Here is a 143392-nt window from a genome sequence, read left to right on the forward strand (position 1 = left end):
CATAATATAATAAACGTACTCTGCTTAAGTCATGCATGTGAAATAAAAGTTGTATCTCCCGGGTAGAAATGATGGCACAACTTATTTCACATTGAGTGACACATGTATCATCAGAGACAACATAAAAATATTAAACAGCTTAACTGGCTAGTTTGTATCACTGAATGGCTTTTTTGGGTCTGCTGTATTTTTTTGTGGCATTTATGTTAAAATTGCTTTAACAAAAAAATATTACGCGAGCCACGTCACTGTAAATATTCTATGTTCTAGCAGCCACACTTTATTTTTAAAAAATGTTTTATTTAACGCAATAGACCCAAAATATTGTCATTTCGACCTGCAATCAATATACGAATGCAGAGGTTTGCACTCCTTTTTCCAGGCAGTCTCTGATATTGGGTGTGCATTTGACACTTATGGAACATGCATTTCGGACTGGCTGCATTCCTAGCGCCTAATACCCATCATCCTGTACGGTCTGGCCCCGGAATTCCCCCCCTTTCCCTCTTTTTGTCCCCCCACCTCGCAGGAAGAAGTGAAGATGATGGGGGGCGGTAACACTGCTACTTTGGGGCCGAGGCAAACTCGGGGAGGACGCAAGACCCTGTGATGTGACGTTGAGATGCTGAGAGACCTCTCAGCCAGACTTCCCTGTTCCCCCTCCCCCGCACCGCGAGACAGCGCCAAAGGCAGCTCTCGAGGTACAGCCAACCGCTGGAAAGTGCCGGGCTGCGGGCGGGGGGATGGGGGAATGGGGGACGCGGCGGGGAGGGGGGTGGAAGGCGCAGCGGGGACCCGCACGCATGCGTATTGCATGCGCTCGCAAACACTGCCTGGCGCCCTAGCAACGGGTTCCAAGCCACTGTCTCGCCGGAATAAGTGGCCTTCCCAGGAGTTCTCGTCCAACCAGCCGGTCTAGGCTCCTCCCGGTCCACGGTTCTTCCTTATCATTCCCGCTTCTCCCTTCCACTGGTTCAATCTCGCCTTATGGTGTGCGTTCCCGAGCCCTGAGGCGGTTCCTAAAATGAGTACTCGTTTCCGCCTGGGAACCAACCCCTGGCGCCTCAGGCTCGCCCGGCCGGGGCTGAGGTGGCTGCTGGGGCTGGGGCTGTTCCTGGGGCTTCAGGCTTCCCGCAGCGCAGCTTTCTACCTCCCCGGGTTGGCTCCAGTTAACTTCTGCGAGGCATCCCGAGAGACTGCAACCTGCAAGGTGAGGACCCCTGGGAGGCAGTGAGATGTGAGGGGAAGGCTTTGGGTTGGGGTATCGGGCACACCAGGGGAGGCCATGGTCGTGAGCTCTTGGACTCGGACCCGGAACGCCAAAGCCCTGTCCATAGGTCTGTCTCAACGACCCAGTCTCTGAGCCTCGCACTTGGGAGTATCTGGACCTTTCTTTTTCCCGGATTCTATTTCCCTCCCTTTTGGCTCCTGCCCCGTGCTGTGCCTTCGTCCAACTCCCGCTCAGCTCCTTCTCCCTCATAGCTCCTCCTTTCCCCCTTTTCCCTCAGCTCCCTCCCTTTTATCTCAGCTTTCCTCTTCTCTTCACTCTGGGCTCTGCTCCTCCCTTCCCACCTTCCCTGATAGCCTCCCTGTCCATCCAGGCCCTGCCCTTCCCCTTTCTCTCTCCTGTAGGCCCCGCCCCTCCACTTATCTCCCCACTCTAGGCCCCGCCCAGCCACCCAGGCCCCGTCCCGTCCCTTTCCTCTCCCTTCTAGGCCCTGCCCCTCCGCGTTCCTCTCCCCTCAAGGCCCTGCCTCTCGCCCTTATTCTACCCTCTAGACCCCGCCCTTCCGACAAGGCCCCGCCCCTACACCGAGACTCGGTCCCTCGACTTTTATCTCTTGTCTAGGCACCATCCCTCCCCTTTCCTCTCGCCTCTATGACCCTCCACTCTGCATGCCTCTCCCTTCTAGGCCCTCCCCACCCCATTCCTCTCACTTTAATGCCCCACCCCTCCCCTTTCCTCTCCCCTTTGTGCTCCGCCCCTCCTATTTCCTCTCCCATCTAGGCCCCGCCCTTCCACGCAGGCCCGGCCCCTCGGCTTTCCTCTTGCCTCTAGGCCCCGTCCCTTCAACCACGCCCCTCCCACCCACTTTTTTTTTCCCCTCTAGGGTCGCCCCTCCCCTTTCCCTTCTCCTCTAGGCCCCTCCATTTCATGCAGTCCCCGCCCCTCCGCATGCCTCACCCCTCTAGGCCCCGCCCCTGCAGCCAGGCTCCACCCACTACCTTTCTTCTCCACGCTTGGCCACGCCCTTCAACCAGGTCACGCCCCTATTCTATTGGCCACGCCCCTCAAACCCGCCCCACCCGTCCAGTTTTTTCTCCCCTCTAGGACTGGCCCCTCAACTTTCCTCTCCCTTCAGTGTTCCCGTCCTCTCCCTAGGCCCCTCCCCTCCCCTCCCTTCCCTTCCTCTCCCCTCTCGAGGCCCAGGCCCTCCACTTTCCTCTCCACTCTGGGCCCTGTCCTTCCACTAACGCCCCGTCCCTCCACCCAGGCCAGCCTGGCCACTTTCATCTACCCTCTAGGCCCTAGCCCTCTTTTCTCTCCCCTCTAGGCCCGCCTCTCCAACCAGGCCCCGCCCTTCCACTTTCTTCTCCACTCTAGGCCCCTCCACTCCCTGGTCTTGTCTTCTCTAGGCCCTGCCCCTCCACACTGGCCCCACATTTCCCCTCCGCTCTAGGCCCCGCCCTTCCACCCAGGCCCCACCCCTCCACGTTCCTCTACTCTCTAGTCCCCGTCCCTCCAACCACGCCCTGCCCGTCCAGTTTTTTTCTCCCCTCTAGGACTCGCCCCTCAACTTTCTTCTCCCCTCAGTGTTCCCATCCTCCAGCCCCCTCCCCTCCCCTTTCCTCTCCTCTCTAGGCCCAGGCCCTCCACTATCCTCTCCACTCTGGGCCACGCCCTTCCACTATGACCCCGCCCCTTCACCCAGGCCTACCTGGCCACTTTCATCTACCCTCTAGGTCCTGACCCTCTTTTCTCTCCCCTTAGGACCAGCCCCTCCTCTTCTACTCTCTAGGCTCTGGCCCTCCACTTTCCTCGCCCCTCTAGGCCCCGCCTCTCTATCCAGGCCCTCCCCTCCCCTTTCCTCTCCCCTCTATGCCCCACCCCTCTCATTTCCTCTCAAGATTCCCAGCCTCCACACAGGCCCCTCCTCTCCCCTTTCCTATCTTCTCTAGGGCATGCCCCTCCACTTTCTTCTCCACTGTGTAGGCCCCGCAACTCCCTTTTCCTCTCCCCTCTAGACCCTGCCCTTCCACGCAGGCCCTGCCCCTCCGTGTTCCTCTCCCCTCTGGTACTCACCCCTCCAACTACGACCTGCCCCTCGAAGCACGACCTGTCTGTCCAATTTTTTCTACCCTGTAGGACCCGCCCCTCAACTCTCCTCTCCCCTCTGTGAACCTATCCTCCACCCAGGCCCATCCGCTCCCCTTTCCTCTCCTGTCTAGGGCCTGGCCCTCCACTTGCCTCTCCACTCTAGGCTCCACCCCTCTCCCCTCTAGGCCCGCCCCTCCAACCCGGCCTAGTCCATCGACTTTCTTCTCCCTTCTAGGCCCCACCCTTCCACATCACTCTCCCCTCTAATACCTGCCCCTAGAACCGCGACCTGTCTGTCCACTTTTTTCTACCCTCTAGGACCGTCCCTCAACTTTCCTCTCTCCTCCCAGGAGCCTCCCCCGCCTCTCCTCTCTTGTCTAGGCCCTGGCCCTCCACTTTCCTCTCAACTCTAGGCCCTGCCCCTCCCCTTTCCTGTCCCCTGTAGGCCCCTCCACTCCCCTTTTCTCTCCCATCTAGGCCCCGCCCTTCCATGGTCCTCTCCCCTCTTGGCCACGCCCCTCCAACAGACCTCGCCCAACCATGCTGCTCCCCTCTAGGCCCCGCCCTTCCAACCATGCCCCACCCATCCAGTTTTTTCTCTCCTGTAGGACCAGCCTTTCAACTTTCCTGTCTTCTCTAAGTCCCCATTTTCCACCCAGGCCCCTTACCTCCTCTTTCCTCTTCCCTCTAGGCCCCACCCCTCCCCTTTCCTCTCTCCTCTAGGCCCAACCTCTCCCCTTTCCTTTCCTTTCGGCCCCTCCTCTTCCTTTTCCTCTCTTTTCTAGGCCCTGCCCTTCCACGGAGAACCTTTCCTTCCAAGTTCCTCTTCCCTCGACGTCCCTCTATGTCCCGCCTCTCCCCTTATCTTTCCCCTATGGCCCTGCCTCTCCACCCAGGCCCCTCTCCTCCCCTTTCCCCTTCCCTCTAAGCCCTACCCCTCCCCTTTTCTCTCTCCTCGTTGCCCAGGCCCTCTCCTTTTCTCTCCCCTCTAGGCCCTTCCACTCCCAGGTCTTGTCCCCTCTAGGCCCCGCCCCTCCACACTGGCCTCCCCCTTCCCCTTTCCCCTCCTATCTAGGCCCTGCCCTTCCACTCAGTCCCCATCCCTCCTAGTTCCTCACCCCTCTAAGCCTTGCCCCTCCAGCCAGGCCCTGCCCATCCACTTTCTTCTCCCCTCTAGGCTCCGCCCCCGCGTTCCTATTCCTTGTAAGCCCTGCCCCTCCAACCATGCCCCATCCTCCCCTCTAGGACCCGCCCCTCAACTCTCCTCTCCCCTATCTACATCCTCCACCCAGGCCCCTCCCCTCCTCTTTCCTCTCCTCTCTAGGACCCGGCCCTCCACTTTCCTACCACTCTAGGCACCCCCCCTCCCCTTTCCTCTCCCCTGTAGGCTCCTCCAGTCCCCTTTCCTCTCCCTTGTAGGCCCCGCCCCTCTGCTTTGGTCTCCTCTCTAGGCCCTTCCACTCCCCTTTCCTCTCCCCTCTAAGCCCAGACCTTCCATGCAGGCCCCACCCCTCCACGTTCCTCACTTCTCTAGGCCCCGCCCCTTCAACCAGGCCCCGCCTGACCACTTTCTTGTCCCCTCTAGACCCCGCCCCTCAGCTTTCCTCTCTCCCCCTTATGTCCCCATCCTCCACCCAGTCCCCTCCCCTTCCCTTTCCTGTCCTCTGTAGGCCCTGGCCCTCCACTTTCCTCTGCAATCTGGGCCCCACCGTTCCACCAAGGCCATGCCCCTCCACCCGGGCAACTTTCCTCTTCCCTCAAGGCCCTGCTTTTCCCCCCAGGCCCCGCCCCTCCCCTTTCCTCTCTTCCCTTGGATTCACCCCTCACTTTTATTCTACCCTCTAGCCCATGCTCCTCCCCTTTCCTCTCCCCTCTAAGAGTCGACCCTCTCCTTTATTCTACCCTGTAGGCCCCGCCTTTCCCCCTTTTTCTACCCTCCAGGCCCCTCCCTTCTACCCAGGCCCCGCCCCTCCATGTTCCTCTCCCCTCTAGGCTTGGCCCCTCCACTCAGGCACCTCCCCTCCCAATTCCTACCTCTCTGTGCTCCCCCCCCTCCCCTATAGACCCTGCCACTCCATCCAGGCCCCATCCCGTCCCTCCTCCCTCTAGGCCCCAAGGCTCCCTTCCCACCGCTCCTGTCTGGGTCCCACGTCTCCCACCTAACTCCACCTCGCCCTCTTTCTCTTCCCTCTTGGCTGGCTGTCTTCTCGTAGTTCCTCTGCTTCCTCTTTTCTAGGCTACTTCTCCACTGCCCTTCTGGGCTCCTCCTGGGCCTCCTCCCTCTTCCCCCCTCCCTATTGGCTGCTCCTCCTCCTCTGTCGGGCTCCTCTGCTTTCCCCCTCCTTGGCTCCTCCCTCTTCCTGCCCCTCTCCCTCTCCCTATTCCTTTTCCCTATCCCTGAGCTCAGTGGGTGGCTCAGATCTCTTGCAGGTTTTTGGGTTCAAGTCCTGCCTGGGGCTCTGTGGTGACGGCTCAGGGCCTGGAGCCTGCTTCAGATTCTGTCTCTCTCTCTCTCTCTCTCTTTCTCTCTCTCTACCCCTCTCCTACCCAGGATCTGCCTCTCTTTCTCTCTCTCTCTCAAAAATAAATAAACATTAGAAAAGGACTTATTTTTCTGACTCCTAGTTGCCTGATCTAGTGTATGAGGGAGTGTTCTGGCATACCACAAGGGCACTGGGAAGCTCAGAACAGTGCTGGGTGTGGTTTGACTACATTCTTAACCAACTTGAAAGTTCCGGGGTTTTCTAAAGGCCAGTTGTAGGTGCAGCAAGTTTGCTCTTAAAACTTGGAATTTGCCTTTTCCTGCGAGAAGTATTGATAGTAATTTCCTACAGAAATGGCCTTTAGGGGCACCTGGGTGGCTCAGTTGGTTAAGCGTCTGACTCTTGATTTCGGTTCAGGTCATGATCTCACAGTGCATAAGTTCAAGCCCCACATCGGCTCTGCGCTGACCGTGCAGAGCCTGCTTGGAATTCGCTCTCTCCCCCCTCTCTCTGCCCCTACCACGCTTGCTCCCTCTCTCTCTCTCTCAAAATAAATAAACTTAACAAAAAAAAAAGAAATGTCCTTTAAAAAATATTTTTATGTCTGCTTTCTCTCTGGTGATACCTCATCTTGGCTGTCTATTTCAGCAGGCTTCCTAGCAAAGAAACATCTTTAATCATAACAAATATCTGGAGTTTCTTTTCTGTGAGCTCTTTTCTTTTTAGGCTGTTACTTGTATCCCTAATGCGTTCTACTTTTTATTCTGAGATTTTGCCATTTCGAAAAATTGACTTCTAACTTATCAAAAGAAATTTTTAGGGTGGCTCAGTCAGTTAAGTGGCCGACTTCAGCTCAGGTCATGATTGCATGGTCCCTGGGTTCAAGCCCTACATCTGTACTGTCAGTGTAGAACCTGCCTGGGTTCTCTCTTTCCCTCTCTCTGCCCCTCCCCGACTCATGCTGTCTCTCAAAATAAATAAATAAATAAAACAATTTTTTTGGGTCTGAGTTTTGTGCCCTGTTTCAAAAGGTTTTAACTAAGCCAGCTGAGATTCGAAAGTAATTCTCCCCTGGTTTCTTTTATTACTTTCACGGTTTAAATTGTAACACATAAAATTGATATTTCCTGGTGTAATGTATGAGGTAAGCATCCAACTTACCTTTTTTTTCCCTCAATCACCGAACAGTTGTCTCACCACCATTATAGAATAATTTGTCTTTTTTCCACTTGCTCTGAGAAACTATTAAGTTTCTTTTAAATACATTAAGCTCCAAATGTGCATTTTAAAATATAGTTCAAATCTTATGTACGTTGTGTTTTGGGATTCTAGATAAGAAGTATTATCCTTAATTATCTGCTGTCCTTTTATTTATTTATTTAAAAAAATTTTTTTTAATGTTTGTTTATTTTTGAGACAGAGAGAGACAGAGCATGAACGGGGGAGGGTCAGAGAGAGAGGGAGACACAGAATCTGAAGCAGGCTCCAGGCTCCGAGCTGTCCGCCCAGAGCTCGACGCGGGGCTCGAACTCACGGACCGTGAGATCATGACCTGAGCCGAAGTCGGCCGCTCAACCGACTGAGCCACCCAGGCGCCCCTCTGCTGTCCTTTTAGAAACTTTTGCCTGTTCACCTTCGCAAAACTATGACTGATAAATGTTGCTATTGCTAACTGCCTGATTAGATTTCAATTAAGTGAAGATACGATGCTCTTACAGTTATAGAAAGGCTTGTATTTGTTCCCAAACTTGATTTTCTACATCCTTTTATTACAAAAAATCTAACCATATGGTAAAGCAGTTTACGGAATTTTGAATAAAATGATTACCCAAGTTCTGCTGTTCTAGTGGTTTTAAAAATCCTGTCTTGTAAATTATCAGGAACACAGCTGAGGTCCAGGAAAGGAAGAAGAAGTATCCTGTGAAAAGCCAGGATAGATGTCCTAATATTCATGTACTAACTCTCAAGCTCTTTAACAAATCTGCTGATTTATTCCACAAATTGAGGGCTTGCTTTCTAGCAGATGGGGGGGGGGTGGGGAGAAGGGAGAAGAGGCATCACAACAACTGACAGTTGAAAAGAAAGACATAAAATCTTTACCAAGAAGTTTAAGTTCTTTGGTAGGGGTGAGGAATGTGGGTATAGGAGTGTGGGTAACACCAATGGCAATTTGGCTTTGGAGCAAATCGTTCTCACTTCAGATACTAAGTCATGGAGTCAAAGCTGGCACAAGGACGAGAGTTCAAAGTGACCCTGAACCATCAGGGAAAGTTACATTGTGATCATCACGTTCTGTTTAAGATAGGAAAGAGTGAAGTGTATTTTAGAATGATTCTTATAAAAGTGGTTAAAATAATACAACAGGTAGCTTTCCGACACGGGGCTTGAACTCATGAAACTGAGATCATGACCTGAGCCGAAATCAAGAGTCAGATGTTTAACCGGCTGAGCCACCCAGGTGCCCCCCTCCTTTAAAGAAAATAATTATCTCATTTTCTTAACCTGAATTCCATGGACTCCAAGGGTCCTATGAAGCCTCTTAAAACAGAGCCGTGACTTTGGTGAATACGTGTGCTTTTCCGGGGAGAGGGGCCATGGCTTTCATCAAGTTCTCAAAGGGTTCTATAATTAAAAAGGGTTAAGATGGCTGAGGTATCTGAAAAATTTATGTAGTCAGAGAATCCAATGATTCCGGCCAAATGAAATGTTATGAATTTATAGCTACACTATGTTAAAAATTTATAACACTGTACTAAGTTATAAATTTATAATTTCACAGTTATAAATTGATGGGAGCAATAGACCCCATTACCTTTCAGTTACTTCATTATGTATTTTGCAAGTGCTACCTTATTTTATCTTGTATTATTAACGAGTGTTTTCTTTCCATTTTGTAGTCCACAGTAGCACTATTTGTAAATAGATTGGACTCCGTGGAATCTGTCCTACCTTATGAATACAATACGTAAGTTATAAGTATTATAATTATATCTGATATAATTGATATAATTGTGGTTATATCACAATTATGATATTATTGTGTTAAAATGTGTTAAAAAGATTTTTTAACGTTTATTTATTTTTGAGAGACAGGGAGAGACAGAGCATGAGAGGGAGAGGGGCAGAGAGGGAGGGAGACACAGAATCCGAAGCAGGTTCCAGGCTCTGAGCTGTCAGCACAGAGCCTGATGCGGGGCTCGAACTCACGAACTGTGAGATCATGACCTGAGCAGAAGTCAGACACTTAACCGACTGAGCCATCTAGGCGCCCTAGAATGTGTTAAAAAGTTTTTAATGATAGTGAATGAAAGCCCTGGATATATTAAAGATTTATGGTGCTAATTTTTGTAATAAAGGTAACAGGAATGAAATGATTAGAATATAGAGATTTCAATGTGAGACAAGTGTTTAAAAATTTAAGAAGTTGCCATATTTGATTTTTCTAAGAAAAGCAAATTATAAATTTACTACCTTTTGAAGTTACAAAAATCTTCACAGATTTGTAATGTATTTCTAAAACATAGGCTAGTTAGGTTTATCCTAAGGTTTTTAATGAATGCACCTGCTTAGTTTAATAGTGAGCATGTATCACATAATCCAGGTTAAGATCAGTCATTTGAGAATAACAACAAATGATGTACTTAAACATTTTTTTTAATGTTCATTTATTTTTGAGAGAGACGGACAGAGCACGAGCAGGGGAGGGGCAGAGAAAGAGGGAGACACAGGATCCGAAGCAGGCTCCAGGCTCTGAAATGTCAGCACACAGCCCGCCCGACCTGGGGCTCGAACTCACAAACTGTGGGATGGTGACCTGAGCCGAAGTCAGATGCTCAACCTACTGAACCACCCATGCGCCCCACAAATGATGTACTTTTTAGAAAAATAATTGTAACTCCCTTTGATATTGCTTTATTTCCATTCATTAAACAGAGGTAAAATCAGGTCTAATTTTCATTAAAATACCAAGTTAAATGTTAAATGTTAGTATAAGCATTTAAAATATTACACAAACCCACCAACTGATTTTATCTTCTACCATTTTATATTCGATTTTGTATATTCACATTTACTTAAAGGTAATTGTAATTCTTTTCATGTAGTAACCATTTGATCTGTGAGTGAATTTGTGGGCATATATTTGAGGAGGGGTTTTGTTGTTTGAGTTTTCCTTTGATCAGAACCGATAATTGCAGTTTCTAGATGTCTCAGGTTAGAAATACTACACATTTTAAGCTATTGTTTGCTTATTTTTGTGTAATTTGAAGTTTAGCCCTGAAAATACCATTCGTTTTTTTTTTTTTAAGATTGGGATTACCTACATTACAGAAGTCAAGAGCAGTAACATGAGCATTTTAAATAATGAATTCATAGCTATAAAAGATTAAATAATTTTAAAAGGAATCTACAATGAAGTCTATAAATCATAATTAGACACCTCTGGGTCATGTTTTTAGAAGCATCTACCATTAACAGTGGAGACGGTAGACAGATTACAAAGATGGATTTCTTTGCTGATTTTTTTTTTATCTTATCTGAGCTTCTCTTCTAGCTTTGACTTCTGTAAAGACTCTGAAAAGAGAAATCCTTCTGAAAATCTTGGACAAGTGCTATTTGGAGAACGAATATCATCATCTCCTTATAAGGTTATTCAACTGATCTTCTTATTAAATATTATTTCAAATTGAATCTTTTCAAAACTGGGTGGTGAAATTGTAGCAAAGAGTCTTTGTTTTATTTATTTATTTATTATTATTATTTTTTTTTAGTAATCTCTATACCCAAAGTGGGACTCAAACTTTACAACCCAAGATCAAGAGTTGTGGGCTCCTCTGACTGAGCCAGCCAGGCGCCCCGAAGAGTCTTTGTTTTATATATTTTTCATTTTTTAATGTTTATTTATTTTTGAGAGATAGAGACGGAGCGCAAGTGGGGGAGGGGCAGAGAGAGAGGGAGACACAGAATCTGAAGCAGGCTTCAGGCAGGCTCTGAGCTGTCAGCACAGAGCCGGATGTGGGACTCGAACTCATGCACCATGAGATCATGACCGGAGCTGGAGTCAGACGCTTAACTGACTGGGCCACCCAGGCCATCCCTAAAGAGTCTTTGTTTTAAAAGGAGGTCGGGAAAAAGGAAAGGAGATAGAATGTGGTGTTGCCAGAAGAATGCATTTAATATGTGCTCTTCAAACTGTCTGAGGTTCCACGTAAAGGTTTTGTCTTTCAGGTTTTACTTTTGCTTTGTAAAGGAAAGAAGCTTAATTTATGGTTCCTGCATATTTTGGGTAGGGTGATAGAAGCAGATGTAATTGGACTGTCGTTCTCTATTGATTTTGCCTTCAATATCTTAATAATATTGGGATAGAGTAAGGATCTTTTCATAAGCAGTTATGATTATGAAGGCATTAACTTTTTCCTTCCTTCTTTCCAAATTCATTGAAATATACTTGAAGTACAGTAAACCATGCGTATTGAAAGTGTGTAGTTTGGTCAATTTTATTTTTCTTTAATTAATAAAGTTTATTTATTTATTTTGAGAGAGAGAGAAAGAAAGTGCATGTGTGAGTGGGGGAGGGAGAGAGAGAGAGGGAGAGAGAGAATCCCAAGCAGGCTCAATGCTGTCAGTGCAGAGCCTGATGCAGGGCTCAATCTCAGGAACCGTGAGATCATGACCTGAGCCGAAATCAAGAGCTGGACATTTAATCAACTGAGCCACTGAGGTGCCCCAATTGTAATATATGTAGACACTTGTGAAACCATCAGGCATTAGTTTCTTTTAAAACTTTTTAGTTTGAAATGATTATAGATTCACAGGAAGCTACAAAAAAATCTTGAACAAGGAGGTCTTGGTACCTTTGCCCAGATTTGCCCAACGGTAACACCTTCCTGTTTTTAAAGTTTACTCATGTATTATTTCTGAGAGAGAGACAGAATGCAAGCAGGGGGAAGGACCAGGGGGGGGAGGAAGTCACAGAACCCGAAGCAGGCTCCAGGCTCTGAGCTGTCAGCACAGAGCCCGACGCGGGGCTCCAACCCACGAACTGTGAGATCATGACCTGAGCTGAAGCCAGACACTTAACCGACTGAGCCACCCGGGCACCCCTCTTTTCAAGTCCTTTAATTTATTGCTTTGATTCCAGTGTAATTAATGTACGGTGTTACATGAATTTCACGTGTACAATATATGATTCAGCAATTTTATACATTACCCAGTGCTCATCGCGATAAATGGTTCTCCATACCCATCATCTGTTTCACCCATCCCCCCACCCACCTCCAGTCCTCTCTGTTTCTACCATGTTATTGCAATTATGTTACACAAGTGGAATCATCCTGTCTGCAACCTTCTTGGGATCAGCTTTGTTTTCTGTCAGCATCATCCCCTTGAGATCCACGTGGGTTGTGGGCATTCACAGTAGTACTGCATGGTGTGGATATTCCGGTTTGACTATTTACCCCGTTGAAGGACACGCGGATTGTTTCTCTAGCGTCCGACTGTGATGAGTAAGACTGCTGTGAACATTCAGGTGGAGGTTTTTTTGTGTGAGGCTGGGTTTTCATTTTTCCGGGGTAAACATCCAAGAGTGTAACTTCCGGGTAATGTGAGAGTGGCGTGCTTAATTTTGCAAGACACCGCCTTTTTCCAAAGTGGCCATACCATTTATGTTCTGACCAGCAAATTAGGAGTGACGGCGTTTCTCTGCATCTTTGCCAGCGTTTGGTGTTGTCATGACAAAAATCGTTCTTGAAGTATAGTCGACATACAAGGTGTTGTCATTTTTTGTTTTAACCGCTCCGATAGGTGAGTTTCGCCGTAGCTTTCATTTGCATTTTCCTAGCCCCTAATGATGTTGAACACCTTTTCATGTGGGCGTTTACTATCTGTATATGCTCTTCAGTGAGATGTCTCCTCTTCGACCCATTTTCTATTTGAATTGGTTGTTCCTTTACTATGGAGTTGCAGAATTCCTTACATATTCCGGGTGTGATTCCTTTGGTGCAACAGTAGTTCACAAATTGTTTCTCCCAGTCTGCAGCCTATGTTTTTATCATCTACTTTTAAAAAAGATTTTATTTTTAAGTAATCTCTACACCCAATGTGGGGCTTGAACTCACAACCCCAAGATGGAAAGTCGGGTGCTGTACTGACTGAGCCAGCCAGGTGCCCCTTCTTTTCTTTTAAAGCCTATTTATTTATTTATTTATTTATTTATTTAATGTTTATTTATTTTTGAGAGAGAGAGAGAGAGAGCACGAGTGGAGGAGGGGCAGAGAGAGAGGGAGACACAGAATTCAAAGCAGGCTCCAGGCTCTCAGCTGTTAGCACAGAGCCCAACATGGGGTTCAAACCCATAAACTTCAAGGTCATGATGTGAGCTGAAGTCAGACGCTCAGCCAACTGAGCCACCTAGGCACCCCGATTTATTTATATTTTAGAGAGAGGGTGCGAGCAAGAATGGGAGGGACAGAGGGAAGAACAAAGGGAAAGAGAGAGAGAGAGAGAGACAGAAAGAGAGAGAATCCCAAGCAGACTCTACATGTGGAGCCTGACTCGGGTTTCAATCTCATGAGTGTGCTGTCATGACCTGAGCCAAAATCAAGAGTTGACTCTTGACCAACTGAGCCACCCAGGTTCCCCTATTTGTTTATTTTTAAGTAATCTCTATACCCAACATGAGGCTTGAACTCATGACTGAGATCAAGAGTTGCATACTCTTCCAACCGAGCCAGCCAGGCACCCTTATGTTTTTTTTTTTTTTTTTATTTATTTTATTTTATTTTTTTTAAATTTTTTTTTCAACGTTTTTTATTTTTATTTTTGGGACAGAGAGAGACAGAGCATGAACGGGGGAGGGGCAGAGAGAGAGGGAGACACAGAATCAGAAACAGGCTCCAGGCTCCGAGCCATCAGCCCAGAGCCTGACGCGGGGCTCGAACTCACAGACCGCGAGATCGTGATCTGGCTGAAGTCAGATGCTTAACCGACTGCGCCACCCAGGCGCCCCACCCTTATGTTTTCATCTAAAAAAATTTTTTTAACGTTTTTAATTATTTTTTAGAGAGACTGAGTGAGCAGGAGGGGGACAGAGAGAGGGGGAGACACAGAATCCGAAGCAGGTTCCAGGCTCCGAGCTGTCAGCACAGAGCCCGACGCGGGGCTCGAACTCACGAACCGTGAGATCATGACCTGCGCTGAACTCGGATGCTTAACCGACTGAGCCCTCAGGCACTCCTCACCTTCTTAACAGAGTCTTTCACAGAGCAAACTTTGTTAACTTTTTATGAGGTCCAATAGTCAAGTTTTCTTTTTATGGGTTGTGTTTTTGGTGTCAAGTTGAAGGAGATGTGATACAGCCTTTAGGTCTTGAAGATTTTCTTTTACGTTTTCTTCTAAAAGTTTCATAATTACTTTATATATTTAAGTCTGTGTTCTATTTGAGTTATTTTGTATGAGGTATGAGATTGGGTTGAAATTCTTCTTCTTCTTCTTCTTCTTCTTCTTCTTCTTCTCCTTCTCCTTCTCCTTCTCCTTCTCCTTCTCCTTCTCTTTCTCCTTCTCCTTCTTCTTCCTCCTGTGCCTGCAGATGTCCAATTGCTTCAGCACCTGCCGGTGAAAAGACTATCCTTCCTCCACTGAATTGCTTTTGGACCTTTGTCAAAAAAAATCACATGGACATAGTTATGTAGATCTATTTCTGGGCTCTTTGCTGATCTCTTCCTTTGGTCTCTGTGTCAGGCATTAGCTTTTTGACAATTAAAGTTGCCCAACATACCCTTGTGGCATACCACTGACCTCATGGAAAAGTGAACTTTTTCAAGAAATGGTGTCCCTTGGAATGAAGAAACAAACATGACAGTATTAAAAAGAAAGAAAGAAGCACGAGAGTGTTCTCCGCAGCTGCCAGTAGGGAACTTTGGGATTAATATTCGTGTGCTTCCAGGATATGAGGTGCTAAATATAACACTTTTCATAGTTTATTCCTGCTCATGATTTCCTGATTAATAACATTGGCACTTTACCCTGAGAATCCCTCATAGCTAGACTTTGTAAACAAGAGGCTTCATATGAAAAATATCAGATATTTTGTTATCACTTTTTTGGGAACAGCTCCACTGAGAGTTTCACATACCAAATAATTCACCCACTTAAAGTGTCCAGTTTTTTGTTAAGTAAGCTCTACACCCCAGGTGAGGCTTGAACTCATGGCTCTGAGATGAAGACTTGCATGTTCTGTTGACTGAGCCAGCCAGTCACCCCTTAAAGTGTCCACTTCAACGTTTTTAGTATATTGAGAGAGTTGTGTGACCATGACTACAATCACTTCTGTTACCACTTTTAAGTGAAGGGTTCTATATGAGAGTTATTGAAGAAGGCAAATTGGTCTTAGTCGTGAAAGCATATTGTGTGTGTGTGTGTGTGTGTGTGTGTGTGTGTGTGTGTGTGTGGTGTAATCATTTCAGGTATAAATGGAAAGTTAAAGGAGATAGTGTTGAGGATGATGGCACACTGAAGTCTCTGAAGGAAAGGTTTATCTGTAAGATAAATTGCCTATTTTGCGACCCTTGATTTATAAAAACTTAGTCAAAACTTTTAATCTTTGAATTCTTTCTCAACAGTTTCCTTTTAACAGGACAGGAACATGCATAAAAGTTTGTGTAAAATCCTATGATACAGCAAATGATGACCAGGAGAAAAAGCTGGCCTTTTTGAGGAAAGGAATACGACTGAATTATCAGCATCACTGGTAGGTTTGGCAAATGAGAGGACATGATTTAATTTTTCAAGTCCTTTCAGAAGTAGTTTTTTAAAAAAAAGGAAGTAGGTTTTTAAAAATTTTTTTAAGTTTATTTTGAGAGACACAGGGACAGCACGAGAAGGGGGGTGCAGAGAGAGAGAGAGGGAGAGAGAGAATCCCAAGCAGCTTCTACACCATGAGCATAGAGCCGACACAGGGCTTGAGCCCACGTGAGATCATGACTTGAGCTGAAACAAAGAGTTGGATGCCTGGGTGACTGAGCCACACCCAGGTGCCCCTAAAAAAAAGTAGTAGTTTTTTTAAATTTTTAAAAAATGTTTATTTATTTTTGAAGGAGAGAGAGACAGTGTGAGTGGGGGAGGGGCAGAGAGAGAGGGAGACACAGAATCTGAAGCAGGCTCCAGGCTCTGAGCTGTCAGCAGAGCCTGACGCGGGGCTCGAACGCACAAACCGCGAGATCATGACCTGAGCCGAAGTCGGACGCTTAGCTGACTGAGCCACCGAGGTGCCCCAAAAGTAGTTTTAATAGGTCCTTGAAATTGTATGCTATTTTTTGTAACTTTGATTAAAAATTTGAACTTAGATCCATGCAAGATGATGTTGGTATTGCTTGGTGTGAAACGCTTGTTAAAACTTTTATTGGTAAAATATTTGTATTTAGGATTATTGACAATATGCCTGTCATATGGTGCCATAATACAGGGGATGGAACCAAGTACTGCACACCAGGATTTCCAATAGGATGTTTTATTGCCAAAAGTGGCGAATCGAAACATGCCTGCCTTATCCATGTAAGTGTTGAGAACTTACTTAGAAATATAAGAATGTTGCCTCACTTAATAATTTGCCTTCTAGGGTAGTCACTTAGCAAACATTAATGGGACACCTACCATCTTCTAGGTTTTGTGCTAGGTGTTGGAAATACAAACTCAAGTAGACGTGGTCTTTGTCCTCTAGAAGTTCACAGTCCTGACTAAGGAGATAGACCTGTAGATAGATCAATACAATAGAATGTTCAATGATAGGAGACTGAGAGACAAGGAGGATATAATGAAGGGAGTGAAAATGTATTTGTGAAATAAATGGGTGGGTGAGCATTTCTAGGAGGGAAATCAGTGTGATCAAGAACTTGGAAGTCTGGGGGCACCTGGGTGGTTCAGTTGGTTGAGCATCTGACTTCAGTTCAGGCCATGATCTCTCGGTTTGTGGGTTCAAGCCCCGTGTCGGGCTCTGTGCTGACAGCTCAGAGCCTGGAGCCTGCTTCAGATTCTGTGTCTCCCTCTTTCTGCTCCTCTCCTGCTTGTACTCTGTCTCTCTCTCTTTCTCTCTCAAAAATAAATAAACATTAAAAAAAATTAAAAAAAAATAACTTGGAAGTCTGGGAACAGGATGCTATGATTGGGGGACTGAGTAGTTGAGCATGTCTGTGGCATAAGGTTTAGGGTTTGGGAGGTGCAGCTAGAGATGATGCTGAAAAGGTGGCTGGGCAGAAGCTGGGTCATGGAGGGAGGTCCTGTGTGCGATATTACTTCCTACAGTGCCTGATTTAATCCTTAGAAAAGCCCTGTTGCTAGGACCCTACTGCTGCCATTTTATAGGTGATGAAACCCAGTCTCTGAGAGGTTAAGTGACATGACTAGAGGCATACAGCTTGTTAAGTGCAGAAGTAGGAATCCAGCTCAGAGCTTTTTAGCTTGGAAGTCCCGATCTCACGGTGGGCCTTGTGGCTCTCCAGCAGTCTCCTATATAGGATGACTGCCCAGTTTCTTGCTTGGTTGTCTAACTGATGGTGCTTTTTTTGTTTTTGTTTTTTTTTAATTTGTTTTTTATTTTCTAAAATTTACACCCAAATTAGTTAGCATATAGTGCAACAATGATTTCAGGAGTAGATTCCTTAACGCCCCTTATCCATTTAGCCCATCCCCCTCCCACAATCCCTCCAGTAACCCTCAGTTCGTTCTCCATATTTAAGAGTCTCTTCTGTTTTGTCCCCTTCCCTTTTTTTATATTATTTTTGCTTCCCTTCCCTTATGTTCATCTTTTTTGTCTCTTAAAGTCTTCATCTGAGTGAAGTCATATGATATTTGTCTTTCTCTGACTGACTAATGTCACTTAGCATAATACCCTCCCGTTCCATCCACGTAGTTGCAAATAGCAAGATTTCATTCTTTTCGATTGCCGAGTAATACTCCATTGTGTATATATACCGTATCTTCTTTATCCATTCATCCATCGATGGACATTTGGGCTCTTTCCATACTTTGGCTATTGTTGACAGTGCTGCCATAAACATGGGGGTGCATGTGTCCCTTCGAAACAGCACACCGGTATCCCGTGGATAAATGCCTAATAGTGCAATTGCTGGGTCGTTGGGTAGTTCTATTTTTAATTTTTTGAGGAACCTCCATCCTGTTTTCCAGAGTGGCCGCACCAGCTTACATTCCCACCAACAATGCAAAAGAGATCCTCTTTCTCCGAATCCTCACCAACATCTGTTGTTGGCCTGAGTTGTGAATGTTAGCCATTCTGACAGATGTGAGATGATATCTCATTGTGGTTTTGATTTGTATTTCCCTGATGATGAGTGATGTTGAGCACTTTTTCATGTGTCGGTTGGCCATCGGGATGTTTTCCTTGGAGAAGTGTCTATTCATGTCTTTTGCCCATCTCTTCACTGGATTATTTGTTCTTTGGGTGTTGAGTTTGCTAAGTTCTTTATAGATTTTGGATATTAGCCCTTTATCTGATATGTCATTTACAAATATTTTCTCCCATTCTGTCTGTTGCCTTTTAGTTTTGCTGATTGTTTACTTCACTGTGCAGAAGATTTTTATTTTGATGAGGTCCCAGTAGTTCTTTTTTGCTTTTGTTTCCCTCACCTCTGGAGACGTGTTGAGTAAGAAGTTGCTGCGGCCAAGATCAAAGAGGTTTTTGCCTGCTTTCTCCTCGAGGATTTTGGTGGCTTCCTGTCTTACGTTTAGGTCTTTCATCCATCTTGAGTTTATTTTTGTGTCTGGTGTAAGAAAGTGGTCCAGGTTCATTCTTCTGCGTGTCACTGTCCAGTTTTCCCAGCACCACTTGCTAAAGAGACTGTCTTTATTCCATTGGATATTCTTTCCTGCCTTGTCAAAGATCAGATGGCCATACGTTTGTGGGTCCATTTCTGGGTTCTCTATTCTGTTCCATTGATCTGAGTGTCTGTTCTTGTGCCAGTACCATACTGTCTTGATGATTACTGCTTTGTAGTATAGCTTGAAGTCTGAGATTGTGATGCCTCCTGCTTTGGTTTTCTTTTTCAAGATCTCTTTGGCTATTCGGGGTCTTTTCTGGTTCCATACACATGTTAGGAATATTTGTCCTAGCTCTGTGAAGAATGCTGGTGTTACTTTGATAGGAATTGCATTGAATATGTAGATTGCTTTGGGTAGTATTGCCATTTTAACAATATTTGTTCTTCCTATCCCGGAGCATGGAATCTTTTTCCATTTTTTTGTGTTTTCTTCATTGTCTTTCATAAGCTTTCTATAGTTTTCAGTGTATAGATTTTTCACCTCTTTGGTTAGATTTATTCCTAGGTATTTTATGGTTTTTTGTGCAACTGTAAATGGGATCGATTCCTTGATTTCTCTGTCACTTCATTGTTGGTGTATAGGAATGCAACCGATTTCTGTGCATTGATTTTATATCCTGCCACTTTGCTGAATTCATGGATCAGTTCTAGCAGTTTTTTGGTGGAATCTTTTGGATTTTCCATATAGAGTATCATGTCGTCTGCGAAGAGTGAACGTTTGACCTCCTGGCCGATTTGGATGCCTTTTATTTCTTTGTGTTGTCTGATTGCAGAGGCTAAGACTTCCAATACTATGTTGAATCCCTGTCTTGTTCCTGACCTTAGGGGGAAAGCTCTCAGTTTTTCCTCGTTGAGGATGATATTAGCATTGGGTTGTTCATATATGGCTTTTATGATCTCGAGGTATGCTCCTTCTATGCCTACTTTCTTGAGGGTTTTTTTTTAAATTTTTTTTAACGTTTATTTATTTTTGAGACAGAGAGAGACAGAGCATGAACGGGGGAGGGTCAGAGAGAGGGAGACACAGAATCTGAAACAGGCTCCAGGCTCTGAGCTGTCAGCACAGCGGGGCTCGAACTCACGGACCGCGAGATCACGACCTGAGCCGAAGTCGGACGCTTAACCGACTGAGCCACCCAGGCGCCCCTTGAGGCTTTTTATCAAGAAAGGATGCTGTATTTTGTCAAATGCTTTCTCTGCATCTATTGAGAGGATCATGTGGTTCTTGTCCTTTCTTTTATTGATGTGATGAATCACGTTAATTGTTTTGCGGATATTGAACCAGCCCTGCATCCCAGGTATAAATCCTGCTTGGTTGTGGTGAATAATTTTTTTAATGTATTGTTGGATCCGGTTGGCTCATATCTCGTTGAGGATTTTTGCATCCATATTCATCAGGGAAATTGGTCTATAGTTCTCCTTTTTAGTGGGGTCTCTGTCTGGTTTTGGAATCAAGGTAATGCTGGCTTCATAGAAAGAGTTTGGGAGTTTTCTATTTTTTGGAACATTTCTATTTTTTGGAACAGTTTTAAGAGAATAGGTGTTAACTCTTCCTTAAATGTTTGATAGAATTCCCCCGGAAAGCCATCTGGCCCTGGACTCTTGTTTTTTGGCAGATTTTTGATTACTAATTCAGTTTCCTTACTGGTTATGGGTCTGTTCAAATTTTCTATTTCTTCCTGTTTCAGTGTTGGTAGTGTATATGTTTCTAGGAATTTGTCCATTTCTTCCAGATTACCCATTTTATTGGCATATAATTGCTCATAATATTCTCTTATTATTGTTTTTATTTCTGCTGTGTTGGTTATGGTCTCTCCTCTTTCATTCTTGATTTTATTTATTTGGGTCCCTTCCTTTTTCTTTTTGATCAAACTGGCTAGTGGTTTATCAATTTTGTTAATTCCGTCAAAGAACCAGCTTCTGGTTTCATTAATCTGTTCTACTGTGTTTTTGGTTTCGATAGCATTAATTTCTGCTCTAATCTTTATACTTCCTGTCTTCTGCTGGTTTGGGGTTTTATTTGCTGTTCTTTTTTCCAGCTTCTTAAGGCATAAGTTTAGGTTGTGTATCTGAGATCTTTCTTCCTTCTTTAGGAAGGCCTGGATTGCTATATACTTTCCTCTTATGACCGCCTTTGCTGCATCCCAGAGGTTTTGGGTTGTGGTGTTATCATTTTCATTGACTTCCATATACTTTTTAATTTCCTCTTTAACTGCTTGGTTAGCCCATTCATTCTTTAGTAGGATGTTCTTCAGTCTCCAAGTATTTGTTACCTTTCCAATTTTTTTCTTGTGGTTGATTTCGAGTTTCATGGCGTTGTGGTCTGAAAATAGGCACGGTATGATCTCGATCTTTTTGTACTTACTTAGGGCTGATTTGGGTCCCAGTATATGGTCTATTCTGGAGAACGTTCCATGTGCACTGCAGAAGAATGTATATTCTGCTGCTTTAGGATGAAATGTTCTGAATATATCTGTTAAGTCGATCTGGTCCAGTGTGTCATTCAAAAGCAATTGTTTCCTTGTTGATTTTCTGATTAGATGATCTGTCCATTGCTGTGAGTGGGGTGTTGAAGTCTCCTACTATCATGGTATTACTATCGATGAATTTCTTTATGTTTGTGATTAATTGATTTATATATTTGGGTGCTGCCACATTTGGCGCATAAATGTTTACAATTGTTAGGTCTTCTTGGTGGATAGACCCCTTGATTAGGATATAATGCCCTTCTGCATCTCTTGATACAGTCTTTATTTTAAAGTCTAGATTGTCTGATATAAGTATGGCTACTCCGGCTTTCTTTTGTTGACCATGAGCATGATAGATGGTTCTCCATCCCCTTATTTTCAATCTGAAGGTGTCTTTAGGTCTAAAGTGGGTCTCTTTTAAACAGCATATAGATGGATCTTGTTTTCTTATCCATTCTGTTACCCTATGTCTTTTGATTGGAGCATTTAGTCCATTGATGTTTAGAGTGAGTACTGAAACACATGAATTTATTGCCATTATGATGCTTGTAGAGTTGGAGTTTCTGGTGTTCTCTGGTCCTTTCTAATCTTTGTTGCTTTTGGTATTTATTTATTTATTTATATATATTTTCATCTTTTCTCCCTTCAGAAAGTCCCCCTTAAAATTTCTTGCAGGGCTGGTTTAGTGGTCACAAACTCCTTTGATTTTTGTTTGTCTGGGAAACTTTTTATCTCTCCTTCTATTTTGAATGACAGCCTTGCTGAATAAAGAATTCTTGGCTGCATATTTTCCTGATTCAGCACACTGAATATATCCCGCCACTCCTTTCTGGCCTGCCAAGTTTCTGTGGATAGGTCTGCTGCAAACCTGATCTGTCTTCCCTTGTAAGTTAAGGACTTTTTTCCTTTGCTGCTTTCATGATTCTCTCCTTGCCTGAGTATTTTGTGAATTTGACTATGATATGCCTTGTTGGTGGTCAGTTTTTGTTGAGTCTAATGGGGGTCCTCTGTGCTTCCTGGATTTTGATGTCTGTGTCTTTCCCCAGGTTAGGAAAGTTTTCCACTATGATTTGCTCACATAACCCTTCTACCCCTATTTCTCTCTCTTCCTCCTCTGGGACCCCTATGACTCTGATGTTCCTTTTTAATGAGTCACTGATTTCTCTAATTCTTAAATCGTGCTCTTTTGCCTTCATCTCCCTCTTTTTTTCTGCTTCATTATTCTCTATAAGTTTGTCCTCTATATCGGTGATTCTCTGTTCTGCCTCATCCATCCTTGCTGCCGCTGCATCCATCCGTGATTGCAGCTCAGTTATAGCATTTTTAATTTCATTCTATTTTTTACTTCTTTTATCTCTGCAGAAAGGGATTCTAATCTATTTTTGACTCCGGCTTGTATTCTTATCGTGATTCTAAATTCTGGCTCAGACATCTTGCTTGTATCTATGTTGGTTAAATCCCTGGCCGTCGTTTCTTCGTGCTCTTTCTTTTGGGGTGAATTCCTTCGTTTTGTCATTTTGAAGGGAGAAAAGGAATTAATGAGATAGAAAAATTGAAATTAAAAAAACTAAAATTAAAAAAAATTAAAATTAAAAATTACGCACGCACACACCCATACAAATTGAATAGATGATGCTAGATCCTAGTTGTATTTTGGTCTGGGTGTTGAAAGTGGTTTGACAGATTAGAGAAAATAAAAGGGGGGGGGGGAAGAAAAAAAAGGAAGTCTTTTGAGAATTTGAAAACATGAATACACTGAAGTAGACTAAAATGAGATGATGCAGGTAAAATTGAATTTGAAAAAATATACACAAAAGTGAAGAGTATAGTAAAGTTAAAGAAAAATATTTTTAATAAAAATTAAAAATAAATATGAATTTTTTCTTTTTCTGTATTTAAGAAAAAAGAAAAGAAACAAAGAAGAGAAAAAAGATAAAAAAAGAAAAAAGAAATCGTTTGTAAATTTGAAAAAGTGAATACACTGTATTAGACTAAAATAAAATGATGGAAGTAAATAGAATTTGAAAAAGTTTACATAAAAGTGAAAAATATAGCAACAAAAATTAAAAGTATTTTTAAAAGAAATTGAAAGTAAAACTGAAGTTTTCTCTTTCTGCATTCAAGCAAAAGAAAAGAAAAAAAAGGAAATTGTTTGAAAATTTGAAAAGGTGAATACACTGAAGTAGACTAAAATAAAATGATGGAAGTAAAATAGAATCTGAAAAAATTTACACAAAAGGAAAAAATATAGTAATAAAAATTAAAGAAAAATATTTTTAATAAAAATTGAAAATAAAAATGCATTTTTTCTCTTTCTGTATTCAAGAAAAAGAATTGTGAAAGAGAAAGAGAAAAAAGAAAAAAAAGAAAGAAAACTGAATAGATGAACCTAACAGATTAAAGTAGGACTGAAATTGCTTTGTTTTCCCTTAGATGTTAGCGTATGTAGCATGTTATAGTCCATAAACTAAGCCGGCAATGAGACTTGTGTTCTTGAGAGCCAGGTTGGCCCAGGTGGGCGGGGCTCGGTGTAACGGCTCCGCTCTCCACTAGATGGCGCCGCTAGCCTACTGGGGTGGATTGTTGCAGTGCTCGTAGGTGCCTATGCGCACGCGCGGGAGTGGTGAAAATGGCGCCACCCGGCCTCCCTGTTTGTTCTCCTGGCTCAGCAGTCACGCACCCGTCCTCTGTCTTCAGCTCTCGTCCACTCCCCGCTTTTTCACTTTCCATGACCAGGCCCCAGGCAGTACCTCTCTCCGAAGTTTTGTCTCAGATGCGGCTGTGGTCCCCGGCCCCTTACTTCCGAAGGACTTCGGCTTTGACCCGTTCCGCCCCTCCGCGGGAGGGTCTCACAGAGCAAAGGCCGAATGAGCGATGGCCGAATGTCGGCTGCACCCAGGAACGCGGGCGAGACCCCTGCCGCTGCCGGAGCCCCGAGACTGCGGCCAGGTGCCAGCCCGCCCCAGAAAAAGTCCGCGAGACGGCGTAGCAGCGGCGTCTCGGGGATGATGGAAAATCACAATGCACACCTGGCACCAGGCTTCCCCCTCAACGACCCTGTTCCAGCACCAGCGAATGTGGCCGTTTTGCGGGGTCTGCCGGGACCGGGTGGCTTCAACAGTCTACCAAATATCCTTCCAGGGGTGGAACCGCTTCTCCCCGTGTGGCCCGAGAACCTCCCGGACCCCACCCTGCTCCTGGGGATTTGCCCTTCCCACCAGAGCACCGGCAGGTATCGAACTGCAGAGTTGCAGCCTTTGCTTTCCCCTTGTTTATGGTCCTAATGGAATTTAAGCCCTCTCCTTTCTCTTTTCTCCCTTTTTAGCTCAGTCCCTGCGGCTGTTTCCAATTTTCCACTTTCTCTCCAGCTGCTTTTGGGGAGGGGTGCTGTTCCCGTATTCTCCCCCCCTCCCCAGTCTCCGTCCTCTCTCCGCCCACAAAAGCAGTTCCCTACCTTTTGCGGCTTCTCGCTCCCCAAATTCACCTCTCCGCGCCGTGTACCTGCTGAATTCTGTGGTTCAGTTTGTGCAGATGGTTGTGTTTATCCTCCAGTCAGTTTTCTAGGTGTGTAGGATGGTTTAGTGTGTTGGTCTGGCTGTATTTCATGGACACGAGACACACAAAAAACTTCCGTGCTCTAACTGATGATACTGTCAACTGTTTCTTTCCAGAGAAGAGGGCGGGTGCTTCCTAAATTTCAGTCATTTGTACACCATCTTGGTTATTTTTGCCAGATCTGAGGCACCTGTGTTATTTATCTATTTAAATTAAAAAATTTTTTTTAATGTTTATTTTTTTGAGAGAGAGAGACCGAGTGCCTGGCTAGCTCAGTTGGTAGAGCATTTAACTTTTAATCTCAAGGTTGTGAGTTCGATCCCCACATTGGTGTAGAGATTACTAAAGATAATTAAACTCAAAAAAATTTAAATAGGGGCACCTGGGTGGCCCAGTCGGCTAGGCATCCGACTTCGGCTTGGGTCATGATCTCATGGCTCACGGGTTCGAGTCCCACGTCGGGCTCTGTGCTGAAAGCTGAAAGCCTGGAGCCTGCTTCGGATTCTGGGTCTCCCTTTCTCTCTGCCCCTCCCCTGCTCATACTCTGTTTCTCTCTAGCCCCATTATTTATCTATCTTTAAAAAATGTTTATTTATTGGGACACCTGGGTGGCTTGGTCAGTTGAGTGTCTGACTTCAGCTCAGGTCATGATCGCCTGGTTTGTGAGTTTGAGCCCCACCTCGGGCTTGTGCTGTCAGAGGGGAGCCCACTTCTGATCCTCTGCCCCACTCTCTCTCTCTGCCTCTCCTTCACGCCCGCTTTCTCTTTCAAAAATAAACATGCTTAATTTATCGTGAGAGAGAGAGAGAATCCCAAACGGGCTCCATGCTGTCGCTGCAGAGCCGAAAGCAGGGGCTGGATCCCACAAACCATGAGATCATGACCTGAACCAAAGTTAAGAGTTGGACACTTAACCACCTGAGCCACCCATGCACCCCCTTCTCCCCCTCACATGCATAGAGCCTCCCCCGGGATCAATATCACTCACCAGAGTGTGGTACATTCGTTATAACTGATGAACCTACATTCGTGCACCATTACCACCCAGTTTACAGTAGGGTTCATTCTTGGTTGTACATTTTGTGGGTTTGGACCAATGTGAGACGACATGTGTCCACTGTTACGGTATCATACCCAGGAGTTTCACTGCCCCACAAATCGCCTGCCTTCTGCTTTCTGCCTATTCCCGGGTAATGGCTGTCCAGCGCCCTCTACTGACGAAACTTCTTTCGGCGCCAGCTTGCAAAGGGAAACTAAAGGGCCTAGATGATTTTCACAGAGACCAAAGGGAATGGATTTGGAGATGAGGGGCAAAAAGACAAGGACTGGCACACTTTATACGCGTGTACTCATCAATACTGTGATGAAAGAGAGCCTTCTGCGTACCTCCAGAAAGCTCTGGGTAGCTCTCTTCTCTCTGGTTTTCTGCCCCACACCATCTAGCCGCTTGGTGTCCCTGGACTGTGAACTTGTTGTCTTCAATTCGGGGAGCCTGCAGGGCGCTGCTTGGGGCCCCTTTCCTTGCACCACAGCCTGGGAACTCTCTCTGGGAAGTAAGCTTGATGCAGTAGTAGGGCTCAGCGTATTCGTTGCCTTTCTCTTGGTGATCACTCTCTTAATGTTCTTTGTTGTCTGAGGGTCAAAAACTGTTGTTTTCATATACTTTATTACCCATTTTGGTTTTAGTTGTTTAAAGTGAAGGCGTAAGCGGCGCCTGGGTGGCTCAGTTGGTTACAAGTCCGACCTGGACTCAGTTCATGATCTCATGGTTCGTGAGTTTGAGCCCCACGTCGGGCTCTGTTCTGACAGCTCGGAGCCTGGAGCCTGCTTCGGATTCTGTGTCTCCCTCTCTCTCCGCCCCTCCCCTGTTCACACTCTGTAACTTGGCCCTTCCTTTCTTTTTAATTTTTCAGAAACTCTTTATTTTCTTCAAAATTTTTAAGTAGTTTCCACATCCAACATGGGGCTTGAACTCACAACCCTGAGATTAAGAGTCCCGTGCTCTACTGACTGAGCCGGCCAGGCACCCCAGAGCCTTTTTGTTTTAGATGTTTCTCTTATATACAATGTATTGTTGAGTTTTGCTCTGTGGTAACTTCTGAAAGCCCCTTTCCTCTTAATAGGTGAGTTAAACATATTTACATTTATGGATATGACGTTTGGTCTCAGTTCTGTTGTATTATTTTATGCTTTGTAAATTATTTTTATATCCCACATTTTATTGATTCTAAAACTCTATTTTCCCATATTTTAACATTTATGAAATTAGGATGTGTCTCTTTCAGATGATGGGTTGTCAAAGTTTAATTGGCAATGTTTTTTCCTAGTAGCACATAAAATAATGATGTTTTATAATTGGTGGCATTTGGGTTCTGTGAAGTATGATTAAAAATTTTTTTAATGTTCATCTTTGAGAGACGGAGAGACAGAGCTTTAGCTGGGGGAGGGGCAGAGAGGGGGGAGGGGCAGAGAGAGAGAGGGAGACGGAATCCGAAGCAGGCTCCAGGTTCTGAGCTGTCAGCACAGAGTCCGATGCGAGGCTCGAACTCACCAACTGTGAGATCATGACCTGAGCCAAAGTCGGATGCCCAACTGACTGAGCCACCAAGATGCCCTGTAGTATGATTTTTTTTAAGTAAGCTCCATGCCAACATGGAGCCCAATGTGGGGCTTGAACTCACAACCCGGAACCAAGACCTGAGCTGAGATCAAGAGTTGGATGCTTAACTGACTGAGTCACCCAGGTGCCCCTGGATTGGTGCCTTTTATCAGTTCTGGAATTCTCAGCCATTGTCAGAACTTTTCTTCTTTCCTTTTCAGACTCCGATTAAACCTAGGTTAAAAGTTTTTATTTTCTCCTCCGTGTCTCTTAACCTCCCTTCTGTATTTTCCATTTTTTTCCTGTGCCGTGTTCTTCTGCCCTATCTTCTAGTCTATAAATTTTCTTCCTCACTTGTTTCTTCTCTTATGAACACAAACATTGAGTGCACTTGTGATGAGCACTGGGTGTTGTATGTAAGTGATGAATTACTAAGTTATTTCATCCATAAACAAGCCTCAAAAATACTGAAAAAAAATAAACATAGGCATTGATTTTTTTTTTTTTTTGAGAGACAGGGAGTGCAAGTGAGCGAGGGGCAGAGGGAGAGAGAGAGAGAAGCGGGGCTCACCCGAAGCAGGGTTCGTGTTTGCCCTAAGCGGGGCTTGTGCTCACCTGAACATAGGGATTGAATTTTTAATTTCAGTAATCATCTCTCTCATTTCTGCAAAAATTTTTAAAAGTTTTTATTTATGTATTTATTTTGAGAGAGAGAGAGAGAGTGTGCATGCAAGCAGGGGAGGGGCAGAGAGAGAGGGAGAGAGTATCTCAAGGAGGCTCCTCACGGTTGGCGTGGAGCCCTACACGGGGCCTCCCATGAACCCTGAGATCATGACCTGAGCCAAAGTCAGACATTTAACCAACGGAGCTACCCAGGCTGAGCTGTCAGCACAGAGCCTGACGAGGGGTTCGAGATCATGACCTGAGCTGAAGTCAGAAGGCTCAACAGACTCACCCACCCAGGTGCCCCAACATACACATTGTTCTCAACAATTGTTTGTGGAGTTTCTTTGAGCCCTGGGGTCAAAGTACTTTCCTCCAGAGAGGATTTTCATTGACTTCTTCCAGGGGTTTTTGGGAAATACCAGTCTGGGGACGCCTGAAAGCAAATTCATGACTTGACTTTCCTGGGGCCACTTCGGTGATGGGACTCCAAACTGCATATATATGTTAGGGCTGGCCTGTGGGCACAACTGTTCAAGGACAGTTCCCCCACTGCCTTTTCTGTTTAGCACCAAGGCCATCTTCCCTGTAGTCCTTTGGGGGAGGAGAAAAAGCTTGCTTCCTGTTCGTCTTTACCCTGAGGGTATTGGTTTTGAGCGGGGTGGGTGGTCTCAGAGCCTTCTTGCCTGGGAGGGCCCTCCTCGAGTTCTCTGCTCTTTATTCCAGGAGGCTACCTAAACTGTCTTTCCAAGTTTGCCCAGGTCAGATGTCCCCAGGGCAAGAGCACCATCAATGCTCCCTCACAGAGGTTACCTCTCTGGCTTCCTGCTTTAGAATTTGACATGGCAGTTCTCTACTTTCTTGTCAGCTCACGTTTTGTTTTTGTTTTTAATTTAAAAGACTTTACTTTGGGGGCTCCTGGGTGGCTCAGTCGGTTAAGCATCCGACTTTGGCTCAGGTCATGATCTCACCGTTCACCAGTTCATGCCCCGCATTAGGTGAGCTGGAGTCCCACTTCTCTCTCTCTTTCCCTCCCCCTTCCTCTCTGCCCCCATGGGATTCTCTCTCTCTCTCTCTCTCTCTCTCTCTCTCTCTCTCTGCCCTCCTTCACTTTGCCCTCTCTTTCTCTCAAAAAAAAAAAAAAAAAGAAAAATTCATTTCCTGTTATGTGAAAAGAAAGAAAAAGAAAACTAAGGCGAATAAAGACTGACCTACAGAGGATTATATGGGGCAAAATCTGAATTGCATCCCAATGGTTTTTGATCCAAATTCTCGTCTCTTTGCAATATACCTAACTACCTCTTGCATTTTTTGACCCCCTGTAGGATATTAGCTCTTAGGACACAGTTAAGAAGTGCCTGGCACATAGTAGATGTTCAAAAATATTTTGCTGAATGGACGAATGGATGAATGAAGCAAAGTTCCCAGCCTTGTGATCCGCTGGGGAACACAGTTGACTAGGGGATGTAAATGTGTGAGTACACTGACTACAATTTGATGTGGTCAGTGACTGGCATACGAGCCCAGTGCTATGAGAGCACAGCATAAAGAATTCTTTGTAGTCATTTACCTGGTTAGACGTAGAGGCTGTGGCGGCAGATGAGGCTGGAGAGAGAAGCAGGATCCAGATCCTTAAGGGCCTTGTTACCACTTTACCCATCACATTGGACCCTTTTGTGTCCCAGAGTGGGAGAGATGCTGTTCCTGGGGTGATTTAATCCTCACAGTACCCATTAAGATAAGTGCTGTTATTGGGTGCCTGGGTGGTTCAGTCAGCTAAGTGTTCCGCTCTTCATTTGGGCTCAGGTCACGATCTCATGGTTCATGAGATTGAGCCCTGCGCCGAGTGCAGAGCCTGCTTGGGATTCTCTCTCTCCCTCTCTCTCTGCCCCTCCCCCACTCACTCTCTATCTCTAAAATAACATAAAAAAGGTAAGTACTGTTACGATTTCTGCGTCATAGGTGTAGAAACCCAGACACTGAGGGGTTAAGCGACTTGGTCACACAGGCTAGCGGATGCCGTACCCGAGCTTTCCACCTTAGGCGGTTTGACTGTGGAGTCCACATCCTTAACCACTGTGCTGTGCTGCTTGTGCCGCTTCTGTTAGTACAGATCATGAACATCCAATACCGATACATGGTATCCCTCCATCCTAGTGCATGCAAATCTGCTAGCTGCATTTTATTGCTCTATATGGTTATTCCATATTTCATTTCACTGTACTGATGGTCTTGTTTTCCAGTTTCTAATTCTTTGCAATAATGGACAGCATTGCCGTGAGTAGTACTTACTCTCCACCCCAAGCTGATTGTGATACTCCCCCACAGGGGCACTCTTTTTTTTTTTTTTTAATATTTTTAAAAGTTTATTCATTTATGTTGAGAGAGAGAGAGAGAGAGAGAGAGAGCGAGCGCACAAGCAGGGGAGGGGCAGAGAGAAGGAGAGACAGAATCTCAAGCAGGCTTTGCACCATCAGCACAGAGCCCGATGTGGGGCTCGAACCCACGAACTGTGAGATCATGACCTAAGCCAAGATCAAGAGTCAGATGCTCAAAAAAAAAAAAAAAAAGAGTCAGATGCTCAACGGTCTGAGCCACCCAGTCGCCCAGCCGCAGTAGGATCACTCTTACCCTCTATCATCACTGTACTAAAGGATCTCTAAAGTTCCTTCAGGCCCGTCACTCTCAGTTCTGGGATTTGCAGAGCCATGATTCTTAATCTAGGAGTTCTGCATGTTGCAGATGACTCAATATGGTAATTGACAAGGTTCATTTGGACTCATTTTCTGAAGATTGAAGGGCCTGGGTGGTGTAACAGCTAGTATTTATTCAAGGCTTCCTATGCTAAGCACTTCACTAAGTACTTTACATACATGATTCTATGTAGTCCTCAACAGTTCTATGAGCAATCTTATTTTTTTAATTAAAAAAAATTTTTTAAGTCATCTCTATACCCATCATGGGGCTCAAACTCATGATCCTGAAATCAGGAGTCACATACTGTACCGACTGAGCCAGCCAGGTGTTCCTATTGTCCCCGTTTTTAAAAAGAGGAGGGGTGCCTGGGGAGTTCAGTCTGTTGAATATCCGACTCTTGATTTCGGCTCAGGTTATGATCCCACAGTTTTTGGGATCAAGTCCTGCATGGGGCTCTGTGCTGACAGCATGGAGCCTGCTTGGGTTTCTCTCCTCCTCTCTCTGCCAGTCCACTGCACAGGCACACTCTCTCTCTCAAAATAAATAAACATTAAAAAAATTCTTAAAAAAATAAAAAGAGGAAACTGAGGGTCCAAGAGGTTAAATGACTTGTTTATGGTCATGCAGCTAGTAACCAGCTGTTTGATTGCAAAGCTCATATTGCCAAGCCCCTCGTTTGCTAGGGCTGCTCTAAAAACACACTACAAAATTGGGAGCTCAAACCAACAGAAATTCATTGTCTCACAGTTCTGGAGACTAGAAGTTCAAGATCAAGGCGTCAGCAGCGTTGGTTCCTTCCGAAGGTTCTGAGGGAGAACTGGTGGTTGCCAGAGGGGAGGCGTTGGGGGATGGGCAAAAATAAATGAAGGGGATTATGAGGTACAAGCTTCCAGGTATAAAAAAAAAGTAAGTTATGGAGATGAAAAACAGAATATAGTCAATAATATTATAGTGTATCTCATTTTTATTCCATGGCCAGATTTTATGTTTTTTAGTTTTTAAGAAAAGTTCAAGCTTCTTTAAAGTTTCTTTATCTTTTTGCAGCCTGAATTCAACAAAAGTCATATTTACTTCCTCTTCAACCACGTTGATATTACTATTGCATACCACGAGGACAGTGGAAGAAATGGGGGTTTTGCGAGATTGGTTTCTGCTAGACTTGAGCCCCAAAGGTAATTAGAGAATATCTTTTTTAATTAGCTCCATTAATTTAAAAATTAATTCAGAATATGGAAGTTCTCAACTAGAATTCTCATTTTTAGGATACATGTGTGATGTCACCTCAGACATACAATTTGAAAAATCAAATAGGCAATTTATTCCCTTCTGCTTGTAGTTAGCATTTGAATACCATGTGATGTGAGAAAGAATTGACAGATCTGGAAGGGAATAGACCTACTGAGGGCATCCTTACTCTCTTCTTTACTTGCTGCCCTATGATAAAGAGCTTAGATTTCAATTTGTGCTTCTTCAGAGGACAGGTCTATTACTGGAGTCTATTAGGCAGGTATCACCTGAGTATAAGGAAGAATCTACTAACAATTAGAGTTCTCTAACTCTAATTAAATAAGCAATCCCAAGAATTAATGAGTACTGTATCCCTGGATGTTACAGAAAGAGCCTAGATGACCCAGGTGTTGGAGAGTTCATAAGTAGGCCTCCAGCATAGTGTCTGGTCCCTAGTAAGTAAGTGCTCAATGAATTGTAAAGGACATTGGGTAACAGATTCGACAGGTGACCTTTAATGCTCCGACTCTAAGATCCTATAGGATAGATTAGTACTCTTCCATTAAGACAGGTAGACAGGGGAATATGGCACACAATGTATAAAATCATGGTCCGTTATGGGAAAAATATACAAAACCTGAAATGTTAAGATGAGGACGTTGTCCCTTGAAACTTCCGTGAGGTGTATTAAAGGAGGCACGTGTGGTAGAATTTTCTGAACACGGAGCAAGGAATTAGGAAATTTGGCTTTTTAGTCTCATCTGTCCTGGTTCCATTTTGGAAGGAAACCCTAAGTTTGTAGAAATGAGCCAGACTTCGTTATTTTTAAGGCTACTACCCTATCTTCCTTTAGGCACGGCTGTTCCGTCTGTCACACATGATGCTCAAAGAGAAAGAATAGAGAATGTGTCGTGCCAAGCTTTTGACCATGGGTAGGTTCACTTGATCTGTCATAGGCTTAATTTCCTCATCTGTGAAAGGAGAGGGCTGAATTAGGAGTTTTTCACGTGGCCCCTGATGTGTCAAACCCTGGAAATTTTTATTGACGTGTATTTTTCTGGGGAAAAGGATCAGGGCGTGTTTTTTGAACAATAGGGCATAAACATAGCTACCAAGAGAGGCCAGGAAATACTCATCATTGTCAAGGGCAATCACCCGTGCTTTTTTTGTGTGTATGTCACTTCTGATATCTGGCAACAGAATTTTAGGACGATGGACCGTGAGGTCTATCTCAGGATGGCTGCTCATATTCAACGTCATTAGGTAGTAAACATACAAAGTATGATCATCCAGGAAGAAGCTAGTCTCAACAGCTATATGAAAATCAAACTTCAGGCTTTACGGTTATACCTCGTATTCTCAGACTCAGAGTAAAAAGCCAAGAAAATGGTTTTTTAGGGTAGCATGTATCTAGTCATTGTAAAGGTCATTTTTGTGGGCCTCTTGAGAACGAGGACTGTGTTATAATTAATTTTTTTTTTTTTAGAATTAGACAGTCTGTTCAAGGCCATAGCAGTGAGTTAGGCCTAATGGTGTTCTAAGCCTACCATCTTGTGTTGTCTTTTAGGTACTGTACCCAGCTAATTTGCCTGATGGTTACCATGGTTGATTGTTCCTTTTTCCTAGAATCACTTGCTTAATTTGGCTTCGAGAATACCATACTTCACTGATTTTCTCCTGTCTCACTAGTCGCTTATCAGTCGTCTCCTCATTTCTCCAACATCTCAATATTGGAGGGTCCCGGGACTGAGTCTTTGAACTTTTTTTCTTCTTTATATATACTTACACACTGGCAATCTTACCCTGTCTCCTGGCGTCAGAGCCCACATTGACTCTTTGATCTGTAGACTTGTATATGCAGCTGTCTACTTGACATCTTCATTTGGATGTCTAGTAGGCACTTCAAATTTAACACGGCCAGAAATGAACTTCTAATCTTTCCTCCAACCTGTTTTTCCTAGTGTCTTCTCCATCTCCGTAAATGGCAACTACATCCTTCCGGTTTCTCAGGCCCCCAAACTATGGCCATACCCTTGACTCCTCTTTATTATTCTTCATTCATACCCTATATCCATGCCAACCTTTGGCAGATAACGTGGCTCTCTTCTTAAAATATATTCAGGATCCACCACCAGTTCTCATCACCTCCACCACTATCATCTGGTCCAAGACATCATTATATCTCAAGTGAATTAGGGCAAAACCCTCGCTGGTCTCCCTGGTGCCACCCTTGACTTCCAGCAGTCTCTTCTCAATACAGCTTGCAGAGTATTCCTTTTGAAATGTCAGCTCATGTCAGCCTTCTGCTCAGAATCTTCCAGTGACTTCCCATCTCACTTAGAGTAAAAGCCAGTTTTGAAAATGGCCTACAAGGCCTTATACAGCCCACACGCAAGGCCAGTGGTTTAAAATAGGGCTTTTACATTGATTAGAGATCTTTTTTTTTAATATGAAATTTGTTGTCAAATTGGTTTCCATACAACACCCAGTGCTCATCCCCACAGGTGCCCTTCTCCATGCCCATCACCCACTTTTCCCTCCCCCCGCCCCCCATCAACCCTCAGTTTATTCTCAGTTTTTAAGAGTCTCTTATGGTTTGGCTCCCTCCCTCTCTAACTATTTTTCCCCCTTCCCCTCCTCCATGGTCTCCTGTCTTTCTCAGGATCCACATAAGAGTGAAAACATATGGTATCTGTCTTTCTCTGACTTATTTCACTCAGCATCACACTCTCCAGTTCCATCCACGTTGCTACAAAAGGCCAGATTTCATTCTTTCTCATTGCCGAGTAGTGTTCCATTATGTATATAAACCACATCTCCTTTATCCGTTCATCAGTGGATGGACATTTAGGCTCTTTCCATAATTTGGCTATTGTTGAAAGTGCTGCTGTAAACATCGGGGTCCATGTGCCCCTATGCATCAGCACTCCTGGATCCCTTGGGTCAATTCCTAGCAGTGCTGTTGCTGGGTCATAGGGTAGATCTACTTTTAATTTTTTGAGGAACCTCCACACTGTTTTCCAGAGCGCCTGCACCAGTTTGCATTCCCATGATTAGAGACCTTAATACAATTTTTGCCGCATAATCTCATTGATGTGAAATGCAGATATTTCATGTGCTGGGTTCAAGGCCCAGACTTAAACAGGGAACCTTGATATGCATTATCGTGCAGTCATTGAATTTTTTTTCTATAGATGTTATTTGTCGGTAGCCTTAACAATGATCATTTTTAAAATTCATCGCTGTTTCACAATACAATTTGGCTTTCAATGAATTCACCCTCCAAACCCTTAGTAAGGACATATCATATGTCAGACACTAGGGTGACAAAAAATGAATGGGAAGAGGTGCACACGAATGGCATCCGCAATGGTGAGTGAATGGCGTTATTGCACACGTACTTCTAGAAATAACAGTCCCACAAGGATTGCATATTATTCTTTAAACAGAAGCCAAGGGATAAATTGTATGTTGAGCAAATAATTCAAAAGGGAAGCATCACTGTTTCTCTTTTTGATTTTTCCATCTCCTCTTTATTCCTCTTTTATGTTTTGCGTGATATTGCGGTCTCTTTATTCTTTTTCTTAAAGATTTTATTTTTAAGCAATCTTTACACCCAATATGGGCCTCGAATTTACAACCCGGAGATCCAGAATCATGTACTCTACCGACTGAGCCAGCCAGGTGCCCCATGAGAAGGTTCTTAGCGACACATTTTCTCTTGCTATCTGAAAGTAGAGCGTTCCTCTGAAAGCTTTTGGAAGTCGAAATGTCAAAAGCGAAGAAGCAATTGCCATTCATTTATACGGAAAATTTTGTGAGCATTTCCAGACTCCCCAAATCCCCTTTCTTAGGCTTTTCTGATACCTTAAGGCACATCTTGCTAATGGATGCACAACATAAGCCAAGATAAAGCGCAGATGCTCACACAGTTCAGAGCTCTGGGAGCTTGATGTCGAGATGTCGAGTGTAGTTCCCCAGGAAGGAGCTGGGCGGCGCCACTCTCGCTACTGGGTGGGAGGGGAACTGCCTCTCTAATGGCTCCCTGCAACACCAACACTGAATGCACTTTTTGATTTTTCAGAAAAGTGAAAATCCTCTTCGGATTTCTCTCACTTAGTGAAAACAGGTACTAATGGAGGTCTTTCGTAAAAGCGAAGTGGCATAAAGTGAGCTTTGGAAAAGCAGGGGATACCTGTTTGATGTGTTGGGCAGTATATTGACTCTTATTTGAGTGTTAGGGACATTTAGAAACAAGGCCATTTTTTTTTTTTTAAGTAGGCTTCATGCCCAGCAGGCTTGAACTCATGCCCCTGAGATCAAGACCTGAGCTGAGATCAAGAGTTGGACGCTTAAGCAACTGAGCCACCCTGGTGCCCCAAAACAAAAGTATTTAAAATCATAAAGTTTTGGGGTGCCTGGGTGACTCAGTCGGTTAAGTGTCCAGCTTCAGCTCAGGTCATGATCTCACACTCCGTGAGTTTGAGCCCCGCGTCGGACTCTGTGCTTAGCAGCTCAGAGCCTGGAGCCTGCTTCGGATTCTGGGTCTCCCTCTCTCTCTGCCCCTCCCCTGCTCATGCTCTGTCTCTCTCTGTCTCAAAAAAAAAAAAAAAAAAAAAAAAAAAACATTAAAAACATAAAATCATAAAGTTTTAAATACTAATTATAATGAAAGGCAAATTTTTTCAACCTGCTACTGTTACATTCCTGAACAGCCATGAATTGGAATTTACAACGGTAGTTTGGTATAAAAATTACTTTCTCTTTCTTACCCCCTTCTTTCTTAGCCATAAGCATTCAGGTGAAGGCCGCCTAGCCTGTAATGGACCCCCTATGGAAATTCCTGAAGAACATACAGAGAAGTTTAATGTAACCTACACTTACTCTGTGCAATTTGAAGTAAGTATTCCACGCCATCATCTTACTTTTGTTCCAAATCAGGTACATAACTATCATATACTTCATTAATATTAAAGCCTTAATTTTGATCATCAGGGTTGTATAACCCAGCCAAAAGCCCGAGAAAGTAGGTAAGTTCTTTACATTCAAACCATTCAGAGGACCATCCTTAAAGGAATATCTGTATTAAATCTACCACATTTCAGGTACCGTGCCAGGTAATTTACTTTCTCCTACTTCCTCAGAGGTTTGAAGGAAGTACGTGGGAAACTGGAGGGGTGTTGCCTGGGCTTGGCAGGTTGCTCAAGTGGGACCTGAAAGGAAGAGTATGTTGTGGAAGAGACAGAGGATAGGATATGTAGTGAGAAGAGCATCCATATTGGGCTCAGACTGACCTGTGGTTCAAATTGAGGCTTGGCCACTTACTGGCCGCGTGAGCTTAGGTAAGTCGTGGGATCTCAGGCTCGATTTCTTCTCTGGGCATTTGTTCCTCGTTTTCAGAATATATAAAGACCTTAGCATTGCACAGAATAGGTCCTCAACATATGGCCTTCATTATTGTTTCTACACATTTAATTCTTCTTTTGTAAGTAGCTATTTTTATGAAGTGGTGTGTATCTTCGGTGGCTAGACAGATGTACAGACTGACTATTAACAGTCTGGTGAATAATCTAACAGCTCTCTGATGCCCGTGTTTCCCAAAGGTTTTTCTGCAAACTGGTTGCTTCACATTTTATTTATTTTTGCTTTATATTTTCTTTTCTTCATATTTATTTTAAATTCATTTATTTTGACAGAGAGAGGGAGGGGCAGAATCCCAAGCAGGCTCAGCAGGGCTCGGTGCGGCCTCGAACTCATGATCTGTGAGATCACGACCGGAGCCAAGATCAAGAGTCAGACGCTCAACCGACTGAGTCACCCAGGCGCCCCTTATTTTTGCTTTGTGTTTTAAAGGGTGTTAGGTGAGAAAAGGGTCCTGCGATGAGGTTACTTTGGAGAATGCTAGGTCAAGCAATGTTAAAACAATGCATTGAGAGTATTCATTATGTTAAAAAACACTGAATTTTCAAAAGATAATTATAATACTTAGCATTTCATAGACCATGGCAGAACTCATGGGGATATAATGTTCTTTAGAATATACAAGGGAAACACTGCACGTGGTGCCAAAAAATATACGATTTTGTACAAATGAGATATTTACATGTGCTGTTTTCACTTCATGTGTACATCATGGATGTCTTTCCGTGTCAGTAGAGTCACATCCTTTTTATTTTTTAATTTTTAAAGATTTTTTTTTGATTAGAAAAATTTCTTTATTGTTTATTCCTTTTTTGAGAGAGAGACACACACAGAGCATGAGCGGGGGGCAGGCAGAGAGAGAGGGAGACACAGAATCTGAAGCAAGATCCACGCTCTGAGCTGTCAGCGCAGAGCCCGACGCGGGCCTCGAACTCACAAACTGAGATCATGACCTGAGCCAAAGTTGGATGCTTAACTGACTGAGCTACCAGGTGCCCCTATTTTTTAATTTTTAATATTTATTTTTATTTTAGAGAGAGTGCATCAGTCAGGGAGAGGGGTAGAGGGAGACAGAGAGAGAGAGAGAGAGAGAGTGCGCGCAGATCTTAAGCAGGCTCCGTGCTCAGTGTGGAGCCCATGTGGGGGCTCAATCCCACGACCCTGGGATCATGAGCTGAGCTAAAAATGAAGAGTCAGATACTCAGCCGACTGAGCCACCCAGGCGCCCCAGAGTCCCATCCTTTTTTTTAATTTTTATTAAAAAATTTTTTTTAATGTTTATTTTTTACACAGAGAGAGAGAGAGAGAGAGAGAGAGAGAGAGAGAGGGAGAGAATGAGTGGGGGAGGGGCAGAGAGAGAGAGGGAGACACAGAATCCGAAGCAGGCTCCAGGCTCTGAGCTGTCAGCACAGAGCCCGACGTGGGGCTTGAACCCACAAAAAGTGAGATCATGACCCGAGCTGAAGTCGAACACCCAACCGACTGAGCCACCCAGGCACCCCCCCCCATCCTTTTTTTAATTTACTGCATACTGCATTTAATGTGTAGGCCATGGTTGACTTATTTAGTGCTTCATTGAGAAAAACAACCCAAATGTCTAATTTTTAATTTAGAAACGGTGCTTTAATGAACGTTCTTATGTTTCTTCTTGTGTGATTATTTCCTAAAGTTCAATTCCCAGCACCAGGATTATGTAGGTAAAAGGGTGTGCAGATTTCGAGAACACATTGCCAAATTCTTGTCCAGAGAAGTTGCTGGGCCCGAGGATGTGCTGTTTCCTCACATACTCAGCAGTGCTAGGTTTTTGTCAATATTTTAAAATTTTGCTTCAGAGTTTTATTTTATTTATTTTTTAACATTTATTTATTTATTTTGAGAGAGGCAGAGAGAGTGCGAGCGGGGAAGGGGCAGAGAGAGAGGGAGGCAGAGAATCCCGAGCAGGCTCTGCACTGTCAGCACGGAATCCCATGCGGGGCTCGAACTCACAAAACCGTGAGATCATAACCTGAGCCCTGACCAAGAGCCGTCCTGTGCTTCCAAATTTTAATTCTGTGACTATACCAAAGGGAGATCGATTCATATTAAGCAAACCCCTAATTGTCCAATGTATAAACCAGAATACCGATTTATTAATTTACATGGAAAAATATGAGTGCCAGGGACCACACCATTCATGTTAGCTGGTTAGCACATCTGCCTGTGATAACGATATATGAGAAAGCAAATAGAAATAGAATAGCATAAATAGAAAGTTTGTTGGTGAGCCTAGGACCCCAGAGCAAAAGGAAGTGGGTATTAAAACATGATATTCATGGCCCTCTAGTCCTCTGCTTGCCCATGGACCAGATGTTTATATTCATGGGCTGGGTACTCTTAGTCCTGGACAGTATTACAGGTGTTTCATCGAAAGATTAACTTGGGGGCTTTCCTTTTATAGGGAAAGCCTTTTAAGACTATATAGATTTATGCATTTCTCTTTTTATTTTTTTTTAAGGCAATATCTCATATTTTTGAGTCGGCTTTGATCATACTCGATTTGGTGTAAATGACTTATTTCTTAAAGCTTTAGATGTGCTTTCTTGAGACCAAGCCCTAATCACATTATTGGGGATTAGGTCTCAAATTTCTTCAAACATTTACAAATTGTGCTCAGCTTGTGTCATTTCTATACATGACCTGCCAGCCATCACAACATGATTTTTTTCCTAATCTCAGTCTGAAAGCAATCGTATCTTAGGGCTGCCTTGCTTTTGTCCCTATGTATCACCTATGTGGTTATATCCATTTTATAAATGAGGCTACTGAAGCCCAGTGAGGTGGGGTAATTTTCTCAGGATCATTGCTGGCGGGAGGCGCAAGTGATATTCAAACTGGCCCCCAAACTCATAGCTTTTCTGCTATACCATTCTGGCTTTCCGTATTAAAGGTCTATTATATCTTCTGTCCACAGAGTTACTCTAAAGAAAATGAGAAATGTTTATATTAGAAATGCATGTGTGTGCTTTGGATCATCTGGCTAGAGGTCAGGATTACTTGAGCCTACATCCTGCGGTTTACGCAAAGTACAATCGGTGAAAACAGGCAATTTACTAGTCCAATATGGTCAGCCTTCTGATCTCTGGATGAAATACAGAAGTGTAATCTGGGGGAAGGAATGGAATACACCCTGAAGAAATTAAAATAACTTTCCCTAATGATTGAGAACATTATTAAAAGTCTAAGTTATTATCAGAAGTTGATCAGGGGCACCTGGGTGGCTCAGTCAGTTGGGCGTCCGACTTCAGCTCAGGTCATGATGGGTCTCATGGTCAGTGAGTTTGAGCCCCGAGATGGGCTCTGTGCTGACAGCTCGGAGCCTGGAGCCTGCTTCAAATTCTTTGTCTTCTCTCTCTGCCCCTCCTCTGCTCACATGCTGTCTCTCTCTCTCTGTCTCTCTGAAAAATAATAAATAAACATTAAAAAAATTAAAAGAAGATGATCAAAGAACTGAAGCCCTTCTACATTTTTATCACTTATTCGTCAGCTATACACATTTAAATGTAGTGGCACGCCTGGCTGGCTCAGTCAGTAGAGCCTGCAATTCTTGATCTCAGGGTGGTGAGTTCAAGCCTTGCTTTGGGCATGGAGCGTACTTAAATTAAAAAAAAAAATTAAATGTAGGAACTTTTATGCTTGCTGTAAAAGCCAAGGGAACGCACATCTAAATTGAAGTTCAGATTCACACCGGGAGCCTCCACGGTATGGAGCTAGTGGACTGTCTGCCTGTCAGGAAGCAACTGTGGCTACCGACCGAGCTGAAGCTCAAGTTCAGATGCAGCTGTACCAAATGGGGGAATTTGGGGGAAGTCACGTTATTTGGGGTTAGGGCTCAATCCCTTGGTCCTTAACACGCCTACTCTTGGAAGCTTTTCCAGAAGAGGGAATTCTTTCCCTCTCCTTGAAACTCACTTAGGGTTCTTAGGAGGCCCTTGGCCTCAATAAGTGGCATGATGCAAAGGCCCAGACGCGCCTGAGTTTGAAAACTGGTGCTGACGTTTATTAGCTGTGTGAACTTCCTCATCTGTAAAATGGGGATAAAATCATCACCTCCGGTGATTATTCTGGGGTATGTGAGCTCACATAAAACGTTTAGCACCGTACCTAGCCTGTAGTAGGCACACGATCCTTTCCATTCCTCCTTGCGGACACAGGAGCACTTGATTTACAGGTGTCTCACACAGCAGCGTGAGATCGTGCGGTGAGAAAACACCACGCCGCCATAGTCTGTATCTGAACACCAGCGCGTTGCCGTTGTAGGCGGGGGCGAGCATAAGGAAGCGTGCTGTTACACATCTCTGGTGCTGTTCATTTTATGGTCTTGAGTTGAAAAATGCTTTCTTAACCCGGTGATAATGATGCACATCAACCCTTCCCAAAGTGCACTCCCTAGAACACGAGTCAGACAAGTTTGGAAAATGCTGCTTTCTACAACTTCATTTCTGAGCTTCCCAAAGCACATGAGTAAAATATGTAAAAGTCTCCTAATGAAGAAATCTTTTGACTGAGTCTAACTCAGTCAGCCACACTTGACTCTGGAGTACTCTTGTGGAGTAAAATCTATATTGCATCGTGGCTCCCACTTGGGGTGTCTCAAGTGTCCATGGTGGTTGCATCTTAGAGTACCTCACAAAATCTTATTGAAACCACAACAGAGCTTGAGTTTTCCGCCGACAAATAAGAGGCAAACCTTCATATGTTGGTAACTGTAATATAAAAGAACTGAAACCGCATTATAGCGTAGAAAGGATTTTGTCAGTTAGCTGGGTTGATATTATTTATTGAATTGCTTCAGTGGTAATAACTACTTGAAGTGGAAATTGAACGTGAATTTGAAAATCGCTATTTTTCAACCTCCAATTAAGTAATTGATTCAGGCCGATAGTATCAATGGATGTTAAAATCGGAGATGAACGAGCGTTAGGAAAGCTGGTTGTTCTCACAGTGGGAGAGTGTCACCCCACGCATGACTTGCTAATTGCAAATGGGAAAATATAAAAATAAGTGAGTGGATAAGGAAATAAATGAACACGAGTTCGTATCAGTATCTCTGACCATAATGCAGCACTACAGCGTTCGGGCTAGCCCTCTCCCCTTGCTGACTGCTAACTTCTTTCTCTGATGCTGAGAAATATGGCCCCCATCTTCTATAATGTGTTGATTTATTTGTTTTTTTAAAAAAATTTTTTGATGTTTATTTATTTTTGTGTGTGTGAGAGAGAGACACAGAGTGCGAGTGGGAGAGGGGCATAGATAGAGAGAGAGAGAGGGAGACACAGAATCTGAAGCAGGCTCCAGGCTCCAAGCTGTTAGCACAGAGTCCGATGCGGGGCTCGAACCCATGAACCGTGAGACTGTGACCTGAGCCGAAGTTGGACGCTCAACCAACTGAGCCACCCAGGCACTCCTGATTTATTTGTTCAGTCCTAGCATACATGTAGTGTCAAAACTGATAACCCATACCCCTGTGAGAGATTAATTAATTAATTAATTAATTTATAAATGGGAAATTCTGATACTTACTGATTTTTTAAAATATATTTTTAATGTTTATTTTTGAGAGAGGGAGACAGAGCACAAGCAGGGGAGGGGCAGAGACAGAGGGAGACAGAGTCGGAAGCAGGCTCCAGGTTCTGAGCGGTCAGCACAGAGCCCGACTCGGGGCTCGAACTCACTGATCATGAGATCACGACCTGAGCCAAAGTCAGATGCTTAACCGGCTGAGCCACCCAGGGGCGCCGAGAAACAAATTTATTAACTGGAATGCAGTGTTTCTATAGCACTCATTTTAGTAAAGAAATACCTTGTGGTTTTTTTTTTTTTTTAATCTTTGAAAGCCAGCTCATATTTCACACAGCTCATTTCACTTAGGACTAGCCACATTTCAGGTGCTGGATAGCCACATGTGACTAGGGGCCACTACCTTGGCAAAGATCTACACCTCCGTGCTTTCTGGGAATTTCCCCTCGGGTCCACGCTTCCGCGTGTTTCCCCCCCTTCCTGCTGCTTCTCACTCTCAGTACAGAAAATCTCACCAGGTCTTGTGACACGGATGGATTCCAGGCCCTTGGCTGGATGAACTACACTGTCTCACCCCGTGCGGACTGCGGAAGGCTTCCATGTACCTCTGGCACACGGGTCGTTCTCGGGGTCAGTGGGGGAGGGGCAGGCACAATCCCGACGCAGGGATGGGGCAGGGAGATATGGACAGGAAGCCACACCCCATGCATACGTCAAACCACTTACAGGTGTCAGGACCATGCAGCAGCTGGGGCCCTCGACCACCTGAGACCTCCTTGAACCTCCTCGACAGCCACCTGCAAACTGCTGTTTGGAAGCAGAGCTCACGGTCATCGGTGAGGTTGTGGGCCTCAGCCCCTGGTCAGGCAGCTACTGGCTACAGAAAGGTCCAGAGGCGGTATAGTGTTTAGTTACAATTCTTTCCGGGTTTTTAATTAAGCGTCTTGTGGGGCACCTGGGTGGCTCAGTCGGTTGAGCGTCTGTCTCTTGATTTTGGCTCGGGTCACGATCCCCGGGTCGTGAGATCGAGCCCTGCCTCAGGCTCCACCTGAGCTTGGAGCTTGCTTAAGAGTCTTGCTCCCGCTGCCCCTCCCCCACACTAGTTCACACGCTCTCTTTCTCTCTCTCTCTCTCTCTCTAAAAAAAAGAAAGCATCTTGTGTATTTTATGTTTTCAGAAAATGATTCATGTTCCCAAATGGGTATACAGTTTGGAGTTTATATAACAAATATGTTCAGAAGTTATTGAAGGATGGGTCATAAAGATTAATATCTGAGTGAAGACCTTTTATTCATACATTTATATGACAGATATTTGTCGAGTGCCTACTATATGCCTAGCCTGGGAATTTTTATTAAGTAACTTCTTTACCTTCATTTTTCACAATAGTCCTCTGAAAGCAGGTACTGTTTTAAAACTCCACTTTATAGAAAAGAAAACCGAGGGGCACGTGGGTGGCTCGGTCGGTTGAGCGTCCAACTCTTGGTTTCAGCTCAGGTCATGGTCTCACAGTTTGTGAGGTCGAGCCCCGCATGGGGCTCTGTGCCGACAGCGCGGAGCCTGCTTGGGATTCTCTCTCTCTCCCCTCTCTCTGCCCTTCCCCCACTCTCGCTCTCCCAAAATAAAGAAATAAACTTAAAAATAAATAAAAACTGAGACCCATAGAGGGAAAGCCACTTGCCAAATGGCTTTTACAAATGTAAAGGATTATAAACCAAGATTAGTTTGACTAGAGAGTCCAGGCTCTTGACGCAGCCTCTATAATACGTGGTGTGAGTTTAAAATGGGAAGGAATTATGGCAGGTGAATGGGCCAAGAAGGCTTTATAAGAGAGGAGTGTGAGGCATTGTGGGAAGGCCAATGGACTGAGTTAAGAGACCTAGATTTTAGGCATTTGGAGAGGAGCTAGGGTAGGGCTTTCTGGGGAAGAGTGTACATGGGAACAGTACCTATGGGGAAGAGTGAACAAAAGTCCAATTGAAAGAAAATTGTCTTCATTTGCTTATTCATTCATCAGATGATAGTAAATGCATTTTATGTGCCAGGGATTAGGTGCTGGGGTCCCTAAGGGCCAAAAAGATTCAGTTTGACACCTCAGACTTTAATCGTTTATATAGTATTGGTAGGAAGTTTAGAAAGATAGACTTGGGCCAGATTTTGAATGGCCTTGAATGCCAGGCTACGTATTACTATTCACAATACTTTTATTTCAGAAACTTACCGTTTTTATACCACGAACCAAAGGTTTTGTGGCTTCATTCTAATCACATTACTCTTAGCCATGTATGTGACTTACATAAGCTTCATTTGTGGGTTGGCCTGGGATCCTAGCCACATTTATAGCATTGGGTTTTTGTTCCCCCTCCAAAGCATATTCTTGATTTGTAGGCAGCATGGGCCAGTAACTGAATTGAGAAGCAGAGAATTTTGGTGCTGGCTTGCCTCAAGCTCATACTGTGACCTTGAGCAAGTTCGTTTTGCTCTCTGAACGTCAGTTTCCCCTGTAATAAAATGAGAGAGTTGAAATGGATCAGTAGTTCTCAACCCTATCAGACTGATGTTCTCTTTTTTTTTAATTTAGTGAGAGAGAGCATGAGTGGGGGAGAGGGGCAGAGGGAGTGATGAGAGAGAGAGAGAGAGAATCAGAATCTTAAGCAGGCTCCATGCTCCGTGTGGAGCCCGACATGGGACTCGATCCCAGGACCCTGGGATCATGACCTGAGAGTGGAACTCCAGATCCCGACACTCCACTGTCTGGGCCACCCAGGCGCCCTGATGTCTTATTTTAATATCAGATGTTTTCTCTGTCTCCCTTTACTATTGTAAATTCATATTTATAGACACTAGATGATTGAACCTGTCTGTACACCTAGTTTCAATAAATATCAATATAACATCCTAACTGTAATATAAAAGAAAGAAAAAGAAAGTAATTTTTAAGAAAATAGCATGTATTTCAGTACATATTTCAGTCCCCGTCAGATGCATGCACCAATGTGTTTAATCACTGTAAATGTCAGGGCTGTGAATGCAGATGAATATGAGAATATCGTCCATTGGTAGCTCAAGTACCACATCTTTCCGAGAGAGGGCATGATTTTCTGAGATGTTGATCAACTCAGTTCTGTGTTGTGCTCGTCTCCCAGGGAAGTGCCGTGTGGGTCCCGCCTTCTCTGCTGCTTAATCCCTGAAGTATCCCCTACGCATCCTCATCATGCCCCTTAGGGGGTGCTGCTCCCTCTGTTGCAATCACCTGGACCAGAAGAAACCCCAGCTGTCTGCCCATTTGATTCTTTGAGTCCCTGCGTGAATATTCTTTGAGTGACATCCATCGTGGGGTCCTGCGTCAGGATTCAAGAAGTCTGGTTTTGTTTCTACTTTTGCGGCTCGTGCCTCCGGTAGTAAACACGAAGGACTTGTTTACCTGCTGTGGTTTTGTGAGAACTGCCATGTAAAGAAGCGGAATAGCTCATTAGTGTTCGGGGGATTGAGGAAGTAGGTTTCACCACTTAGTTACCTTTCTGCGTTTGTCATTTTGCTCTCAAATGTGCCTTAGGAGTTTTAAATCGTTTCTTATTTTCTTAGGGCAGAGTACCACGTGTTATGGTCTGTTATTGCCAGCAGATGGCGATGTTTGGTGCAAAAACTGTCAGGCTTACCAGCTGCAGATTTTTCTAGGCTCTCTTAGTATTTAAAATTCAGACTTCATGGTGCATACTGGAAGGTATCTCTCCTTTTTGAAAGACCCGATATGAATTAACTTGCTTAAGGCAATGGGTAGGCTGGTGAAGAGAAGCCTGTAATTCAAATTTTTACAAATTAAGTCACATTTGACGACAGGCCCAGTATTTTAGTAGAACAGCTAAGATGTATGTTTTTATGCAGTGAGTAGTTGATCCCTTGATTTATCTGTAAATTCTGATTTCCTATTTATAGGTTTTAGTGATAATTTATTTTGAAACAGTTTCAGACCACAGGATTGCCAGAACAATACAAAGAGCTCCCCCAGTCCCTTTAATCAGAACCCCCCAATTGTTAATATTTTACCTCATTTGCTCCATGGTTCACCCTTCTCTCTGTGTCCATTATCATTAGTCTTTCTCTGAATCTTTTGAGAGCTAGATGTTCTATCGCCCGTAAACGCTCCAGAGTCCCCCAAACAAGATCATTTTCCTACTAGAATAGCATACAACTAGCATATAACTCTGCAAATCAGGAATCTGTATTGCTATCACATTACCATCCCGTCCACATGCATCCATTCAAATGTTGCCAGCTGGCCAACAATGTCACTTTTTCCCTTTGTGGTTTGAGGTCCTATCTAGGAGTATGTGTTGTTTAGTTTGTGGTCTCCAATCCAGACCCGTTCTTTAGTCTTTCTCTGTCTTTCACATCCTTGAAATTTTTATAGAGTACAGACCTTACAATCTGCAGGATGACCAGCAAACTGGGTCTGATGGTTCTTATTTAAAAAAAAATAAAAAAAAAATTTTTTTATGTTTATTTATTTTTGAGAGAGCACAGTGGGGGAGGGGCAGAGAGAGAAGGAGACACAGAATCCGAAGCGGGCTCCAGGCTCCGCGCTGTCGGCACAGAGCCCGACGTGGGGCTCGAACCCACAAACTGTGAGATCATGACCTGAGCCGGAGTCGGACGCTTAACTGACTGAGCCACCCAGGCGCCCCCTGTCTGATGGTTCTTTATGACAAGGCTCGGGCTGTACGTTCTTGGCAGGGATCGCACCACAGACCCGATGCTGCATACATCAGGAAGTACGTGATGTCAACCTGCCCCATCACTGGTAATGTTAACCAGGATCACCTGGTCATCAGGTTTTAACTAAAATCCATCATTGAATTAAAACCCAATTAAAATCTATCATGTGGGTTTTTTTTTTTAAGTGGCATACTTTAGGGGCACCTGGCTGGCTCCGTCAGTAGAGCGTTATCTCTTGATCTCAGGGTCATGAGTTCAAGCCCCATGTTGAGTGTGGAGCCTACTTAAAAAAAAAAGTAGGAAAAAAAGCAGTGTATATTAATTTTTCTCCATACTCCAACTCTAAACTTCGGGAAAAACACCTAAAACCCAGTTTTAAATAATAAGTCATTTCAAACATTACTTAGTCAATTTGCACCAGCATTTTCCTTTTGCTAAAAGCATGTTATTGATTTGAGGGGTGATTACACTGTATTAATGGTGTAAGTGTTTATTGGGGATTCCCAGTTCCGAACTTCATCTATTTGGGATATTTTGTAAGAAAGCTACCGACAGTTTGAGGTTGATCACATGTCACAGAAACAGCTTGATTGGTAATTGTATTTTCTTTCTTTTTTTAAGTTTATTTATTTATTTTGAGAGAGAGAGAGAGAGAGAGAACAGGGCTGGGGCAGAGAGAAGAGGGAGAGGGGAAGAGAGAAAAGGACAGAGAGAATCCTAAGCAGGCTGCATGCTGTGAACACAGAGCCTGACTCCAGGCTTGATCCCACAAACCGTGAGATCATGACCTGAGCCAAAATTAAGAGCCGAATGCTTAACTGACTGAGCCACCCAAGCACCCCAGTCATTGTATTTTCTTATGGTTTATTCAGTATTGAAAACTACAAACCTTAAAAACAAAGCATCTTTTATAAACTTGTTGCTACGACATCTCAAAATACTTAACATATAAAAATGTAGGGGCACCTGGCTGGCTCAGTCAGAAGAGCATGCGACTCTTGATCTTGGGGTTGTGAGTTCGAACCCCATGTTGGGTATAGAGATTACATAAATAAGTAAACAAACAAATAGATACTGAGTCTGTTTTTTTTTTTTTAAAGGTGCTATTTCTGGTGAACAGTGGCAAGCTACAAGTACTTTCTTCCTAGTTCCTTCCTGAAATGAAGAAGAATATCACTTCATAAAAATAAGATAAAAATGTCAGGACACATCTTACTATTCCAGGAAGTTAGTAGTAAAGAAAAGGCGAAAATATATGCAGAATAACCTTCTGTCTGTTTTAAGATTATAACCAGCAAAAGTCACTAGAAGTTTGGTCATATAACTGTATATTTTTGTTTGTTAGGAAAACAAAAGCATCAAGTGGGCATCTAGGTGGGACTACATTTTGGATTCCATGTCTCATACCAACATTCAGTGGTTGAGGTAAGTACTTTATTTTTATTTTTTATTTTTAAGTTTATTTTCTTTAGTAACCTCTGCCCAACATGGGGCTCGAACTCAGCATGCTGAGGCCTCTTCTGACTGAGCCAGCCAGGTGCTTCTAGGTAACTACTTTATTTAATTAATTAATTAATTTATTTATTTTTAAATGTTTATTTTTGAGAGAGAGAGAGAGAGACAGAGAGACAGAGAGTGAGTAGGGGAGGGACAGAGAGACAGAGGCAGACTCTGAAGCAAGCTCCAGGCTCTGAGCTGTCAGCACAGAGCCCAACGCGGGGCTCAAACTCATGAGCCGTGAGATCATGACCTGATCCAAAGTCGGACGCTTAATCCACTGAGCCACCCAGGCGCCCCCCCCAGGTAAGTACTTTATAAAACAAAGAGTAGGTAGCTTCAGTAGGAGAAATGTAAATATATATTTGTATTAAATATACATATATATATATCTTATATATATCATATATATATCTTATATCTTATATATATGTACATATATATATATATGATATATATCTTAAAGTTTATTTTAAGAGAGAGAGCAGGGGAGGGGCAGAGAGAGAGAGAGGGAGAGAAGCAGAGAGAAAATTCTGGGCTGAAAGCAAGGAGCCGGACGCGGGGCTCGAACCCATGAGTGGTGAGATCTATATACCTATGTGTTTTAAAAAGCTATTTTGTTACCGGAGATGATCTTGAGTGACACCTTTTCCTCCCTGTGGCTGGTTTCCCCTCTCCTTCCTCGCACACACCTCTCCACGTGCACAAAGAAAGAGAAAAAGGAAGACGGGCCTTAAATACACGCCTGCGTATGCCGAAGGGAAGAGCGGCTTGAGGTGTCTGAGAGGTGCCTTGCGGCCTGCAAAGAGCATGGGGGGGGGGCGCGAAGTGGGCAGGGTGTGACTGCGGAAGGGGACACCGTGCGCGAGATGAGAGGAAAACACGGTAGAGACTTGTGCTCCTCGGTTCAGAAAGTCTGAGGAAGAGGGCCAGGAGGAAGGTGGAGGCATTACATGTGAGACACCAAGACCTTTCAAGGGGCCCTTCGTTCCCTCAGCGGGGCGGGTGACGGAGAGGACCGTGTGGGGGACAAGGTGTGTCGGGGAGGGGCTGCTCATGCCACTGGTGTGCTTCCTCGTCCCTGCGAGGCGGCCAGACGCCCTGCTGGGCTCTGGGACAGTGTGAGGGAGACAGACGGACTTCTGCTCCCGCGAGGCTTTACGTTCTGGTGGATGTAGAGGACACGCGCTTGATCGCTCGGGAACCTTCAACAGGGCCAAACCGCAGAGGTGGAAGTTTCAGCCTGAAATGGAGGGAGGAACCAGCTGAGAACGTGACAATTGGGCGTGACTGTGGCCAAGTGCTGAGGGAGGTCGGGGGGTAGGTCAGTTTGGGGTGGAAGAAGACTATGAAAGTAAAAATGAAAGTGAGGGAAGGTGTGGTTCCGAGTATGGTCTCTTGAGGTGATGACCCTCCTTATATACCCATTGCCTTTTAAGTGAGAATAACGCCCCCCGCTCCTGTGTTTCTAGACTTATTCCTTCGTGTCTTCCTGCTCTCCCTCCTCCTCCTCTTCCTCCTCCTCATTATTATGATCATATGGTAGCTTTTCCAGAGTCTTCTGTTTGGGCAACTGTCCAGGTCCCATTTTGTCACATCCCTAGAAGTCTCTTCAGGTAAAATTTATTTAAATGGTTTCTCCAAAGGGATTGTGAGACCAAAGGGCCTCCAGATACACTGTGGGGGCTAATCTCTAGTAGTATTCGTATTTATAGCGTAATAAGGAATGTACTTTGTTTCAGCCATGATCTAACTCACTTACCACATTAACAGACGTTTTAGACATCAGTCATCTTTAAAAATTTTTTAATGTTTATTTTTGAGGGAGAGAGAGAAAGCATGAGCAGGAGAGGGGCAGAAAGAGGGGGAGAGAAAATCCCAAGCACACACCACATTGTCGGCTCAGAGCCCCACATGGGGCTCGAACCCACGAACCGTGAGATCATGACCTGAGCTGAAACCAAGAGTCAGACGCTTAACCGACTGAGCCACCCAGGCGCCCCTAAAAGTTTTTATTTATTTATTTATTTTGAGAGGGACGCCTGGGTGGCTCAGTCGGTTAAGCGTCCGACTTCAGCTCGGGTCATGATCTCGTGGTCTGTGGGTTTGAGCCCCACGTCGGGCTCTGTGCTGACAGTTCAGAGGCTGGAGCTTGCTTTGGATTCTATGTCTCCCCCTCTCTCTCTGCTTCTTCCCCACTCATGCTCTCTCTCTCTCTGTCTCTCAGAAATGAATAAATGTAAAAAAATTTATTTATTTTCAGCATGAGAGTGTGCACACGCAAGCAGGGGAGCGGTCGAGAGAGTGGGAGACAGAATCCCAAGCAGGCTCCGCGCTGTCAGCACAGAGCCTGGCTCAGGGCTCGAACTCACGAACCGTGAGACCATGACCTGAGCTGAAGTCGGACGCTCAACCGACTGAGCCACCCAGGCGCCCCTCCTATGCTGTACCTTTTATCCCTGTGACTTATTCATTCCATAGCTGGAAGGCTGCACCTCCCACCCCCTGCACTCATCTTGCCCATCCCCCCACACCCCCTCCCCTTTGGCAGCCACAAGTGACTTATTTATTTTATAACTGGAACTTTGCACCTCTTAATCTCCATCTATTTTGCCCATCCCCCCATACTGCCTCCTCTCTGGCAACCATAGACATCAGTCATCTTATTGGCATCTTTTTTTTAAATTTATTTTTGAGAGACAGGGAGAGTACAAGCAGGGGAGGGGCAGAGAGAGAGGGAGGGAGACAGAGGATCTGAAATGGGCTCCGCGCTGACAGTAGAGAGCCTGATGTGGGGCTCAAACTCACAGACCGTGAGATCATGACCTGAGGGAAAGTCAGATGCTTAACTGACTGAGCCACCCAGGCTCCTCCTTATTGACATCTTTCTAGAACAGTGTTGGTCTTTTCAGATTCTGGTGAAGCTTTGTTGATGTGTTCGGGTTTGGCTGGGTGGTGGGATGGTAGAAGGGATTGGTTTTGATTTGGGAATAATTTTGAAGTTTAAATTTTAGAAACAGTAAGAGCTGGGAAGTACAGTGACCATGGGGTCATTACCCTGAAGCTCATAAAAAGACTACAACCTTGGTCTATCAGTTAAGAAGTCAGTCAGCCATTAGTTCAACCTTGATTCCTGGGCTTTCATTCTCAGTTCCATGCCCTGGAATTGAGTTTCTGTTAATTGATCTTATTTACTTCTTCTTGCTTCTTTTTGGGAATGTACCCTTAAAAAATTCTAAAATCACCTTAAGAATAATGTTGCTTATATTGCTTTATTTGGTTTTGTTTGTTTCTTTTTAGTGTTTATTTTTGAGACAGAGAGAGACAGAGCATGAGCGGGGGAGGGGCAGAGAGAGAGGGAGGCACAGAATCCGAAGAAGGTTCCGAGCTGTCAGCACAGAGCCCGACGTGGGGCTTGACTTCACGAACCGTGAGATCATGACCTGAGCTGAAGTCGGACTTAACAGACTGAGCCACCCAGGCGCCCCTATATTGCTTTATTTGTAATACAGTTTTGTGGATTACGTGTATTAATACATAATATCAATATATTGTGTATTATAATATATTAAGTTCATTTAATATACTGATGTATTCAGCTTTTGATCTAAGTTTAACCTTGGAAAAGTGATCAACATGATGGTAATTTGAATGCCTTTCTTTTATATGTACCCACATTTTCTTCTCACTGTTTAAATAAGGAACTTGAGGTTTAACTTGTCTTTTTTCTTCTTTAAATTTTCTAGTATTATGAATTCCTTTGTTATCATTCTCTTCTTATCTGGCATGGTGGCTATAATTATATTGAGGACTCTTCATAGAGATATTATCAGATACAATGAGATGAGTTCTTCTGTAAGTAAAAATGCACATATTTGATTCAGCAAATATTTGAATGCCTACTCTGTCCACTTGTCAATGTTATATTTTTACTTAGGGCATATAATACCTCGAATACAGCACATTTCGACATCTAGCAATTTAGCCTGTTATACCAAATCAGAAAGTATAGAGTTGGGTAGGTTCTATCAGAAAGTATAGAGTTGGGTATGCTCTGTAAAAGTAGAAGTCAGTTTATTAGAGAGGTATTTGTTACCCACTCTGGTTCTATTCCTTTTTATATGTTTCTGAACTTTTAAAGTATTATTTAATGTTTCCATTAATTTGGAGTATGAGATAAATATATCAAACATTGCAAAATGTTATCATTTGGGTTAAATTTAGTTTAAAAAATCTTTTTTAACATTTATTCATTTTTTGAGAGACAGAGAGACACAGAGTGTGAGCGGGGGAGGGGCAGAGAGAGAGGGAGACACAGAATCGGAAGCAGGCTCCAGGCTCTGAGCTGTCGGCACAGAGCCCGACGTGGGGCCTGAACTCACAAACTGTGAGATCATGACCTGAGCCGAAGTCAGACACTTAACCGATTGAGCCACCCAGGCACCCCTCTTTTTTTTTTAATAAATTTTTTTTTGAGGTTAAATTTAGTTTTATCTCATTTATACTGTTTTGACTCTTATAATCATCTGTGTATTGGTGAATTTTAGATTTCTTTTTTTTTAAAAAAAGAGAATCCTTTGTTTTTCTTTTCTTTTTAAGGTTTGTTTATTTTTGACAAAGAGAGTGCAAGCGGGGGTGGGGTCAGAGAGAGGGGGAACAGAGGATCTGAAGCGGGCTCCACACTAACAGCACAGAGCCCTATGCGGGGCTCGAACTCACACACCATGAGATCATGACCTGAGCCGAAGTCAGACGCTAAACCAAGTGAACCACGCAGGTGCCCCGAATTTTAAATTTCTATAAAAATTGGCCGAATTCCCTCTGTATATTAAATCATTTCACTTTCTCCATGCAATTAAGCCAGGCGTGTTCCTTATATGAGGAACACATTCCCTTTAATGCAAAACTTAGAGTAAGGGAGCGCCTCATTTGGATGGCAGGATCACCTACCTTCCAGAGGGCTGCTGTATCCAGAATGAGCCATTGGCTTCCAGTTAGTCTGTCTTTAGAGGAAAATTCATTTCCGTCTAACTTTCAGAGTTCTGGTAACTTTCTGCCACAGTGTGTTTACCAAAGATTTTCTCATATGCAGGAAGATGCCCAGGAGGACTTTGGTTGGAAGCTGCTTCATGGGGATGTATTCAGACCACCAAGGAATAGAATGTTGCTGTCAGTTTTCCTGGGCCAAGGAACACAAGTTTTGATCATGACGTTTATCACCTTACGTAAGTAGGCTCAGATCGATATGCGTCATCTTAAACATTCTTAGCGAACTGTTGCCGTATGTTAAATTTTGATCCACGTGTACAAAAGGGCTTTGAAAATACCCTAAAGTTTAAGAAAATGTATGTATTATGGTACTTACAATTCTATCTTCTCAAATTAAGGATAGGAGTCTGAATATGTTCCTGTCTCCGGGACCTTTCATGGCTTCTTCAGTTGTGAATAATTTATTGTGCTGTCCAATACACAAAGTCCTTGCTTTGCAAAAGAGATGCTTTCTTGAAAATCAGCATGTGGGTAGAATCATATTTTAAGTGGACTAAGGGAATTCATAATTAAACACTAGCATTTTGAAATGCTGTGGCAAGCCTAAGTGCTGGTCTTTAAACGTATAAACAGAATGGCATCTTTAGGAGGCTCACAATGGCTGTTGAACCCTGGCTGCCTTCATGTATAAAGTAAAAATGGAGCCTGTCAATTTTTGATAGCCAGAGTGGTGATTTTCATAAACAAGGCTGCTGTAAAAAAAAAAAAAAAAGGCTTGTTAGGTGTTTCAGATGTCAGTGCTAACTTCAAAATTCAGCTTTCAAGATTGTATTTTCCTGAGACCAAGTCTCGCTTTGATTAAAAAAAATTTTTTTTAATGTTTATTTTTGAGAGAGAGAGAGAGAGAGAACAGGGGAGGGGCAGAGAGAGAGAGGGAGACACAAAATCTGAGGCAGGCTCCAGGCTCCAGGCTCTGAGCTGTCAGCACAGAGCCTGACATGGGCTCGAACTCATAAACTATGAGATCATGACCTGAGCCAAAGTCGGATGCTTAACCGACTGAGCCACCCAGGTGCCCCACTGCTTTGATCTTTTTTTAATTCTTCCCCTTGAATACAAGGAAGCAGAAGGAAATTTTTGTGGGAAAATGATTTTCTGTTTACCGAATGATACTAGAGTAGGGGGGATTGTTTATTTAATTTTGATTTAAATGGTGAAGTAAAGACTAGATCCAACTTGGAAACTGAACTTCACTTGCCTTGTCTTGAAAATCACACCTTTTCATTAAGACAAAATTGTCATTAGTTAAGTGAATAACATTCATTCACAGTGTCACTTAAGATCTCACATGACAGAATATCCTTGTGTGCTGTTACACATAATATGTCTTAATCAGTGGGTCTTTAATTTATTACAAAGTCTTGTGTGCTTCTGAGGCTATGATTGTAACTGGTTTGATATTTCTTTTTTGTGCCTTTAGTTCTGGCCTGCCTTGGTTTTCTATCCCCCTCCAACCGAGGCGCTTTAATGACCTGTGCCGTTGTGCTCTGGGTCCTTCTGGGAACCCCTGCCGGATATGTGTCTGCAAGAATGTATAAGAGTAAGCATTACATCTGCTCTCATTCCAGTAAGTTCATGTGTTCAGTGTAGAAATTAAAAGGCCGTAAAACACAACATTTGAGAATCGCATGGGGCATTTTAGCCGGCCCATCCAAAGGTACTTGTGTCCTGGTTATAAAGTAGGTCTAAAGTGGACTGAATCAAGCTGCGACAGTAACTCTTCTGTCTTTTCCTTCCTCAGCACTTAAAGGTGTTAAATGGAAGACAAACTTTTTGCTGACGCCACTGTTATGTCCTGGGTGAGCATTGCACGTTCTCCGTTCTCTATGCAATTACACTCTTCCTTAGACTTCGTCTTGGAGAAATCATCGTAGGCGATAATGAAGGGTCGAAGGGAGAGGAGTTTTCTGTAGCGGCAGCATTCTCTCTTTGTACAGCGTACCCTCGAGTGCAAAGAGATAGCCAGGGTGCTGCTGTATTGAATTTTGATCTTCGGTCTTGGAGCACATTTCATAAATGCTCATCTCAGTTATACATCTTGCATTATATACCATATTAGAATGGCAATTTAGGCACCACCTTGTGTCAGTCCCCTTGTCGCTGTCTTCTGTGATTCTTTCTTCCCGTCTCCCCTAGTGACTGCAGTGTCATTAGTGACTGCAGTTCGGGGGTAGAGTCATTGTCCAAGGGGGAGTGGGCGGGGCCGCACAGTGGCTGTGTGAGTAGCGCCGTCAGCCCCCTAGTTACAGACGTGCGGGATTGGTGGCCAAGCCGGGGGAGCAAGTGTTCAAGGTCACGTGGGATGTCAGCGCTATATATAACCGGATGTTCCCCCTGCATCCCGTCCTGGGATCTTCCCACAGAACCTCGCTGATGAAGTGCTGACTCACTTAGGGTTTCATCTCCTTAGTCAGCTCGGGCTGCCCTACCAAAATCCACAGACTGGAGGGGCGCCTGGGTGGCTCAGGCGGTCGGGCGTCTGACTTCGGTTCAGGTCATGATCTCCGTTTGTGAGCTTGAGCCCCGCGTCCGGCTCTGTGGGCTCTGTGTCGCCGGCTCAGAGCCCGGAGCTTGCTTTGGATTCTGTGTCTCCTTCTTTCTCTGCTCCTCCCCGACCTGTGCTGTCTCTGTCTCTCAAAAATAAATAAATGTAAAAAAAAATCCCATAGAGTGGGGGGAGGGGGCTGAAACAAAACAACACACGTTTGATTTCTCATAGTTCTGGAGGCGGACATGTTGGAGATCAGGGCACCAACAGGGTTGGGTCCTGGTGAGAAATCTCTTCCTAGCTTGTTGACGACTGCAGTCTTGCTGTTTCCCCACATGGCAGGCAGAGACGGTAAACTCTCTAGTGTCTCCTCTCATAAAGGCACTAATCCCATCATGAAGGCCTCATCTAAGCTTAATCACCTCCCAAAGGCCCCACCCCCAAATACCATTACCTTGTGGATCAGTGCTTCAATATATGAATTTGGGGAGGGGGACACAACTCAGTCCATAGCACGTTTCATTTCTCATATTCTTTCCTTGATGTTATGAAGGAAAGGTCTTTTTAAAAAAGGTTTATTTATTTTGAGAGAGAGACACAGACAGACGGACAGACAGCACAAGTGGGGGAGGGGCAGAGAGAGAGGGGGAGAGACAGTCCCAAGCAGGGTCCGCACTGTCAGCCAGGAGCCTGATGCCGGGCTCGATCCCATGAACCACGAGATCATGACCTGAGCTGAAATCAAGAGTCAGATGGTTAAACAACTGAACCACTCAGGCTCCCCACCTCCCCCCCCCCACTTTGTTTTGTTTTTTAAGGAAAAACTAGTGGATTCTATCTTAATTGTCATGTACTTTAGTTCCTATTTGTTACAAAATTCCCATGTCCTTGATGCTAGAAGTATGTCCCCATAGTGGAAGAGGTCCTAAAATAAAAGTTATACATAGTAAACTCAGTTACATTATATGCTGATTGGTGACAAAGGGAGAGCAAAATGCTTTAACAATGCTCTGTGGCTGTGCATGATGCCGTGAATGAGGCAACGCAGTGATAGATTCTGTAGACCCATAACCTTTTATCTCCATGTGGCTGGTTTTCCTTGAAACTCCAGGGAAAAAGAGGAGATCATTGAGAGGATTGAACATTACAAGTTTGCACATCAAATACAGGAACCTCAGAATTTTTGACTTATTTAAAATAAGGACAATGCAGTCCCCTCCCCCTCCCCACCTTGACTAGAGCCATCTGCTTTTCCTGTAACTGTTTTCAAGGGAACTAGAATGGGTGGTCTTCTCTGAGGTGAATGCTTTATTACATTTATGTAAGAAAGCAATGTCCTTGACAATATTTCAGCTATTTGTTGCTTCAAGTTCGAGACTCAAATGAATCCCACACTGGATAAATTTGGCAGCAAAGTGCCATTGTGCGAGTGTCATTATACTGGGTTGTACTACGAGGGCTATCACGTGCAGGAACCAGTCCACAAACCGTCCGCTGTTCTCTGCTTTGGTTCGTTACTCATTCGGCACACCCAGCGTGGTCTTTTTGGTTGTGTTTTGCTTTCGTTCTTACCCTATCTAAGGCATTATCCTAGGCACTGTAGAGGAAATTAAATACAAATTGTCTCTGAAACTGTGTCTTCGTGGCTTAAGAGGACTAATAATGGCCCAGCGTTCATCACACAGATGTTCCATCTAACTGTAAAAAGAAGTTACATCATAGAAATAGACAATGTAAAGGGGCGCCCGGGGGGCTCAGTCAGTGAAGCGTCCGACTTCGGCTCAGGTCATGATCTCACGGTCCGTGAGTTCGAGCCCCGCGTCGGGCTCTGTGCCGGCAGCTCGGAGCCTGCTTCGGATTCTGTGTCTCCCTCTCTCTCTGCCCCTCCCCTGCTCCTGCTCTGTCTCCCTCTGTCTCAAAAAGAAATAAAAACGTTAAAAAATTAAAAAAAAAAGAAAATGTGAAAGAATTAGAATATATCATATCGCTAAGCTTGATGAGCCAAATTGAACAATCAATGTCTGAGAAAAGCATTAGCATTCCCAATGCGCTATGAGCTGTTTTCATCATGTTTTCCGTGAGATTGATTGTGAAGCATGTTTTACACAGAGAAATTCAAAAATTCGAGTAGAAATCCATAATTACACGGCTCAGGTTTACATGGACTTTGAGATGACGCGGTGTCAAGACACAGTTTTGTCAAAGTAAAAAAAAAAAAAAAAGTTTTTGATTTGAAAAGCAACCGGGAACGGTGCTTGTGTCCTGGGTGGGTTTTCGGGGGGCCGGGGGACAGGAGTGTGAAGGAGACTATTTGTATTAGATTTACTTTTCGCTCTTTTTTTTTCCCACCTTTTTGCATCATGTACCATATGCACGTGTTACCTATTTTTAAGTAATTTCATTATGAACAACAGTAACACCAACTCAGAACCATATATTAAAGGGGAGAGGTAGTGCCAGAAGCTGACGGCACAGGCTTTAGAGTCGGACACACACGCGCGTGTGCACGCACGCACACGTACCCTATACTGCAAATGTATAGAGTGGTTCATTCCCAGTTCTACCTCCTCCTAGTTACCGGGCCTTGAGCACATTGTGAATAACGCTGCGACGAACATAGGCGTGCACATACGTCTTTGAGATCTTTGTCTTCCGTTCCGTTGCATAGATATTTTCTGCGGTGCCATTTCTGTTCCCTTGTCATCTATTTTACCATTTTTTTTTTTTTTGAGTTCTTCTCTTAGTGGTTACCTTACAGATTACAATTAGTGTCCCAATTTACACCAGTCTAGTTCGGATGAATCCCAGCTTAATTTCAATATTAGACAAAACTTTGCTCCTATCAGGCTCCTTTCTCACCTCCCTTCTTCGTGCCATCACTGCCATACAAATTACGTCTTAATACTTTGTATGCTCGTCAGCACAGATTTAAAATTATTGCGCTACGCAGGTGTCTTTTAAGTTCGGCGAAAAAGAGCTTCAGATGATGTTTACTAATCACGGCCTGTTGGGCAAGTGATGTTCCCTGTCTAATCCTGGGTTTCCTCATGGGTAATATGGGAATAATTTTATTTTAGAGAGAGAGTGTGAGTGGGGGAGAGGGACAGAGGGGGGAAGAGAGAGAGCATCTTAAGCAGGCTGCACACTCAGTGGAGAGCCCAATGAGGGGCTCGATCCCATGACCCTGGGATCATGACCTGAGCCGAAATCAGGAGTCGGACGCTCAACTGACTGAGCCACCCAGGCACCCCGCATGCAGTTTTAAAGCAGTAAACAGGCATGATACAAAGGATATCTTTCCCTCAAGTGGTTTAGGGGCCCTCTTAGGTCGATGGGAGAGAAAATCGTAAGGTACTGGCATTCTTATTTCTTAGAAAGTAGTAGGTTGAAAGAGAAGTTCAGTGCCTCGCAGTGTATAAATGTGTGAGTAGCTGATACAGTGCCATAAATAGGCAGTGTAAAACTGGCTTCAAATTTATTATTTAAAAAAAAATCAGGCTTTACATTTAAAAGGAGAAGCATTTAGACTAATGAACACTTATGCTCCCTAGAAGAAATTGAAGAAAGTAAGATTATTAAACTATATACGTTTCCTTCATGTAACCCCAAAAGTGGTAGGAAGGGAAAAGAAGAGGCAGCATAGTTTGATGGTCACGCACCCAAACTTAACAATTAGAAGAAGCAAGTCTGAATTCCAGCACTTAATATTAGGCAGTCAGTATTAGCTAAGTGACTTTGGGGAAGTCCTATCCCCTTCCTGATTGTCCATTTCCTTGCCTGTGATGCCTGTGTCACAGAGTCGTTCAGAGAAATAAATGAACTGATGGATTGTGAAATTGTTTTGTGAGCTATAAAGTATTTTTGGTCACTCTTTTCTTCTGTGTTCCTACTGCTCTGTGTTTATCATCTGCTATAGCATTTTCCGTGTCGTGTTGTAATTTATTTGTTTATCTCTGTCCCCCACTAGACTGAGCTTTGCAGAGCAAAGATTTTTATTTATCTTTGAACACCAGGGCCTAACCCATAGGTACTCAATAAATGTTTGATGAGTGTGTGAATAAATGTTTCAGGTAGGAGATGAACCCAGATGACCTCTCAAGTTTCCTTTTAGTTTTGCTGTTTAAGATTCCATGAAAAGGTCTAGAAATAATTAGAGACCAACAAAGGAAGAACTATTTAGAATATAAAAACTTGAAACTGAAGGGCAGTTACAGAATTGTTAAACACATATTAACATTCTAGAGTGTACTTTCAAAAGGGAAATCGTTGAGACAGGTTAATTGAGTTTATGTATAAGAAGGGAGGTTATGATTTGTCAAGTGAGAAGTAATTTTTCCTGGCCATGGAATGATAACGGCTGAAATGAATCTCTCAAAAGCTAGGAAATTTGGCAGAGGAATACTGTGGCTCAACAAATTCATTAGAGCAGAAAGGTATTAAGAAACATTTGAAGAAGTATGGTTAAATCATGGGAAACCAGCCTCCCTTATTAAGATGCCAGAAACCAATGAGACCTAAGGTGGAGGTTTTCTGTGGTTGTATTTGTTGTTGTTTGAAAGGGTTCAAAACCACAGCTCCTGCAGGGGCAAAGTATGAGCCTTGAAAAAGCACAGTCAATGTCCCTACCGACATAGATTTAGTACGCAGAAGAGATCGTACACACAAGGCGGGGGTGGGGGGGGGGGAGGTGAGGCAGAAATAGTAAAATGAAGGAACAAATGGCTGAAGTCAGTTTATCATGAGAGATGAGGAACATCCAAAAAAAAAAAAAAATGATTCCGAATCAGAAATTGGAAGGCAGCATTAAATCCTAGAATTGGAATGGACCTTGAGAGAACTTCCAACTACAGGACTAAACCAGAGATTCCCTCGACGGGAGACCTCAAAGCCTTACCTGGTGCCTCATAATGTGGATGTTACCATGTTCCCTCTCTCTGGTCTTTGACTCAATGTCTGGGGGAAGAGGAGATACACCCGACTGGTGGGGGGGAGGTCCCCACCATAGAGGCTTTAGTATAGCATAGTGGGATGGAAACAGCTTGCCCTTAAACAATCACACACACACGTGAATTCGAATCCTAGCTCTGCCTCTTATCAGCTGTCTGACCTTGAGGAATTATTTAATATCCCTAAAAGACATTAAGAACTCTGTCTAGGGGCGCCTGGGTGGCTCAGTCAGTTAAGCGGCCGACTTCGGCTCGGATCGTGACCTCACGGTATGTGAGTTCGAGCCCCGCATCAGGCTCTGTGCTGACAGCCTGGAGCCTGTTTCCGATTCTGTGTCTCCCTCTCTCTCTGACCCTCCCCCACTCACACTCTGTCTCTGTCTCTGTCTCTCTCTCTCTCGAGAATAAACATTAAAAAAAATTAAAACAGAACTCTGTCTATTCAAGTAACTCCTATTTTGCACGTGCCTGGGTTGTCTATCTAATTTTCCTTTCTTTCGTTTTTTTCTTCTGTTCAATTTTTTTTCTTTTTCCTCCAGTTTTGTTGAGAAACAATCGACATACATCGCAGTTCAATTTACATATATTGTGAAATGAGTCCCACAAAGGGTTCATCTCACGTCCATCTTCTCACGTAGATACAATAAAAAGAAAAGAAAGGGAAAAAAAGGAAAACAAATCTCTCCTTGTGATGATGAGAACTCTTGAGGATTTACTCTCTTAGCCTCCCTGTCACACGGCCGTGTTAGCTGTAGTCATCACGTTGTACATAACGTCCCCAGGACATACTTATCTTCTAACTGGAAGTTTTGACCACCTTCCTCCAATCCGTGCCTCCACCCTGGCCCCAGAAACCACAAGTGTGATTTTCTTCTTCCAGGAGTTTGGTTTGCTTTTGTTTGCGTTTTAGATTCCACGTGTAAGGAAGATCATACGGTGTTTGTCTTTCTCTGACTTATTTCAGTCAGCATAATGCCTTCAAGGTCCATCCATGTTGTGGCAAATGGTAGGATTTCCTCACTTTTTAGGCCGAATGATATGCTAATGTATATGTATGTGCACCGCACCTTCTTTATCCACTCATCCTTCAATGGGCACTTAGGGTGTCTTCATTTCTTCTTCTCTTCCCCCCCCCCCTTATCCTCCTTCTGACGTGGGACTCAACCCACAAGCTTTGAGATCATGACCTGAGCCGTTACCAAGAGTCGGACGCTTAACCAACTGAGCTACCCAGGCACCCCTAACGCTGCTTTCTAAGACATAGCATTAGCTTTATATCCCAACCCTTTTACTGAGGTTTTAATTCTCCTTGTCATATTTCTAATTCCTCTTGCTTCATGGTTGCAGTGCCTCCTCTAATCTCTCTGAGGATGTCAGTCACAGATTTTCCTTTTTGAAGTTTTCTTCTGAGCTTCAGGGACCTTCTCTGAGAGACTAGACCTCCAGTCTTCTGCTGGGGTCAGGAAGGGAAGTTCCTTGGCTCTGCAGAGTTGGGAGGGAGCCGGCAGCCGTGTCAGTGTCTTAGGCTGACTTCCAACCAGTCCTGGTTTTAGCCACTCCTTCCGTCCCACTTCCAGAGGAACCTGGTGCTACAAATCCCTGAGCCTTTGTTGGAGCTCCTTGGTGTCAGCGGAGTTGCCTCTCAGCTTTCCCTACGGACGACTCGGGATCCCAGGTCTCCCTGTTCTACTAACTCAGTTACTACTTGTCCTTCTGCTGTCTGGTTTACAAAATTGGTTGCTTCTCTCCTGTGTCCCCCACCTTTGTGTATTCATACCCTTTTAAAGTTCTTTTACCATAATTTTATCAGAGTTTTGAGGAGGGAGCAGAGCCAAAGGTGTGATTTCCATGTACCATCTTTTTTTTTTTTAATTTTTTTTTAACGTTTTATTTATTTTTGAGACAGGGAGAGACAGAGCATGAACAGGGGAGGGTCAGAGAGAGGGAGACACAGAATCTGAAACAGGCTCCAGGCTCTGAGCTGTCAGCACAGAGCCCGACGCGGGGCTCGAACCCACGGACCGCGAGATCGTGACCTGAGCCGAAGTCGGCCGCTTAACCGACTGAGCCACCCAGGCGCCCCTCCATGTACCATCTTTGACCAAACCTCTTAATTCTTCATGTGTTTCATATCCATCACTTAGGTTTTAACCATCACCACATTATACCGTTTCTTACCACTTTTTATCTAGTCTCCTGGTCTCTAGTTTCTCTTCTTTTAGGTCTGTCCTTTGCCATGCTGTGGACTCATCTGCCGGGAAGACTGTATTATGTACCTCACAGCTTTGAGCGTAAAAACCCTCCGGCCGCTTCTGGACGTCTGCATTCCTTACCCTGCCATTCAAAGCCTTCCACAATCTAGCCTCCGCCCACCTTTTCAACCTCATGTTTTAGGCTTTCAGAAACACTCACATCCATATGGTTGCCCATACTCACCTGTAGCACTGAGCCAACTTGTCTGGAACAAATAGGGGCACGACAACTGGGCTTGCCTGGTGATTTATCCAGTAGATTCAGCAGCTGACCTGTTGATTTTGAGCGATTGACTTAAAGCTCTTGCTTTAAGTGAACATTTATTGGACTTGAGGCTTGTAGCCTATTTCAGTCTAGGATTCTAAAATCTGTCTTTAGGGGCGCCTGAGTGGCTCGGTTGGTTAAATGCTCGACCCTTGATTTCTGCTCAGGTCGTGATCTAGCGGGTTTCGTGAGCTCAAGTCCTACATCGGGCTCTGCACAGGCAGCTTGGAGCCTGCTTGGGATTCTCTCTCTCCCTCTCTTTCTCTCTGCAACCTCCCCCCCCCAGGGTCTTTGTCTCTCTCTCAAATAAAAACTTCACAATATTAAAAGAAATCTGTTTTTATTATGCATTTTCTTTTTTTTTTTTTAAAGTTTATTTATTTATTTATTTATTTTGAGAGAGAGCATGCAAATGGGTGAGGGGCAGAGAGAATCCCAAGCAGGCTCCGCACCGTCAGCACAGAGCCTGATGCCAGACTCCATCCCACGAACCGCGAGATGAGATCATGACCTGAGTCAAAACCAAGAGTCGGACGCTTAACCGACTGAGCCACCCAGGCGCCCCTAGTCTATGCATTGTCTTTATTGTGTTCGCTCTATTGCATATTGAGTTTTTCCGTGGCATATTACTCCCCATCTCATTTATTTTCTGCTGGACTCTGGGGGTGCAAAGATGAGTAGGATGTGGAAATGATGTCCTATAATGAACTGCTATCTTATTATATGGTATTGGGTTTAAGTCCCAGCTCAATGACTGGTTTCCCACAGTGAGATTTACTATTCTTTTAGGGTATAGCCTTATAATTTATTATATCCTTCTCACCAAAAGAACGTTCTGATATTCACCTCAAGTATGAGTTTAACATTTTCATGAAAGCATATTGCTTCCTGATGACTCTTTTTCTCCCCAGTGTCGTCTTTGCCGACCTCTTTTTTATGAACGTGATTCTTTGGGTGGAAGGTTCATCGGCTGCCATCTCCTTTGGTACTCTGATAGGGATTCTTGCAATGTGGTGTGGAATTTCAGTACCCCTAACATTTGTGGGTGCGTACTTTGGAGCCAAGAAAAAGGTAAATTTCTAAAATACTGCTTTTGACCATTGACTGATGTCTGAAATAATACCTCAACGTGTAATTTTACTATACATGGAATGTGAAATGTACCATTGGAGAAAACTACGAAGAATAATCCTATTTATTTATTTCATCATTTATTTAAATGTTTATTTATTTTTGAGAGAGAGAGAGAGCATGAGCAGGGGAGGGGCAGAGAGAGAGGGAGACACAGAATCCGAAGCAGGCTCCAGGCTCTGAGCTGTCAGCACAGAGCCTGACACAGGGCTTGAACCACAGACCGTGAGATCATGACCTTAGCCGAAGTTGGACGCCTAACTGACTGAGCCACCTCAGCGCTCCTAGAATACTCCTTTTTAAAAATATTTTATTTTTAAGTAATCTATATACCCAGCATGGGGCTCGTACTCACAACCCCAGGATCGAGAGTCACACATTCTTCTGACTGAGCCAGCCAGGCATCCTGGGATAATCATTCCAGAATAAAAGATTTAAAAATTAACAAAAATGGAACCCAGTAACCCTTTAAAAGACATTATTTAAAGTACTCCCCACTTTATAGATTGTTTAAATTTCTGTCTCTGTTGGAGAAAATTAAAAGGATATATAGTAGTAGGAAGGCTGACTTTAACCGAGTCAGAAAAGTATACAGCAGGGGAGGAAAGCTAAGGTACAGTCTGAAAAATGGAACTGTTGAGTTTATAGATTTGAAGTTAGCTTATTCTACATATAGGGTAAAGGAGCAGGACACTGAAAAGACTACTCTGCAAAAGGAATGTATAAAGACACAGCGTGAGTTTGCACACTGTGTGCAAAGGGAGAAATCAGACAACACAAAACGGAAGCTGGAGGTCCACACAGAGCAGAAAAAAAGGAAAAATGTCCGAAAACTACCGACAGATTTTGAGGGAAATGCGTGAGACAAATTCTGAGACGACTTTTTGACATGTATTACTTCATATTGGAATAGGCACCACTAAATCTTGTCCAGTCTCTCCCTTGAAACTGACAGGAAACGATAAACATCCTTATTGCCTAGCTGTGTGCTTTCTAGTGTGGTGGCCACTGGCCACATGTGATTTTTGAGGGCCTGAAATGTGGCTACTTCCAAACTGGTATGTGCTGTGAGGAAGTGGAAAATACACAGTGGATTGCAGACAGAACAACAGCAGCCAAATAGAAAACATCTATTGACTACTTCTTTTTTTAAACAGTTTTTTTTGATGTGTATTTATTTTTGAGAGAGAGAGAGAGAGAGAGCGTTGGAGAGACTGAGCCTCCCAGGTGCCCCTACTGAGTCCTTCTTATAGCAATGACACAGGCAACTGAGAACATTTGTTAGATCCGATGAAATGGATTCACAAATTAATTCCACCTGTTTCTTTTTACTCTTTAAAATGCGGCTTCTAAAAAATTTAAAACTGCCTATGTGGCTTGCATTATCTTTCTATAGCACAGTGTTGGTCTAGCCTCTGCCCACATGACTGCTCTGGGAAGTGTTCTGTGTCCAGTTCCGATTCAGGATTCTGTCTTGTGATTATATGTCTATAAATTCACTTCAATTTCATGTCATTCTGATTTTCACTTGATTTCTCTTCGAGCAGTTTAGGTTTCCAGTTTGCACAAACCAGATTCCCCGTCACATTCCTCGGCAGAGTTTTTTTACGAAACCACCGTTTGGCATCATGATCGGTGGCATTTTACCTTTTGGCTGTGTTTTCATTCAACTCTTTCTCATTCTGAACAGTATTTGGTGAGTACGGTATCGTCACAACTCAAAACATCTTAATTGTTGATAAACGAAGTTTCCTATATTTCGAGGAGGTTAGAGTCTGGGTATGGCAAAACTTCATTTGCCTCTGGTTTTATCCAGGAAATAGCCCTCTGACCCCTGGGGTGGGGGGGACTTCCTAGGGAACTGAGACTTAATTCACAAGTTTTTAAAGACAGTTTTTGATGGAAATTTCTACGCAGGTTTCCTTTTTTAAAAGCAGTAACCTCTTTTTAAGCCTTTCCAGATGACTTACAAAGTTGGCTCACACCATACCTCTCCGGGCCTTCGCAGGGGGTGGGGCGGGGGGGGGTGCTGTCCCTTGGAAGGAGGCACCTAAAGACCGGAAGAGGCAGCCGTGATGTGTATCTCTTTTCCATACCAACCTTCCATGCAAGAGTTCAGAGTTCCTCTGCTAAAAATACTTTGAAGACTTACAGCTTCAAAGACTTACTTTGAGCCGTAAGGCATGTTTTTCGGCCCTCCTTTCTGTCAACTGTTAGTTCTGGTGTCAGGATGCCTGCTCTTTCCTCACAGCTTTCCTCGTTTTATCTGCTGCTTTGAATCTGTTGGGGTTTAAGAATTCTGATAGCCGGGGCTCCTGGGTGGCTCAGTCGGTTAAGCGTTCGGCTTCGGCTCAGGTCATGATCTCACAGTTTGCGAGTTCGAGCCCCGTGTCGGGCTCTGTGCTGACAGCTCAGAGCCTGGAGCCTGGTTCGGATTCTGTCTCCCTCTCTCTCTGCCCCTCTCACGCTCTGTCTCTCTCTCTCTCTCAAAAATAAATAAACATTAAAAAAAAATCTCTAAAAAAAGAATTCTGATAACCAAGGGGCGCCTGGGTGGCTCAGTCTGTTCAGTGACCGACTTCGGTTCAGGTCATGATCTCACGGTCCGTGGGTTTGAGCCCCACGACGGGCTCTGTGCTGACAGCTCAGAGCCTGGAGCCTGCTTTGGATTCTGTCTCTCCCTTTCTCTCTGCCCTCTCCTGCTCATGCTCTGTCTCTGTCTCTCTCAAAAATAAATACATATTAAAAAAAATGTTTTTTAAAGAATTCTGGTAACCAAGACAGAAACGCACGTGAGGTGAGAACCCAGGCTTTCCAAAGTGCGCCAGTTTTTACTTGCAAAGCTCCAGGTCCGTGACAGCTATTTCAGTTTCTCCCGGTCCCTTTTTCCTTAATTCCTGATTCTTGACTGCATTCTGGTTTCAGGAGCTGGGCAAGTGGGGTGTCGCTGCAGAGGGAGTTTTGGAGATGGGGCACGGGCCCCATAAAATCAAATGGAGTAGCCAGCTGTGTGTATTTCTAACACTTTCATCCCAAAGCAATCTTTCAGACAAAGCTTTCAAGTCCTCAAAAGTGAGGTTTAATCATGCGCATGAATTGCTCACTTTTTAAACAGCATTGTGGCAAATTGGTTTAAAAGATAAGCAGTAAAATCTGTTACCTTGTCAGCAACGAAATATTTAACATGCTGCAAAATAGATTATGTAACTGTATTTTCCAGATGTTTTTGATGGGATAATTTTAAAGTGAAAACTAAAAGCTTCTTTGGACAAGTTAACTTTTGTTTCAATGAAAAAGAGGGTGCTTGCTGTGTACAACATTGTATATACTTATTATCTATATACATGATGCTCCCCAACCCCCATTCTTCGTCCTCGCAACCAGGTATATACTCTACACGAGATTTAAAAAAATTTTTAACGCTTATTTATTTCCAAGAGAGAGAGAGAGAGAGAGAGGCAGGCAGAGAGCAAGCGAGCAGGGGAAGGGCAGAGAGAGAAGGAGACACAGAATATGAAGCAGGCTCCAGGCTCTGAGCTGTCAGCACAGAGCCCTACGCGGGGCTCGGACCCATGGACTGCAAGATCATTTCCTGAGCCGAAGTCAGACGCCCAACTGACTGAGCTACCCAGGTGCCCCTGACTCTGTGGGGTTTTTTTGGTTGTATAATGTATTTGCTGATATTTATGGCATTTATAACCTTCCATTGCTAAAAAGAAAGCATGGCTTAAAGTGTGCGTGAAGAGGGGCGCCTGCGTGGCTCAGTCAGTTAAGCGTCCGACTCTTGATTTTGGATCAGGTCATGATCGCAGGCTCGTGCGATCGAGCCCTGCGTCAGGCTAAGCCTGCTTATGATTCTGTCTCTCTCTCCCTCTGCCCCTCTCCACCGCTTGCTTTCTCTCTCTCTCTCAAAAAACAAAACAACCATAAAATGTGCATGAAGAAAATGGTAGAGATACTGATGGTTCTTTAGTGAAAACTGAATTGCACGAGCAGAGAAATAGGGGTAAGTAGGAACACGGATTCGTACTGGAGGAGATCAGGCCAAACTCTGAAGCCACATTGGTCGGTCAGGGAATGGTTTCTGGATGTTGGATGGATCGATGAAGGTCTGGAGTGAATCTCTCAGGTTAGACAAACGTGACCGTCTCCTGTATTCATTTGGAATGGTCTTTCTGTGTATTGTGAAGTTAATTTTAAGGCTATCATTTTTATTTTCAGGTCTCATCAAATGTACTTCATGTTTGGCTTCCTTTTCTTGGTCTTTATAATTCTCCTGATTACCTGCTCAGAAGCTGCGGTTCTGCTGTGTTATTTCTACTTGTGTGCTGAGGTAAAGACCTAAGAAACGAATGCATCTTCTCCTTCCCAAACTCGCACTATTGGAAGTGGAAGCCTGTGTTGAGAAAGGAATTGAAGCACATGTTAACTGCCTGGTTTCTACAACTTGGGATCAGCTTCATATTGTGTTTTCCTGATGACACATGTTGATTTTGATGCAGCTTTGATGGAAAGTTAATGCTACTTTGGTGGAAAATCTAAACAGAAAGCAATTTCTCTCCGGCTAGTTACTATAATTGCTGCATAATATTCAGTTAACATAGAAAAGAGCAGGGAACTGATTTGATATTTAGACATACAAAAGATCTGGCTCAATTGGTGTTTTGTTGTTGTTTTTTTTTTTTTTTTTTGACAATTAAAGTTTTCACAGCTTGGGCCAGGATTGCATTTTATGGGTTTGAGATTGCTGCTAAAGGCCTTTTCTCTTACTTTTGGTTACCATGGGCAGAAGTAGTTTTGTTTACCCCACTGTACCCCCACTTTGTTTCTGATGTCCTTCTGGGTAACTAAGGTGGTAGTGAACATTATTTTCTTAAATCCCCGAAATCCCTCTTGTTTTGGTAGTTAAATGTGACTCTCTAAACATAACAATAGAGAGTTTTGGGAACGAGGATCATATACATGATGTTCTTAGAGCATTTTCTTCTTGAGCTACAAGTATAAGGGTGAAAAAATTAGAATTTTGTATATATTATACTCAGCTTCTCAGTTCTACGGTGTATTTTTTGTCACAGAAAACCCGCGACAATCGTGAATGAAGTATATACTCACAGGCAGATGATGTGTATATTTCTGTTTCTTAGAAGTGCTTTGAAGGCCCCCAAGACCACCCACGTGTCTGGTGGTTCACTGGAAAGACTCGTGGGACTCAGCATACAGATGCACGCCTGGCTAGGGCTTAATATAGCCAGAGGACACACAACAGGATCAGCAAGGGGAAAAGACACAGGTGGAACCTGGAGAAATCCACGTCTAGTCTTCCTGTGCTTTTTCTTTTCCATGAGGGGACACACCAATTACGTTCCCTTTTTCAGCGATAAAAAATATAGTCATATATGTGCAATGTTTCTGCCCAGGGAAGCCCATTAGAGACTTCACATCCAAGGTTTTTACTGGGAGCTGGTCACATAGGCACCCTCTGCCTAGCAATTACAACAATCCCAGACCCCCAAAAGGAAAGCATGTGTTCACCATAAATCACACTGTTCGTACGGCCTGGGTATGGCCAACACGTCTTATCAGTCAGGGGATGATTAAATGCCGAATTCTCAGATATAAGCCAAGGGCCAGCCTTGCAAGCAGGCCCTTCTAAAGATAGCAACTTCAGACCTGCTATGTTAACTCTTTTCTGCACTGTAGGTTCCCTTGGCCCTTGACCACAGTGCCTTTACAGTAAAATGAGCATCAGTTGGAGCCGTGGGGAAGGGTGAGGCAAACCTGTGTATTGACCTCTGTCATGCCCCCATGGGTCCTGAATTCAGCTGGGTGAGACAAATCCCATTCACCATAAAGCTCTATATGCAGTTTCTGTACTAACCTTTGTCTACCTGGCCCGAAACATCAATTCAGGCCCAGCTCCTGCCAGTAAATTGAAGCTGACCCGAAAGCCTTCCAAGGCTGAGGCAGTGTCATGACAGAAAGGATGCGTGCATTACAAGTACGGTCCCCGAGGGCACACGTGGTCCCCCTGGAAACAGGGAGTTTATCAATGTTAAGGCACCCCAAGCAGAACGTACATTAGTCCGACGGTTTCTTATAAAAGTTCCCCTTGGATTTCTTCTAATCCATAATCTAATGGAGCCTGTTTCATGTGGTTTGTTATCACAATAATTGCTAACCCGTTTAGAGTTAGGTTTCACCTAAAGTGATTTTTTTCTACTTCTTTTTGCAGGATTATCACTGGTGGTGGAGAGCCTTTTTCACTAGCAGTTTTACAGCTGTTTACCTTTTGATATATACAGTTCATTACTTCTTCGCCAAACTTCAAATCACAGGCACGGCAAGCGCCATTTTGTATTTTGGGTACACGATGGTCATGGTCCTGATTTTCTTCCTTTTCACAGGTAACCACAGAATGACTTCATGCATTTCACACTCTCTGAAGAGACTTGGAGATAATAATGTGATAAGCATCAATTAACGACTAATGGAAGGAATAGGGAACAAAGTCATCATGTTCATTTTTATGCTTTGGGGATAAAAGATTGTAAAGCCTGGGGAGCCGGAGGGACCTGATGTACTTAGCTTCAAGATTGTCCCTTGTGAATGTTTCTAAACAGTAGGGATGTGTTCCAAAGCACATAAAGGGTTATGTGTAATCACCTTTGAATAGCCTCCAAGCATAAAAATGAACTGACTTGAATAAATTTTAAATTAGCAAAAGTAGATGAAGCAAATGTGTGGCCATATAAGCAATTAGATGTGAGGGACAAGATGTATACTCCCCAGGATTACTCATTTGGGGTTGTTATTTGGGTTCAAGATGTGACAGCAGCCTTTCTGTAGATGAAGGCTTGTTGAAGTACGTGACAAAATGGAGTGGTTTATAAAATGATCCGGTTAAGGAAATTATGAGGTCAGAGAGCTTGGAACCCTTTTCAGTACAAGTGAGGCAGTGTTCCATCTCTATCTGCCTCACGTTTTTAAAAAAAGCGTTTATTATTTTATATTTTATTTTTTTTAGATGTTATTTTTAAGTAACCTCGATACCCAATGTGGGGCTTGAACTCACAACCCCGAGGTCAAGCGTCACAAGCTCTTGGGGCGCCTGGGTGGCTCAGTCAGTTGGGCTTCTGACTTCGTCTCAGGTTATGATCTCGTGGTTTGTGGGTTCTAGTCATCAGTGTGTCCACTATACTGACAGCTCGGAGCCCCGAGCCTGCTTCGGATTCTGTGCTTCCCTCTCTCTGTCCCTCCCCCACTTGCGCTCTGTCTGTCTCTCTCTCTCAAAAGTGAATAAACGTTAAAAAAATTAAAAAAGAGTCGCATGCTCTTATGACTGAGCCAGCCAGGCACCCATCTACCTGCTTCACTTAAAAAAAAAAATGTTGTACTTATTTTTGAGAGAGAGAGAGAGAGAGAGAGCGAGAGCGAGCACAAGCGGGGGAGGGGCAGAGGGAGAGGGGGACAGAGGAGCCAAAGCAGGCTCCATGCTGACAGCAGCAAGCCCGATGTGGGACTGGAACTCACAAACTGCGAGATCATGACCTGAGCCAGTCGGATGCTCGTCAACCGACTGAGCCATCCGGGCACCCCATACTTTTTCTTCATTTTAAGTTCTAGTTTTAGCTCAAGTCACAGGTCATTTTGACAAATTTTAAGTTACTGTCTCGGATTTTAAGTCTCAGGTTCAACAAATGTGTAAAAATCCACAGTGGAAACTTGTCAGAAATCCAAGCCGAGAGGGGCGCCTGGGTGGCTCAGTTGGTTAAGTGTCCAATTCTTGGTTTCGGCTCAGGTCGTGATCTCACAGTTCATGGGATCGAGCCCCATGACAGGCTCTGTGCTGATAGCCTGGAGCCTGCTTGGGATTCTCTCTCTCTCTCTCTCTCTCTCTCTCTGCTTCTCTCCTGTGTGCGTGTGCACTCTCTCTCTCTCTCTCTCTCTGCTTCTCTCCTGTGTGCGTGTGCACTCTCTCTCTCTCTGTAAAAAGAAATAAACTTTAAAAAAAAAAAAAGAAATCAAAGTCCTGAGACAGGTGTAAATGTCACCGGAGAAACCAAGGCATCTCGGTGGCGGCTCCTTTTTGATACCGTATTACCCGTGAGCTGCCGGTCTCAACTCCTCGGTACACAGAAGGCTGTGCAGACTTCCTCTCGTCTCTCAGCCACTGGGCATTCTACACCCCTTGTGTCTTCTGTTTTGGATTTCTCCCCCAGGGACTGACTGGCTTTTATATTTGGGCGATATGGAGTTGGCTGTGTTGAGCACGGTAATTTCAGGCTTCTGTTTTCTTCATTACCTAGCACTTTGGCTCCGGTTGCTTTTTTTTCTGGAAGCCTCGTATTACAACAGCTTCTTTCCGAAGGTAGGTGGAATCCCGAATGGTCACACTGCGGGCAGAAATCTTCTCCCATTGGTTGGCTCCACCGTTTGCGGTGTCGTCTGTCACCCTCCCCCCGAATTCTGACTCGTGAAGGTTCCCGGTGATCCTTTGCCAGATCCAGTGGCCTTTCTCTAGCCTTCACCCTCCTTGGCTTCTGCAGCTCACTCCCCAACACCTATTCTGTGGAAGTCTCTCAGTGTGATTTGTGTCATGTTCCTTGTGCCCCTCTGGGCTTTCTTTTGCTTCCCTTCCCCTATCCTGTCACCTACCTCTAGCCTTTATCCAAGCTTCAGTCTTCAGCATTTCAGTCTCCTCTTTGTACCGCCTCCCTGGCGGAGCCCGTTCGGTCCTGTGGCTTTGTTTACCTCCTCGATGCCGACAGCTCCCGAGTCAGGAATTCTTAACGTAGCCCTTTCGTGCCTGATAGCCGATTAAACTTCCCTAGTCGTGCTTCTTCGGAAGTTTCTTATCTTTGTTCATTCTGCCCACCTCTTGCTTTTGGTCTTGGTCGAGGCCTTTGTTCCCTGATGCCAGAATTGCTCCGACAGCCTCCTATTCAGTTGGCTGGACCCAAGTCTCTTCTTTCTAGCCCACTCCGCACAATACCTGATGGTGAACTTCTGTCGTTTTTTTCATTATATTAATGCAATTCGGTCCAAGATTAATTTTAATATGTCAACACATATTTATAGAATGCTTACACTGCACAAGACACTATGCCGGGTGCTGGGGACATAGAGGTGAAGAAGACATAGGGGTCCCATGTTTTTGTGGACCTTATATTCTAATGCAGGGAGACAAGCAATTATTAGTTGGATGAGCTTCATGGAAGAAATGATGTTAAAGAAGAGGTGGGTGGTCAACTGTTCCAAGCAGAGGTGACAGTGTGTTCAGAAGTCTTGACATAGGAAGGAATTTGACGTCTTCAAAGAACACAGAGAAGCTTAGGATGGCGTTAGAGGGAGGGGGGCTCTGGGAGACAATAGTGATGTTAGAGAGGTAAGGAGGGGTCAGATCTTACAAGGGTCTTAGAAACTATATTAAAGAATTTAGATCTTATTAGAGGAGCCATAGGAAGTTCAGGGAGTTTAAACAAGGGACTAATGTGATTGTATCATTCTTCTAATTAAATGTTTGCTTATTTTTGAGAGAGAGAGAGAAAGAGCGACCAGGGGAGGGGCAGAGAGAGAGAGAGAGAGGATCTGAAGCAGGCTCCGTGCTGACAGCAGAGAGCCTGATGAGGGGCTTGAACTCATGAACCGTGAGATCACGACCTGAGCTGAAGCCGGACACTCAACCGACTGAGCCACCCAGGTGCCCGTCATTCTTCTAATTAGAAAACTTTAATAGTGACATATGTCCTTGTCTATCAAGGGTAAACTGACCTTGGGGGTTGGGCCCCTGTTCTGCCTACTCAGTGTATTTTCTAAGCCTCCTCCAGACTGTCTGAGCATGGAATTGGAATCTCCTTGAGAACAGGGACTATGTCTTATGCCTATTTTGTATCCTTCATTGTGCAAAGCACATGTTTCTTCTTGACTTGTGTAGAGCGTGAAAGAGAGGAGATACAATTATGGCGTGATGTTTCCATATCTTTTTTAAAAATTACATCATAGGGATGAGAAACCTCCCGGGTAAATTCTGGTTATCGTTCGTATCAGAAAAAACATTAGTAAAATTATGAAGTGTGTTTTTGACGTCTATTTTCTAGAATTGTTTTGTAAGAATCCCTGTCTGCTCACAGACCTGTAAATGGCATCTCCTTACATTTCATCATCATATAGTTTTTTCCTGTTGAATTGCTTTTATTTTTTCATTATCATTGTATCTTGAGGTTCACGGCAGGAAGCAGGTCTTATTGTCTATGTTCATGTTGTTTCACTTTTGAGGAAGGCATCCTCAATTAAATCATTAGTCTTGAGAATATAGATGTACACAAGAGTACGGTTATTAATTGCTGATTACTCTTTCTTGCTGTAGACACATGCTTCTGAAAGTGATTTTTTTATTAAAAAAATTTGTTTCTAATGTTTATTTATTTTTGACAGAGAGAGAGAGAGAGAGAGAGAGAGAGAGAGAGAGAACGTGAGCGGGGGAGGGGCAGAGAGAGAGGGAGACACACTCCGAAGCAGGCTCCAGGCTCCGAGCTGGCAGCACAGAGCCCAACGCGGGGCTCAAACTCACAAACCGCGAGATCATGACCCGAGCGGAAGTCGGATGCTCAACCGACTGAGCCACCCAGGCGCCCCTGAAAGTGATTTTTTTTGAATGGCAACTTGGAAATTAGCAGTGTCCACTCATGGTAAAAAATGCTGAGGAGTTTCACACTTATTTAGAATAATTATGCATTCATCCGAAGCTATTCCTTGCGATCACCACATTTATCTTTGGTATTTGGATTCATCTGTGTCATCACAGCAGAAGGCTAGGACTTCACAGCTGTCATCTTTTAATATTGAGTATTGTGACTCTAGGGAAGACTCTTTATACACTAAGTCTATTTCCATGTTGCTACAAATCCTTTATTTTTATTTATTTATGTATTTATTATTTTATGTTATTTATTTTTTAATTTTTTAAACATGTTTATTTGTTTTTGAGAAAGAGAGAGACAGTGTGAGCAAGGGAGGGGGGCAGAGGGAGGGAGACACAGAATCGGAAGCAGGCTCCAGGCCCTGAGCTGATGCGGGGCTCAAACTCACAAACCGTGAGATCATGACCTGAGCTGAAGTCGGACGCTTAACCGACTGAGCCACCCAGGCGCCCCTATTATTTTAATTTTTATTTATTTATTTATCTATTTATCTATTTATTTATTTATTTATTTTAAAGTTTATTTATTTTTGAGACAGAGAGAGACAGAGCATGAACGGGGGAGGGGCAGAGAGAGAAAGAGAGCCATCAGCCCAGAGCCCGACACGGGGCTCGAACTCACGGACCGCGAGATCATGACCTGAGCTGAAGTCGGACGCTTAACCGACTGAGCCACCCAGGCGCCCCTATTATTTTAATTTTTAAAGTGTTTTATTTATTTTTGAGAGAATGCAAGCAGGAGAGGGGCAGGGAGAGGGGGACAGAGGATCCAAAGTGGTCTCCGTGCTGACAGCAGTGAGCCCGATGTAGGTCTTGAACTCATGAACTGTGAGATTACGACCTGAGCCGAACTTAGGCCCTCAACCGACTGAGCCACCCAGGTGCCCCTTTATTTATTTTTTAAAAATGTATTTATTTAAGTAATCTCTACATCCAACATGGGCCTCAAACTCATGACCCTGAGATCAAGAGTCACACAGTCTACTGACTGAGCCAGCCAGGCACCCCAAATAAGTTAAAGGCTTAAGAAAATGAATTGAAATAATAGATTTTTATATTGATAGGAAGGACAGAAGATCACAATAACCAATTAAGATCTAACCTTAGGATTCCTTCTCTAAAAGTCTATAGTGCTATGTTGTATTATAATGTATAGCCTAATGTAAACCTGGCTTCCATGGATATTGTGTAGTAAATGAAATATTTTATGTGATGATGTATATTTTAAGCAAGCAATGAAAAATGCTTTCATTTAGCCACAATCTATTATTCAGCCATTGAGAGCAGTGGTTCTCAACTAGGGGTGAATTTGCCCCTAGGGAACATTTAGCAATATCTGGAGACTTTTTTTTTTTAGTTTTTTAAAAATGTTTTTTTATTTTTGAGAGAGAGAGAGAGAGAGAGAGAGAGGAGACAGAGTGAGTGGGGGAGGGGCAGTGAGAGAGTGAGGGAGACACAGAATCTGAAGCAGGCTCCAGGCTCTGAGCTGTCAGTGCAGAGCCCGACATGAGGCTTGAACTCACCGATTGTGAGATCATGACCCGAGCTGAAGTCGGATGCTTCACCGACTGAGCCACCCAGGTGCCCTTGCAGACATTTTTGATTGTCATGACTGGGAGGTTGGTAGTGACATCTAGTGGGTGGGGGCCAGGGATTCTGCTAACCATCCTACTATGTGCAGACCAGCCCTCTACCACAAAGAATTGTCTGGCCCCAAATGCCCAACAGTGCCACTGTTAAGAAACCCTGGTCTAGAGTGAACTATTTCTGAACCTCACTTTTACCTGGGAGTTGATGCTATTTTCAAAAGACAATTTTGATCGTCTCAGGAATCAAGATTATGTTTAGAATCTGAGACTCCGAACCACCAATCACTGTGCGGTGTTGAAGCCAGTGTGGCACAAGGAGCGTTTGAGACCCAGAAGAAGTGTCAGCCAGGTGCAGAATGCCTTTCTGGTGGCTTTCTCACTAAGTGTCTGTGCTTTGAATGTATTTCTATTCATTAAAAGAGCCTCACGACGCTCAATATGTTTTGAGAGTTTCTACTGTGTAATAGTTTATCAGTGTAAGATGAAATATCCTGAAGGAAAAGTCCAATTACCTTAACACACAAATGTTAGCTCTAGTGGGCCTTTTGTATTTTACGACACCAAGTTGTCTCCGCCTTATTAAAGTTTTCGGCTCTAAAGGCCAAAAAATCAAAAAAAGGGATAAAGACGTATTAATGCTAATTGTTAACTGACAAACAAATATTTATTAAGCTTCTATGGGCTTGGCAATGTGCTAATAGGGAATACGGAAACACAGATCTGAGACTATTTATTTTTTGTTGAGTTGACTATGTACCAACTGTTTGCATATATTTATCTCACTTAATTTTCACCTAATTGTCTAATTATCACGACGTGTTAGGTCATGTAAGTCCCATTGTATGGGTGAGGAAACTGAGACCCAGAGAGATTAAGTGACTTGTTCAAAGTCACTCAGCTAGTACGCGTTGGAGCTATGATTCAGTCAAACCCAGGTTGGTCTGACTCCAAAGTTCATTCTCTTAAATACAACTCTGCATGTCCTCTTCAAGAGAGAGACTCTCCTTGGGCGGAGGCCAAACCAACAACGGAAGAATGCCCACGGACTCTCCTCTGTGGTCCTCTGTTTGGCCAGGTAGATTGCTCTTAATCGGGAGAGCTGATCGGCGCACGTAAGACAATACAATATCGCCCTCGGGAATCCATGATGAAAACAGAGTATCTCAAGTGTTTCCCATGCCCTTTTGACCCTTCTTGCAAAAAAATAGAGGCACAAAAAACAAACAAACAAAAAAACAGAGGCACATTCTTCTAGTTTTTCCTCTGGAATAGTTTCATTACTTCTTCAGTCCCAGCTCATTTTGATTTCAACTTACATTTATGGCCCTAAATGCTAAGTGCTGTAGAAATGAGCAGGACAGAGTCCCGTCGATTCTCAAGGATATTGAAAACTTCTGGCTCCCATTGTTTTTCCCAGCGCAAGTGGTTGCTGGCCTCCTCCAGCTCTGGGCCCCTAGTAGCCGGTATTCCTCTAGTTTGGAAGGGAAGCGTTCCTTTTCCCCGGAGGGAAGCAGAATCTGCATTCTCTGGCGTTCTCGTATTGTGTATTTTACATTCCCTGGCATCTCATACCTGAACTGATGTCTACTCCCTCCACCCCAAGCTTTTTGTGTCCACCTGGTGCTTATTCTTCGAGGTCTTTCTGCACAAAGCAGTTCATGGTCACCTCAACCTGTATTGATCTCCCTAACCTGGAACAATCGGACAGGGTTGGCTTTGAGCTCCAGCTGTATTGCTTATTGGCTGGGTGTTGTGAGGCAAGTCAACGGGCTGTCTGAGCCTCTCTTTCCTCGCAGAGTGGGGAAAATCCTAGTACTTACCTCGGAGACTTCAACTCAATCTGATTGCACATGTAAGCACTTAACCTAGAGCTGAGCATGTAAGTATTTAGGACACAGCAGATAAGCTCATCATTATTAGCATTATTATCATCATTATTGTCATCGTCATGAACTACAAGTTTGGTCGTCTCATTCTCTGGCTTATGTGCCTTCGTTGGCTCCCAGGCGCCTGGCTGATCAAATCCAAACTTCTTAACTCGGCATTCCCTATTTGGCTCTCACCTACTTTTTCTCCTATATGCCGTCTTTGGTGTTCCCTTAATTCGTACTTTTTTTTTAATTTTTGAAAAATATATTCAAAGTTTATTTATTTATTTTTAAGTAATCTCTCTTCCCAACATGGGGCTCAAACTCACGACCCCAAGATCGAGTCGTGTGTGCTTCTGACTGAGCCAGCCAGGCTCCCCAGTGTTCCTTTCGTTCTTTGATGACACATCCTTAATGTCCCAATTCTTCTGCCATGGTTCTCGCTGTTCCTTAACACTGCCGGGGTTTAAGTGTTCCAGGCCTTTATGGGTACTTTTTGCTCGGTCTCAAATAGCTGTCTCCCATCCTCCAATGCCCCTGAGTCCTGCTTTAGAGTATCTTCTCTGTGATGCCCTCTCCAAATTCTTGCCATTCATTCAAGAAGTATATATTGAATACCTACTGTGCGTCAGTCCTTAGAGGCCGGGACTTTAGCCGTGAGCAAAACTTTATATAACGGGATAAAAATCTCTACCCTCGTGGAGCTTACATTGCTATGCAGTTCATTCAAACGGTTCAGTTTAACAAACGAGTGTTGTCTGCCTACAACGTGTTCAGCACTATGCTAAGCACTGGGGGTACAAAACTGAGCAAGGCTTAACCCCTAGCCTCACGGCTATAGTCTGGAGAGAGAAGACCTCCAAATAGATCACTTCCATGCATTGTGGCAAGGAGCCTAGTAGAGTGAAGCCCAGGCTTTTGTGAAAGCCCCGAACAGGGCCTCCCAGCTCAGGCATAGGTGGTGGGGGGAGCGAAGGAGATCAGAAAAAGTTTTGCTGGAGAAAGTGATAGAGTGGAGTCTTGAGGGAAGACTGAGTCTTAACAGGGTGAAGGGGGAACTGACAGGCTGAGCAAGGCATGGTATGTGGAGATCTATAGGTAACTTTGGGCTGCCGGAGTTTGAAATGTAAGACATGGGTGGGGTGCCTGGGTGGCTCAGTCGGTTGAGCGTCCGACTTCGGCTCAGGTCATGATCTCGCGGTCTGTGGGTTCGAGCCCCGCGTCGGGCTGTATGCTGACAGCTCAGAGCCGGGAGCCTGCTTCGGATTCTGTGTCTCCCTCTCTCTCTGACCCTCCCCTGCTCATGCTCTGTCTCTCTCTCTCTCTCTCTCTCTCTCTCTGTCAAAAATAAATAAACATTAAAAAAAAAAAAAGAAATTTAAGACATGGGATGGTAAGTGGCAAGAACAAGTCCTAAAGAAGTAGGGTAGGGCCCAGTCCTGGAGGGCTTCGTGTGCCAACCCTAAGGAGTTGGAATTTTTATATCCAGTCGTCGTTTTCAAATGTGGGTGTGCATCCCATTCATTTGTGAAAATTATTTAAAACCAATATATCTGATGCCCATGGCCCATCGCACAGTCCTGAATCAGAATCCTTGCTGATGTTTATTTTTAACAGCTTAAAAGCCTTCTCCTACACTCCAGAGTTTGAGTGCTTCTGCTATGGGAAACAATGTAAGGTTTTAAGTAGAGGCATGGTAATCAAAATTGTGCTTTGGAAATCTCACCGTCACTCTGACAGAGTGGAAGATAGATTTGAGAGGGAGAGAGAGAGAAAGAGAGAGATTGGAGGTAGAGACAAGCCGAGAGAGTTTTCTAGATGAGAGACGAAGAGGATGTGGCTGGAGGCCCAGTCGCTGTGCAGTTGGGCAGACGGATGGAGGGGGTGATTCCAAAGGTCATAAGTAGTTGGAACTGGCAGGTCTTGGTGATGTGGATCCACAAGATGTGGATGCAAATGAAGAAGGATTTAACGTGTTGTCTATGTAAGTAGAGATAGGAGTGTGTAGACATCACCTGAGATCAGTCCCTACAAGAGCCCTTGTCTGTCCTTCCCATTGGCCAGCAAGGGCCAGGCCCGGGGAGAGTGCTTCATGAATACTGAATCAAACATGGCTGAAGGGAGTCACGACCCTCAAGACTCTCTTCTCCAAACAAGCTTTCTCTTCATTCCTTCGTGCAACGCACGGTCTTAATTCCAACATGAGGAAAAGCTTTTGTCTGCATGGTTTACTCAGTGCTGCACATTCTTAAATTAATGTGTATTGGAATTTAGCGCCCACCGTGGCTGTGGGAAGACCCTTTAAAGGTTGGTTATATTGAGTAGAATGTGCTAGGACTGCAATTAGGGAAAAGACAAGGGGAAAAATGGGCTTCTCTGCTTGTCTTGGAGTGCCTCATCAAGATTCTGTGGTGAGATTGCCTTTTTCTTATGTATCCCCTGACCTAACGGTAAAAGGTTATGAAGCTTAGAAAGAAACCGGGACATTTCTCGTATTGCTTTAGTACTTTCTCTGACCTGAGGCAAAAGTAGACAGAGACACCGAAGCGATCGTTCTCTCCCTTTTTGGCCCGTCTCTGTTTTTCTACCTTCAAATTGTGCTACACACAATTGACTTGTAGAAAAAAAAAATTAATTTCTCCAGATCCTTTTAAGTTATTTTTTCAATTGTGTGGTTCAGTGACCTTCAGAAGAGAAATTTCCCCACCTCTCTTTATACTTAATTATGTTTGCTTACATATAATGAAGGAAGGTAGGAAGGCAGGCAGGCTAGTCCAGAGGTTCTTTTTTTAAAAAATTTCTTTTAATGTTTATTTATTTTTGAGAAAGAGAGAGAGCACGAGCAGGGGAGGGGCAGAGAGAGCGGGAGACACAGAATCCGAAGCAGGCTCCGGGCTCTGAGCTGTCAGTACAGAGACCGACGCGGGCCTCGAACTCATGAACTGTGAGATCATGACCTGAGCCGAAGTCAGATGCTTCACGGACGGAGCCACCCAGGCGCCCCGCTAGTCCACAGATTCTGAAACCCTGGTTGCATGTTAGAATCACCTGGGGAGGTTTTAAAAATCTTGATACTGAGATTGCATCCCAGATCAATTAAATCAGAATCTCTGGGGGTTGTGACCCAGGCGTTAGTAGTTGTTAAATCTCCCTAGATGATTCCAGGGTACAGGCAATCTTGAGTCCTACTACACTAGTCAAATAAGCCCCATGTGACCATATTTTTCAATATGAACCTATTTTTCAAATCAGAACATGAACGGCAGCTGTAATTTCTTGTAATTTCTACTCTGACGGGCACGCTCATGTATCTTACCTTTTTCTCTCAGGTCAAGCCTGTTATTTGGGTGGGAATATAACTCCTTTTCACTTAGGAGGAGCAGGAGAGATGGGTAGCTTGTTCTATATCATATAGCTAAGTGCCTGCCCGACTCCGAAGTCAGCTGACTGAGCTCAGTCGACTATCAGAACAGTGTGAGGGTTGCTGGATATTTGTGTCTCGGGTAGGAGACAATTTGGGTATTGTAAGTAGAGCATCAAAAAGTTGAAAATTCATAGACATTTCCGTAGTTTATGGGGATAATATGCAGTAAATTGAAATCAGGAATGTCTTAGATTCGGAGGCATGTGTTAGCTACACATCGTTGTCTCCTGAACCCCTAAAGTTGCTGGATTCAGAAGAGGAAGCTTAAAGTAGGAATAGGTGGATTTGTGTCACTCCGGAGCCCATGGTCTTAGTCACTGTACCATACTGACTGCTGACAAGGAGCTTTGAAGGGAGGGAGGGAAGTGGCATGATAGTATATTGGATGGGAAGTTATTCTGAGCTTGGAGAATGGCAAAGAAAAAGGGACCAGATCCTGCCTAATGCTTTCTGTGGTTAAGATGTTTTCCTAGACGATTGAATTGTCTTGGGGTGCCCCATTAGATTATAGGATCTGGGAAAGAGAACTGTTAGAGTTCTCTTTGATTGAGTCATTGAACCTTAATATCTGAGAATTGCTTTTATAACCCGAACATCAATGAAATCCTATGGTAAAGAAAGATTTGCCCAGGATTGTATCACTGTAAATATAAAGGTATTTTCTTTTGTCCACGCTCTGCTCTATCTGGTCCTTGGGTTTAAGTGTATATACCGTGTCCACACTGGTGAGTTAAGGTCTGGCTTACCTAACACCATATTACAGAGATTGCCCCATGCTGCTTTAAATTTGTCATTTCTTAAAATGTTTCATTTTGAGAGAGAGAGCAAGCAGGGATGGGGCAGAAAGAGAGGGAGAGAGAGAATCGCCAGCAGGCTCCGTGTTGTTATCACAAAGCCCAAGGCGGGACTTGATCTCACAAACCGGGAGATTATGACCTGAGCGACCATCAAGAGTGGGACGCTTAACCAACTGAGCCACCCAGGCACTTTTGACGACTGTCTTATTTCATTGAGCACTTAGTCCAGCATTGAGCTAAGTCACCTATTTGGGGGCATTTGGTTTGTTTTTCATTTTTCAATATCATAAATCATAGTATTATGAATGCCATTTTTGGATGTAATTTTTTTTTCCTTCTATGGGGTCATTTCTTTTAGATAAATCCCCAGAAATGGGATATTTCTCAAGTTTAATAAGACAAAACTTTGATTTATAAAACTAATATAGGGGCGCCTGGATGGCTCAGTTGATTGGGCGTCTGACTTCGGCTCAGGTCATGATCACACACTCTGTGAGTTTGAGCCCCATGTCGGGCTCTGTGCTGACAGCTTGGAGCCTGGAGCCTGCTTCGGATTCTGAGTCTCCCTCCCTCTCTTCCCCTAACCCACTCGCATTCTGTCTCTGTCTCTCTCAAAAATAAAGAAATGTTAAAAAAAAAACACCTAATATATGTCCAGGGTATGCAAGTAAATAATAGATTATTGCCACTTTTGTTACATAGAATGATAACGGTTATTTACATTTTCTAAATCGAAGCAAGTTCTACCAAGTTTATTATATTAGGAACAAGCCTTGGACCTCTTTGTATCCTTTTTGAAGTAGAGAACTTAAGCTACTCCAGCCCTTCTGCTCATCCTCTTTGCTCGGCAAGAGAGCCTGGTGATTTTTTTATTTGATAAGGTACAAGTCTTGAGACTTAGAGAATCAGTGGCCCACCTCAAAACTGACATGCTTTGATTTGCTATAGTGTCTGGTTAACAAGGATCTGTTTTCATTTTCTTTCAGGGACAGTTGGGTTTTTTTCCTGCTTTTGGTTTATTATTAAAATCTACAGTGTGGTGAAAGTGGATTAAAGAACGTACCTAGGGGCTTCCAGGCACATCACCGTGGCTTTGGAATATATACATCTGTATCTAAATGAACATCTATAAATAGATATCACTTAAAAATCTCATTGTCTGGCTTCCGTTTGTATGACACAAAATACTGAGTGTGTGGAAAAAACAGGTTGGGAAACAGGTTTATTCAAAGTCAGACCGTTCTGAAAAGATAGCATAAAAAAGGTTTAATTGAAAGCAATTAGAGCAAGGGAGGCACATTTCCTTACAAAATGAAAGGTGAGCACACTGGCTTTTCAGATGAAATGTTTTTTTTTTCTTTTTCCTTTTTCTTCCTCATTTTGTATACGGCATCAGAACTATTGTCAAATAAATGTTAAATAAAACGTGAATTTTTCTAACGTCAGTGAATTGGACAAACTGTATTCCATTCTTGTAGTTGATCATTTTGTCTGTCTGTCTGTCTATCTATCTATCTATCTATCTCTATGCCCATTGTGGGGTTTGAACTCAGGACCAAGAGTCACGTGCTCTACTGACTAAGCCAGCCAGGTGTCCCTGGATGACCATTTTAAAAATGCACATTGGTTTAGCATATAAAGTTTATGAAATACCAGATACCGCTGTCATATTCCTCAATTAAATCTGCACATTTCTGGTTATTGGTTGTCTTTTTCTGTTTGCTGTCCTTTGGAGGTTGAGAATGTTCAAGTTTGACTTAGCTGTGTGTAGATTAAAAATCTTGGGACTCAATTTTCTTGGATTTATTTGCTTTGACTAAACAATAGTCAGGTGTCATAACTCCCCAAATGTCAGGAATTTGTGTGGCAAATATTCTCCCAGCTTGTCGTTTTGGGGAAGCAGTCATGAAAATCCTACATTTCCTGTGATAAATTTTATTGATAATTATTGGCCTTGTTGGGGAAAACGTTTGAAAACAACGTACACCTATGCTTCAATTCATGAACATTCTCAAAGCCGTCCTTAAGCTGAGGAGTACTTGTTTGTGTGTGTGCGGGGCGGGGGGGGGGGGGGGGGGGGGGGGGGGAGGAATCAAAGAAGTCGGGTTACCCTTGAAGGGGAGATTGAAATTCAGAAGGACAGGGTCAGAGAGTTGCATTCTGAAGGAGAGTTGGGGGGACGTGGAACTCGACTGGTTTCCTCACGGAGGGAGGTAATTCCCGAACCACTAGGATGCCTTTGTCTACATTGAAGGATCAGGGCTCTGATTGGTGGCAAAAATAGGCCTGGGACCTGGAGCTGGCCGGCGAGAGGGGAGGGAGTGGCTACGCAAGGTCAAAGGTGTCTCTTAACAGTGGAATTTTCAGATCCTCTCGACTTTCTTCCATTCAGTCTCAGAATCATAGGCTGAGCCCTGTGAGGAGTAAGTGCAGTTATGAGATTCATTGGAACCAATTCCATTCTCCTCTAAATACTTTGAACTAAGCAGTTGTTATAGTGAGCTTCGGGGGACTCTTCTCCCGCCGGGTTGGCTGCCTGATAGTTTTATTTAAGCTCACAAGCCCTCCTACTTGCATTAATGGTAGTAGTTTGCTCGAAAGGCAAATTTATTAAAAGAATGAGATCCTGCCATTTGTTACGCATGGATGGAGCTAGAGGGTATTATGCTAAGTGAAATAAGTCAGACAGAGGAAGACAAATACCATAGGCTTTCACTCATACGTGGAATCTAAAAAAACAAAACAAATGAACAAATAAAACAGAAACAGACTCACGGATGCGGAGAACAAACTGGTGGTCGCCAGAGGGTAGGGGTGTGGGGGGATGGGCAAAATAGGCAAAGGGGATTAAGAGGTACGCACTTCCAGTTGTAAAATAAGTCACGGAGATGAAAAGTGCAGCAAAGAGAATACCATCAATAATATCGTAATAATGTTGTGTGGTGACCGACGGTGACTATACCCACCGTGGTGAGCGGTGAGTAACGTATAGAATCGTCGAGTCACTACGTCGTACACCTGAAACTAATATAACACTCTAAGTCAACTATGCTTCAATAATAAGGGCTAAAAAGACAAAGAAAGGCAAATTTATTTTTGCAGCAGGAAAAAGTCGCCGCCTAGACAAGGCATTCACAGGCTAAGGTGAAGGTAGCCACATGCGGTTCTCATGGCAGCCATCTCTGAACATCTTGAAATACAATGTGTCAGTCAGTATTTAGCTTGATTTTGGAGTGAAAACTGGAGAAGGGCTCTTCATTTGATTGAAACGGAGATGAATAGTTCCCTGAGCCTCTGCGTGTGGGCCCTGAATGCCACTCGGGAAGCACGAGGCATGCGATTCCTTGAGCTACTGCTGATGAAATGACAGAAGAAGAGCTACGAGTAGGTCAAGCACGTCAGCTCCAGACGAACTCACGGGCTCTTAAGTTTCAGACATATTTGACTATTTCATCCGTGTCCCGTGTGTACATATTTCATGGTCGGCGTTCGAGGTGTCACCGTTTTCTCACCCTGGGGCTCCAGGGAATATGCACTTGCCCTCTTGTCCCCCAGACCTTGGTGAGCCGCGGTGGCTGTGACCGGATTGGGCCCAGGGAGGTGTTCTAGTCCTGACTGGCGGGGCACCGGGGGGGTCAGGAGCCCAGTGGGGGGTGACCCGGGTGCTGGGCAGTACTGTTTCCTGAAAATGAAGGCTATTCCCTGCCCCGCCCCCCCCCAACCTCATTGCCTTGGGAATAAAGACGGGCACTGGTAGCCCCACAGGCCACCGGCTCTTTCTCCACTCTGCCCACCCCACCCTCACTTTGACATCCTTTTCATTCATAGAGGGCTAGGCACCCGCCCCTCTTCCGGCAAGCCCATCGGGACGGCTCCCCCGTCCCATTGCATACTTCTTGTATCGGGATAGCACAATAGGAAATCTCAGAGCCCCCGTCTTTCATTCTGTGTAATACAGTTAGTTCATCCCGCGTCTTCCCTTGCAGCGAAAGAGGAGGCACGAACAGCTGGTTGTGTCTCCCTCGCTGTCTTCCCACATAATGACCAGATACGCACGTTAAAATTAGACTTTATTTAGCATATTTAAGAAGAATACCAAGGACAGATTAACAGCACCTATTTAAAAAACACAAACATTACTCAATAATAATTAGTTAAGCCACAAACATCAAACTCTCTGCCTTCCCCAAGCAGGAGTCCATTATTCCTGTCCAGCAAAAAAAAAAAAAAAAAAAAAAAAAAAAATGCATGGTAACCATTTTAGAAACGATCCAATTTAAGCCAACCAATATATGAAACCTTGTCCTTGGGCAGAGTCTCTGAGACACTGGTCCGTGTAACAGTATTGATTTATGAATTTGACTGGGGTGTGACGGGGTTTCTCTTCTTGCCGGGTGAGGAGGACAAAGCCCCACCCCTTTTGTGCACCTGAAGGTAAGTTGTGCCAATGGGAACCTGGCCCCAGGATTGTAGTTTGGCAATCCTTTGAAAAGGCACTTTTAAATGACAAATTTTGGGGGGAAAAGGAAAAGGAACATTTTAAATTCAAGATTTAAAATACTAAGGAGAACTGTTTGTTGACTAAATGAAGATTTCTATTGTTTTCAGTCTCAAAGTAGCACATACAATTTGGTATTAAAGGCAGTTTGAGAAATTATTCAGTGAGGGTATCCATATATACACAGTTTTCTAGTTTTAATATTTTTGTTCTTAAAATATAATAAACTCATGGTTCTCTCTTTTTGTCTGACGCAAACGCTGTCGATACACGATTGTGATATTCTCAAACACCTTAGCTGTGACCCCTGGAGGAGTCCCACTACTTTATTTACCCACCCGTGCTCTGTCTTCTGTCTCAGGTGACCGACCAAAGAAAAAAACCAGAGCAGCCTTTTTCTGGTTTGGGCGCTGCTCTAGGGGGCGGGGAGGGGTACGATATAGACCTGCTAAATGCAAATCCTGTCGGTTCACGGTATTTTTTTTTTTTTTAATCCTGCTAACAGGACTCCAACAGCCTATCGGGGGTCTTTGCTCTTTGAGGGGGAAAGGATTGTCTTCTCGGATTCTGCATTCTATACGTTCAACTCGTGGACGACAGGCATACCAGTGCCAAGAGTGTCGTGGAGAACTGCCAGCGGGGACTTCAGCCGAGATGATTAATTCGCATTAGTGACCAATTGTACCAGAATGAGTTCTCACCTGTCAGAGACTCTACCAGGGGCTTGAGGAATTAAAGGCACCGTTACCTGCTACCCCACCTTGGAGCCATGTTATACAGCCTGTAGTATACACTTTAAAAATGAAATTTTACAAACGAATGTACTACGTTCTACTTCAGAAACGGACCAAGGTGTGGGTCACACAGAGAATTCCGCATGCACTTGATTAACGTTACATGTACATCTACCCATTTTCGAGGGTGACACTATCTACGAACACAGAAGATCTAATATCTAGCACCTTATCTCCAAGAACACTGGTATTATATATACAGTTACAGCTTACAATTCGGAGAACTACTACAGAGAGAAATACACCACCGAAACGGACAAAAATATCAAATTTTTAACATCAGAGTTGTAACACGGATGCAGCGGGGGTGGGGGGTGGGGGGGTGGAATCCGCTCAACTTTAAAGCACCGAACCGAAACCAGTCTCGTTTTTGGAATAAGGGAGATCCGGTAATGAACCCTCAGACACGGCGAGCCTCTGGCGAGTGTGGAAATGATGCGGTCTCCTCTTGGTGTGTGTGTGCTTTGGGATCGAAGAGCTTTGGGAGGTGACGGTGGGAACGTCTGACTCCCGTTGGCAACCTTTGTCTACCTCGAGGGTGCCTACTCTACTTACCAAAGAGCGGTGAACTTGCCGGTGACGCGGCAATCAGTGGTCAAGTTCTGCAGATTGTGGCTTTCCTACTTCTGCCTCCAGCCAGTCTTGCTGCTTTTAGCAGAAGACTGCTGCCAGCAGGCAGGGCACGGGCCGTAGAGGAAGAGAGCGTTTGGAAGTAACTGGAAAGAATTTATGACAAGGGCTTCCATTCTTTCTACGTTTTCGGCAGCGGCCTGTCTCCTTATGCCTAAGCTGGGAGGGGCTTCGAGGGGGGTCAAGAGCACCTGTCCGGCCCGCAGAAAACGAGAGGGACAGAGATAAGGAGGGACAGGGTTAAAAGCCATGACTGACCAGCTTTTCTCTCCTTATCTTGGTAACTGGCTGGCAGCCAACTGTTCCTTTAATCTTTCGTCTGCTCTAGGAGGAAAAGACGGTTTGCTTTAGAGAAGCCTCTCCTGACGGCATGGGTTTTGTCTTAAAGAGCAATACAGCAAAAAAACATGACGAGGGGAAAACACTTCTTTTGGTTTTTTTTGTCCTCAAAATGTGGGCGAAGCCTTCCTCCCAACCACCTCGGAGGCTTCGATTTGGGGGCTCTCCAACTACCAGGTGATACAGGATTCTTCTCTTCCAAATGGTGTATCTCAGACATTTTTAAGAGCATCTTGGCAAAGTCTAAGAAAGAACGCCTAGTTTAATCTCGTACGTTATTCCTTAAGGTGGTACGAAAACAAAACCTTCTGAAGTAACTTCAGCTCGATTGGCTAATTACGTATCAAGTAAGGCAACGCTAGGCACCTTGTAATTTTATCGGTAAGGGATTTTTTTAGTGTTCTGTGGGGTTTTTTTTCTGAAATAAGTGGACGGTGGTCCACAGGATTGAATGTGCCCCCGAAGATGGGTGGTAGTGGGTGCTTTTCTGGGTAAGAAACAAGGTGCCTACCTCCTAAATGATAAAATGGCCCTTTTCCTTACGTCGGATTTGAAGTTGATATCCCGTCATCTCTAAATTGTATTGGACGGAAACATGCCTTTAACTGCTGGCCACTCCTATCCTTCACTTCTCTCCTTCCCTGCTTCCTCGGGCCCCCGGGGTCCCTTGGAGAATGTGCCAGCTCTGGGTGCCCGAGGAGGAGGGGACGCATGGGAGGGGGTGAGCCCACCGAGCGCCAGGCAAGGGGGAGGGGGAGTGAGGCAGGTGGAGGCAGGGGTGTGATGGGCAAGAGGGAGGCAGGGAGCTGGCAGTGCAGAGGACTTCCCAGCAGGTGCCGTCGGCGGTGCCTTCGAGAAGATGGACCCTTGCATCATAGGAGCCCTGGGCTTGTTCCTTATTACCGCCTTCCCAAGCTTGTTGAAATTGGTACGTTAGCGAGAGCACCTGCGGCTCCTTGGCAAAACTAGATGCTTTATTATTTTTAAATAAGGAAATCATTAAGTTGGAAATCACATCATTTCAAAGTCTGGTTCGTCTGGCCCCTGTACTTTAATGGGATTTTTACTGCACATATGAAGTGGCCTTGGCAAAAGAATACATCCTTTAGAAACATTTAGGGAGAGCTATTGCACATGAGGATGTGTGAGGCTGATGATGACTTTTTTGTGTGTGTTTCCAGAGTTTTAAATGACAAAAGAGTATGTGCGGTAAAACCTCATTAAGTTGATAGTGTTTTATTCGAAATGGCACAAAATTGGAAGCAGTTGCTATCTCGAGCTAACTAGAGGCCCCACTGTTCATTAAGCAGAAAATGTCAGCAAAGCAGAGCGCTCTCGATTCGAAGGTCCTCTTTTCCAGTCTATTTTCAAAAGGTTTTCACCTTTGAAAAATCCAATTTGCCATAAGAACAGACAGTGACTAAAACAGGGAAGAGAGGAGCTCTGAGAAGGAAGTTGGCGAGTGCTGGCGCCCTGGAGAATGTTGTGTGTGCTGTTAAATGAACTTACCACGCTCGTACAGGTTCTGGTTCCATTCTGATTTGGGATTTTGGCAAGCAATTTTCTCTGATACACTTGGGAGGGGTTGAGCTTTAAAAATAAAACGAGAAGTTCAGTTTCAACATCATATTTGAGGACACTTGCGTTTGAAAGCCTGTCTCCTACCCAGGTAAGCATTCCTACCCACAGGACAGGCCGGAGCTGCTTGGAACTCTTGACCATGACAGACCTCCGAGGCAATACCCCTCCCCCCATAAGAGGATCGCCCACACAGGCTATTTCCGCACCCAGATATCCTCTGAGGACGGGGCAGTGTGAGAATGTGGCAATGAACGGGCGTCATAAATTGACGACCCTGAATTCGCTTCGTACGTTTTGGTGGAAAAATGAACGATAGCGCGAGGGTAAACAGCAGCCCGCGTGTCTTGTCTCAATTGCCACACACTCCAGGTTAATGGGGTCGGAATTAGTAAGTTTATCGTGGTCGTACTGAGTTGACAGGCCAGCTTAATACTGTTCGCATCAATCCCGGCTACTTTCCTAAATCCTGAACGTGGCAAGCCCAAATCTCCAGGCAGACTTATTCACAGCTCAAATAATGCTGCTGTTTACCTCTCCCCCTTGAGAAGCTCGGGTTGGGATCTGTGAGGAGGAAGAGATAAAGAAAATATCAGTGAGCCGGGCATTTACATGGCTGAAGTTTGAGTTCTAATACAGACACGGTAACCGCACAAGAATGAGGCTAAACTCTGAACGTGGCCATCTTTATATACGACCGTCCGACGAACATTTTTCAACCAAATCCTCCCACCTGTGCCTCCACCCATATTAACATTGGATTTCTGCATGAACAGTTGACTGGCCACCAGTCGGCTTTAGTTTGACCTTCAGGACGATCAAAAACACTCTCTTGACCGTTTTGGGGGCCCATGTTATTTGGTCATGTCGACGTGGTCTGGGCCCCCAGGAACACACAGGGATCTCCTGACCCAGAGTGATTTCAGGGTCGGAGATGTGAAAAGCCCTCCCTCTGCACTGACCCTGGGGATAATTTAGATATTGTAACGGTGTTCCCAAAGCAATACATTTCAACAGCAATGATCGGGACACGTCTGACCCGAATGCTTTGAAACTAGGGTTGCTTGAAATAGGTCGGATGCTTGCTAGGTATTGAGAAACCATCCTCTCTGCTATTTCTGACTCTCTTGTATTTCTCTTCCACATCTCCGGGGAGCTTAAGGGCTTTAAGGGAGAGCCACAGGTAGAAAAAACCCATGGGTGTGCCTGGAGGAAGAAAAATGTTTATTCTGCCTCGCTTGCTCCCCACGTGGAGGTCACGTTTCTGGTCTACGATCCCCTTGACACAAAAGAGATTTCTAATGGGCACGTCACTCTCGATCGGGAGTGTGAGTCTGAGAAACTTTTGGCCACTCCTAGTTACATTTCTTTTTTTTTTCTGGAAAAATCTGTTTGACCGAAAAGGCCTCTGGGACTGGCAGAGGAGATGTGGAAGATTCTGACGGGCATCCCAATTCGACCACAAGAGGGACATTACAAAGTAGTGGCGTGATTCCTGTCCCACCGTGGCTCAAATAGGAGACAGAACAAACACCGTTTTAGTGTCAACTGACAATTTTCCATGCGTATGGAATGACCTTGGTCCCAGCCCATGCACAAACCCAGGGTTTTACAGAAAAAGAAAACAGCCAACTGTTTAGCCTCATGGATGTGTGTTATTTCTCTAACTGTTCCCTTGGACCGGCTTCCCATTTCGAACATGCCCTGATGTCCTCTTCTACTTCTCTGGGTCCCTTGAGAGGATCTGGGAACCTTCTTCGTATCTTCAACACACGACGCCCTTTGTCTTAGGTTCCAAAACAGTCTTTGCACCGGACTGTGGGTCTCTTCAGTTTACAACACTGATCAGTCAGTCGGGTTCTGCTTCTTGGGCTCCAGGAACGATTTGGTCCACTGCTTTTCTTTCAGTTGAACCTAGGCTGTAGCTCTCACCCATAATCTCTTGACCCGAGGGCCTAAAAGTCCCCAGGTTCACAGGCGTCATCTTCCTCTTCCTTTTCCCTCAGAGCAAAAGCTGGGACGTTGTAGCTCTGGGGAGACAGATCGAGGACCCAAGTGGATAGCCCTTGTTGCCTTAAGAAATTTAGAGCCTAATAATTTGGGGCGCGAAATTTCAGTCAGAATCCTCAAGTCCGTGCTTTGAGGGGCACACTTTTAAGGGAAAGCTCCAGTTCCTACCTCTTCCGTATATTTATCTGTCTGTCTGTCTGTCTGTCTGTCTATCTCGTGGTGAGAAGGATGTGTGCGACACCTCGGCCTGAAATGGTACGGGTTGGCGTGAGTGGGGCTGTGGGGGGTCCGCGTGAAACAAAGCCGCTCCCGTTTTCCGCACTGTGGACAGTTCAAGGTTTGCCTTCCGGCTAGCTTCAAGGCAAAGTGGCGGAGTCGTGCGAAGGGACGGTCTTGCCTTCGGTCCCTCCCTCTGTGCCGGCTTCTGTTCCCGGCAGGTCCGGGTGGCTGTCTTCTCTCGGGGGCTTTTCCTTGCAGAAGAACTTCTTCAGCATATCCTGGATTTCCTTCCTGATGGTCTTGTGCATGTAGCCGTAGATGTAGGGGTGCATGCAGCACTGCAGGAAGAAAAGCCAGATTATTATGGTGATCACCCACTGGGGCACCTTGGTTTGGACATCCACCCACACGGCCAGAACCGCCAGAAAGCAGTAGGGCCCCAGGGAGAGCACGTAGGAGAAGACGATGAGGAAGATCACTTTCGCAGCCTTGCACTGGTAGCACCTGGGCAGAGGGGGGTCGCCGGTGCTGTTTCGACGACTGGGCGGGAGGCTCTCGGGGATGTTCACTGCCTCCACGTCCTCCTCGCTGAAGTTGAGGTCATCGTCGCCGAACTCCACGTCATCTTCACCCAGGTCGACGTTGCACTGGCTGACCTCCACGCGGCCCTCGTCCGCCTTCACGCTGCCGGCGGGTTGGGGGCCACCGTCCCGGACCTCCTCGCTGCCCGCGGCCGCCACCCTACCGGCACTGGCCTCCGCGCTCTCTTCCTCGGCCTGCACGCCGCCCTCCTCGGCCTTGGCCTCACCTCCGTCCTGGCGCCGGGACGCAGCCCTCCTCTCTCCCTCTTCGTCCTCGTTCTCCACACGATCCTTGGCCCGGACCTCCAAGCTGTGGCTCCTGACGTTGTACAGCAGGGCATGCTGCCGCCGGGCGGCACCGAACACCACGGAGTAGCAGGCAATCATGACGACCAGCGGCAGGATGATGAAGGACACCACGCTGAGAATGGTGTAGCTGGGGCTGGCCCCCCAGATCATGGAGCAGAGGGCGTTGCGCTGGTCAAAGGCAGCCTGGCCCCAGCCGTAGAGAGGGGGGGTGCTCTGCAGGATGGCCACGATCCAGGTGCCGTAGAGGAGCATGTAGCCCCGGCGGGGGGTCATCTTAGCGGGGTAGGAGAGAGGGTGGATGATGGACAGGTAGCGGTCCACGGACACCACCACGATGGTGTTGACACTGGCGAAGGCGAACAGGTGAGTGAGGCTCACCAGCGCGGTGCAGAAGTGGCTGTTGAGGGGCCAGAAGAGAGGCACGGAGGTGGCCACCACCCAGGGGGCCACGAGCGAAATCTGCAGCAGGTCAGTGACCAGGAGGTTGAAGATGAAGCGGTTGGCGACCTGCAGCAGCTGCGGCTTGCGCTGCAACACGAGCGCCAGCACGATGTTGCCGACGAAAGAGGCGGCGAGGAACACGAGCAGCACGCTCGAGCGGATGATGCCGTGGGCCAGGCTGATGGGCATTTTGGACAGGGGCACGCACGTGTGGCTGCTGTTGCTTTCGCGCGTGCTGTTGGCGCAGGTGGACGTCATGGCGACAGAGGGCGGGCGGCGGAGGCGCGCCGGGACCGCACTCAGTGCCTGTGCCGGGGACCAAAGAAAACACGCGGGCCGGGTTAGTCACCCCGCCGAGCGGGGCCGCTTCGGGGACCCCCGCGCCGCGCCAGTCCGCGCGTGACCGCGGCTCGTCTGAACCTCCTCTGCCCCTCCGGGCCCCTCCGCCCCTCCCTCTCGGGGTCTCGGCACCACCCCCACCCCCCCCACCCCCCCCACCCCCTCCCCACCGGCCCCTCAGCGGGCGCGCGCGCGCTGCGCCTCTCTCCCACCGTCTCTCCGTCTCTCCAGCGATCTCTCCCGCCGGCGCATGCGCGCGCGCTGTCTCTGCCTGTTTACGTGTCGCTGTCTCTCTCACCCCAGTGTCCCGCACTAGCGCACTCGTCACGTGTCTCTCGGGGGGTGTGTGTGTGCCGCGTCTCACCGGTTTTCTCCGACTCTCTCGCCCGCCCGTGTCCCGCACGCTGCCTCTCCTTCCCGGTCTCTCGCTAGCACGTGCGCGCTGTCGGTCTCCGTCAGTCTGTCGTGCTCTCTCTTGCCTTTCTGTCTCTCCGTCACTCCCGTCTCTCCCTCCAAGTCTCGGTCAATGTCTCTGACTCAGTCTCCCTCCCCATCGCCCCCCCCCCATCCCCTTTCGGCAGCGCACTCTCTCTGTAGCTGTGTGTGCACGTCTCTCTGTCTCTCACTGCCTTTCTCCCGGCCTTGTCCCCGTCTCTCCCTCCGTCTCTTTCTGCTGCGCTCCCGTCTCTCCCTGTGTCCCTGTCACTGTCTATGTCTCTCGCTAGTGCGTGCGCTCCTCCGTCTTTTCCCAGTGCGGTCTCGTCTCTCCCCGTCTCTCTCAGCCTATCTCCTCGACGATCTCTGTGAGTCCCCGGTGCACCTGTTCACCGTCCCTCGCTGCGTGCGTGTCCCTGTCGGTCTCCGCGTCTCCCCAAGCCTCCCGCTTCCGCGTCTCCGTCCATCTCTTCTCTATCTCTGTCTCCCCCGTGTCTCCCTGCGGTTTCTGTCTCTCCGCGCGCGAAGTTCCGTCTCTGTCGCCGTCCGCCTGTCTCTCGCCGTTGGCTCCAACGATCTACGGCTGTCTCTCCTAGTTGTCCCTGTCTCTCGTTGCTCAGGCTGTCTCGCCAGCGCGTGCGCTTGGAGAATCGGGATCTCTGTCTCTCCCTCTGTCCCCGGGACTCTCGCGGAACACTTTCTTCGTATGTTTCAGCGCGTGTGCGTCTCTGTGGCTCTCCATTTGTCTCCGACGAGCCCTCACCTCGGTTTTTCTCTGTCCCCGATCTCTATCTCTCGCTTGACTATTTTGCCATGGAAACCAGCTGCCGCCCTGGCTACCGCGGGCTCAGGCGGATAAATCTCCTAGTTTCTCAGCGGCACCGCCGCGGCTGGATGCGGGGAGGATGCCTCCCGCGACCCCCTCCCTATTCGGCCCCCTCCCCGAATCCTCCGGTCCTCCCGCGGTCTCTCTCGGCGGCGGCGGCGGCGGCGGCGGCGGCGGCGGGGGGCGGAGGGTGGGTGAGGAGGGGGAGCTCGAGGAAAGCAGGAGAGGAGGCAGGGGTGCCGGGCGACGGGAGAGTCTGAGAGAGGCAGAGCGGGAGACGCTGGGAGGCAGAGAAAGAGAGAGAATGAAAGGAAAAAAAAAACCAAAAAACAAACAAAAAAAAACGAGACCCGGAGAGACAGAAAGAGGATGGGAGACAGAGACGGGATGAGAGCCCACCCAGGGACGCAGAGAAAATGACCGAGAGGAAGAGGGATGGAGACGACGAAATGAGAGAGGCAGCAAGCGAAGGAGAGGCACGGAGAGACAGAGACAGGAAAATCGAGGAAGGGCAGGCTAAGAAAGGGAGGGTGGGGAGCAAGGGGGGAGCGGGAGGCCGCGTGCGAGAAGTGCGAGGCCAAAGGCGAGGGCCGCGGGGCGCACGGGGGGCGCGTGGCGGGGCTGCCGTCGGGGCCGCGGCGGACCGGGCGTCCGGGGCGCCGGAGCGCGGGGTGGGGGCCGCGGCGCCGGGGAGCCGAGCCGGGCCGGGCCGCTTACCTGTTGCTGGCGGAGGCGTCGCGCCGCGGGAGCTGCGTGCCGCTCCCTCGGGGACTCGCCGCGCGCTCGTCCGGGCTGCCTCCCGAGGCGCCGGCGGCGGGGAGCCCGCGGCGGGGCGGCGGGGCGGCGGGGCGCGGGACGCGGCGGGAGCGGGGGCGCCCGAGCCCGCACGTCGTCCGGCCGGCGCGCAGCGCTGCGAAGCTCTGAGCGGCGGCGAGGGCGCGCGGCGTCTTAAGGCGGCGCGGGGCCCTCACCTTGCGGCGCCCCCCTCCCCTCGGCCCCCGCCCGCGCCGGTGACGCACGAGGCCGCGGGCGCCCGGAGGCGCGGGGGCCCGCGGCGGCGGGAGGGGGGAGGGGGAGAGGGGAGGGAGAGGGGCGCGCGCGCGCGCGCGCGCGGCCGCGGACCCCGCTCGGCTACTTCTCGCCCCGCGTCTCCACCCGGGCGGCCCCGAACTCGTCGAGACCTCACAGACTGGGGATTGTCGCCGGGACGGATTTTCGGGCAGACCTGTGCCTCCCTTGCCCCGGATTGCGGGCCGGGCCCCGGCCACAGACCTGTACAGTTCTTCCAAAGAGGCGCAGAAACCCGGTCCCGGGGCCTCGGGCCTCGACCTTTGAAGACCCCCCACCCCCACCCCGCTCCGCTCCCTTCCCCTCCCCCCCCCAAAGTAAGAATTGCCCCCGGGCCCGAGAGAGGAAGGGTGACTTTGATGTCACCAATTTTCCACAGTTTTCTCTGGCTTCCGGCAAGAGCTGAGCGGTAGTTCCTTTCGTGTGGGTTTGGGGAGCCTTTCGTGTGAGAGAAGCCGCTTCATGATCCACGGTATCATTTGATGGAAGTCTGTCTGTAATACAGTCAGCCACCCCCGCCCCCACCCTCCATGCCAGGTAGCGTGGCACTGTGGTAAGCTGTTCACGCAGAGAATGCCGCCGAATCCGCACCTCAGCCTTGTGAGAGTGGTACTGCTATTACCTTCGTTTTATAGAGACAGGAGCCGAAGCCAAGAGAGATTCCCCTACTTGCCCAAGTTCAAGTCAGTGTGGCACCTGCTTTATTAACCAAGACTTTCCGGTCTCCCCCAAACACATACGGGGTGTTTGCTCTGTGCCACGCCTGGGCAGATACCGGGGCATAAGGCATCCCCCCCCCCACACACCTACCAAAAGAAGAAAAAAAGGGAGGGTCAGGCCTGGGAAGGTAGCCGTGTACAGGGGTCATTTGCATCTGGTTCCCGAGGGATGAGGAGACAGTTTTTCTAAGCAGGACCGAAAGGAAAGCATGTTCTGCAAGGAGACGCGCTGGCAGAGATAAGGCTGCAGGAGAGAGCTGGGGGCCAGGAGAGGCAGCAGCGCGGTGAGCTTCAGGAGGTAAGCTGGAAAAATGGGGCAGGAGCCGATCCTGAACGGCCTCGAGTGCCAGTCTGGGGACTGGCGACTGTATCCTGAGATCCCTGGAGGGCTGCTGAGGGTTTGCTTTATGCTGAGCCATCTCGAACGTACAGGGGTGTCATGGGAATAAGAAAATCACCTCCTCCCATGTTCCCACCATCTAGCCTTAACAATGATAAACATTTTGCCATTATCGTTCATTGACGGTTTCTGTGCAGGGTGATGCGATGAGATTGCTGTTTTTCCAGGGTCCTGTAGAAGCGGGACTGGGGTGGGGGTGGGGGAGACACTGAAGGGAGAAAGAGCAGAAAGGAGGCTGTGACAGGGGACCAGCTGGGTCTTGAGACGTCACCCGGAGGGGGCCGAACGGAGACCCACAGAGAGGCAAGATTGACAGCGGTGAGGGAGAAGGGCAAGGAGGTGTTGGAGAGGGCCGACAATGAGCACAAGGTTCTGAGTCGGTGGATGGGCTAGAGAGAGATGCCCCCCCCCCCCCGCCAACTCCTGCACCCCATGCCTTCTGGACAGGGAGACAAGGCAGGTGTCTAATCAGGCTCCAGGACGCTCTTCGGATTTTAAGTCCTACATTTGCTGTAGATCATTTGTCTTTTTTCTGCTAGGCCTGATTTTATCTTCCCAAGGTTGAATGGTATAAACCTGGTCGTTTTTCCTGGAGACAGCTCCCATGATAATCGCTCACAGTTATTAATTCCTAGCCTCACGCTGGCCGTGGTACAGAATCCTGTGAGAAGTGGCCACAGCACAGCCCAGTTCGGTCCATCCTACCCTCTCCTGCTCCTCACTGTGGTCCTGAGAGTTCTCTGGACTGCTGGAATCCGCTGGGGGACAGGGCACAAACCTCTAGGTACATATTAAAGGTGGGTGCCTCAGGGTGGCAGGCTCATGGAGGCTGCAGCTGCCTCCCTGGGGACTAAGCGGGCAGAGGGGGGTGTGGAGGAGCCCGAGCGGGATGAGGCCTCTGGAACAGGCCAGTCGGCCTGCAGGAGACGGCAAGAAAGCCAGGGAAGCTCTGGGAAAGAAATGAAAGGCGCTCTTCTGGACAGGGAGATATTTGAGGGTTGTAAATCCTCAGGTGTCTGGTTCCTCTTATTCCCTCCAGGCGTGAACAGAGTTGGTGTCCTTGAATTTCAAAGGCATTCAAGTATCAGCATCCCAACTGGAGGTATGTGGGGGGCCTTGGAGAATGTGGATTTGGCTTCAGGCCCTGCAGGCTCCGATTCTGATGGCCTTGGAAGAGCCCTTCAACGGACAAGCCTCGTTAGATTCTGGAGAGGTTGTTTGGGACGAGACAGTGAGAGTTTGGGGTGATGGCACAAGAAGCCACCTAGTCCTTTTCCCTACCTTCATAATTCAGTAGCAGCAGAAATCAGCTCGGGATAGTGGTATTAATGAGGTGGGGCTGGAGAGCAGGAAGTTTCTAGAAAGGGGTCTAGGGCCTGATGACAGTCAGACACAGCAACATTGGCCAGCAGCATGCCAGCCTCGTCTTGTTCACCTCATCGGACTGCCCCGATGGATGTAACCAACTGCTGGACGAGGGAAATCGCAGGCCCACAGCCCAGCCAGGTATTGGTTCTAGAAACAATGGAGGTACAAGGGTCCTTGAGTGCCTACCATGTGTCGGGCCCTATGCTTGCTTTATCCTATTTAATCCTTGAGGAAACTCTGCAAGTTACAGATCAATACAGTATTTTTAGAATCCAAGGTATCATTTATCATTAAGAAAGAAAAGCTGCAAATTTAGCTGTCACATCACTCATAGCAATATACCTCTTGATTTCAAAGATGCTAAAGTAAAAAAAAAAATTAAAAATGTGCTTCAGAATCTGTGTGTGATAGTACCGTCCCTGTCCTTACAGAGAAGTTAAATAACTTACCCAAAGCCACACAGCAAGTAAGCGTTGGAGCTGAGAGGTAAAACCTGTTCTGACTCCGACGCGAGGACATTTCCTAGACGGCTTCCTGGAAGGCTCAAGAAGCAAAACAGAAAGGCTCCCAGAGACCCAGCTCAGGAGAAAGTTTGGAATCCAGGTGAGTTGCCAGAACTGTGGGAAGACAAACGCAGTCGCGCTGAAAATGGCTTCTCTTAGTAGGATACATGGCTCCCATAGGTGGTGAAATGACGAGATGAGTTAATCTAAATTCTAAGTCACACTCCTTCTTGCTTAGCGGGTTCGTAATAAGTCAGCGGGGAATGATATATGGTTTCGTTCTGGAGTGCCTGCCCAAGGGGGCGTTTTGAGTTTTTTCATGTTATGAGCTGCTCTGGCATTCACTTTAGGCCATCCCTAGAGGTTGTGTTTGCAAAACCCAGGGGAGATTAAGTACCATCTGGGTGTAGGCTTGGGCAGGACAGAGGTCTGGATTTCAAAGTCACGCCTGTCCGAATCAAATGGTTTGGAAGAGAATATTGGCAGGAAATAACTGGATGGATTAGAGATGAAGGGCAGGAGACCTGATTTCTAGTCCTAATTCTGTGGCTAACTTGCTGTGTGACTTTGAGAAGATCCCCTCCCCTCTCTGATCTCAGTGTTATGAATCTACCAAATGAGGCGAGGGCAGGGTTAGATAATCTCTACGGGTCCTCTCAGTTTCTGACTTTTGATTCCGTCTACTTTCTATCAGGGTGTTATTAAAAATCCTCTGAACTGGGACACCGGGTGGCTCAGTCAGTTAAGCGTCTGACCCTTGGTTTTGGCTCAGGTCACGATCTCACAGTCATGAGACCGAGCCCCTCCAGGCAACACGCTGAGTGGGCATGGAGCCTGCTTGGGATTCTTTCTCTCCCTCTCTCTCTCTGCCCCTGCCCCTCTCAGATGCCTTCTCTAAACAAACAAACAAACATACATTTAAAAAAATTCTCCAAACTAATCCAACCCAGATCTTTAAAATGTGATATCTGGACTTCTGCTTCTGGCAATGAAATAACGATTGTCACACACCGCAAGACAGGAAGTACAGGACAATAATCCTCAAGAAAAGAGAGATAAATGAAGTGAGCCCTACCATTGGCCCAGTTTACTACATAGAGAGAGTTTCCAGGGTGGGAACTCCGGCTGAATCTGAAAATCTGCCTAACTTGAGGAGACAGAGTTTAGAATTCAGGGAGGTGAGGGTGGCTAGAATTTACAAGGTAATATACTAGAGAGGAGCTTTCCAGAGGGAGAAAGAGAGAGCAGAGAGAGACAGAGAGAGAGCACACTCGTGCTCCAAAGATCTGTAAAAGGTACCCCTCGGATTTTTGACCAAATACTGATCAGCACATGTGTGTGAGAGAACTACCCACGGCTGGGGAAAGAATGACACAAAAGGAATAGGTGGAGCGATTTCTAGGGCTCACACACGGCTGGCTATAGCCCAGTTTCCCGGAAGTCAGAGAGAAGAAACTTCATACCGTACAGGGTTATCAGTGCTCAGAACGGGATTGCCTTAGTAGTGGAGCCAAATTAACCTCAGTCTAAAGTTTGTTCTGATCCCACACGACAAAGCTTAAAATCAGGCTTTTGAAAGGACTGAACAGTTTCCAAGTATCTTTACCACAACTCAGAGCAAGGCTCGGAAATATGTAAAGGAGTACACAAATTATCTAGCAGCCAACAGCATAACATTTGCAAAGCCCAAAGTCCAATCAAACGTTACGCAGTATGCGGAACAGGAAAATGTGGCCCGTAATGAGAAGGAAACCCCTTAGCTAGAAAACAGACACAGATGATAGAATTGGGAGACAAAGACATTAAAGTGGTTTTTTGAAAAACAGACTCCATACGTTCAAGAGGGTGGAGGACAGCATGGGCATGTGAAGGAGAGACATGGAAGAGAGAAAACAGACTCAAATCTTACTTCTAGAGTTAAAGAATATAATGTCTGAGATAAGAAACACACTGGATGACATTGTTAGCATGCTCGACACCGCAGAAGGAAACGTTTGTGAACTTGAAGACACGGCAAGAGAAACTGCCCAAAATGAAACCGAAAGAAAAAAGAGAAAAAAGGAGCAAAGCAGCAGTGAGCTGTGGGACAATTTCAAGTGTAACTAAAGTCCCACAAGGAGTTAGGGAGACAGGAATATTATTTGAAGACCTAATGGCCAAAACTTTCCCAAAGGGAGTAAAAAGTAGACACCCATGGGTCCAAGAGCCTCAACAAAACCCAAGCCCCACAGATCGGAGGAAAACCATATCACAGCGGATCCTAATGCTCGTTTCTCCACATAGGTCATGAGGATTTGGAGAAACCGTAATCTTCACGCACTGCTTTTGGGATGGAAAATAGGACAGCCACGTTGGGAAGTGGGTTGGTTAAAAAAAAAAAAAAAGTTAAACATACACCTACTGTATGACCCAGCCCTTCCACTCCTAAAAGAAATTGGAACATTTTCCCGTGGCGTACCTGAACGTTTACAGCTCCTTTATTTGTAACAGATAAAAACTGGCAACAGCTCCGATGTCTACCAACAGGCAAATGGTATATTCACACATTGGAATCCCATTTGCAGCTACAAAAGAGAACAAATTGTTAACAGACATGGCAACATGGGTGAATGTCAAAATAATTATGCTGAGTGAAGGAAACCACACACAGAAAGAGTACATAGTGTGTGATTCCATCCACAGAATGTTTCAGAAATGCACACAAATCTAAAATGACCTAAAGTGGGGCGCCCGGGTGGCTCAGTCGGTTAAGCGACCGACTTCAGCTCAGGTCATGATCTCACAGTCTGTGAGTTCGAGCCCCGCGTCGGGCTCTGTGCTGACGGCTCGGAGCCTGGAGCCTGCCTCCGATTCTGTGTCTCCCTCTCTCTCTGACCCTCCCTCGTTCATGCTCTGTCTCAAAAATAAATAAACATTAAATAAATAAATAAATAAATAAATAAATAAATAAATAAATAAAATGACCTAAAGTGGGGCGCCTGGGTGGCGCGGTCGGTTGAGCAAAGAACTCTTGATTTCGGCTCAGGTCGGGATCTCACAGTCGTGAGGTGTAGCCCTGTGCTGGGCTGTGCACCGAGTGTAGAGCCTGCTTGAGATTCTCTCTTTCTCTCTCTCTGCCCCTCTCCCCTTCTCACACGGGCACGTCTGCTCTCTCTCGCTCTCTCAAAATAAGTAAATAAACTTTGAAAAATAATACAACTTGAATTTAGGACAGACTCTGACTTTACAACATGGCTGCTTAGCTGCTACGCGACTTTGCTTCCCTGTTGTAAGCAGCTCTGTAAACATATCACTGACGTGCAAGGCATCTTATACACCTTATCTCATCTAATTTCCCAACGGTCTTATGAGATGGGTATTGCCAATATTTCTTATCTTATAGACGAGAAAACCGAGGCTCAGAGAAGCTGTATAATTTGTTCAAAGTCCCCCCAGTAACATGTGGAAAAACCTCAGAGCTCGCTGTAGCTGCTTCGCTTTCCTGTTCAGATTTCCAGAACAGGAAACCCTCTTATCTTTGGAACCACGCTTACTCTTCTTGAGTCAACTTGCCCAGAGGCTCAAGAGTTTCACAATGTGACCTTGGTGAAGTATCAGGGGCCAGGAGCATTGGGCCGGCCTGCTGCATTCTACATGTATTCCTTGGGTGGAGGGCTTGGGTGGTTAGAACTGACATATTGCTAATTGGTAGTGAATATTCAGAGCTCCAAACGCTTCAAACCTCCCCTGGCTGTGCGTTGAAGAACAGGGTCTGTGGAGTTTTTAAAGGCTGGTTTATATTTTGTTTGTAATTGAATTAAGACATTTGGAAGTTCGACTTCAGAAAACAGTATGAACCCTGAGTTTGATGGCAGCTGAGAATCAGCAGAGAGCCCCCGGGGCCAGTGGGTTGACCAGAGTAAGGCAACTCTAGCGTGTTCAGGTGCCGTCCTTGAACAGTTAGCGTTGCTTGGGGGTTGTGGCGACGTTGCCAGAACGCCTCAAGATGGAGTCTACAGAAAATAGGATTATATTTCCACGTTTAGGAAAACATTCCTGCCATGCTCAGATATCAGCATTAGAGGGGGGAAATAGCAGCTTCTTCAAGCCAAACTGTAATGGCCATAGACGGTTTTGAGTTTTTGCCCAAATGAATGCAAAAGGTGGCACTTTTATGGAAGATTCGTGTGTGTCATCCTTCAAAAGGAGTATTCAGTGCTTACAGTGAGGTGCCTGGCGACAGTCGGTACCGGGTTTGCGAGAGCCGACTGGTAAGTCTCCAGGAAGTTTGCAAGCACCCGTTAAAAGTTATATAAACCTACAGTTAAATGAATCACCTTCAAAACACACCACTTCCTAATTATTTTATCACCTTTTCCTACCACGTGTGATCTCGAGGTTATTTACGTCCATTGTGTCCCCATGAGGCACGTGCTTTATAATGGCATGCCTCAACACATCTCGTCCCAGCTCTGTATCTCCCGACACCACGTTGGTCACTCGAAATGGGTCAAGGGACCCTTCTCACCATGGAAATAATCAAACACTACAAAGGAGGACTTTTTTCTCTGAGATCCAGATGTTAAACATTTACCAACACATCACTGTCCGTAGAACACATGACTTTTTTTATCCAGCTTTACTGAGATGTAATCCTTACGCCCTACACCCTATTTAAAGTGTACAGTTCAACTGATTTTAGTATCTTCATGGACGTGGGCAACCTTCACCAGGGTCCGTTTTAGAATATTTTTACGGCCTCAGAAAGAAACCCCATACCCTTTAGCTTATAGTCCCTTATCCCCCGCTCTACACTTCTCAGCCTTAACCAACAACGAATCTCCTTTTTATCTCAATAAATTTATCTGTCCTGGACATCTCATGTAAACGAGATTACATGATATTTAGTCTTTTGTGACTGGCTTCTTTGACTTAGCGCAGTGTTTTCAAGTTTCATCCGTGTTGAAACTTGGATTCAACTGATATATCCAACTATGTATATCCAACTGATGATATATATCGGTACTTCATTCCTTTTTCTGACCAAGTAATATTTCCTTGTATGGATAGACCACCATTTCCTTATCTGCTCATTAGCTGCTGGACATTTGAGCTGTTTATACCTCTTGGCTGTTGTGAATAGTGCGGCTACGAGCATTTACGTACAAGTTTTTGTTTGAACACCTGTTTCCAATCCTTTTGGGTCTATGCCTCGGAGTGGAATCGGCGGGTCGTATGGTGATTCCTTTTAACGTAGGATCTGCTGAATTGTTTTCCACAACAGCTGCACCCTTTTGCGTGTCTGCCTGCAGCGTATTGGGGTTGTGATTTCTACGCGTCCTTGCCAACACTTGTTATCTTCCATTTTTTTTAAAATTAGAGCCGTCCTGGTGGGTGTGGCGTGATATCTCGTGGTGGTTTTGATTTGCATTTCCCTAATGATTTCTTCATGTGCGTACTGCCATTTGTATATCTTCCTTAGATAAGTGCCTATTCAGATCCTTCTGTGGAGCACTTTTCAAGTGTCTCTAATCCTCATAACAGCCTTGCATGATTCCTACCTTACAGGTAACGAGACTCAGAAAGACTCGGAAAGATTGAGCCACTCGCTTAATTTGTACACAGCTCGAAATGGGGCTGGGATTTGTATGTGTCTGGCTTGCAAAGCCATGGGCCCCTATCACACCACCATTATTTCCGTGACTCTTGATCTGTTAGCCGATGCTTAAAGACTAATACTCCTGGTGTGTGCTCCTGGTTCTAGACCTGGCTGTGTCCCCGGGTCTCCATATTCTCATTCCTCAAAGGAGGAATTTGAGTGGATGACCTCTATGTCACTCCATCGGTCTAATGGCAAAATTGGCCCTTTCGTTTTGTATGCAGATGTCCCGAGGATTTGTACAAAGGAGGCTTGATTGCTCCGTGTGTTATTTTGAGTGGTTAATGGGATTCACTTGCCTACACTGACGCTCACCTGCTACTTTTCAGCCCACTCACACAGCCTCTCAGCATCTTCCTGCAGTTTAATCTAAAGAGCTTAACATGTTACTACCCAGAAGGGTTGGGTGTTGCCTGGAAACCTGAAGTTTTTACGAGGCTGACTTTCTTCCACCTAATTTTCGAGTAAGTCAAATAAGCTAGATCTCCATCAATTTTTTTGCGGGGGGAGTCCGTAGTATCTACGCTTCTCTCCTTAAGAGAAAGTCAGGTTTATCCCCGTGTCCTTGTCCTTATGCCCACTGCTTATCCGTGATACAAATATACTCTCAATCCCGTAGTGATTTGGCACTATATCAAAAAGCTTCTATTCTCACGTTCCCTTTTTATTCATGCTTTTTATTTACTGCCTATTTGCATTTGAGCTGCTTAAAATTTTCCGATAGATTGGCCAGGCACGACTTCATCTTGTGTAAACTGAGGTCTAACTGGTCATGGAGCTCATTGTTCGTTATACAAGTTAGGTATTTCCCAGCCTGTGCCCCAAGATCTCTTTAGGACCCTACCTTATGGATGGAACTCATACTGTCAATGTGCCCGCCTTCGTCATGGGGGCTACTTGGTAAGGACAGGTTGCACCTTCTGCCCTAATTTCATTGGGGACACTTTGCCACTGTGTTCTAGTGAAGTCTATACTTTTAGCCTATTCTGTAGGCCTTGGACATCCTCAGCGTTTGCCACAGTCTAGTCTCGCAGCTTGGACACTTCCGGTGAGAGCTTAGGGAACAGACATCCCAGTGATATCCTGTGTGGTATCACTTCTTGGCCTCCCAAGCATGGCTGTTATCCCAACTGTCAGTTGTCCTCACTGGTCATCTTGCTGGCATTCTTCCTAGACTATAACTGAAGAGGCTCTTGGCTTTGGCTTTCAGGTACCTTGCCTGGTTTCTCTCCAGTTCCCTCAGTCCTTCCTGATTTTCAGTTTGCCTCTGCCCTGCCCCTTTTGGGTAGTGTCTTCGTTCCCTTCTCTTGAGCCACCTTTCCATTTGGAGAAGGGGCCCTTTTCACACTGCTCCTCTCTTACTTGGCTACTTGTTGCTTGAAGATAGTTCTTTCCAAGTTTCTGGTGTTTGAGATTTTTTTGCCACACACAATACCCTGGTATTTCGGTTAGGTAAGTTTTCTAAACCATCTACAGGCCTCTTGAGGTTCTTGACTTTCTTAACTTCTTCAATTCCTCTTTTAACTAATGCTCACATTTGGTCAGGGCTCCCTTTGCTGCAATGAAGTAAACGAGCGTATAGTGGATTTCTTTGGCTTTCTCTGTCCCACGGGGATGGTGGCGCTGGTTATTCTGACATCAGCGTTTTCAAAGGCTTCACTCACTATGACCTGATCAGTAGCCATTACTGATTATAGGCCCAGGGTGCAGGAGGGTGATAGGTGAAACCAATGGGTGCTTCGTGGCAGTCTGTGGCGTCCGTCCTCTGGGCTCAGTTTCCTCTTTTTAATGAGGGGACGACCCACAGGAAGGACAGGGATATATAACTGAGGTCCCAGTGATTCGGTTTCCATTACCACCTTTTTAATGTGTACCCTTGTCCATGAGTAAAGCGTTGCACTGAGACTTGGGCAAGAGTTTTGGATCCGTCCAGTGTCTGAACCTTGGAGTCAGCATTTAGATCTGGACTGATGGCTGTGGTTGGGCTGTCTGGCTCTGGAGAAGAGGGTCCTGAAATCCCATTCTCAGTTCTACCATGCCCTTCCCTGTACTCTGGCTCTCCACAATGTCTTTTCCACAATGGTCTGAGGAGCAGAGCCAACCAAGCCTACTGTTTCTTTGACAACAGTGATTCTTAACTTTTTTTTTTCTGGATCGGGGTCCCCTTTGAGAAGCTGATAAAAGCTAGGGACCCTGTCCACCCAAGAACGCATGTACCCGCATCCATACCCACAGAGACATGTACCTGTCTGAACCCAATCGTAGCGTGTTCGTGATCTTTGAAGACAATCCACAGAGTCTGGGTTCTAGGGACCCTCGGTTAACCCCTGCTCTACAAAATGGCTCCTGGCCTTCACGGAGCCCAGCATCCTCCCCTGCAGCTTGGTTGTGCTCTGACTTTATGGACTAGGACCAGTGTGGGTGATCAGCGAGCCACCGGACTCCATCCAGAGCCTTGACTGTATCTGGAAGGAGCCAGCTCCCTCTTGGACGGTGATTCTGTAGCTGAGAAGTTGTGCTAAGCTCTGCCAATGATAATAAGGAGAGGGAACGGGGGCCAAGTGGGCAGATTCTCACGGCATCTCAGGTCGAAGGGCTTGTCTGGCCAGAGACTTGCTGGTGGCTGTGGAATGGCTGGGAAGTGCTTCTGTGGTTGGCAAATGAGGAGGAGAATCCATGCTTTCTGCTGTAGCAGCCAAGATCTATGAACGAATAGCCAAGTAAAGTAAGATAAAGGCCCAAGTGAGAGGGATGTATGTTCAGATGAAAAGTGGCTGAGTGAGGGTGAAGGACTGCTCCTGGGCGAAATGAGCAGACTTAGAGAGCCACTGGCCTAAAAAAGAAGCAAGCCTAAGGAAAAGTAAATGGTGGGGGAGGGGGGATGTTTTTAGGGAGAACTTCCCTCACACTGATATTCTATTTCTTTATGGAGAGGTCACGATTTCCTTTGCCGAGAGCCCGCTCATCTGTGCCATGGAACTGTGAGGTGTCAGGGGGATGTTGAGACCCAGAGAGTGGAGATTAGAAGGAGCTGGGCAAAGGGCACTGGCGTCGTTTGGTTTATGCAGATGCACCCTTAATGTACCTACATTTGGTCCATTTTGAAGCACGATGTCCGTGCTGGAGGCTGAGCTGTGTTGAGTGCCGGCTGTAGGCACCCTCCGTGGTGAACATTTATGGAGGGTAACTGTCCAAGATACGGAGCTTGTGAAAGAGCTCTGGCTAGACTGGCCGCATCGGGGCAGAGCTCCTTTGGAGCCAACAGGCGGAAGGAAAAGGGGTCAGCTAATTGGAATTAATTGTGTCAGCCTGGGGCATCTGCTTGGCATCCTGAATTTACCCTTGGCGTTGGACCCGGCCAGAGAGTTGGCGCGGCAGCGGGAGTGTAACTGTGGCAGGAGGAGAGTCCTGCTTTTCCTGGTGGTGTTCAGGTGGCACAAGCCAATGGGGCTTAGAGGCTGAATAGCTTCTTTGGCTCAAATGTAGCACTTTCCCTGCCTAAGGCAACGTGCCATTTCTGTGGGTGGTTGTAGGTGAGCTCATGGGGAAATAGCCAGGGAAATGTTTGTAATCAACCACTTCAGGGGCGGAAGGGTGAATTGCTGCTAATGAACCACTCGCCATCACTTATTTGCCCCACCACAAATAGAGACAGTTTGGGTTGCCCAGAAGTTGTTTCTCTTTCTTCTTGGACCTCTTTTATCCTCTTTATGGTCAAGGACTTTCAGGACAGAACTTGGGAGAGTTGGTCACCAGAGTGAAGGTGCTGAGGACGCGTACCTGGCCTGTAGAATTAGTGAACCCCCTAGGTTGCTGGGGGCTCTTTGAGTGTCATTAGTTTTCACTTGGGTCCGTGGGCCTTTCAGAAGACTGACTTGTTCTTTAGCTTTTGCCATCCAGCGCTAGACCGGGGTACCTGCCATCACTTTTGCTCATCCGTGTTGGCAGGCCGTGCTCTGCGTCTCAGACTCAACTGCCAGAGCCACCTCCAGCGGAGGCAGTGCCAGAAACGCGACAGCTCATGTTCTGTTCCGTGGGCAACGGGAATGGGGGCTATACGGAACATACTAGAGTCCGCTGTACTGAGTTTCTGCTTCTAGCGCAAACAGCCTGTTCCGCAACCCCCTACGCTGGCACCGAGGACTTTGCCTCAGAGTGGCCCTGGCAGTCAGCCTGGCCATGCGGAAAGTGCCCTCTGGGTTGTGGACTAGGGAATGTCAAGACGCTTGTCAGCTGGTCGTTACAAGGGCACGGGCAAGAGCAGAGACACCGGGAAAGATAATGTGGCACAGGAGCAAGAGAACTGGCGGGAGTAGCGGGTCCCCAGAGAAGCCTTCCTTCCTGACGACTTTCAACTTCCAAGCTCCTCCTCTCACTTTTTAATTATTTTTTTTTATTGTGGAAATTCTCAAGCGTAGGCAAAATTGAAGACAATAGCTTTATAAGCCGCACGTACCCATCACCTGGCTGAAGCCATTATCAGAGCCGGTCGTGTTTCATTTCATTCCGACCCACTTCCTTCTCCCATCCCCTGGAGCGCTACAACAAAAACAGCTTTATTGAGGCATAATTTACAAACCATAAGACTCACCCATTTTAAGTGTAAAACTCAATGGCTTCTAGGAAATTTACAGATTTGTACCACTGTCACCACATCCAGTTGTAGAACATTTTTTATCACCCCAACGAGATTCCTCATATGCTCATTTCACTGCACTGTCTTTCCCACCCGAGCCCCCTGCAACTACTAATCTACTTTCTGTATATGTTTGCCATTTCTGGACATTTTATATACACGGAATCATACAATACGCAGATTTTTGCATCTGGCTTCTTACACTTAGCATAATGTTTTTGAGCCTGTAGAATGTATCAGTAGTGTGTACGTTTTTTATGGCTGAATGATATTCCATCGTATATGGACATACCACATTTCATTTATACATTGACCAGTTGATGGACCTTTGGGTTGTTTCTGCTTTTTGGCCATTATCAATAATACTGTTAGAAATATTCACTCCTGGAACATTTTGAAGCAAACCTCTGACATCATTTCATCGGTAAATAGTTCAGGATGTATCTCTGAATTAAGCACAGGAGCCTTTAAAAAAACCAACCATAAACACAATGCCATTACCACATGTGAAATAATCAACAATAATTCCTTTAAAAACTCTTTTTAAAGTTTATTTATTTATTTATTTTTAGAGAGAACACGGGCAGGGGAGGGTCAGAGAGAGAGGGAGAGAGAGAATCCCAAGCAGGCCCTGCACTGTCAGCACAGCCTGATGTGGGGCCCAAACCCACAAACCGTGAGATCATGACCTGGGCTAAAAATCAAGAGTCGGACGCTTAAGTGACTAAGCCACCCAGGCGCTCCTATTTATTTATTTTTGAGAGAGCGAGCGAGCAGGGGAGGGCCAGAGAGAGAGAGGGAGACAGAGAATCCCGAGCAGGCTCTGCGTTGTTAGTGCAGAGCCCGATGTGGGACTCAAACTCAGAAACCGACCTGAGCCGAAGCCAAGAGTCTGATGCTTAACCGACTAAGTGACCCAGGTGCCCCAACAATAATTCTTTAATAATCCAATCAGTACTAAAAGTTCCAGTGATCTCTTAGATGCCATAGGATTTTTAAAGTTATAGTTTGTTCAGATCTGGAGCTAAATAAGGTCTTTAATTGAGATCGCTTGATATAGATTTAAGCCTTTTTATCTACAGGTTCCCCTATATCCTGTCTTTCCAATTTATCTGTTAAAGAAATGAGATCATTTGTTCTGTAGAGTTTCCCAGAGTCCGGATCTTACTGATCGCATCCCTGTGACGTCTTTCAACACGTTCCTCAGTCCTTTGTATTTCCTGTAAGTTAGTAGTTGGACGGAAGCTTCGTCAGACTCCGGTCTGCCTTTCGGCAAGACCCCTTCACAGAAGGTGCCATGTACTTCTGTCAACAGATGAGCGGCGTCTGGTTGTCCCTCTCTTGGCGATGTTAACAGCCATTGCGGATCATTACCTAGATTCAGTTGTTCGTGAGGTGGACCATTTTCTGAAGGGATCCTGGACGAGGCTCTGTCCTTTTCAACCAAAGCACCTCAGGGAGCTTGCGGAACTCTTGTTCAAACTGAGGCAGCAGCTCCGCACGATGAGGTAGCTCTGCAGACTCTGGAGCCTTCGCAGGGGTGTGTGCTTTGGATGGAGCCACTTGGGTGGCCTGCCATGGTCTATCAAGAAGTCTCAACCCTTTAGGCCTTCTTCCGTGTCCTCATCAGTTCGGGCTGCTGTAAGAAAACAGAAATTAAACAGCAGACATGTATTTCTCCGCGTCCTGAAGGCTGGGAAGTCCAAGATCAAGGCACATTTGGTGCCTGGTAAGAACCCATTTCCAGGTTCATAGCTGTCTTCTCACTGTGTCCTCCCATGGTGGAAAGGGTGAGGGGAACTCTCTAGAGTCTCTTTTAGAAGGGCACTGACCCCGTTCATGGGGGCTCCACACTCACGACCTCGTCGCCTCCCAGAGGCCCCACCTCCAAATAGCCTCACACTGGGGGTTAGGATTTCAACACGTGGATCCCGGGGAGACACAAGCATCAAGACCGTAACACTCCGTCTCTCCAGCTACTGGGTTCTGTAGTGTCCACACTGCCCTGTTGCGTTTCCGATTTCCAACATCCCGACCGCTGTTCTGCCTTTTTTTCATCACGTTTCTTCATCAGCCCTTGCTTTCTCCCCCTCACTGCCCATCTTTCCATTTCTGGCCAGTGACAGCCAGTTTGGGCAGTGCATTATGGGGAAGAGGGAGAGATCTCCAGCCCAGCACATCTGATTGCTCCACAGCACTCGAAACACATTCTAGCAAATTGTGGAGAAGACGGGAATTGGCTGGACAGCAGTGTTTCCTATTAGCATTCATTTGCATTTGGCTTTCTGTAGCATAGATGAGTACCTGTTATCAAAATGCAGGCGCAGAAAGAGACAGAGGCAAACCAAGAAACGGACTCAACTATAGAGAACACACCGATGGTCACCGGAGGGGAGGGGGTGGGGGGATGGGTGAAACAGGTGACGGGGACCAAGGAGGGCATTTGTTGGGATGAGCCCCGGGTGTCGTGTGGAAGTGCCAGATCCCTATATGGTACACCTGAAGCGAATGTTACGCTGTGTGTTAACCATGCCGGAATTCGCACAGAAACATAAACAAACAGAGATATGAAACGGGCTGCAAACGAGAAGAGTGGATACAGTGGTGAACGTTGCATTGTGCAGAGGAAGTGATTCACATTTTCACGACTGCTGTTGTCTTTTTAGCAACTGTATCGGCCAGCGGGCCTCACTGTTTCCAATAAACAAACCTAAAAACCAGGAGAAAAAGCAAACAGGGCCACCCTATTTAATTGGTGGAAAGTGACTGATGCTGCAGGCAGAGACACGATCATAATTCAATTTCACAACTGCCTGAGAGCTGCTAGTGCCCAGTGCTGACATGACCTCTGCTCTTGTGGTTCTCGCCAGCTCCCTGGGAAGACACACACACACACACACACACACACACACACACACACGAGACAGCCAGAGAACGGGAGGTAGAAATGAGCAAGTTGCTACAGGATGGCTCCTACAGTAAGTGCCGGGGGGGGGGGGTGGGAGGTCAGAGGCAGGAGAAGCTGGGAAGCTGGTGTGGGCCGAGGGAGCTGGCACAGGCTTCTGGAAGGAGGTGAGACCCTGGCATCGGCAGCTCATACTGGTGTGCTTGGTGCCACCTCTTAACCACTGGATGCTTCTCCCTTCTGCTCTGCGCGCGGAAAGCAGATCTTGCAAATGTTGACAAGACCCATGCCCGAGAGTCTGAAAGAGAAGGGTCTGAGTGTCTGGGGCCACCGTGGATCCTGTTGGGAGTGATGACCTCCTGACTTAAGTGGGGAAGTGTCCCTCAACCAGTCTGACATACCGCAGTGAAAGGGCACCAGCGGAAGGCTTTGGGGGTTATTTCCCAAAGGGAAAAGGGATTAGAGCCCGAGTTATTTCTATGAATTCACATGCGTCCTTTCAGCTCTGACAGCTCCTGCGGCCTTGAAGAAGTATGGAAGCAGCCATGTAAGCAGAAGTATGTGTTCCCCATCAGGGAGGCCTTGCATTCAGTGAAAAGAACGCGGCTTCTGCGCGAACCTGGACGGGTTCTACGACCCCGTGAGCCACCGTTTCCCCATCTGCAGAGTGGGGCTGAGAACGCCTCTTGGGATTCCTCTGCGCATCGAGGAAGATGATCAGCGTGAAAGTAGCCAGGGCAGCGACGGCAAACAGTAGGTGCTATTTTGACCATTTGTGATGCCGTCCTGGGGCGTCGCACACGGGAAGCCCCCTTGGTGGGGCACCGTTGCATCTGAGGCGGAGGGTGCCTCGGGACACAGGCAGCCCCCAGGGGCTGTGAGGTGCCGCAGGAGAGCGTCTGAAGGCGCCCGCTCATGCTCATGCAGTTTAAAATGACATTTGCTTGAGCTCCCGTAGGTGTTATGGATGCTTCCCCCTCCTTCATTTGCGTTTTGCTGGGTTGTCATCAGACCGTATCTGATCGGGTGTGCCGGAGAAGTGCGGGACCGCACAGGGTGGCCCGGGGGCGGTGCGGGCGACTAGCGGCGGTTCGGGCGGGCTAAGGAAGACCCGCTGGGGTCCCCACCCTCGCGGAGGCCCCCAGCTCCCCGACCTTGCCCGGCTCGCACCTTAAGCAAGCTGTGCGCACGGCGCCCTCTGGTGTCCCGGCGCGGTCACTGCGCCCGGAGCCCGCCGGCCCCCTCGGTGGGTGACTGCCGGGACCTCCGCCCTGCCCCGCGCCTCCGCCTGCACCCCTCCCCTCCCCGGTATCCCGAGTCCCCCTGGGTGCACAGAACGCGGACCCGGGGGCGCTTCCAGACTTTTATTTCTTTAGCGAAACTGTGCCTAAGACGGGGCGCCCCTTGGGCGCTGGGCTTGGCCGCGCCTGCCCCGAGGGCGCCACCTCCTGCCGATGGCAGAGCCTGCAGCTCAGCGCGGCCGAGGTCCCCACCGCGCCCTGATCCCGACGCTGCTGCCGGTCCCGGTCCCTCGGGGCGGCGTCCCTGCCGGGCCCGTCTCGCGACGCCCTAGCGGCTGTCATCTGCTGCCCCCACCCCCATTTTCGTTTCGGGAAGCACTCAAAGGAGGCGGGGGGCGCTTATCTCTCTGCGGCCCATTCGTAACTAAATGTCATCTGCAGCCCCGGGCATAGCCTCTTCTCCTCGGAAGCCAGAAGGTGCCCGCGTGTCCGTAGAGCGTGGGTGCTGCTGGTTAGAAAAGCCGGTATTTGATCAGACGTAGAAATTGATTTCCACCCCCACGCAGCGTCTGCCGATTGCTCGGCAAACTATTAAACTAGATTTAACAAAGGGAAAATAATTTTGCAGGGGCCTGCTGTGCCGAAATGTGGGTTGCTATCGGCACCGGAGCTTAATGAGGACTGAATTATTGTTAATACGTGGACGAAATTTATAGTGCATCATTAATACTTTTGAAAGGCAACATTCCAGGCATTGTTACCTCTCCCTTCTGCAAATGTGGATGCGATTCAAAATGTGTGCCTGAATCGCCTGTGCGTGTTGATCGACAATCTAATTACCATTCCACTTCTGAATTTGGCCATGGGGCTTGTAACACCGGCCTTCATTTTCCCCTTGCTCGGTGTTCTTAATGCCACCGAGATTTCTCTCTGCTCCCTCCTAATGAGTTGGGTTATTGAATAGCAGAGACTGGGAGGATATGCATTCATCACTTCAAATGTTAAAATGTTTTTAACGGCAAAAGTAAGAAGAAGAATTATTATTGTCTCAATTATGGCATTATCTTCTCTTACTTGATTCCCCCCACCCCGCCCCCCGCCTCCCCTCTCCTTTTATGTAAACTCAGCAGGACAGGTTTATCACAAGTATAGCGTTCCGATTCAGTACCCATCACCAAATGCGTTTTCTGTGAAAGGCAGATCTGTAAGAGGTTGGAAGGAGGAAATGATAAGAGAAATACAATTGCAAGAAACAATTGCATGTCCCATTTAAGAAAGTCCAAAGCTTGCAGAAGCACTTGCATTGTGTGGATCTTCTTAAATGTGTTTCTTCTTTTTCTTTTTCCCTTACGTAGCCCTTATATTTTTAATTTTATTGTTGCACATGTGTGAAGTTCGGAGGTCAAACTTGATTTCTTCTGCCAGTGTTCAAATGCTTCGTTTCCCTTTGTAACTGTGCAACCTCTGCTTCCTTTGTTTTGTTTACTTGGTCTTCCTGGGAGATTGGGTTGGTCGGTAAGCCTCAGACTGGACTCCCAGAAAAGGCCATTGGGTGTCTTGGTGGTATTACTAGTACTTTTCAAGATGTGAAGGATAAGGGGAGTGGCCTGACTCGCTGTGTCCCAACTCTTGATCTCCGGGGCGTTTTTTGGGGGGGAGCTGGGCCAACCCGAGGGCACCCAGGCGTTGTGGGCACCTAGGAGTTAAAGCTTGGAATCTCATTTCCACCAAGGGCTAGTACTGTGAGCACTTCTTCTATGATTCTGAGCCTACGTTTCCTCACGTGGAAAAGGAGAACAGCAACCTGTAGAGCTGAGTGGGGGTCAGAGGGGTTCATCAAACGGGCAGCAGAGAGAGTTCAAGTTATTGTTGTTCTTTCTACTTTGTTGAGATTGTGAATCCTGAGCAGTTGTGCACACACGTGTGTGTGTGTGTGTGTGTGTGTGTGTGTGTGTGTGTGTTTGTAGGAAGGGAGAAGAGAGAGAAAGAAAAGGAAGTCTTCCATTAGAGGAAAGACATATTGTGCTTGTGAATTGGAAGAACCAATATTATTAAAATGTCCATGCTGCCCAAAGCAATCTATGCCTTCAGTACAATCCCTGTCAAAATAACAATAGCATTTTTCACAGAACTGGAACGAATAATCACTAAATGCGTATGGAACCACAAAAGCCCCTGAAAAGCCAAAAGAAATCTTGGGAAAGAAGAATAAAGCTAGAAGCATCCTGCTTTCTGTTCTCAAACTACACTCCAAAGGTATAGTAATCAAAACAATATGGTACTGGTACCAAAACAGACACATAGATCAATAGAACAGAATAGAGAGCCCAGAACTAAACCCACACGTATACGGCCAATTAATCTACAGCAAAGGAAACAACACTTTACAGCGGAGAAAAGACAGTCTCTTCAATAAATGGTGCTGGGGGTCCCTGGGGGGCTCAGTCAGTTAAGCCTCTGACTCTTGATTTTGGTTCAGGGCATGATCTCGCAATTCATGGGATCAAGCCCCACATCAGGCTCTGTGCTGACAGTTCGGAACCTGCTCGGGGTTCTCTCTCTCTCTCTCTCTCTCTCTCTCTCTCTCTCCTCTCTTCCTGCCCCTCCTCTGCTTGCTTGTGCGTGCTCTCTCTCTCTCTCTCTCTTTCAAAATAAATATATAAACGTTAAAAAAAGAGATGGTGCTGGGAAAACTGGACAACTACATGCAAAAGAATGAAACTGGATTACTTTCCTTTTTTAAAAAAATGTTTCTTTTATCTTGAGAGAGAGAGAGAGAAAGAGAGAGAGAGTGAGCAGGGGAAAGGCAGAGAGAGAGGGAGAATCCCAAGCACGCTCGTTGTGGTCAGCACGCAGAGCCCGACACAGGGCTTGAACTCATGAAACTGTGAGATCATGACCTGAGCTGAAATCAAGAGTTGGCGACTAACCCACCTGAGCCACCCAGGTGCCCTGAAACTGGATTCCTTTCTCACAACATACACGAAGACGAACTAGAAATGGATTAAAGATCTAAATGTAAGACCTGAAACCATAAAACCCCTAAAAGAAAACGTAGGCAGTAAACTCTTGGACATCAGTCTCGGTAATGCTTTTGGATTTGTCTTCTCAGGCAGGGGTAAGAAAACCAAAAATAAACAAGTGGGACTACATCAAACTAAACACTGAAGGAAGCTATCAACAAAACGACAAGGCAGCCTATTGAATGGGAGAAGATATTTGCAAATGATACATCCTATAAAGGGTTAATATCCAAAATATATGAAGAACTCGTACAACTCAACACCAAAAAACAATCCAATTAAAAACTGGGCAGAGGACCTGAATAGACATTTTTCCAAAGAAGACACACAGATGGCCAACAGACACATGAAAGCATGCTCAACATCACTAGTCATCAGGGAAATGCAAATCAAAACCACAATGAGATATCGCCTCACGTCAATCAGAATGGCTAGAATCAAAAAGGTAAGAAATAACAAGTGTTGGCAAGGATGTGGAGAACAGGGAACCCTTGCACACTGTTGGTGGGAATGTAAATTCGTGCAGCCATTATGAAAAACAGTATGGAGGTTCCCCCCCCCAAATTAAATAGAGAACTACCCTATGATCCAGCAATCCCACTTCTGGGTATTCATCTGAAGAAAACAAAAACACTAATTTGAAAAGGTAAGTGCACCCCCCCCCATGTTCATTGCAGCATGATTTACAATACTTACGATACAAAAGCAATCTAAGTGTCCATCCATACATGAATGGATAAAGAAGGCGTAGTATACACAATCACAAATGTGTGCGTGCACACACGTGCACACAAACACACATATACACGCACACGCACACACCGGAATATTACCCAGCCATAAAAAAAAAAAGGAATGAAATCTTGCCACTTGCGACAACATGGGTGGGCCTACAGGGTATTAAGTGAAGTAAGTCAGTCAGAGAAAGACACGTAGGATTTCACCTATATGTGGAACCTAAAAAACGGAACAAATGAACAAACAACCAGAAACAGACTCACAGACACAGAGAACGAACTAGTGGTAGCCAGAGGGGAGGGGGTGGGGGGATGGGCAAAAAGATGGAGGGCATCCAGAGGTACAAACTTCCAGTTAGAAAATAAATAGGGGATGAAAAGCATAGCATAGGGAATATAGTCAATAATATTGCAATGACTTCCTATGGTGACAGACGGTAACTAGACTTACCGTGGTGATCATTCTGTAATGTATGTAAGTGTTGAATCACTATTCTGTACACCTGAAACGAATGTGATATTGTATGTCAGCTATGCTTCAACAATAAAAACAGAAATCTTCCATTAGAATTCTTTTCACGTAGGAATCGTGAAGTGCAGTGACTCCTAGGACAGAGAGGCAGGAGCATTTGTGTTCAGTGGGGACGAATGCCAGGGTCAGCGTTGTGACAGAATGGAAATATTTCTGAGCTTCTCAACCCGCGGACAAGGCTAGATTGGATGGCTGAGGACTTTTCCCGAAACCGACAGGATGCTGAACCATCGTCAAGTCTACCAATCAGGTACAAGGAAAACAATCTCCAAAACAATGAGAAGCACTGAAACCAGGGCAAGAAGAGCGGAAGTTAGACCCAGAAATAACTCTGCGAGTGAGGGCTGTGATCAGTGTTTGGCAAAGGAAGAAAATGAAATACCACCGTTCTCTGGAAATACAGAATTTCTGAAGAGCCTCGCCTGGAAGCACAACCCTATCGATGGGCTCCTGATGCAGTGGCTGCCTCTGCAGGTGCCTTTTCGCCTCACATTCTCACATACATGCACATTTCTCCTTTCTGTTTGGAAGCTGAGATTGATATCGTCTATGTAGGATTCGGCCGAAAGAAAGAGATTTCCAGAATCGAAGTTCCCTCTTGCCTGAACAGTATTAGCAGGCCTGGAATGGGTTTTATTCCGGGGGAAGCTTTTTATTCATACGTTCGCTTACAGACACACCAAATGCCTGATCATCAGGAAGATTTTAATCTTCACAAGGCGACAAGCAGTTTTGGTTGCTATGGCATTTGTCAATATCATTTCCATTACACAGCCTCTTACAGAACCTTCATTTCTATAAAACCTACTCAGGATTTCAGTCCTACTGCTGCTACTTTTTTTGTTGCTGTTGGCCAAATATGTCGTGGTTATAGTATTGACAAAGCTTTCCGGGGCAACACCAACTCCATTTCTTCAAGCATTAACAATACCAGGGTAGCTGTGACATTGCAGTTCTTTAAAACTCTCTCGGGATTTCTGTACAGATGACGGCTTTGAATCTGGCATTCTTTTCTGCCAGGCTAGAAAAGTAAGCTTTTGCAAATACATTGAAGGGGAAATTAATTTGTAGCTAAGTGGGAGTGGGGGAGATATGTGACATGTTATATAAGCTTCTAAAATGTCTTGTTCCTTCAATGGGTACTCTTATGACTAAAAGTTGATTTCTCCTGGAGGTGGGGTTAGTTTTCATCAGAAATGTGATGGTATGTCTTACATTAGTTATTAATTGGTAGAATCTCTGTTTTGCGTGTGCCCCGGAGAGGGTGGGATTAGCTCTTTGTCCCAGATTGGTTTTGAAATTGAGGCCGATGATCCCATTCATGCACCAAAGGTGGTATGGAAAAGCTACCATGAGGCTCTTTGGGGGCGACGGGGCAGGCTCCCAAGCTGGTCCATTTAGCTTGAATGAAGGAAGACGCTAGTGGCTTTGGTTTTATTGAGATTGGGGCCTGGGGTAGGGGTGAGGGTTCCTATGCACGGGCTGAGGTTCTGGTGGTTCGATCTACCCTGTCGGCACAAAGGGAGGGATTACCCAGGCTTCCTTATGGACTTGCTCAAATGTGGGACAAAAGGCAGAGGAGGAGCGAGGCTTCAAAGATGTCAGCAAGCAAAAAAATGGAGTCAGAGTCTTTTTTTTTTTTTTTTAACAGGCTCCAGGCTCTGAGCCATGGGCACGTCCGAGCCCGACATGGGGCTCGAACTCACAGACTGCGAGATCATGACCTGAGCCGAAGTCGGACGCTCAACTGACGGAGCCACCCAGGTGCCTCAGACTCTTTTTTGTTGTTGTTGTTGTTTTGTTTTAAATCGACATATCCTAGTTGCTTTATTTAATTTTTCACTTTAAAACAAGACCAAAATCAAAACCTTCCAACTTATACTTTTCAACCTGAAAGAATCAAAGAATAGCTATAATTCTAAAATAGCATCAATACAGCCAATATTATTCTTGTGACTATTACTGAGCTATACTGAAACAAGGTAAGATATAAATACCTGGCTTTGTACTTAATTTGAAGTGTTGCCACTAAAATCAATTACAGGTGTTTATTCTGAAAGCCATTACTAGGAAGGTTGAAGACTCAAATGCTGATGATGGTTTCGAAATTAAATTTATAGAATACCCAGAAATAGGTTGCATTGTAGACCTGTAGACAGTTTTCAAATTCTCATTAACAACAATTTTTTAAAAAGGCGTAGAAGGGGGGCGCCTGGGTGGCTCAGTCAGTTAAGCGTCCGACTTCGGCTCAGGTCACGATCTCGCGGTCCGTGAGTTCAAGCCCCGCGTCGGGCTCTGTGCTGACAGCTCAGAGCCTGGAGCCTGTTTCAGATTCTGTGTCTCCCTCTCTCTCTGGCCCTCCCCCGTTCATGCTCTGTCTCTCTCTGTCTCAAAAATAAATAAACGTTAAAAAAAAAAAAGGTGTAGAAGGCTACTCTTTTCATATAAATTGGGAGTTTTAACATCTCCCTTTAGTGCCTTCAATTGTCACATGGCAATAAACCAAAGACCCGAATAATTTCAAATGATGACAGATACTCTTTAGGCAAAATTCTCGTTTCAGTACGTTTAATGTCGTGTACATCAAATTAGAGTAAAAAGATGACTATGAACAAGGTGTAGCCTCTGTATTTTCGTGAACAGCACCCCAGATTATGGCAAACCCAGTTTATATTCCACCATCAAGTTCGGTTCTCCCATTAGTTCACTTTGTGATGGCTCATTAAGAATATGTTCAAATGCAATAGTCTGATCATTACCCCTCAAAGTATCCAGTGAAAGGTTAGAGCTTGGAGGAAATGGAAGACGCTGAACCCGCTGTACTGCCTTGAATTCCATTTGTAATTTTAGTGGAACAAACAGACCCTGGATGTTTCTCAGTATGGAAGAATTCATTTTATCTTGGTTGAGCTGGAATTTTTTTTCTGATATTTCAAGAGGATGACTAGGCAAAAGTTCATTCTTCACACAAGGAAGACCTTTTTGAAGAAGATCATGACTTTCATAAAGGTCCACTTGCTCAAAGTTCAGTAACTGGAATGCTGTCCTTTAGCTGTGATCCGAGACCTTTGACATTCATCTTCAACTTGCTCTGTGAACAGTCTCTCCGCCCTGTTATCATTAGCCGGCCCCACTGCTCACTTGGAGTCAGCCTCTTTATTGCAATTCACCTTTGATGTTTCACAGATGACTCAGTTGTACCTTATTTCATTTATTTGAATTTGAATGTGTTTAAGAAAGCCGTTATGATGCTTTATGAGGGCTGCAGCCTGCAACCAGTTTAAGGGAAGGGAATGTTCCACTGGATACCTTGTTCAAGAGCCCAGCATTGTGTATTTTACGAAGTGACATGAATGCCTTGTTCACCATCAGTGATGTCTGGAACTCTGAAGAGAATAAGGAGTGCCTGGCTGAGACCTTGTATTGTGGCATTAAATGCACGCAGAGAGAAGTGTGACCTTGGTTTATATTTTGGGTATCTGTGAGGCAATACATTCCCGGTGTTCCTTACCCCAAGGGGAGCAACCTTGGATAAGGAATTGTTGCCACTGGTCAGGCCAGAGGGCCAGATCAGTGGAAATAGCACAAGAGTCTGTAAAAATGTGCGTATGCGACCGATTGTTGGCCAGGTATTGTCTAGTGCTAAGATGATGGCCTGAAGTTTGGCTCATTTTGCTGACAGTGGCGTCCTCTCTTTGATTAGGGACATCCAGGTTAGATGACAGACAGCAGCTGTCCAGCAGCACTGCTGAATGTAAAGGGTACAAACTCCCTTTTCTGATCACTCAGTTGAACTCAAGGGGCTCCCCATGTGGTCACTGAACATAAGAGAGGGATACTATTTTTCGGCACCATCGTATCTGTTAAGAACACTGAGGAAGGGGAGGGCCCCCTTCTTAGAGGTGAGATATACCAGAGGCCAGGTTTGTAAGTATCATGGAAGGATCATTTTCGTTTCATAAGAAGGGGTGTTGCCTCCACGATCAAAAGAATACTGAGTCACCCGTGAGAGTTTCCATCTTCAGAAGGGCCCACTATAGAGCTAGCATTTGTTGCTCCAATGACGTGTAGCATGGGGCCGAGAAGAAAAGTTGTTTTGTACTACAGAAAAACCAGGTTCTTCTGCACAGACAACTTATAAGCCATCATAGGTGGTCCAGAGACTCTAGAAGGCATGAGAGGAGGTTGCTAAAGCCACTACAGTGAAAGACACGAATGGGAGTGCCTGTTGTTTTGTAGAGCCTTGTTGGAGGGAGCCCCATTCAAGATGAACTGATTTGTAAGTAACAGCATAAAGTGGGCTGAAGTAAAAAATTTTAAACAAGGAATATGTTGCCTCCAGAACCCAAACGTGTCTGAAAGATGTGTGGCTTGTTTTAATGATGTAGGTGCTGAGAATGTCAGTAGTTGTTTCCTAACAGTATCAGCAATGGAGTGGCCCTTGGCTGACCAAACGATTCCCAGTTATTTGAATACCCTGATTGAGTGTGTCAAATGCATCTCTTTGGAGATGATGTCATCAGTGTGATATCATACCTCTGCTCTTAGGGAAAGCTGGATGGCTGCAAAGGTGGTGTGCAATGGTAGGGCTGTTGGGATACTCTGTGTGTAGCTGGGTAAAGGCCTACTATGTCTCTTTGACGATGACGGCAAACTTCAGCGGAGAGACTATTGAAAAAAGCCCTGAATAGAACATATTCAGCAAATCTACAATAGCCAAAGATGTTTCCAGTTGTGGGTTGCATGGAGTCAATAATTTCAATAATATTGGGTGTGTATGTGGCAAGTGTATAGGAAAGAATTTAACCGTGTCCAAAGGCAGGTCCAGCCTTCGCCCTTGGCTTCTTAGAGGTGGTGTCTAAGCCCTTGAAGTGGCATGCCTAACGGGAATATCTTTGTTTGCCTTGGGGCCTTGGGCTATACCAACAACGCAATTTAGGGTGAGGGCTTTGTGTCACAGAGTATCAACTGACCTCTGGAGGGGCTGGATATTGAGGTCAGCCACACGGGTGGCTGACCAGCTTTGTGTGGTCAAGCCCCAACAAAGACTCTGGACCCAAGGCTCAGGTGAGCTCCCCTGATTGGCAATAGCCCATGTGTATTGGCACGTTCTGGATGCCAGGAAAGTAGTACTGTCCGTGACTCTGTGGAGAGAGGACAACCGGAAGCTCCACATTTGGAGCTTTCTTAGACTTTGCCTTGCGTATCTCTTCCCTTGGCTGGTTTTAGTCTGTATATTCTTTCAGTGTAACAAACTATAACTGTGAGTATAACAGCATTTAGTTATCCCTATGAGTTCTTGTTTGCAAAGTTGATTTATTTATTTATTTATTTATTTTCTAATGTTTATTTTTGAGAGAGAGAGACAGAGCGTGAGCAGGGGAGGGGCAGAGAGAGAGGGAGACACAGAATCCGAAGCAGGCTGCAGGCCCCGAACTGTCAGCGCAGAGCCCTACGCGGGGCTCGAACTCACAGACCGTGAGATCATGACCTGAGCTGAAGTCAGACGCTTAACTCATTGAGCCACACAGGCTCCCCTATTTATTTATTTTTTAAAGTAATCTCTACACCCAACGTGGGGCTCAAACTCATGACCCCGGGATCAAGAGTTGCATGTTCCAGCCAACCGGGTGCCCCAAAGATTTTTTTTTTTAATTTTAGGCAAGCTCCACACCAGACATGGGGCTTGAACTCACTACCCTGAGATCAGGAGTCCCATGTTCTATTGACTCAGCCAGCCAGGTACCACTCTATGGATTCTTCTAGTGAATTACTGAAGCCTAGTGTGATCGCAAGAATGCTTAAACTTATAATTGGTGTCAGAAGTGAGGGCAGTCTTGTGAACTGTGCTCCCTGTAACTTTGGAGGGGCCTCAATCAGGGGTGCCATGTAGTTAAGGTTGAAGCAATCCACTGTTGGGCACTATTCATTTTAATCAGGCCTGAGCATTGGCCAGTTTGGGCTCCTGGGTATGATTAATGAATTTTAAACAGCAGGGAAGAGGTCCATGTGATTTCATTTTTATCAAGCCAATTGTAACTATGAAATATTTAATTTTATTTTGGTTTATTACTCATTGGGTCAGAGTGGCTATGCCCACTATGGGCATGGATGACCACGGGCAATTTAGCCAAGATGGTAGTTCTGATGGTTAAAGTGAGGCATACCTCTTTGTCCTTTATTTCATATTTGGTAACTCCCCTAAGCATGTAGAGATCCCCAGGTATAACTGTAATTTGGGCCCCAGCACCAGTTAGGCCACGAAAGTTTGCCAATTGGTGCATTTCAGCAGATGTTAATTTAGAATGTATGTTTTCGAGTGCAAAAGCCAATAAGAACCCTATTATTTTTGTGTTGCATATGTTATTTTGGTAAAATTTGGATTTATGATTGAGTCAAATTTCAGGCCTCTGTTTCAGTTTCTCTTTCCTCAGCCTGTATGAAAAGATTTTTGATTTCATTTTTTGTTTTGGTGGTTATTGGATATACCTCGTGTTGGGGGAATCCTCTCTACCCTGGTCATGTTTATAAGTTTATTCCTCTAGAAAGCCTCAAACCAATATCATCACATAGAGGGACCTTTCTTATGGCAATTATTGTCTTATTTGGTCTAGAGACTCTGGGCATAAAATGAGTTTGAATTAACCTCTTGGCATGTCGACCAGCTGTGGCACTAAATAGAACCTAGACAGTTCATTGGTCCATTTTACAATTGTCCGCTGGAGTGATGGTGCCCTTTGGCTCTTTAAGAGGGGTGGGGATAGAGCATTCAGTGTGCTTCTCATAAGGGTGTGTGCCATGGGAGTACCACGGGTCTTTTCCCCCCTATGATTCTGAGGATCAGAATCTTTGTTTCTTTCACCAGACACATTTAGGGTCCTAATGAGCCATCTGCTTTTAGGAGTGTGATCTCAGCACTGCACACGGTGACTATTTTCCCTCATACCGGTGACCACCCATGACCATGATATTGCACACGGTATCAGTCTTTTTCCTGAACGCTTTATAAAACGGGACAAATGCCTGGCTGAAACCCAACCGATGGTCACAGAGTAAGAGTCATTCCCTCGAGTCTAGCGTCAGTCATAGCTCGTGCAGGAGTCGAAAACAGATGATTCGCTCTGAGACGGTGGTGCCCAGCCTAGGGCTACATTAAGAAGGGTCCCCAGCCCATACTCCTGCCCTACCTGGCTTGGTCCTAGCTGAAACCGGGGCTCGCCAGGACTTACGAAATGCCACGACGACTCTAATGCAAGCTCGCTAGCAGGCAGCAGGCAGGATGTGGAGTCAGTTAGTAAGCTGTGAGTGATCGAAGTAAGACCTCCAGGAGCTGATGGTCATCTCTTAGATCATCCGGCCGTCAGCACCAATGGTCTCGAGGTTCCCTCGCAGAGCGCAACACCAGGCCCTCTACCCCCGCCCCCTCAAAATGGGTTTGGATCTTGAGGCCGATGAGGTCGCACATGCAGCAAGAGGGCGTGAAAAAGTTTGGTATTCACGTCGTGAGGCTTTCTGGGCGGAGGAGGGCTGAGCTTGAGTGGCTCAGGTTTGTATTGTGAGTAGAGGATGGGACTGGGGTGAAGATTCTGGCACCTGGGGTTCGGGTGCTCTTGGTTTGGACTTGCTCACCAGCACCAGGGGACAGATGCCCAGGCTGTCTTGTGGCCTTGATAGACGTAGGACAAAAGGGGAAAAGGGAAAAGGAGCTTGAAAGGTGTTGGCAGTCCAGTATCAAAGACGGAGCTAGACTTTTTTGTTACAATCTCCCCGTCCCTTCACGTGATATGTTGGGGCACAACTACAGTTAATGGGGAATGTAAGAGCGATAAAACGATGAAACTGCCAAATTACTTCAAGGGAAAATATCACAGACTGACTTCAGAAGGAATCGGTTGGGAGACAAAAATGATCACACATCACAGAAGCAAAAACAGAGCTCAGGAATGAAATGACTTCAGCCAAAGCTGAAGAAAATGGGGCATTCCGAGGCTGTGCCATGGGCAGTTCCTGAGGGCCCTCAAGCCGTTGAGAGAAAGTAAACGCCTAGAACCATCCCATTTGATACGTTTTCAAGGAAGGGCTAAGTTTTCAAAAAGCCCTTTGCTTGCACTTAGTCCTCAAGCCGTCTGTGTCTCTGACACCTTTCTGTCTCTAAACTAATCAATTTGATGTAGCCACATTGCTCTCTGTCCCGCTGGGCTGTCCAGTATGGTGGCCACTAGCCATGGCTGGCTGTCTATTAAGTCCTCGGCAGGTGGTGCGTATGAACTGGATGGTGCTGAGAACATAAAACACAAAGGCGTAGATTTTATATTTCTTTTTTAGGGTCGCTCTACCAAAATACAACAAACGGTGTGTATTAGGACTTCCACACCTTTTGGGGGCACATGATTCAACTCATAACAGATTTCAAGGATTTGGCATGGTACAAAGAAAACAGAAGATCTCATTTATGATGGTTTTGTTCATTGCATGTTGAAGTGATAGTATGTCGGATATTTGAGGGGCTAAATAAGATATACATGAAAATGAACGATACCATTTTCTTTTGATTTATACAAAATGCGGCTACTAGAAGAATTTAAAATGACCTACGTGGTTTTGCATCCGTGGCACAAGTTCTACCAGACAGAACCTCTCTAAAGCAGAGGTTGGCAAACTGGGGCCTAAATCTTGCCCACTGCCTGTTTTATAAATAAAGTTTTACCGGAAGACAGCCACGTCCATTCGTGTATGTATTGCTTATGGCTGCTTTCCTGCTACAGTAGCAGATTTGATGAACTGTAACCGAGATCGTATGGCCTACGAAGCCTAAAAAGTTACTCTGTGGCCTTTTACGAAACCTAAAAAGTTACTCTGTGGCCTTTTACATAAAAAGTTTGCTGACGCCTGTTTTAAACAGTGGCCCTGATCCTGAAACTTCCCTGCTTTGGAACCGACAGTGTCGCCTTTTTGCTTATTGGAGACTCTCCAGCCGGCCAGCTCCGGCCCCCGTCTCACCTTACCCTCTCACTGAGCAGAGAGAGAGGAAGCTCTTTTAGGCCAAGAGCTGGGCCTCTGGCTCCTCTTGTAGACCCTGCGTTGCAGAGCCACTGTTTGGCACCCTAGGGCCATAAGAGACGTTCATAGAATTAACGGCAAATAGGCACTCGGTAGGGTGTGGGGGGGGGGGGAGCTGACTCTGAACAGAGCTGAGCTCTACTGGGCTTCCACTGCCTCCCATCAGATGTGCGCAGGAAAACCCCACATCAAGGCAGCTCTGGATTCTGTCTGCAGGCACCGTAAGGTCTGTAGGTCTGAGCTCTTACTGCTGCTTTTGATAACTGCAGCTATCATTTATTGGGAACTGACCGTGTGCCAGGCATTTTGCTAAAGGCCTTATTTCATGTAATCTTCCCAGGCCCAGGAGGTCAGGACGGTCAGTTCGAACTCCTCTTTCGAAAAAATGTGAAGTCGTTTTCCGACTAGTGTGGCTGATAGAGTCGGGAACAATCTGAGCATAACACGAACTCCGTATTTGCTCACGTATGCTTTCCTCCGCAAGACACACGAGTTGAGCGCAGGAAACTGCACCCACCTGAACCGAACCACACAGGGATACACGAAGCACGTGCGAGCATGTGCGAGCACGCACGGACACGCCCCTAGACATCCCACAGCTCTCTCAGTTCCCCACGTGTGATGGGAGCCACAGCAGTCCGCAGCTGCTCTAGCCCCTCTGTCCGATCTCAGATCGCCCTCCTTCCCCTGCCTGGCAAGAATTCACAGGCTACAGCCCTTCCGACAGCCATCTGCACAAGCAAACCTCAGGTCTTTTTAAAGTGCCACATTTGTCGTCGTATTTATGTATTACTTGACCATTTAACATGCACAAAATGGCCATGCTGTTTTTATTCGGTTCCTGTCTTCCAGAACATGTTGCTGATGAAGGTTTTGAGTTGTTGTGCCTCTCAACTTATCTTTTCCCGTGAATCCTGTGACTTTGAACGCACAATTTGACATAGCGTGGGATTTTTAGGAACGCATACATCACGTTGTAGCAGAACCGACTGTCCTGTAATCACTCCCATTTTGCAGGTGGGAAAACTGAGGTCTTAAGAGGCAAAGCGATTTATTCAAGGTCACATAGCTGGGAGGTTTTGGAGCTGGATTTTGAACCCAGAGCTCTCTGATTCCATAGCTTAAGCCCTGAATTGCCCCCACTGCATAGATTTACAGGCCATAAACGAAACTACTTTTGGCTATTTCTGTTTTTAATTTTTTTTTATTATTTATTTGAGTGAGAGAGAGAGAGAGAGAGAGAGCGGGAAGGGCAGAGAGAGAGAGAGGGAGACACAGAATCTGAAGCAGGCTCCAGGTTCTGAGCTGCCAGCACAGAGCCCGAGGTGGGGCTCAAACTCACGAACCGTGAGATCACGACCTGAGCTGAAGTCGGACGCTTAACTGACTGAGCTACCCAGGCGCCAGGGCTATTTCTGTTTTTAAAACAGAAATCGGAGAGGTCTGGCAGAAAGTAGGCAAGAGACTTTGCTTTACTTCTTGTGATTGTTTTGTTTTGTTTTGTTGTTGCTTGGGGGTTTGACAAATAGACCTCAGGATTCTGTTGCTTTCCACACTTTTCCGCTTGAGGTACTGAGACAGGGTGGAGATTGGGAGCAGGGAGTGAACAGGCACCTCTTATAGAGGGCTGGAGACGAAATCAATTCTCTCCTTGCCTGGAGATGCAAACATAATGGAAAGATCTGGGCGTCATAAGAGACCATAGAGTGAGTCAGCAAATCAATGCCGGTTTGTTTTTTGAAAGCTAATGGGATGCTGTGATGTGTAATAATAACAGGAATACAACCTGCGGGAATCATAAAATAACTCCTTAGCATTGATCAGGGCCTTATTAGAATGGTGTGATCAGCTTGGGGTCTGTAATTGAAGAGGGAAGCGAAGAAGTCACAGAAGAGAGAGAGGGCTTGTCCCTGAATCCTGTGTGCCACAAGGACTCTGCACATAGACTACCCCCCCCACCCAACTGCCGCAGTGGGTGTTGCTGTGATGTCATACTGAGCCTATAGGCTCTGAGAGTGAAAGATGGGGGCAGGGACGGGGTGGGGATGGTTTTCCAGGAGGCAGAGAGCCTGAGTAGCAAAGGCAGAACAGGGGGTGAGAGCGAGGTAAGCCAGAAAGCTAGAGACTAGGCAGGACAGACGCAAAGCGACATAGGCTTGACCCCAACCTCCGTCAGGAAGCATTGTTTACACTTACAGCTGGGAGTCTGGTGGGTTTGGCAAGAGAGAATCCGAGCATATGGCTAGGTCAGGACGGGAGGTGGCCGAACCTGCCCCAGGTGGCGAGCATGAGCTCAGAACCAAGGGCTGGACTCAATTGCTAAAAACTCCAAAGTTCCTGGTTGGTTAAAAATGAAATTCATTTTTAAAATTGAAAAATTGAAAAATTGAAAAAATCGGAATACAAAAGCCACACCTCATTGGGGCGCCTGGGAGGCTCAGTCCGTTAAGCGTCCGACTCTTGGTTTCAGCTCAGGTCCGTGATCTCACGGTCTGTGAGTTCGAGCCCCACATCAGGCTCCATGCTGGCAGTGCAGTCTGCTTGGGATTCTCTCTGTGTGCCCCTCCCCAGCTCATGCTCGCTCTCTCTCTCTCAATAAATAAATAAACTTAAAAAAAAAATCAATGCATCATTATTGTCAGGACTTTATAAAGGAAAGCAAAAGAAGAAAATACCAATTCCTTCTTATCCTATCACCCAGAGATAAGGTACTGGTAACACACCGGGGTGTTTTTCTCCTAGGTTTTTTTTTTTTTTTTTTCCCATACGTGCGCAAAGGTGTGCGTCAAGTATTACTGTATTGTTAAAGAGTTTAGCCCCTGGAATCATCAGACTGCCTGGGTTCGAATCTGAGCTCTGCCATTTAGTAACTAAGTCTCCTTGAGCGAAATCACTTATCCTCTCAGACTTTCAACTTTCTCGTCTGTAAAAATTGGGATGATGACAGGAACTGTCTCACAATTGTTAGACAAAATCACAATTGTGATTGTGGTACAGGTTAACAGGATAGGTACACCGCATGAAACTCCAGGGTAGAGCTTGGCCCTACCCTGGGCACTCAATTATTTTAGTCATTCAATGACTATGTTATGTATGTTATATATATGGTATATATTAACTTAGTGATTGTTTACTGAGCCAGGCACTGTTCTAGGCACTGTGTATACAGCAATAAACAACAATGGAAACCTGTCCCTACTGCAGATGTAGTTTTGTGTTTTGCTTTATCCGCTAAATTATATCATGGGTGTTTCCCTATGTCATTAAAACATTCCTTGAAAACACCACTTCCATTGGCTGCATTGGTTAGTTGCCTGACCTCCCATTGTTGGACGTTTTGGTTGTCCTTTTGGTAGACCATTATAGGTGGATATCATTGTACGGAATTCTTTTTCTGGAAATTGTTCCCCCCACCCCCACCACGGGATCAGTTGCCAGAAGGGGGCATTTCTGGGCCAAAGGCTTATGATACAGAGAGCCAAATTGCTTTTCAGAAAGGTTTTTACCGATTTCCATCATCTTGGTTAGACCTTTCCCTCCTCCTGCTTTTTTTTTTTTTTTAAACTTTTATAGAGGAATTCGTTTTCTAAGGTCTTGAGGAACTTTATGTTTTCGGGTGTGAGTAGCATCTGTGAAGAAGAGGAGGAAGGTGAACGATTCGGGGTATGAAACGTTCTCTAGGTTAGCAGGTGAGGACTGCTCTGTCACACCGGGGTGCTGGTAATGTAACGCTTCAGTGGGACTGAATGAAATGCCAGGCACGCTGGCATCTAAAGGAGACTCAGGGTGCACCTGGGGGGGGGGGCTCAGTCGGTTAAGCGTCTGACTCTTGGTTTTGGCTTAGGTCATGATCTCACGGTTTTGTGGGTTCAAGCCCCGTGTTCAGCTCTGCGCTGGCAGTGCAGAGGCTGCGTGGGATTCTCAGTCTCTCCCTCTCCCCGCTTCTCCCCTGCTCGTGCTGTCTCTGTCTCTCTCAAAATAAATAAGTAAATACATAAACTTAAAAATCAAGTAGACTCAGGAAGCCAGAGAAGGGAATTTCTAATGTTGGTATTTGAGGTATTTGGGCACCACGATGGGAGAGAGGCACTCTTGCCTTCTGTTTGCATGAAAAGTAAATGAGGTACCGTATGTGCCTCGAGGAGCTTCCTCTCTGGTAGAGAAGACTAGACGAGCACTCATAATTGTACTCCAGTTAGACTGTGCTCTATGTGTAGAGAGAAAGGTGATGTGGTTTCCTGATGGACTAGACACAGGGTGTAAGAGCACAGAGCGAAGGGTGTGGCAAAGATGGGGAGAACCCTTTCGTAGATGTTGGGTTGTGTCGTACACAAAGGCACCTGGCTTAGAGAGCAAGGGATTGGGGACTAAATATGACCCATGCTTCATTCGCTGTGCTCATGTCTAGCGGAACAGGGTGCTGTCTATGTAGAGGGGCAAGGGGCACCTTTTAAACTTGCACAACGATGCCATGTGAGCGAGGATCAGCCCTGTACGTACTTGGTGGAGGAGTGCACGTGAATAAGAGTAACCTGGGCGATCGAGCCCATGACCTTTAGAGAACACAAACTCCTAGAAGGCTGGACTGTTCCTCAGGTGATCCTGAGACATCATCTAGAGCGGGGGAGTCCCCGCTTGAGAGTTATTGCTGAGGCAGTTAATGGGAGCCTTCATTAGGCAATGTCATGATCTGCTTGGTGGTTTGGAATGGGCCTCCCATTGGGAGGTGGTGTTTATATCCTCCCCCAATGAGACTGGGGGTGATGATGACTTTGCCTCATAAATTATAAGGGAAGTGATGCTATGCGCCTTCCAAGGCTAGGGATAGAAGGCCATTGAGTTTCCAGCATGTTCATTTGAACATTTACTTTTGGAAACTGAATCAACACATGAGAAATCTGGCTTCCCTGAGGCTACCAAGCTGTGAGGAAGCCCAAGGCACATGGAGAGGCCACATAAAGGCACTGGTTGACAGTCCCAGCTGAACCTAGCTTTGAAGTCATCCCAGGCTGGGGAGCAGATATACGAGTGAGGAAGCCTCCAGATGATTCCATTTCACAAATGTTCAAGTCTTTTCTCAGCTGAGGTCCCAGACATCAAGGAGTAGAGAAGAACCTTCCCCTAAATCCCGACCCCTGGAATCTATAGGCATGACAAAACAATTGTTTTACCCCAGCACATGTTTCGGGAAGCTTTTAAATGTAGCAATAGATAGCTGGAAAAGTTACTCTAACGCTCTGGGGAGAATGGAATGGATGGAGTAAGAGTGGAATTGAAGAGACCGGTGAAGAGCAGCTGCTGTAGTCAGGGTAGCCTGAGCTAAGATTGTGGAAGAGGAGATAGAGAAAAATGCATGCACTTGAGAGAGAGAGGAAGGAGGTAGAATCACAAGTGCTTAGTGATGGAGCGCCTGGGTGGCTCAGTCGGTTAAGTGTCCGACCTCAGCTCAGGTCATGATCTCATGGTCCGTGGGTTCGAGCCCCGCATCAGGCTCTGTGCTGCCAGCTGGGCGCCTGGAGCCTGCGTTGGATTCTGTGTCTCCCTCTCGCTCACTGCCCCCTCACCCACTCGTTCTGTGTTTTTCTCTCTCTCTCTCTCTCTCTCTCAAAAATAGATAAAACATTTAAAAAAATTAAAAAAAAGTGAGCTCTTGCAGTGGCCTTGACAAAAGATGGTGGTGACTTGGGATTGGTAATTTCTAAAGGGGAAAGAAAGGAGAAGAGGGACCAGATTCAAGACCAATTGAAGGGGCAGATTCAACAGGCTTAAAACTGGATTGGATTCTTATGACACAGAAAACACAAATCATAAAAGAAAAAAATAATAGACTGGCCTTCATCAAAATTTGTAACTTCCTTTCACCAAGTCGCACCACTCAGAAAATGAATAGTTAAGTCAAAGACTGGGAAAAATATTCACAACACTGGGACAAATGACTGATATCCCGAATCTATAAAGAACTCTTATAACTCAATAATAGCACACATAATCCAATTGAAAACGGGCAAATGATTTGAAGAGACAGTTCCCAAAGGGAGCTAATGCAAATGGCTGATTAACACACACGAGAAGGTGCTCAACATCATTAGTCATTAGGGAAACGCAGATCAAAACCATGGGATACTGGGGCGCCTGGGTGGCTCAGCTGGCTAAGCATCCGACTCTCGATTTCGGCTCAGGGCATGAGCTCGTGGTCTGTGGGTTCGAGCCCCACTCTCTCCCTCTCCCTCTGCCTTTCTCCAGCTCTTGCACAGTTTCTCTCTCTCTTAAAATAAATAAATCAACCAACCGACCATGGGCTACTACCGTACATCCACTGGAATGGCTAAAATTAAAACAATTAACAATTAGCCATTCCAGTGGATGTACCCATGGTTTGTTTGTTTGTTTATTTATTTATTTATTTTAAGAGAGAGAAACTGTGAAAGAGCTGGAGAATCCAGCTCTTTGATTTGTGGAGCAATTGGAATAGTCATGTACTGTCAGTGGGAATGTAAAATGGTACAACCAGTTGAGAAAAAAAATCTGGGAGTTCATATTTAACTAAGCGTACCCCGATCCTCTGACCCAGCCATCCCCCTTCTAGGATCCCTGCTAGGGTTTTCCCCAGAGAAATGAGCTGGAAGTATATTTCCACGTTGCCTCCAACTGGAAACAACCCAGAGGTCCATCATCTGGCGAAGGGATAAAAAAAGTATGGTCCAGTTGTGTATTGGAGTTCGACTCAGCAATAAAAAGGAAAGAACAACTGCATAGTTGAATCTCTATGAACGTGAAAGAAGTCTCATCCGAAAGAGGACAGTGCTCTACGTCTACATTTACATCAAGTGCTAGAATAGGCCGTGGTGAAAACCATCACAACGGTGGTTGCCTCACGCGCGCGTGGCGCACCTTCCTGAGGTGATTGAAACGTTCTACGTTTTGATGGGGATGGAGATTATCCTGGTGTGTGCATTTGTCAAAACTCATTGAGTCTGACACTTGAGATGTGTGCACCGGGGCGCCCGGGTGGCTCAGTTGGTTAAAATGTCTGACTCTGGGTTTTGGCTCAGGTCACCATCTCGCGGTTCTGTGGGATCAAGCCCTGCGTCGGGCTCTGTGCTGGCAGTGCGGAACCTCCTTGGGCTTCTCTCCCTCTCTGTCCCTCCCTCACTTGCACGCACGCCCTCTTTCTGTCTCTCTCAAAATAAGCAAATAAACATTAAAAAATTTGTGCATACCTCTGTATCAATGTTGCTTGTAAAAATCATAAGCAAGCAAACAGAGGACGGGCTCTAGATGCCTGAGATGAGACCTGCCTTTAGCAACTGTGGCGAGTTGGGTACCGTAGAGGCTAGGTACTCCCCTCCCTTCCAGTAGCAGCTTGGACTGACTGGTTGCAGGTGAGGATGCCTAGGATCCCTAATTGGGAATTGCCGCAGGAACAAGTGGTCTCTCTCTGGCATGAAAACCACCCTCGTTGGTCTGACCGAAGAGCTACCTATTCCGGTTCAGGGAGAGTCCACGGTTCAGCAGTGATGCACAAGAGCTATTATTCTTGCTCTGCTCTTAAAATATGGGAAGAGCCGCTAGGAAAATGGCTTTCTAAGATGAGGCACTTCCCGAGTGAACTTAAATCATTCCAGTTCTCCTTGGTTCTGCTCCTGTGCTCTCCTCCTCCCAGTTTACTGTTGTCTCCCACTCTGAACAAAGCAGTTGTTAGCCTTCTAATTTGCCTGAGGGCTTTCTATTATGATCAGTCCAAACACAACAAGGGAGAAAGCTCTGACTGTTGCATAATTATTTTCAGTAATTAGTAGGGCTGGGGAGTATGAAATGACTTCAACGTCTGTGGCTTCCTAGCATGACTCTGCTTTATCTGCAACTCGTCTCCAGTGCAAAAGTTCATGGTCCCACGGGCACACTCGCATAAAAACGACAAAAATGGCTTTCTGAGAAATAGATGGGCTCGTGAGAGATGCAGCCCAGGAGAAATTGGGGGGAAATGTGCCCCGTATATGGGCAGCCCTGGTTATTTTTTAGCTTTTTGTTTTTTCAGTGACTGCTAATGAATGACCCAAGGTGGTCCCTTTGCAGTGTGATCCCCCCGCCCCCGGCTTGTTCCAGCGGGGAAGCCGAGGCTGAAGAATTGGGTGATTCACAGTAATGTTGTAGGGGTTACACGTGGTGATTCCAGATGTCAGGCTGGTGAGGTTCAGATTGGAGTCAGCAGAAGCCGGGTTTCTGGGGAGAAGGGGATGCTGGGTTAACCCCAGTCTTTTTTGATGGATACAAAGGAATGTGCCTGTTAACATGGAGTCCTACCGTGGAGAGAGCGCTGCCATGGAGAGAATTGCATGCAGCGAGGCAGCCAGTAATTGCACTGAGAAGGTCAAAGAGCTTGCCCTGGAGGTGCTGCATGTTGATGGGCCAGTGAAGATGTGGGCCCTGATGGGGCCATCCGGAGAGCTCCTTCGTCTCCCATCGCCGGCACTGATTACAACTGCCTTTCTTATTTAGCCATATGGCCACGAATGTTTATACATCAGCATCTAGAGGGAGCACTGGGAGTCAGGAGGCTGGGTTCTAGGCCCGGGCCTTTCACTAACCATCTGAATTACTTGAAGCAATACCATTCTGTGTCTTAGCCTCGCCGTTGAGAAAGCAGAGGGGGAGCGCCTATCCTGGCTACTGCCTCCTGGGTTATCGTGAGCGGAAGTGCGGAATGACACGTGGCAAAGTCTTACGGGATGATATAGTATCAGTGGAAGCTGGTATCATCTCTGCGAAATGCTGGCCTCACGTATAGTGTGTACATGAACCACCAACGACAGTGGGTTGGTTATTTGCGGGCTATGCCTGCTGGAATTGGGCACAAATATTTTCGTGGGCGATAGCCGGAATGAAAACGTTTAGCCACGGCTCGAGCTGGTTGCCGTCCAGTATACATCTGTGAGCCCCAGAGGGGGGTCAATGCAATTCTGTGGCCAGATGGGCTCTAGGATTTGAATGGCCACCAGCCAAGTAGCTGCCGGTTGGTCGTCTGCGTGTAGCGAAGGAGTCATGCTACCTACGTGTTCCACTTTGTCTTTTACCCTTCCACGTTGGTAAAATGCGTTTTCCTCCTGGGAAGCAGCAGCTACGATGCAGAAGTCTGCCTGTGAACTGGAGGTAGGCGATGCCTGAGGGGAGATGAGGGAGGAGAAGCATGCCTAGCTCGGAGTCGCAGCGATTCGTAAACTACTCGGCCTGATTGGGGGGCGGGGTTGCCGGTTAACCAACTGCTGTGCCTACTGGCTGTGTACCACATGCGTGGAAGATACGTGCTTTTTTTCTTTATCGTTTTCGTTTTTTTTTTTTTTTTTTTTTTTTAAGGTAGCTCCATGCTCAGTGCAGAGCCCAACAGGGGGCTTGAACTCATGACCCTGAGATTAAGACCTTAGTTGAGAGCAAGAGTCGGACACTCACCTGACCAAGCCGCCCAGGCGCCCGGAAGATGCGTGCTTCGAGGAAGGAGAACACAGCAAAATACACTTGCTGCGAAATTGTACTCCATGCGGTTAGAGGTGTCTTTGTTGAGCAAAAAGCCTTTGGGGATTTTGCAGCTTCTCTCAGCAACCACATGACCTTGGGTTATCACTGCGTCCCCTTACGTTTATGAACTACCTTATAGTCTGCTTGCATCTGAGAGCGCTTGGCATTGTGGCGTCCTCGCATCTTGATTTGGAGTATCACAACAGCCCCGTGCAGCAGCTGCTGCGGTTTTCTAGTCTACTGTCAGGAACAGTTCCGAGAGGTGAAGTGACTTGCCTTAGCTATTACCATTGGCACAAAGGATTTAATACTAGTGACCCTGTTCCTTCACCCCCTTCTCTCTGTCTGCGCCCCTGCCCAGCCCCATCTCCTCCAAGAGCGAAGGCAGTTGTCACTAGAGAAAAACTGACCAGCTGCTGGCCCATCGAGGCATTCGGGACTGTCCCAGAAAGGGGAGAGGAGAAGAAGGCAGATCGAGTGCTTCTTTTGGCCGGCGAATTTCATCATCAGTAAGACATTGAATGGCTTCTGCGCAAGTCAAGGGAGAAGCGCTTACAGAGTACATTCCTGAATCAACGGTGAAAGATAGCATTGGCAATGTCGACAGGCTAACTGAGAAATCTCTTCGCAGTGACAAAAGAGCAGGACTACAAACAGGTCATATTGACTTTCCTGAAGATGTACACGGACTTGCTCAATAGTTCTCCATAAGTTACAGGCTTAGGAATGGATTTCTGGTTTGTCTCATAGTCATAGCGACTTCCTTAAATCGAAGTGTGTATTCAGCAGCCCTCCCAGGGCCATATCCATGGCTGTTACAAAATCTTTCATCAATGCACGCTTTAAATGGCTGCCAGTTGATATGTGGAAACTTTTCACTCCCCCTTAAGATGGGCACACGGGGAGTCTGCAGCAATATCCACGTAGGGTATTGAACTGATGAAGCATTTGGCCTGAAGGGGGATCAGGTGTCTGCTGTATTACAAAGGAAGGGAATTCTCTAATCATGTGGCATTTTGAAGAGATGCAAAGGGGAGAAAGAGAAGCCGGTCTCAGGGAGTAGCAGACCAGCTCATGTGAAATGACTTTCTGTCCCCCTCGATGTTTCCACAAACTTCAGCAGCAGCAAATGCAGCCTTTCAGAGAGATGGCGTTCATGCCCTGTGATTCGCTGGTGGTAGGCCACATGCCCTGCTGGAAAAAAAAAAAAAGATGGCAAATTGGGAATGTTCTTTCCGTGGCGGGCAGTCCCCAGAGAGCTGGGGGGCGGGGGGGGGGGGGAATGCAGATTCCTCATGATCGGTTTCAGTGTTCGCGGGGCCCATCAAGAGGCAAATTCACCAAGAATCGAGAGTCTCTATGGAAGGAAAACGACATGGCAGCGGAGAAAGGATCTCTTTTCACGGCCAGCCGTTCAGCCTTCTAACCTAGGGCTTCCTATTTCTATTTACAGGAGAGGAAAGCCGAGTGCGTCTACAGGGCATTTCTTGATGCAGATGAATCCTGTCGATGAGGCACATGTGCACCAAGTACGGGTAATGTTTGCGGACACGGCTAACTTTCTAGCAGCACTTATTAGAACATTTCACTGGCATATCAAATGATTTGGGCATTGTCGTGTGCTCAGGATACATGTAAAACAAATTTTTCTCCCTTGAGGAACATTAAAGGCCAGACTGAGGAGGAGAATGGGTAAAGAGCTCTTAGAGGCTTACATACTCACAAGCACAAATAAAGGATATTTGACTGTTGCCTTAACTGTGATAAAGGCAGCCTAGTGTGAGGCAAGACCCTGGGGAAGAAGTCGAGCGTTTCCAGTTCATGCAAGAATGGGAATTTTCCTCGCTAATGAGAATCTCACGGGCACATCTCACGTAGAATGTGCTGTGCACACCAGATCCTCAGTTGGGAATCTCAGCTGGGTTTTGCTTAAATTTGTACCTTCTACAGTTAAACACAGGTCTAAGGCAGTCACGGCGACCCCAGGTTAGCCCGTAGCAGCATCTTAGACCGTCTTTTGGAGGTCGGCGAGAGGTATTTGAGGTGGCCATCGGAGGATTGGAGAGAGATTGGGAGTGTGGGGATGAAAGGTGAGAAGAGGAATGTGGCGGAAGGTCTTCAAGAGCCCCGTGCGGCTCCAATATGTTGCCCCAAACGATGGCTCCCCGGGTTATTCAGGGTGAGAGTTTCAAAGGCTTCTAGGGGCAGATGTTAGATTTCCCTAGCGCCTCTAATAAATGGCTCAATCCGCTGTTGGCTCTACTTGAAAAAGATCATGAAGCCCTTTTCCCCCATTGCTTGTTGATTAGAGCGCTCCCAGGCATTTCAAAGGCAACATATAATCCAAGGGATAGAACATGACATTTAATTATGACATCAGTCCCATTCAGAATGACTTTGGGTGCTCTTTCACATTTGCTCGAGGGCTAGCCACAGGTCGGCCGTCCCGTGCTCAGACTATTTTGAAGAACCCCTTTCTTTGCAGCTCTCACATCCAGAAAGTCTCATCGGTGTTAGGTCCACATAATATCCTCGGCACCAAAATACCGGTTCCTTTTTGTGTCCTTTGGGGTACTCAAATGCAGAAAGCTTGCCACTTCATGAGAGTGTTAAATTCAAGTGCTGTGCAATTTGCATGAAGGTAATTGATCCATGAAACATACATCTTCCTTAGCAATGTGGTTTGTTACATCGAGCTTATGTTTGAGAGGATTGCTTCCTGAGCAATAAAAATGCTAGAATATTTTATCAGGAGGAATAGGAGAGACAGCTTGAAATATGCATTTAAAGGTGGTGGCAAGGACGACCAACTGGCAGCTGGTTTGCCATTGCCCATTTATCTCTAAGCGGCCACCTGGCAAAGGGGTTTGCTCTCTCCTCTCACAGACATACATCAGACAGAGCAGGAATAGAGTTTTCTACCGGCAATTTTCATTATTCCTGGAGTAAACGGTTGCACCCAGAGGGGAGTTGCAGTGAAGAGTGGTTTGTTTCCTGGTTGGCTGTGAATAACCCCCAGGGGGCCAGTTGGATTCTGGCCACTCCAAATCAAAGGCCGACTAGCAACCGATATCCACTGATATCCCCTCCAGGACCTATGAATGTCTGCTGGAGGATGCACACTTTCTGGGACTTTATCATTGTATTTAGAGGGGAAAGTTTGTTTTCTAACCCGGAGGGCAACCTCCTGATTCCTTGTTGCCTGTTTGCCATGAGATTTTGAAAAGGGAAACCAGACGCTAGATGTTGGGGAGGGGGAAGCGAGCCAATTGTCAAAGTGCATTCAGAGCCTGTCGCACATTGCTTCGAATCTCCTCAGTGGTGACAAATCTTTGTCCTCTGAGAACAGGCTATATTTGCACAAACAGCTAAAAGTCATTAGAGCCCACGCTGGTGAATAAGGTGGGTGATCGTGGTCGGCAGCGAATGTTTTGGATTTAGAAATGAGCTGTATCTCTCTGGCAAGGAGGCACATTTTCCTGTGTGGCTTCAAAGTGAGCTTTGGAGGCATTTCCGATAAAGAGCTGCAGACATGCCAGAACGCTAGGGCACGGGGAGCAGCAAGATAACGGCCTTTGGGATCAGAACAGACCTAGTTCATCTAACTCCGTTCGGTCTTGATTTCCCTTTTCTCATCCGTAAAGTGGGGCAACAGTATTTATTTCACAACACTTTTTATGCGCATTTTAGAAAGCCACGTACGTAGGGGCTGTAGTACCGTGCCCGGCACGTAGCCGAGGCTCGGTAAGTCGTTGCTATTATTATCGTTCTCTTCTTCACCATTATTACTGCTCTTACATCATTATTTTTATTACTACTATGACTCTCGCTGCTACTGAGATTACTGCAATTCAGCAGATACCCAGTGTAGAGGAGTGGTTGGGAGGCTGGAGGATATGGGAGTGGAGAGAGGCGAGGGAAGACGATGAATCTAGGGACGTTTTGAGGACACGATGAAGGTGATTTGGGTTTACCCATCTCCATCTGTTTCTGAGCTTTCCATTTTTAGCAGGAGATGTTTGTTTTCCAGGGAAGTTGGTAATGAGAGATTGGCTTAGAGTTTATTATGCAAATGGGCAGAGGTCAAAATCCCATATTGGTGTTCTCTTCAATTAGGCTGGAAATATTTATGACATTTAGACAATTAACTGCCTTGTGCACACAAACACTGTGATAAATTAAAATAGCCCGGACCGGCCAGAAATCACCCCCCCCCCCCACACACAAACACACATGCACACAGGATCAATAAGGTGAGATTTTTTTAACCAGAGCTGTTTCCTCTTCTCTCCCAGCGATTCTCTGCTCGTCAATTTCATGCTGTTTGGTCACTTTCCTGCTGGAGTCCCTCTTTTTTGCTGATGAGTTTCACAGTAATGAGGATATTTAAAGGTAGGCTCTGGGGTTTTAAGTATGTATTACGAGCATGTTTCATACGCATACAGTGACTCAGTTGATCCACGAGCTTAGTCAAAAGCTCACGTGGGGTGATTTTGACAGAGCGCCTAGTAATAAGGGGAGACGGGTGAGATGGGCAGCTGAAAACCCCCGTGTACTGTTCCTCAGAGGAAGTTGACTATTTCTAAATATCAGTTGGGAAGCAGTTGGTGGGAAAACGCTTGTCTCATGCACTTCTGCCTCCTCAGTCTCCTGCCCCGAGGTAACGCTCACTAGCGGGGTCACAGATAAGAAGCTGCAGAAATCATGCTCGTGGAACAGAGACACGTGTGTTGGAGCAGTGGGCCTTCCTTGGAAATGAAAAGCATTGTGGGAAATGAATGCCTGGGGTGGTTGGGTTCCCGCTGGTCTGCCAAGGCCCTCTCGTCACTGCGGAATCTGCACCTTCTGTTTTTTTTTTTTTTTATTGTGGGAGAAACTACATAATATGAAACTTACTATCTTAACTATTTTTAAGCGTACAGTTCAGTGGTTATTAAGTATGTTCACGTTGTTGCGCAATGGATCGCTAGAATTTTTTTGCCTCGCAGAGCTCCAACTGTGTCCCCGTTAGAGAACAACGCCCCATTCCTCTCTCTCCTCAGCCCCTGGCTGAGCCCCACCATTCTACTTCCTGTTTCCATGAGCTTGACTACTTTAGGCGCCTCAGATAAGTGGAATCATACAGTATTTGTCTCTTTGTGACTGGTTTATTTCTCTTAGCATAATGGCCGCAAGGTTCGTCCATGTTGTAGCAGGTGTCAGAATTTCTCTCCTTTTCAAGGCTGAATAATATTCCATTGTATGGATGTACCACATTTTCTTTATCCGCTCATCATAAATGGACATTTGGGTGCATCTTCTAAATTTAAGGGGACCTTTTCTTCACTGCCCCTACCTTACATTTCCATACGGTGTAAAACGTCGAAAGAAAAGATCCTGAAGGTGGTCACGGAAAGTACATTACAAGTTTGGCAAAACGAGAGAAGGGAGAAGAATATTCTTTAATTCATCATGATTCCTGCACACTGAAGGGATGCTGCTAGCTATACTATTTTGAAGTATAAGTTAAAAAAA

General features: G+C 45.8%; 2 protein-coding genes and 1 pseudogene across 9 annotated transcripts; 1 reads left to right on the forward strand and 2 right to left on the reverse strand.

Annotated features, from left to right (window-relative positions):
* Positions 1–752: 752 nt before the first annotated feature.
* Positions 753–88803, forward strand: LOC102949390 (transmembrane 9 superfamily member 2-like). Of its 8 annotated transcripts, none has more exons than XM_042974901.1 (18): positions 753–1210; positions 8700–8767; positions 10343–10448; positions 15420–15547; positions 16221–16350; positions 31656–31783; positions 36626–36737; positions 43544–43651; positions 48877–48956; positions 52775–52883; positions 54121–54253; positions 55498–55617; positions 55819–55876; positions 64940–65099; positions 66707–66855; positions 69381–69492; positions 71392–71563; positions 88540–88803. In XM_042974901.1, the coding sequence occupies exons 1-18, from the start codon at positions 1025–1027 to the stop codon at positions 88704–88706; spliced, it is 2226 nt and encodes a 741-aa protein (XP_042830835.1). In that variant the 5' UTR covers positions 753–1024; the 3' UTR covers positions 88707–88803. The 8 variants fall into 8 exon arrangements, with proteins under 8 accessions (XP_042830835.1, XP_042830836.1, XP_042830837.1 ...); XM_042974902.1 differs by having other exon boundaries at positions 10355–10448; XM_042974903.1 differs by lacking the exon at positions 88540–88803 and adding an exon at positions 84523–84921.
* Positions 88804–93594: 4791 nt separating this feature from the next.
* GPR101 (G protein-coupled receptor 101) lies at positions 93595–97311 on the reverse strand. The gene is made up of 2 exons (XM_042975151.1): positions 97253–97311; positions 93595–95241 (listed from the first exon to the last, which is right to left on the reverse strand). The coding sequence occupies exon 2, from the start codon at positions 95191–95193 to the stop codon at positions 93742–93744; it is 1452 nt and encodes a 483-aa protein (XP_042831085.1). The 5' UTR covers positions 95194–95241; positions 97253–97311; the 3' UTR covers positions 93595–93741.
* Positions 97312–121957: 24646 nt separating this feature from the next.
* LOC102949693 lies at positions 121958–122384 on the reverse strand (annotated as a pseudogene).
* Between the last annotated feature and the right edge of the window lie 21008 nt (positions 122385–143392).

Source organism: Panthera tigris, chromosome X (assembly GCF_018350195.1).
Source record: "Panthera tigris isolate Pti1 chromosome X, P.tigris_Pti1_mat1.1, whole genome shotgun sequence".
In the NCBI taxonomy this organism is placed as follows: domain Eukaryota; kingdom Metazoa; phylum Chordata; class Mammalia; order Carnivora; family Felidae; genus Panthera; species Panthera tigris.

Bases quoted from the DNA above. Each gene is read 5' to 3' on its own strand.
- GPR101 (XM_042975151.1), bottom strand. From the start codon at position 95,193: ATGACGTCCACCTGCGCCAACAGCACGCGCGAAAGCAACAGCAGCCAC.
- LOC102949390 (XM_042974901.1), top strand. From the start codon at position 1,025: ATGAGTACTCGTTTCCGCCTGGGAACCAACCCCTGGCGCCTCAGGCTC. The intron at 54,254-55,497 runs GTAAGTAGGCTC...TTGTGCCTTTAG, and splicing joins CATGACGTTTATCACCTTAC to TTCTGGCCTGCCTTGGTTTT. The intron at 65,100-66,706 runs GTAAATTTCTAA...CTCTTCGAGCAG, and splicing joins ACTTTGGAGCCAAGAAAAAG to TTTAGGTTTCCAGTTTGCAC.